Raw genomic sequence first — 142,190 nt, forward strand, 5'->3', positions numbered from 1 at the left:
AGCAGACACGCATGCATAAACTGGTACAGCCTCTTCAGAGGGAACTTTGGCAAAGACATACTTTTGATCCAGCAATTCCAATTTTAAATTTATCATATAGATTATCTTCAAACATGTGCATAAGTTTATATGAATAAGGATATTTACTGCGGCATTGTTTTATAACAAAAGACTGGAGACAGCACATATATTCATCAATTTATGTTGCATCCACACAGCATGAACTGTTATAAAGTATGGGTTATACCTGTGCTGGTAGGAAACTCTTTCCAAGATGTGCTGCTAACTGAAAAATGCAAACAACAAACCAGTGTCTGTCTTATTACTTTGCCTCAAAAAGTGTTTTGCACATAGTGAGTACACGATTAATATTAATGTTTGTTGAGATAAATAATACATATTTCAATGCGGCTGCTCTGAGTCAGGCTCTCTGTATGCATTCAGGTCAAAGATACAGATAGGGGCCGAGATTTTCCACACTGATCAAATTTCTAAGGTCTTACTCTCCTGTATTCATAGATTTTTGAATTTTCCAAGACATATCATGTCCTTTGCAAAATTAAACTCTGAACAAGACATTTTAAGGAAGAAATAAAACTTTCATAAAAAGAGAATTTGCTAAACTTCTCTGGTTAGCCAGTGGTTAAGGATCCACCTGCCAAAGAAGAGGACATGTGTTTGATCCCTGGTCCGGGAAGATTTCACATGCCTACTTGGGGCAACTAAGCCGGCGTGCTACAATGACTGAAGCCTGTACGCTCTAGAGTCCACCTTCTGCAACAAGAGAAGCCACCACAATGAAAAGTCCTAGCATCACAGCTAGAGGGTAGCCCCACTTGCCACAACTAGAGAAATCCCAAGAGCAGAAACAAAGACTTCACACAGCCAAAAATAAATTAATTGATTACATTTTTTAAAAAGAGAGATTTTGCTGAACCAGGGAGGTTGATGTGGCAACTAGAACATGGTTTCAAGGTTCCTGGCAACCAACACAAAAAGGAAACTCTTGGACCACAGAACTGCTGTTATCTGGTAGAAGAAAGGACACTGGTTCCACCAGAGATATGCTAATTGATCTGGGGTGATGGGCTCAAGGGCCCATGGTAGCATGACCTGGGGTGGGCAGTAGAGGGCAAACTGAGAAGCTAACGTTTCTATTTGAATCTATTTGCTCAATGATAAATAAAATACAGCAAGGCAAGCAAGAATATATTAGGGAATTTATGTAAAGTTCCATGAATCGGGGGCCTCTCAGGTGGTACTAGTGGTAAAGAACCCGCCTGCCAATGCTGGAGACGTAAGAGATTTGGGTTCAAGTCCAGGGTCAGGAAGATCCCCTGGAGGAGGGCATGGTAACCCACTCCAGTATTCTTGCCTGGAGAATTCCATGGACAGAAGAGCCAGGGGCTACCATCCATGGGGTCACACAGTTGGACACGACTGAAGCGACTTAGTATGCACACACCCATGAATGTTTAGGGTAAATCATGTGACAACAAAGCCAATACAGGGCTCCTCTAGTTTGCTTCAGTCTTCCGGGGTGAAGATGTGACCTTGGACCAATGACTCGGTGCCTCTGAGCCTCACCTCCCTTACCTGTGAGGTAAGGTGAAAAATTATTACTGTGCAGATGAAATGAGATGATGCATGTAGATTACTTGGGTTGATAAATGCTTGCTCTGCTGTCCTTTATATTAATGTCACATAATGACCTTATGGCTAAAATCAAAGACTCTGGAGCTACTAAGCCTGGGTTTGGATCTCAGCTTCACCACTTACTAGCTAGGTGACCTTGCCTAAGGTCACCTAGACCCTCTGTGCCTCAGTTTCCTCCTCTGTTTATAAAATGAAGCTAATAGGATTATTGTGATGGTTAAATGAACGGATGGTTGAAAAGCCTTTAGGACAAGAGTCTGGAAACACAGGAAGTGCTATGTAAGTGTTTGTTCAATAGATCATAATGTGTTCCCTTTAACCCCTAAAGGTCCTTTTGGAGAAAAGTTAGAAAATAACAGCTTCAAAAAGAAACCAGCTATTTCCAGACTCTAATTGATAAAAGGAATGGATTCCTATAATCCCAGCGGTCCCATTTGCCTTTTCGAAGATTGAGAGGCAGAATGTGTTTGCAATGGTGGAATCTTCGGCAGGTAACTGGCCAGACTGGAGTACTTGGGGACATGGTCCACTTTCCTACGGCGCCTCGCGCCCTTCCACTGAGCTTGACCGAGGACTGACGGCTTTTCCGACACGGGCCAGGGGCGGGCCAAGGGGAGGAGGAGGGAGTGAGCTCCCGGGATCCCCTCGCCCCTCCCCCCCGCGCCCAGTGAGTAATGACATTCACGGGGAAGGGAGGGAGCGAGCGAGCGAAGGAGAGTGGCAGGCTCGGCGAGGCCATGTGATGCTGGGCGAGAGAGCCGCCGCCGCCGAAGCCTTCTGCTTTCCTCCCTCGGATTTCGGGCTGTCATGGCGACCCCCAACAACCTGACCCCCACCAACTGCAGCTGGTGGCCCATCTCGGCGCTGGAGAGCGATGCGGCGAAGCCGGCGGAGGCCCCCGACGCACCCGAAGCGGCCAGCCACGCCCATTGGCCCAAGGAGAGCCTGGTTCTGTACCACTGGACTCAGTCCTTCAGCTCGCAGAAGGTAGCCTGGAGGGAGCCGGGGAACCCGATGCGCCTCGCGGCTAGGAGACTTGGGGGAGGGGACCCGGGAGGGTTTAAGGATCCGAAGATCTGCTCAGAGACTGGAGGGTAGAATCTGGAGTTGGGGGGCCCGGAGGACGGGGGACGCTGGGTTGCTCTCCGGGGAGGTGACTGGCCCTGTCTTGGGCCCCAGGAGCACCGTCCCTCATCCTAGGCACAGCCATTCTGCCTCTTTCCCTCCCAGAAAGACCTGATCTGTTGGAGGGCTGAGAAGAGAGACAAAGGCAAGGGGAAGGGAATGGGCACTGCTGGGAAGGCGGCCTGTTGGAGGGAGCGGCTGCTGCGGGGAGGGGGAGGAGCGCTTCCTGGGGTCCAGCCTCCAGCCCCAGTCCCATCGCAGGCCTGCCCTCTGCGCTTCTATCCCGATACCACAGGCCTTCGGGTCAAAGCTCCCCTGCCTCTCTGTCCGGCTGGGGGACTTCTTCTAACTGGGGTTTGAAGGGTCTGACCCTAGCCCTCCCCTTATACCCCCTAATTTTGAGCTGAGATGCAACGAGTTAACCCGTCTCCCCAAACCTCAGCTCGGCCCATAAGATGTGTGTTTTCTGCTCTTAAAGGCACAGACAACCCCACAGCCCTTTCTCAGACTCAGGGGAGCTGGAAGGTGGTTGGGAATCCAGCCCGTTGTTAAGTTATCGGGGTTCCCGCTTTCTAGGGGTGAGGTCCGAACCCCGCACCTGTAAGACCAGGGCACCTCTAGGGGCGCAATCTCCAACCCTGGGCTGTCCTATCTATGAGGCACAAATTCAGCACCATGGCCAGGTCCCAGCCGCTGGGTCCTGGTGCAGCCTACGGGTCACCCATTGCCTGACCCTTCCGCTTCTCCCTGAAGATCCTTCTGTTCCAGTCACGTATTTTCCAGATGGAGAAATAGATGCCTTAAAGAGAAATGGCCTTGGAACCAGTCTTTGATTTGATTTTGGGGTTCGGGCTCAGTTTTCATCATCTGGAAAATGGGATAATAGTAACAATTATAGCTATTTCCTCTAATTGCAACCCCTTCTTAGGGTTGCTGAGAGAGTTGTTGAAAAGATGTTATAGCTCATAGTTTTACACTTGTTCAGTCGCTAAGTCGTGTTCTACACTGGCACTAGTCACACGTGAGCATACATTACTGTTTCAAACACAGAACACTGGGTCCCACCTCAAAGATTTTGATTCAGTAGATCTGGAGTGGGGCCAAAGATGCTGCATTCTAACAGACGACCAGGTGATGCTGATGAAGCTGGTCCACCGACTCTCCTTTAAAGTACAAACTCTGAGGCCAGACAGTCCCCAGCAGGAGAGCCATCTTCCCCAATAATTCACCATGGAGTTTTTGGCAGGTCATTTTGCCTCCCCCAAAGCCTCAGTTTTATAATCTGTAAAATGGAGCTAATGGCAGTACCTTCTACAGAGGGCTATTTGTGATAGTAAAATGAGATGATACACAAAAAGTGCTGATAGCAGTGCCCGGCACAAGATCAGGGCTCTGTTGATAATGATATCACTAAAGTGTGAGGTAAAGGAGGAGATGGAGTTAACCAAGGTCACGCGGGGACTCGTCCATAAATTCTATACATGCGTGCTGAACACCTACTGCACGCCAGGCTCGACAAAGTTGCTGGGGATTTGGGAATGAGTCAGACCCACTTCCAGATGCCAGGATCTCCTCCTCCCCCAGAACCTCAGGAGACAAGCCCCAATGTCCAGGACTGGACAGGGGTTTGGGGCTGGCACCTCCCATCACCATTTCCCGAGGAAGCCTCCTGAATATTTCTTATTCAGGATGAGCTCAGCTCAGGGCTAAGTTGCCCCCTAAGTCAAGGATGGGACCACCCAATGCAATCCCATTTGTGACCAAGCCTCTGACAAAGGCATTCTCCTGCCTCTCCTGCCAGGGCCTTCTCCTTGCCCAGGTGCCCATGGTGGGTTCTAGAGGCAGTGCAGCCTGGCAGAAAGCTCTTGGGCTGTGCAGTCAGATGGTCCTGGCTTCTGGTTTCATCTTGAGTGCTCACTGGCTGTGTGACCTTGGACAAGTCACTTCACCTCTCAGTGCCTCTATATCCTCCTCTGGAAAGGGGGACATTTGCATCTGGCTCTGCAGGATTTCTGGGGGATTCAGAGGACATGGACACATGTTAAGTGTCAGGCACACAGCAGGAGCTTAGCGTTGCCTTCTTTTCCATCAGTCCTAAAGGACCTTGCCTGTATGCACAGCAGTTCCCAGAGGGCCCTCCCACACATGGCAGAAGGCAAGTAAATGGCCTCAACCTGCCACTCTGGCCTTGCTTGTCAAGCTCCTGGGCACTGGCACCCCAGTCCTGTCCATGTTGCCCTTGGCCATGTTCCAGCTCCACCCCCACTCCCAGGAGTGCCACAGGCGAGGACTGCACAGCCCACCTCTCCTCCGCTCAGAAGTCTGCAGTGGCTCCCAAGTCCCTCTGGGAAAAATCCAGAGTTGTCATAATGGCCTCAGGCCCTCCTGCAGGATCCAACCTTGCCTAGTCGTGGAATCCTCATCAATAGGGGGAAGCCTATGAACTTTTCTCAGAATAGTGTTTTTAACTGAGTAACATCAATACATAGGAGCATTGGATTAGAAGGAAAACCAGTCCTACCGAAGTACAGCTATTGACATATTTTCCAAAACAAATGAATTACATAATAATATGTATTAACCCATCGTATCACGTGATCGAGTGCCAGGACTGATGACTACTGTAATGTTGAAGTCGTGACAGTTATAACTGCAGCAGCTGTGAAGTGATGACAGTATCTGATTCCTAGTGGTGACAATATTGCAGGCACTGCTAACACTACCATGCCTTGTCGCCTACACTCATAATTGAAGAGAATGCTAAGTGTCAGCCTGAGATGACTGAAAATAAACCTGTAATTTTCCCATCCTAGTTCAAGGACTCCCTGATTTTATTCATAGACCCCGGGGTCTAGGAACCTCTAGTAAAAATCCCTGTGCACGACTCTTCCTGATACCCTCTCCTCTGTCTCCCATACATCCTGCTGCAGTCACTCTGGCCATCTCACCATTTCTCAAAAATTTCAGACATCTCCACCTGAGGGCCTTTGCACAGGCTGTCCCCTCTGCCTGGAACTCGCTTCCTCAGATCACTGTTTGAACTACCCCGTCACTTTGTCCTTTGCTCAAATGTCACCTTCTCAGAGAGGCCTGCCTTGATGGATCACTCTGTTGGTTTTTTTTTTTTTGGCCGCCCTGGGTCTTCGTTACAGCGCATGGGCCTCTCTAGTTGCGGAGCACTGACTCTACTGCAGGGAGGCGCAGCAGCTTCAACACAGACATTCCAGTTGTGGCATGTGGGCTTAGTTGCCCCACGGCATGTGGGATCTCAGTTCCCCATCCAGGGATCGAACCTGCATCCCCTGCACTGGTAGGTGGATTGTTAACCACTGGACCACCAGGGAAGTCCCTGGATCACCCTATTTAAAATGCCCTGGACCCCCAGTTTCCCTTACCTTGCTCTGCTTTTTTTCTTTTTTTCCCAATGAACTCACTATCTTTTGACACACTATCTCATTTTAACTGCTTGTCTTCTGTCTGCACCCGTTAGAGTGTCAGCTCCCTGTGGGCAGTTACCTTTGTTTTGTTCACTACTGAGTTTCAAGCACTTAGAATGAGACCTGGCGCAGAGTAAGCATTCAGTAAATAAGTGCTGAAAAAGGGCTCATTTGTAAGCTTCAAAATGTTATATTAAAAGGCATTTGATTCTGTAAGCCTAAAACTGCTCTAAGAAATAAAGCTTATTAATTTTTTTCAAAAAAGTATTTGAGACAAATAAACTAAGATTCAGAGACTCCAAGTATCTTTTACAAAGTCACACAGCAACTAAGTGGCTGGACAGAGATACCAACCCAGCCCATCACCATTTGTTCAGGGCCTGGGTGAGGGGAGACAGTGCCTAACCACGACAGTGAAGCACCAGTGGGTGAATTCCAGGCACCCACAGGGGAGACAGTTTGCCCAGAGATGGCTGATGCCTGGTCACACTGAGTGGTGACCACCTGAGTCTGACCCAGCCTCCAAGAGGTAGAGATGGCAGATGGCCTTGATGGCTGCATGCCCTTCCCCCGGGCCTGGCTTCCTCCCACACTCTCCTCCCCCGCAGAATGGCACATGGCCGTGGCCTGCAGCACAGCTAAAGGAGAAAGTCTCCTTGGCTGCTTGCCAGTGTGACCCCGAAGCAGCTCCAAGCAGGACTGTTGTTCCTCTAAAGATAGTCCCCTTCCCAGGCAGGAGTCCCACCACCAGGCATCCTTACTGAAGTTCAAGGCCAGGGCCCTGGGAGTAGACGCCCTGCCAGGATGCACCGTCAAATGTCTGGACCTGCCAAGGGCAAAGGCCTGATTTAGTTTCTGTTTCCATATATCCAGAGATCCCAGCCTGACCCAGAGGCTGGATGGCCCAGCGGAGCTCGCCGGGATGGGCTAGAGGGGAATGGTTGGGTTCCAGCAGAACTCCAGCCTCGACTGCCCTGCAGCTCCTACAGGGCACAGGCACCACCCATGAGCTCAAAGATACACATATAAATGCTTTCTGTCATGCCCACTCACACTTATACACACACAGGCACACACACTCATATTCACACTCATGTACACATGCTCACACAAGACTGGGTGCTCACACTGATTTGTATCCATACCCACCCACACTCGTGCACACACATGTGCAGACATTTGCTCACTTACACAGCTGCCACTCAGACACATGCACACACACTCACACGACTAGACCTAACAAATGCCACCCTGGCACTCCCTCTGCCACAGTCCCCCCCATCTTAGAACCAGCAGTTCCCACCCTCTGCCGAGGAGGGCAGAGACAGCCCTGTCTCCCGCAGGATCTGAATGTTGCATCAGCTCAAAGCAGGGCCACGGGACACTCAGAACACGGAGTTCAGCCTTTCATTTTACTAACAATTAAAAGGAGGTTCAGAAAGGGGCAGCAGTAGTTCCGAGGTCACACAGCATTGCCCCGCAGCAGAGCCAGGCTGAGGACCTGAGTCCCTGCCTCCCCATCCTGCCCACGGGGCCTGCTTTTGGTTCCTGCAGCAAATGAATCTGGGTGAGGGCTGGGGGCTTCAAGGGCTGATTACCCCTTCTTTACCACAGTCCAGCACACAGACGGGGTTGTTCATGTTAGCTGTGAGGGTGGGGCATCAAGTACTCTAAGACATCAACCAGGAATGCAGGGTAGGGCAGTGTGTGTGTGTGTGTGTGTGTGTGTGTGTGAGATAACAGTGATGTTGGAACCCATGAATTCACCTCTCACACTGGGACTTTATCCATGTCATTCCACCTCAACCTTTTGCCAGCCTTGAAGGAGTAAAATACATTCCTCATTTCACAGAAGCTAGGGATCAGAGAGGTCACGTGACTTGCCCAAAGTCACATAGCAAATAAGCAGCAGAGTCAGCCTTCAAGTTCAGGTCTGTCTGCCTCCAAAACCTAGTCTAATTCAAGAAGCCAAGACACACATTACCCCTACAGTATGCCAGGCACTGTTCCACAGGGACTAATCTATCTAATCCTCACAACAACCCTCTGAGGAATTTACTCGTGAGACTTCCATTGAACAGATAAGGAAACTGAGGCACACAGATGGAGAGCTACTTGTAAAGCCAAGAAAGAAAGAAAGAAAGTGAAGTCAGTCAGTCATGTCTGACTCTTTGCGACCCCATGGGCTCTAGCCTACCAGGCTCCTCCGTCCATGGAACTTTCCAGGCAAGACTACTGGAGTGTGTTGCCATTTCCTTCTCCAGCAATTAAGTGCTAGAGCTGGGACTTGAACTGGCACAGTCTGGCATGCAGCTTAACATTTTGACTATAACACCATGTTGCCTCTTCTGGGAGCTTATCTCTTGGTATCTGGGAGGAAGACTGGGGACACCCAGGCTCAGGAGTTACCACCTAGGTATGGAGGGGGGTCATCGATGCTTTACCAGAAGAGACCTGTGCTTCTCTTGGGATGCCTTCTCTTTCTCCTGGGCTGGAGACAGAAATAGGGAGAGCTTGTAGGCATGGAACTTGCCATCCTTTTGCTGGGAGACCTTGGACAAGCCCAGCTTTCTCTCTGAGTCTCAGTCCACAGAGAGAGGACAGTTGGACTAGGTGGTCATTAACCATCTCCCAGCTAAGAACTGTTGGGCTGGATCAGGAGCAAGCTAGCCTCAAAACTCTCCATTAGAATCTACCAGCTCCAGTGTTTGTCAGGGACCCTCTGGACCTTAGGGAAAGACTCTGGAGAGGGCAGGTCCAAGACTCCCTGGAAGGAGCCCCCGGGGCAGAGAACACTAGTCTGGGAGTCAGGAACCTTCTAGTTTTAGGTCAACTGCCAAAGTGGCTGTGTGGCTTTGAGTAAGTTAGTTGCCCTCTCTGGGCTTTCATTTTCTCATCAAGATAAACAGGGAGATGGTCCCTGCTCTGCCACCCTATGAAAGGCTGTTGTGAGCATCCAACGACCAGATAGGAAGGTGTTTGGGGACAATAAAGGGCTAGGCTGATGTCAGCAAATTCTTTTCACCTCACTTTAGATTTCTCAAATCATTTGAGAAATTTTGCTGTTGATTATGATGATGATAAGAAATTCTGCAAATTTCCTGGTCAGATTCACGTTTGGAAGCCAGGCTGAGTCCAATCCTGATCATGATAATCATGAATTAAGTGCTTTCTATGTACCAGACACTGTGTCGGTGCTATTATTAATACTTCAATTCTGCAACAACAAAAAAATCTGAAGCCTAGAAAGTGTAAGGAATCTGCCCAAATTCACACAGCAGAGCCAGAAATCCTATCCCAACTATGTCCAACTGTGACTCCCAGCTCCCTAACCACCAGTCAGCACTGCCCCTCGTCCCCAGGGCAGAGCTGTCTTCCTCCCTCCACCAGGCACCAGGCACCAAGCACCAGGCCCCCACGAGGTACGCCACCCCGTCCAGCACCCCAGGGGCCCAGGAATGGGTTCCAGCAACATGTCCCCTCCGGTGTGTGACCTCTGACCCCTCTTCCTGCACGCCCCGCCCCACCCGGGCAGAGGGTCCCCGTGTGTCTTCCCGCCTTCCCCGCTCTGACCCTGGCGCCTGCAGGTGCGGCTGGTGATCGCCGAGAAGGGCCTGGCGTGTGAGGAGCGGGACGTGAGCCTGCCACAGAGCGAGCACAAGGAGCCCTGGTTCATGCGGCTCAACCTGGGCGAGGAGGTGCCCGTCATCATCCACCGCGACAACATCATCAGCGACTACGACCAGATCATCGACTACGTGGAGCGCACGTTCACTGGAGGTACGGTGGCCGCGCAGGCCCAGACAGCGCCCGGAAGCTTGGCAAACCTGGGAACCCACGCCCCAACCCCCAGGCCTGGTCTCCCCAACAAGGAACCATGGGCTACAGGCTGGGCTCAGATACCCCCTCCAAGATCCTCAGATCCCCGAGGACCCCCACTTGGAGCTCTAGGGCTGTAGCCTCCTCCCAGGAACTCAGGAGTCACAGACTGGGCCACAGACCCTCCTGAGCCCCCCAGGCCCGAGCGGGGCCCAGAGCCCCTTCTAAGTCCCCACAGACAGGACCCAGATCACCCAGAGAGGCCAGGGTTCCTTCGGGACCCTGAAACCCTATAAGCACAGTCAGAAGCAACAGACTCTCCGGGAAGCCGGAGACCAACTCGGATACCCGAGAACTTTCCAGAGGTGAGCAGGGCCCAGCTCCTCAGAGCCCCCAAGTTCTTCTCCACCCCTCCCTGTTCCTTCCTTCCCTCTGGCCCTGCTCAAGTTCAGTAGTTCAGTCCCCATGGCGAGACGGGCCCAGATGCTCAGTGTTTAAAAAAAAAAAAAAAAATGAAATAGTTGCCAACATTTAAAAACCAAGGATGTTTCAGTTTCAAACATCCAGGATTCCAACTTCTCGCCAAGTCTGGCAACACTAGGCCTAGACTCCCACCTGAAAACAGGCCTTGGCAGGTGAGAAGCTGCCCCTTGAAGGACAGTCTGGCAGGGCTCCCTGGAGGAGAGGTAGGCGGGCAGGACCACTGGCGTCCCCTGTTAGCCTGGTAAGGACCTTATCCCAAGAGTCAAGGAAAGGGGGTGGGCCCAGGAAAGTGTTAGTCGCTCAGTCGTGTCCGACTCTGTGTGACCCCATGGACTGTAGCCCGCCAGACTCCTCTGTCCGTGGGATTCTCCAGGCAAGAATACTGGGGTAGGTTGCCATGCCCTCCTCCAGGAGAATCTTCCCGACCCAGGGATTGAACCAGCATCTCTCATATCTCCTGCATTCTCAGGCAAGTTCTTTACCACTGGCATCACCTGGGAAGTCAAGGAAAGGGAGTGGGCCCCAGACCGCTGGATAATTTGTGGTTCCAGGATGCTGAGGTTGGGGGGTGTGGTGCCAGAGGCTGGCCTCTCTGAATCAGGGGGGCGGGAGGCCCAAGACTGGGCCCTCCATCCCCTCCCCAGCCCCGCGCTGTGTCCCGCAGAGCATGTGGTGGCGCTGATGCCGGAGGCGGGCAGCCCCCAGCACGCGCGGGTGCTGCAGTACCGCGAGCTGCTGGATGCGCTGCCCATGGACGCCTACACGCACGGCTGCATTCTGCACCCCGAACTCACCACCGACTCCATGATCCCCAAGTACGCCACGGCCGAGATCCGCAGTGAGTGCCAGGCGCGGGGGTGGGGCCGCAGGACCCTCCTGTAACCTTGGCTTAGCCCCCCTCCTCCCTCTAAACCCAATCCTCACTCCTCCTCCTCTTCCTCCTATTTCTGTGTCTCTTACTTTCTTCCTTTCCTTTCTCCTCTTTTTACTCCTTCTCTCCTCTTCCCCGTGGATATCTCTCTCCATTCCTGTGTCTATTTGTTCATTTCTCTATCTCTCACTCTGGGTCTGTCTATGTCTCTCTCTGGCTTTCCATCTCACTCACTGTTTTGAACTGAATGTCTCTCTCCATCTCTGACAGTTCCGCTTTCTTGTCCCCATCTCCTGCCCCCCTCCTCTTGTCCTGCTATCCCATACAGAGGCTATCGGGCTATCTGTCACCCCAGAGGCGTGTCTGTCCATGGGAGCTTGGACACTTCTCCAAAGGCATCCCAGCCCCAGACACCTGGGGTTGGCAGCCCAGGGCACTGAGTGACATTCGGGCTGGCATCACCAAGGATGACTGCCCAGACATTGTGAGGCCCCCAGTGGAGTCTCTGATTTCTGATTAGTCCATCACACGTGTACTGTCATAACTGCCAGCTTGAATGTGCCCACAGCCTATGTTATCCTTTCATTTTTTTTCCCCCCCAGTACTCAGTATATAAGGGTTGGATGAAATCAGATCATCCATCAACAACTGTTTACAGACTTTGGTCCAGGCTCTATGCAGACACCATGGAGTCCTATACACAGAGGAAGCGTGACGAGTCTAAGTAGATAATAGATGCTTGGTAAATGGTCACTTCCTCTCTCTCAAGGGAACGAGGCTCATGTCTGAAGGTGAGGCAGATTGTGGAACTTGATTTCATCCTTTTAGAGTGCCCCTAAACAAGACTCAGGATTTGTCTATATTGCCCTGTCCCCAGTGAATCAACATTTTTGAGGTCTTCTATGACCCAGGCCTTGGATAGGGAGCTGGGGACAGAAGGGGACTGTTACAGCATCTACCCTCCCAGGGTCATGGTTTCCTGGAAGCAGAAAGACAAATGACCAGGTAATTACAATGCAGGACTAAGTAAATTTGAACAGCGTCTCAGGAGAGCAGTCTGGCACTCTGTATCGAATATTAAAAGGCCCACACCTTTGGAGATTGTCCTGCGATGACAATTGGATGTGTGAGCCAAAGAAGTATGTACAAAGATATGCATTGCAGCATAGGAGCTAATAGCAAGAAGCTGGAGATAACCTAATTGTCCATGAGCTGGGGAAATGAATGCATGAATGTGTATGCGTGCTCAGTCATGTCTGACTTTTTGTGACCCTATGGACTGTAGCCACCCTCCAGCTCCTCTTTTCGTGGGGTTTTCCAGGCAAGAATACTGGACTAGGTTGCCATTTCCTTCTCCAGGGGATCTTCCCAACCCAGGGATCGAACCGGAGTCTCCTGTGTCTCCTGCATTGGCAGGCAGATTATTTACCTGCTGAGTCATCGGGGAAATAACCTTGTTGTCCATGATTTGGGGAATAGGTAGATAAATTCTATTTCTTACAAACAATGGACCATCGCGCAGCTGTTAAAAAAAATAATAGGCTTATGGAATGCTCTTTAAGACGTATTAATAAAGAAGAAGAAAGTGAAGCATCTAATGTGCTATCATTTATATATGTCAAAGGGGGTCCAATGGATACACGAGCGCTTGCAAACACAAAGCGTATTTCTGGAAGGATGCATGAGAAGATTAAGGGAGCAGGACTAAGGGACTGCAGATTGAGAGAAGAGAGATTTACTTTTCTCTGTACATTCTTTAATATTGTTTGAATTCTCAAGCAAGTATGCATATATAGTCTGTTCAGGACTCATCGATTTAAATTTTTCTAATCTAGTACCAGTCAGTGTTATGATAAGGGGAACACAGAGGCTGGGGCTAAAGAAGATGCCCATCCCAGCCTCTGGGGTTATGGAAGGCTTCTGGAAGGCAGCAATATTCAAGGATGACCAGGAACTAGAAAGGGAAATAAAAGAGAGAATCCTTTTAGGTTCACGGATAGGAGAGGGAGTGGTGTGAAACCGAAGGACACTTAATGGGGTTGATGTGTGTAGCCCAGTGCGGGTAGGTGTGGTCTTGGTGTGAATCTAGGGTGTAGGGCTGGCAGAATTGGAATTTTATCTGATGAGCAGCAGAGAAACAGTGGTGGAAAATGACAGGATCAGATTTGCATTTTATAAAAATCATTCAACAGGAAGAAGAGTGGGTGGGACAGTTAAAGGGTCCTGGCTGTCATCTAGGTGAGCAGTGATGCTGGTCTGGGCTAGGTGGAAGGAGGTCCTAAGTGCTTCTGAAAGATAGGGTGCTCCCCCATCCTGTCCTGAGTTATTTGAAGGTACCTAGAAGGCACTGGTGGGGAAGGCAATGGCACCCCACTCCAGTACTCTTGCCTGGAGGATCCCAGGGACAGCAGAGCCTGGTGGGCTGCAGTCCATGGGGTCGCTAGGAGTCAGACACAACTGAGCGGCTTCACTTTCACTTTTCACTTTCATGCATTGGAGAAGGAAATGGCAACCCACTCCAATGTTCTTGCCTGGAGAATCCTGGGGACCGGGGAGCCTGGTGGGCTGCCGTCTATGGGATCGCACAGAGTCGGCCACGACTGAAGCGACTTAACAGCAACAGCAACAGAAGGCACTGGGGTGCAGAGAGGATCTCAAGGCTCCAGCCCAGCTGAGGGAGAGAGGAAGGACCTCACAGGATGCAGAAGTCATCCTGCAGTGACCCCTCCCCCATCCCAATTAGTCAAATGTCTTTCCTTGGCCTGGTCTGCCCTTGTGGGGTCTAAAGAAAGCCACATGGGGAGCCCTGGGTGACTGGCAAGAGGAGAAGATACTGTCCTTGAACTTCAAACTCATAAAACATCAATGAGACTTAATATAGCCCCATAGCTGAAAGATCTGGGAAGTGTGCTTGCTGATATCAGGCCAGGAGATGGGATGGTGGACAGTGAAACCTCAGAAGCAGAAGCTGAACAATTGCAGTCACTCATTTATTTTCTCATTCTATTCCATTCATTCATTCATAAACTCCTGTTCTGTGCCACGCCTGTACTGGTTTTTGAGGGAACAGAGATGAATCAGATATATTCACTGTTCTCCAGATACTTGGGTTCTGATGGGGGACATGCACATCCAGAGATAAGTACACTGGCATCAAAATGTCCATGTGCAGCAGTACATGTTGTGCACTGCACAAGTCAGGGGGGCACTTTTCACATAGACCACAGTGTGAATAGATTTGTGTAATGGCAGCTGATTAATGTGTTTGCATTCTCTGGAAATCTGTACAGCATATGCTGGAGGACAAAGAGACCTAGAGTATCAGGAAGGGCTTCATAGAAGAGGCGATCTTGAGCTGGATCTGGAAGGGGAGTTTCAGGAATACAGGACAAGGCCCTTCCAGGAAGAAGAAGCAGTCAGAGCAAAGCCCTAGAGGTTTGGAATGATCTGGACATTCAGCGAGTACCAAGAGACATGGGTTCAATCCCTGGGTCAGGAAGATCCACTGGAGAAGGGCATGGCCACCCTCTCCAGTATTCTTGCCTGAGAACCCCATGGACAGAGGAGCCCGGCAGGCTCCGGTCCATTGGGTTGCAAGGAAGTGACTTAGCACACACGCACGCCCAGGCATCTGGCTTGGCTTAGTGTGGGGCAAGCGTGCTGCAGTTTGGGAAGTATGCAAACAAGCAGCAGGTGAAGCAGAGAAAATGATGGGGTTGGTTGGGTGAGGGTGAGTTTGAGGAGCCCAAGAGATATCCAAATGGAGTTGGGGCTTAGGGGAGAAGGGAGGTCAGGTTTACGCACACCTGACCCACTGTGTGTCCCAGACTTACTGGCTAAGAATTCTGGAGAAATTCTGCCCCGCACATGGAATCTGTTCCACAGGATCTTATCCCACTTAATCTTTCCACCTCCTCTTGTAAAACCCATGGCTCACAGGTAGACTTTTTAAGGTAGATTACAGGACAGTTCCTCTCTCTCATTAAGAATAATTCTCACAGTGCTGCCTTGAGTTCCATCACTTCCCCATGTTCCATCACTGGCCTTTTTGGCATCTTTAAAAAGCCAGTTTTCCCAGAAAACATGGTCAGTATGTCCCTATATCTTCAGGGAATTTCCCTCACCAAAAGTGGACACCCAGCTCTCATGATTTTTCATTTTTTTAACTGAACAAGTTTTTCCTTGTGGGTTACAGTGAGTGAGCAACAGACTGAGAATCAGACAGATCGAGCTTCAAAATCTCTGCTTGTTGTTTACTAGTTGTGTTACATTATTTAGCCTCTCTGAACTTGTTTCTTCACTACAGAAAAGAGTGGGGGAAATGTAAACTGAAATAGGAGCTTGTCCAGATTTAGGGTGATATTCATTTCCGGCCAGACTCCTACTCATCCCCCAGAGTCTCCTCCTCCTCGAGCTTTCTTGATACCTTGTGCCCTCTGGGTCCCACAGTATCCATTCCTTCTTCATTAGAGGTTGGCCATGCTATGTCATAGATATCTCTTAAGGGTCTGTCTCTCCCACTAGCCTGAGCCTAAGGCAGGATGGCATCTCATCCATCCCTATGTCCTGGCCTGAAGTGACATAGTGTCTGCTGGTTATGCCTGTTGATATTGTTACTTTCCAGACTAGTGTTTGAGTGGGACCTAGTCCAAGGTGTAGGGGAAGGGAAAGGAAAAGCACCAGGTATCAGATGAATGGGACCTTTCCTATTTTTTCCCCAGGACATTTAGCCAACGCCACCACAGACCTCATGAAATTGGACCATGAAGAGGAGCCCCAGCTCTCTGAGCCCTACCTTTCTAAACAGAAGAAGCTCATGGTGAGTGCCCCTAGGTCTGCTCATTCCCCTCTCCCACCGTCTTTTCCATGGAAGAGAAGAACTGGGAGAAGCTGGTTCTAAGTAGAAATCATTTGATGACCTGAAATAGGAAAACCACTGGCTTGCTTTTCCAATCCTGTCTCCTCTGTCACTTACTGGCTCTTTGACCTTGAGCAAGTCACTGTGCCCCTGCAGCCTCCCTTTCCTCGTGTCTTCAGTTGTGTCTATAAGAGCAGAGCTTTGTATTGAGGTTCTTGGGTAAATGTAGTATTGAGGGCGTGCTTTAAGGAGAACCCGGTAAGGATGGGGTAGGAATGAAGAAGGATCCAAGTTCACCTGCTCTGGACCTTAAAGGGTACCACAAAGTCACCTTGAACAAAGGGATAAACTTTTATACCCTTGTATTAGCCATTGGCCCAAGTATTTCTCAAATATTTCCAGGAAACTCCTTTTTGGCCAAAAGCAGTTCTCTGGAGAAGGGGCAGCTTTGAGCCACTATCAACCAGCTTTTACACCCATGAAAGGGATCTGGTCAGGACAGCTAAGCTCACTAGACTGCTGTGAGCAGCAGATGAGGATGCTTTGTAATGTTGGGGTATCCAATACCCTTGAGGGATTATTTGGAGACTGGGTTTGGCAGAAGGGGGTTTGGACCAAGATTCTTCCATCCCTGCTCATCTTTGCCCTATTGAAGCCAACTCAGCTCCTCTAGCTCTTGCCTGTCCTGCCCACAGGCCAAGATCTTGGAACACGATGACGTGAGCTACCTGAAGAAGATCCTGGGGGAGCTGGCCATGGTTCTGGACCAGATCGAGGCTGAGCTGGAGAAGAGGAAGCTTGAGAACGAGGGTGGGTGCCAGTTCTGGGGTACGTGAGTGCTGGAGCACATCCAGCCCACCCTGTCTGTCTCAGCATCTTTTCCCCAAAGATCTCAGAGGACTGTCCAGGTGGTTAGGATCATGGGCCATGGAGTCAGAAAACCTAGGTTTAAGTCCTAGGTTGGCCACTTGCTAGTTGAATGGCCCTGGGCCAGGTATTTCACCTCCCTGAACCTCAGTTCCCTGTCTATAAAGTGGGGATAATAATAGACCTACTTCAGAGAGATGCTGAGACACTGCATGAAATTATACATGTAGAATGCTTAGATCAGCGTTTCGCACACAGTAGGTATTTAATAAAGGTTAATGATGATGATGATGGTAGTGATGGTGGTGACCATTATCCCGTATACCACCTCACCTTTCCCCCACTGAAGGATGTATTATGTGTTATGGCTCCTTCATGCTGTAGCCATACATCTAGGCTCAGCTCGACTCTCTGATCTTGACTCTTTCTATTCTCAAGTGCGTCTCTTCTTGGGACTCTAAGTATGCCAGCCTCATTTCCACCTCCAAATCTTTGCACCTGCCACTCTTCCAGGCTGGAGTACCCTCTCCATACCACTCTGCTCCTTGTCTTCATTTATCCACCATCTTTGCCATCACCTTCTTCAAATTTCATTCTGGGCTTTCCCATTTTGCTCTATTTTAGGTGGCCTGTTAGTCTGGTCTCCTCAACAATGCAAATTTGTGGAAGCCATGCAGCTTGCATTGCTACACTTACAGCTTCATACACACACACATAGATGTCTGTGTATTTGGAGAGGTTGTGGAGCACAGTATTCTAAAAGATAGGTGTAGAGTCAGACAGATTCAAATTAGGGTTCCAGCTTTGCTGCCTATACTGTGTGACTTGGACAAGTTTCTTTCCCTGTTGGAGCTTCAGTTTCCTCATCTGTGAAACAGGATGTGTGTGAACGTGCACAGTCACTTCAGTCTTATCTGACTCTTTGCAGCCCCATGGACTGTGGCCTGCCAGGCTCCTCTGTCCATGGGATTCTCCGGGCAAGAATACTGGAGCAGGTTGCCATGTCCTCCTCCAGGCAATCTTCCCAGGGATCAAACCACATCCTCTGTGGCTCCTGCACTGCAGGTGGATTCTTTACCTCTGAGCCACCAGGGAAGCCCGAAGTAGGATGGTAATAGTACAATTTAAAACCTTAACTCCATCCTGTTGAACTCTTTAAAAAGTGAAAAGCACTCAGCACAGTGTTTAGAACAAACTAGTTTATTGCATGTGACAGCTAAAGACATGTGCATTCTTCAGATGAGAAAACTGAGGCTCAGAGAGGTAAAGTGACTTGCTCAAGGTCACACAGCTCTTAAATGGCATAGTTAGGACAAGAACAGCTTCCCTTTTGTTGGGTCCAGTGTTCATCCAGCACTTCACAGCTGAGGCTCCAAGTGCAAGGCACACACAAGTACCTAAGGTCCTAAACAGGGACAAGGTCATGTGTGCTGAAACCAACTGTCATAAATCCTTTCTACAAAAAAGTGCTGTATGGCTAAATGAGTAAAAAGAATATATGTTGAGTTGGCCAAAAAGTTCATTCGGGTTTGTCCACATGATGTTATGGAAAAACCTGAATGAACTTTTTTGACCAACCTGATACCTCAAGAAGGAATTTCCTCATTTCTATCTCAGAGGGTGCTGAAGAAGGGCTATTACGGAAGAGTGTTCAGGGGCCAGTGGACTTAGCTGGACTACATGTTGCCCATCATCTGGAAGGCTAAGCAAGACTAAGTCAAATGATGGTCACAGGGATTTTGAGAGCAGCAAGAGTGTGCAAACACATGTTGAGCATCTTCTTGTATCACATTGACTAAAGCCCCGTTGGCTAAAGCAAGTGACACAGCAGAGCTAGGATTTAATGGGTGGAGGGTTGGATTCTTCCTCTTGGTGGCAGGATCAGTAAAGCCTTTGCGTAGGGGCATGCCTGCAAGAATAGGAGGAATTTGTGGCTGTTTCTGCAGTCTCCTTGGGATGAAGTGTTCTGATTTCACTTTCAGTGGGTTTCACGGGAGACAGAAGCACAGATGAGATGGTGGTGGCTAGGACTGAGGTGGTGGCCGTGGAGATAGAAGGCATGAAAGACTCCAGAGGTATTTTGGAGATTAAAATGGGCAGCAACTTGCTGAAAGGTTGAGGATGTCAGGGGAAGGGTGGGGAGTAAGAGGGGAGAAAGGAATCTAAGAGGACTTCTGAGGTCTTGGTCTGAGTTACTGATGATACCGTTTCCTGATATGGGCAAGGGGGACTCAAGAGTCCAGTTTGGGACACAGTGAGTTTGAGATGCTTTTGCAGCACCCAAGAGGGCATGTCACGTAAGCTATCAGATATTCCAGTCTGACTTTCAAAGGAGAGGCCAGAATTTGGGGATGGAAATTTGCGAGTCTTCAGCATATCCGTGGGTTTTTTGGTTTTGTTATTTATCTACTTATTTTGGCCATGTGGCTTATAGGATCTTAGTTCCCTGACCAGTGATTGAACCCATGCCCTTGGCAGCGAAAGCATGGAGTTCTAACCACTAAACCGTTAGGGAATTCCCATGTATGTTGTGATTCAAGTTATAGAATTGGATAATGTCATGTAGAGGATAGTGGAGAGAGAAAGACGCATCAAGACCTGCTAATAAGTTATTTATTGCTTATACCAAACTGTTCCCAAACTCAGCAGCTTAAACAAAAAGCTTTTGTCATAGCACACATTTTTCTGTGGATCAGGAATTTTGGAGCAGCTTGGCTGAGTGGTTCTAATTTGGGGTTGCATGATGCAGGCTGCAGTCCAGCTGTTGGCTGGGGCTGCAGCACTTTGAGCTGAAGGATCGGAGATTGCTCATTCACGTGGGTCTTGACTAGAGGTCTCAGTTCCTCAGTGGCTGATGGCAGGAGACCTCAGTTCCTACGTGGGCATCTTATTAGGGCTGCTTGAGTTTCTTCACAACATGGCAGCTGGTTTTCCCCTGAGTGAGTAACCCCAGAGAGATAGAAGCAGCAGAAGCCACATTATCTTTTATGATCTACCCTTGAAAGTCATTCTGTCACTTCTGCCACATTCTGTTCATTCAAAGCCAGTCATTAAATACAGCCCATATTCAAGGGGAAGAAAAGTGGGCTCCACAAAAGAGGTAAGTATCAAGTAATCTTGGACATATTTTTTCTTTTTCTTTTTAAATTGAAGTATAGTTGATCCGCAACATTATATTAGTTGCAGGCAACATTATATTAGTTTCAGGCAATTTACCTTCTGAGCCACCAGGGAAGTCAGTTTCAGGTATACAGCATAGTAACTCAGTATTTTTACAGATTATACTCCATCAAAAGTCTTTACAGGGTAATGGCCATAATTGCCTGTGCTATACAGTGTATCTTTTTTGCTTATCTATGCGATACATAGTAATTTGCATCTCTTAATCCCATACCCCTAATTTGCCCCTCCGGCTTCCTTCTCCCCTTTGGTAACCACTAGGGTTTTTTTCAATTAATTAATTAGCTGTTTTTGGCTGCTCTGGGTCTTCACTGCTGCAAGTGGGCTTTCACTAGTTGCTGTGCACAGGCTTCTCACTGCGGTGGCTTCTCGCTGCAGCTCGAGGGCTCCAGGGCCTGTGGGTTCAGTAGTTGTGGTGCACGGGCTTAATTGCTCCACAGCATGTGGGATATGCTGGGACTAGGGATTGAACCCGTGTCCCCTGCACTGGCAAGCAGATTCTTAACCACTGGACGACCAGGAAAGTCCAACCACTAGTTTATTTTCTCTCTTCTTTATGGAAAGACATTCTATTTTATTACTTATTTGGCTGCACTGGGTCTTAGTTGCACCATGTGGGATCTCCAATCTTCATTACCACATGCGAGATCTTTAGTTGCTGCATGTGAACACTTAGCTGTGGCACCCAGGATCTAGTTCCCTGACCAAGGATCAAACCTGGGACCCTCTGCATTGGGAGTGCAGAGACTTAGCCACTGGAACACCAGGGAAGTCCCAGGAATGGACATTCTTAAATAGTGATGCACATGTATATGTTTGCAAACATCTGTCTGCAGGCAAACACCAGATGTACGTGAGTGTACACTTCACTCATGCATGTGGTAATCCAGCCCACTTCATGGACACAGGCACCCACATGTGCAGCTGTCTACATGCCTATACACAATCAGCTGCACGGATCTGAGCAGACATTCACATGGTTAAACATACACACCATGCAGGTTGCAGACACATAGGTCCACACAGAGACCCAAATCAAAATGCACCCATTGAAAGGGGATTGTGTGTCTGTAGAAATACATACAGATGTGCGTATTTGCACATAGAAAGAAGCAGCTTAATGCAGTGGTTATAAGCACAGGCTCTGGAACCAGAAGGCCTGGGTTCAAATCCACACTCTGCCACTTACTAGTTGTGTGGCTTCTACTAAGTTACTTAACCTCTCTGGGCCTCAAATTCCCTCACCTGTGAAACAGGGATAATAATGGCACCTATTTGATTGGATTGATGTGTGGATTAAGGAAATGAAAGCACACTCTCCTGGTTCGTCTCGTGCCTCACAGATCGTGCCTTCTTGTGCGCCATTACTAGTTTCTCTCATTGCCCAATATCTAAACCTTGGCGTGTCCCACAGCTTAGTCCCTGGTCCTGTTCTCAAATCTGTCTACACTCATCCAGTGCGTACCCCGGCACTTCCATCCCCGGTCCTGCCTCCTCTCACTGTCCGTCACCCTGATCATGATCTTACCCCTCTTCTTACACAGCAGTAACTCCCTTATCCATCATTATTAACAGCCCCTTGTCTGCACCTTCAGCTCCCTTATCCCTCTCCTACTTCATCACACTTTGCAAAACCTCAGTTCAGTTCATTTCAGTTCAATCACTCAGTTGTGTCCAATTCTTTGCGACCCCATGGACTGCAGCTCACTAGGCCTCCCTGTCCATCACCAACTCACGGAGCTTGCTCAAACTCACGTCCATCAAGCCAGTGATGCCATCCAAACATCTCATCCTCTCTCGCCCCTTCTCCTCCTGCCTTTAATCTTACTCAGCATCAGGGTCTTTTCTAAAGAGTCAGTTCTTCGCATCAGGTGGCCAAAGTATTGGAGTTCAGCTTCAGTATCAGTCCTTCCAATGAATATTCAGGACTTATTTCCTTTAGGATGGACTGGTTGGATCTCCTTGCAGTCCAAGGGACTCTCAAGAGTATTCTCCAACACCGCAGTTCAAAAGCATCAATTCTTTGGCACTCAGGTTTCTATATTATAGTCCAACTCTCACATCCATACATGACTACTGGGAAAACCATAACTTTGACTAGACGGACTTTTGTTGGCCAAGTCATGTCTCTGCTTTTTAATGTGATGTCTAGGTTGACCCCATGGACTATACAGTCCATGGCATTCTCCAGGCCAGAATACTGGAGTGAGTAGCTTTTTCCCTTCTCCAGCAGACCTTCCCAACCCAGGAATCGAACTGCTTTCAAAACCTCAGACCACTCTCCACCTATTCAGCCTATACCCAGGAGCCTAAACATGGCTGGAGGAATGTACAAGGATGGTGGCTGATCTTTATTTCTTTCTTTTTTATGATTATTTATTTGGCTGTGCCAAGTCTTGGTTACAGCACATGTAATCTTTGGTGCCACATGTGGTATCTTCATTTGCAGCATTCGAACTCTTAGTTGCAGCATGTGGGATCTACTTCCTTGATCAGGAATTCAACCTGGGCCCCCTGCTTTGGGAATGCAGAGTCTTAGCCACTGGACCACCAGGGAAGTCCCTGGCAGGTCTCATTTTGAACTCATGACCACTAACCTTAGATGGCCTTCCTGCTGCCCCAGGCCTCCCACTGCCTCCTCTTCAGATGGCGATTTACTACCTCTCCTTTCTCCTGAACCCTCCAGCTGCTTCTCCCACATCCTCACTCTCAACTCACCCCTCCCACCAGTCCTAGTGCCTGTATATACACTGTATTTTATTGATTCTAAGATGCATCTTTGTTAAATTACATGTCAACATCCCTGAAATTGGAAGGTTCTCAGTAGTTTAATTGGCATCATTTGTTCTCTCTCAGGTGGATGTCTTACATTTGAAACTTAGAATTAGAAGCTTAGATGTCTTGAAAGACAGTGCTGTACTCCCTCTTGTTACCAAGGATGAACTGTTCTTGAACCAGCTAAGCCCAGTCCCTTCCCTGTGTACTGATGCCACCCACGCTCATCCACTCAAGGACAACCACAGCAGTAATTCTCTCCACTTCTCCTGTAGTGTCTCTTCCCCTCTTGGCTCAATCATTCCCATCAGCATTTTTTTTTTTCTTCCAATTTACGAAAACACTCTTGACCCATCTCATAGTATCGGTGTATCCTTCCCATTACAGCAGAACTCTTTGAAGGGTGACTTTTGCTCAACGTCTCCATTTCCCTTCCTCCCTTTCTCTCTTGGACTCCCTCCAGCCAGGCTTTCATCTTTCATTGTCAGCATCTACTCCAGCTGTTCTTGTCAAGGTCAGCAGCCGCCAAATGCAATCTCCAGGTCTCAGCCTCCCCTTCGGTGACCTTCCGGCAGCGTCTGACCTCAGCTGAGCCCTCTCTCCCTGGCACACTTTCTTATCTTGGCTTCTAGGGCACTGCCCTTTCCTGGGTCATCTCCCACCCCATAGGCTGCTCCTTTCATGCTGCTTCTCTGGTTGCTTCTTGTTGCCCAAGGTTTCAATCATGATGCCCCCAAAGCTCCGCCCTTGGTCCCGTTCTCAGCTCTGTCTCCACTCATGCCCTTGATTATGCCACGCACCTGTGCCTCTAACTGCAGACATATCATCTCTCCTCGGAAGTCTCATGAGCATCTGGAAGGTTCCATAGTCAAGAACAAACTTTTGATCAGAACCTTCATTACATTTTAGCTCCTCCTCCCATGAAACCATGAACCTCTTGAGGGAAGACATTGTGTCTTATCACATCTTCATGACCAGCACACATGCTCAGTTGTGTCTGACTCTTTGTGACCCACGGAACATACCACCAGATACACATTTTAAATGTCTTAAATTATTAATTAATTAATCCTTGACTGCACTGGGTCTTCATTGCTGTGAATAGGCTTTATCTAGCTGCAGTAAGTAGGAGCTGCTCTCTAATTTTGGTGCGCAGGCTTCCCGTGGCGGCTTCTCGTCGCGAAGCTTAGGTAAGTGGGTGCTCAGGCTTCAGTAGTTGTGGCACACAGGCTTAGTTGCCCGCGGCATGTGGAATCATCCCAGACTAGGGATCAAACGCATGTCCCCTGCATTGTCAGGTGAGGTCTTTACCACTGAGCCACCAGGGAAGCCCAGAGCCTCAACTTTTACTCTGACCATGACAGGGAGTCATTACAGGGCTTTGATCAGAGAGAAGGACATGATCTGACTTAAGTTTAATGGGATTCCTCTGACGACTGTGCTGAGAATAGACTCTAGGGAGTCAAAGGCAAAAGATAACGATTGTTAGGACCAGGGTGGTAACAGTGGAGGTAACATCCAACGTTGGATGTTTTTTGAAAGTAAAGTGGATGGGAACTGCTGCCAAAGTATATGTGGGTGTGAAACAAAAAGAATTTGATATGTCATGAGGCTTTGGGCCTGAATAACTGAATGGATGGAGGTGCTGTTACTGATGTGGTGGATTTGGGGTGATGATCAGGAATTCAGTTTTGGACTTGTCCAGTTTGAAACACCCAGTGAACAGACAAGTAGAGCTAGAAAATAAGCAGTGTGATATGTGAGTCCAGAGTTTAAATAATCTTCCTGACCTAGGGATCAAACCTGGGCCTCTTACATCTCCTCCATCGGCAGGTGGATTCTTTTACCCCTGTGCCACCTGGAAAGCCCCTAAATACATATATTTGCATTTAACAAGTCAGCTGATTTAAAAGAAAAGAGTAATATAGGAAGTATATGCATATGGCCAAGATCATGAAAGAAGTACAGGAGTGGGTGACCTTGGGGAAACACTGTGGCCAGCAGACAGAAGCCAGAGGCGTTAAGTGATGAGAGAGAAGGGAGTTATGGGAGGACAGAAGCTGAGCCCGCCCCACCGCCATCTTGTCTTTCTTCCACTCCAGGGCAGAAATGCGAGCTGTGGCTCTGCGGCTGTGCCTTCACCCTTGCGGATGTCCTCCTGGGAGCCACCCTGCACCGCCTCAAATTCCTGGGACTGTCCAAGAAATACTGGGAAGACGGCAGCCGGCCCAACCTGCAGTCCTTCTTCGAGAGGGTCCAGAAACGCTTTGCCTTCCGGAAGGTTCTGGGCGACATCCACACCACTCTGCTGTCGGCGGTCATCCCCAACGCGTTCCGGCTGGTCAAGCGGAAGCCGCCATCTTTCTTTGGGGCGTCCTTTCTCATGGGCTCCCTGGGAGGGATGGGCTACTTTGCCTACTGGTACCTCAAGAAAAAATACATCTAAAGCCAGGCTCCGGGCTTGGTGTCTGACTGTCGGTGTCTCTGTGCTGTGTGATTCCCCACGAGCTCTCGGTAACACACCGTCTCGTCTCACGAAAACTTGGAGAGCCCCCTCCCACCCCTTGTTCGGAGTAATTCTAGAGTCAGTGTGAAAACATTCCATAGTTTAGAAGTAGATATTGCCAGTGCCGTGAGTTGAGGCCACGGCTCTACTAAAGGAGAAAAAGAATGAGTGGGAAAGAGAGAGAGAAAGGAAAAACAAAAACACGAATGCCTTTTTTTGTTTGTTTTGATTCAAGGTCTCAAGATGGAACTGTGGGGACTAGTTGGGATCTGAGGTGAGTCCCAGGCCATTTCATTCATAGGGCCGAAATTCTGGGAGGTGCTGGGGACTCAGAGGGCCTGACCCTCGCCTCCCCTTCCCTCTTGCCCAGGGAAACTCTTCCACAGGACAAAGCCAACATCAAGACTCGACTCTTCTAAGCGGTACTTCCGGGTGGGGCTGGAGACCCGGAGACCCGCATGGGAGACCCCTGAAGATCGGCTCAGGGGCTTCATTCTTCTCCTGGACCTGAACTGAGTCAGCACTGGCTGAAGCCAAGGCAGTGACATCCAACCAGAGGCTGTGTCTGGGACCGATGCCACAAGCACACCCTCCCATTCCCCTCTTGATTTGAGCAGAGTGCTGCTGGGTCTGGCGCTTTACCGGAAGTTCCTGAAGGCAGCGTCCATCCCATCCTCCTCTTCCCACCTGGAGTTGAGTTTTCCCGCCATGTGAGGTGGACTTTCAGTAAAAGCCATGTTGACCATCTCTCGGAAGTTCAGCCCTGGCCAGAGTGTTGGGTTTGGAGATGGATGGTCCTGGGGTCCCTTCTCCTGCCTCTGCCAAAGCCATCTCTGTCAATGCCTGCCTTCCCCATCACTCTCTGGGCTTCCTCCGTGCCCCACCATGTCTCGCAGGGTCGGGGTGGGGAGGTGTCTCTGCATCCACGCTGCCAGCCCCTGGGGCATCTCACTTCCCTGTGCCTTTTGCATGTTGGGAAAGGTTCTGAGTGTCACTGCCGCTCATGCTTGAAAACCACTGAAAGCCCCCAATAAAGCATCCAGGAGGAGCCGCCGCTTTTCATTTGTAAACCTGAGCTGTCCATCTAGCTCTCATTCCCAGAGGTCAGAGGGGTACCCCTCAGGGCTAGAGGGGTAAAGATAAAACATTCAGACTCTGTGAACCTGACTCTCCCTACTCTGTCGCCAGTTTTGACCATTTCACTTCTATAAAGAAGGAAGAAATGACTGATGGCTTTGGGGGATCCCAAGGCTTGAGCTGGGGAGACCAGGTTTTATCTGATATGAAAGGATAGAGAGGATATTAGAGCATCTGTCTAGTATTTTAAGGCCCGTTATTCAAGAGGGCCAGGTGACTTCGGATCTTGGTTCAAGCCTAAGAATATAATTGCTGGGTCTCACCCAGCTGCAAAGGAGGCTGGGAAATGTAGTCCTGGTTGGCCAGCCTATTGCTCAGGAAGGAGAGAACAGATCATAAGGAGAAACTGAAAGAGAAGAGGCACAGACTGACTTCTGGCGAGAACTGTAGACTCAAAGCCTCTGTGAGCTCCCACCTGCTTGTTCTACATATGCAGAAACTGAAGCCTTGGATGGGTACATGCCTGGTTTGGTCAGGATCCCATTATGAGTGAATTAGAGGGCCAAGTGCCCTTTTCCACTCCCATTCCATCTTGCAATATTATGGAGAGAGCTAGGGTGTGGACAAGAGTCAACATGCAAACGATTACTCAGAATCCATCCATTGCTGAACCTTCTTTGACGTCCCTTGGAGGGATGCAGAGATGCAGAGGAGGTGGGGCTGTCAGAGTTCAGTCTAGTCATGAAGACGACACCACCACCAGCACCAGGACTGTGGTAATGGGCGCCCCCAGTGTTTACACTGTTGAGAAGGTCTCTTTGCTGTTGGGCAGGACAGTAAGGACTGCTGAAGGTTGTATCGTCTTCAGCTCATTAGCTGCTCACTGCCAAAGTCATAGAATCTACTGCCCAGGTCACAACAGCATATTTCTGAAGACCTATTTGGTTCTTCCCTTGCAACCTGGGCCCACATTGCCTAAAAACCTTAGTTTTCTCATCTCTCAATGGAGCTGATAACAATAGCTGCCATCCTTTGAGTCCTAATCAGGAACTAGGAAGTTCACGGAAATTATTTCTAACTCCGCAAAGCATTGTTTTACACACACACATATATGTTTATTTGGCTGCACCGGGTCTTAGTTGTGGCATGAAGGGTCTTCAGTTTTCATTGCGGCATGTGGCTCTTTATTTGCAGCATGTGGGATCTAGTTCTAGGACCAGAAGGTGAACCCGGGCTCCCTGCATGGGGAGCGTGGAATCTCAGCCACTGGACCACCAGGGAAGTCCCCAGTGTGGTTTCTCATGTTTCACTGATGAGGAAACAGCTCAGAGAGTTAGCACCCTCGGTACAAGAGGTAGATTGGATTGTTGGATTCCTTAATGGGCTTATGGGCTTCCCTGGTGGCTCAAGGGTAAAGAAGCCACCTGCCAATGCAGGTAGACAAAAAAGACCTGGGCTCAATTTCTGGGTGGGGAAGATTCCCTGGAGAAGGAAATGGCAACCCACTCCAGTATTTTTGCCTGGGAAATCGCAGGGACAGAGAAGCCGAGCAGGCTACAATCCGTGGGGTCACAAAAGATTCAGATACCACCTAGCAGCTAAACAACAAATAGGTTTATACATTCATAACGCTTGACATGTGACTTTGTAGCACCTCCCACCATGGGTGGAGTATATTCCCTGCCGGAGAGAATTGCCCATGTGACCAGTGGACTGTTAGTGGAAGGATGTGATGGGAGCAGAGGCTTTAAACGTGCCCTGTGGGTGCCTCAGTGTTCATCACAAGAAGAACAGGCCCCTGGTATTATAAACATGTTCTTAAAAAGTAATTCATTAATTTCCTATGTTTGGCTGCACTGGGTCTTTGTGTGCCAGGTTTCTCTAGTTTTGGCGAACGGGGCTACTTTCTAGTTGCAGGGTGTGGGCTTCTCACTGCAGTGGCTTCTCTTGTGGAGCACAGGCTGTGCAGTTTCAGTTGTAACACATGGATTTAATTGCCCCACAGCATGTGGAATCTTCCCAGACCAAGGATCAAACTGGTTTCCCTGCATTGGCAGGTGGATTCTTAACCACTGAACCACCAGGGTAATCTGGCCCCAGGTATTACAGTTGCTGTGTTTTTCACTTGGACCTTAGAATGAAAGTAGAACAGACTCGAGCCCAGCTTGTGGCCCGGGACCAAGTCCAGCTTGCCAGGAGCAGAGCTCACCAACTGAGGCCAGCCCATATCCGCAGAGCTGCAGCTACCTGTGAGCATTTGCTGTCATAAATCATCAGGTTTGGAGGTTATTACTGCAATAGCTGACTAATACAGTGGCAGAGCTGGGATGAAGCCAAAGCCCTTCCTGTTTCCTCTGTGGCCTAGTTGGGAACTATAGCTGAGATAATTCACTAAAAATATCAGGCAGCAGATTTAAAAGTTCACAACAAATGTTAGTTGTTACTAATTTTTAGTCAATGCTGCATTTTAAAATGTATTTATTTGGCTGCCCTGGTCTTAGCTGTGGCACAAGGGATCTTTGATCTTCATTGCGTAATGCGGAATCTTGAGTTTGCGGCATGCAGACTCATAGTTGCAGCATACTGGATCTCATTCCCTGACCAGGGATTGAACCCAGGCCCCCTGCATTGTGAGTACAGAGTCTTAGCCACTGGACCATGGGGAAGTCCTAATGCTGCATTTCAAAAATTATATTAAAGACACCAAGCCAGTTCAGGTTACTGGGGACATGTAGAAGTTACAGTGTCCTGGCCTCTGAGAGAGACAGTCACCAAAGTAAATCTCTCAGCTCAACATTTTAAAACTTATGATATATCTTACTGTCTATGATCTCATTAAACCAGTCAAAGACCAGCGATGTAGAAAGAATCATCCCCGTTTCATAGTTGCATAACAAGCCCAGAGAGGTTAAGTGACTTGCCTAAGGTCACACAGCTGAGGCATTGAAAGGCAGGATTTGAACAGTCTGCTTCTTCTAGTTCAAGGCTTCTAATAACTCCAGGTAAGAGTCAGTTTATGCCCCCATCTATTCAGCCCTGCATCCCTTCCCATCCCTGGCAGATGCTCAGGAGATGCAAACTGAAGGCAAGAAGGCATGAGAATATGTAAAATAGATAGCTAGTGGGAAGTTGTGGTATAACACAGGAAGCTCATGGTGGTACTTTGTAACAACTTAGAGCCCTGGGATGGGGGATTGGGAGGGAGGTTCCCTCCATGTCAAGAGGGAGGGGACACACGTATCCATGGGTGTATGTGCGCTCAGTCCTTTCCAACCTTTTGGAGCCCCCTGGACTGTAGCCCACCAAGCTCCTCTGTTCATGGAATTTTCCAGGCAAGAATACTGGAGTGGGTAGCCCCTTTCCCTTTCCAGGGGATCTTCATGGCTGATTCACTTTGTTGTATGGCAGAAATCTACAGAACATTGTAAGGCAATTATCCTGCAATTAAAAAAAATTTTTTTAAAGGCATGAGAAGAGTGGAGCTGGGAAAGTGTGACAGCTGCGTGCTCAGGTGGGGCCTGATATCTTTGCTTTAGAAATTAAGACACTAATCAGAGTAGCTCTCAGGCTACCCCACCTACGCACCTCCTGGGCACTCAGACACACACCCCGAGGGAGCGATGCCCTGGCAGAGAAGTGATAAGGCTCCCAGCCCAATCTCTCAAATAAGCAGCCTGGAAACCAGGGCCAGGCAGCCCTTAGCTTAGCTCCAAGGGGACAGCGTTCAAACACTGTTCAAACAACAGTTAACACTGTGCCCGGCACCGTGCCCCCTCAACTAGCAGGGCAATGAATGCTGAGTGAGGTGTGGCATTATCCCCATCTTACCTTTCACAAAGAGGCTCCAAGATTCTGACCTGACCGAGGACACACAACTGCAAGTTGTAGCACAGCACAAACAGTCTTTCTGCTTCTAGATTCCCTAAATATAACACTACTTATTCTTTGTAGTGACTGTATTATATTCCTGGTAGGTATGTACATTATTTGCTCAGTCGTGTCCAACTCTGTGCGACCCCATGGAGGGTAGCCTGCCAGCCTCCTCTGTCCATGGAATTCTCCAGGCAAGAATATTGGAGCAAGTTGCCATTTGCTTTCTCCAGGGGATCTTCCTGAGCCAAGAATTGAACCTGGGTCTCCTGCATTGCAGGCAGATTCTTTATCATCTGAGCTACTAGAGAAGCCCCCTGATACAGTTACCATAATTTATTTATCTGATTGGCAACAGATAAATCTTGACAACTTTTCACTATCACAAATAGCTATAATAAAATCTTTTCTGTTTATCTTTGCCCACCTCGGTGAGCACTCCCACAGCCTAAATCCCTAGACAGAGATTGTTGGGTCTGCACAAATTTGGGGTTGTTTTTGCTTTCAGCCATGCTGCACAATTTGTGGGATCTCAGTTCCCCAACCAGGAACTGAACCCAGGCCAAGGCAGGAAAAGCCCCGAGTTCTAACCACTAGACCACCAGGGAACTCCCAGGTCTGCACATTTTAAGTTTGGCTACAACAAGGTTCCCAGGTAATCACATGGGCCCAATGTACTATCTCCCCTCTCCCCAGGGTATGGGAAGACCTGTTTTCTGTGCTGTGTGTGTTCAATTTTAAAACTCCCCAGAGACTGCATTAGGGGTTTCTATGACAATTTCTGAAGGTGACTATACTGCACAGGGTTTCCCTTAACAGAACCTGCCTTCTTCTTGATAGATACTGAAATTGGTTTGATTTTGGAGACTTTTTTAAAAAGCCTTCTGAAGTTCATCCCTCTGGGAGCCAGGTCCAGCTCTCCATGCCCAGGAAGTTGCTACGAAGCCAAGCAATCAGGTCTGAACTGCATTAGTTCTGAACTGAACTGCATTAATTAATTGTTGATGCAGAGAAAAGCCGGGGTGTGATCAAGTGCACCCAGAGGTCGGCTTCCCCATCACTCACTGGGAAGCCAGCTGCCACCTCAGCTGAGTGGGAGTCTCTTTTCATGTTGTTTCCTTAAATAAAAGTCCTAACCCGCTTGGGAGAACTTTTCATCAAGCGGAACAGAGAAATAGAGTCGAAGAGTTGGTGAGGTTAAGCAATCTGTGCCCACCATTTATCAGATATGGAAATTGAGACCCAGAGATGTTGAGTGACTCGGTCAGGGTCACACAGAAGAGCAGATAAAGCAGTGGGGGAAGCCAGCTCCAAGCAGGCATTTGCACTTCTAGCTGAGTGCTCTTGATGGCACAGCAGGGCACACCCAGGATCTCCACTGACATTCTTTTAGTTTGCCATGTTTCCTTCCATTGCTCTTGACCATTAGGGGAAAGTTAGGTCTCCTGAGAAGAGATACCTGAATGACAATCGTGGCACTGCACGCCTGTGCCTTTGCGTGTGCTATTCTCACGTTCTGGGATTCTCTTCTCTGCCCAACCGTTTGAACTTTTCCCCATCCTTCCAGACCCAAAAGAACTAGGTTCCGGGGAAACATCTCATGATTCCGCAGGGCAGCTGGTGGTCCCCTGCTCTGCGTTCCCAGGCCCTGACCTTGGCCTGTGCTCAGAACACTTGATGGTGGCTGTCGGCTCATCAGGCATCTTCTCCACGACTGAAAATTCCTCAGATGCAAAGATGTAGCAAATTCACCTTTGCAACCCCAGCACACACCTCAAGCTCTGAAGGGACAGACTTTGAACCACAAGCTTCAGAAGGGAGGGACTTTATTATCCTGTCCCAGCTCCTGGTTCACAGGATAAACTCAAGAAGGGTTTGGTGCTGCTGAGGGCATTTGAACTGGGAAGAGCGTCAAATCCTGGAGCCCTTGAACGTTCTATAGACACTGCGTGGAAGGACTGAGTAGGTCAGGCTGACAAAGGAGTAGGCGCTAAGAGGTACAGAAAGTCCTCACAGGCATACAGGCCTCCAGAGTGAGAAGGCGTTTTCACAGATGACCTCGTTTGAGTCAACTGTAACCGCCCTTTGTGTTACTTCTACGAGGCTTAGCCTTCCTCCGACTGCCAAGAAAACTGTTTGCAAATCTGGCAGATACAGACCTCAGGGCTCTGAGACACGGATGTGGCACAGGGGCAAGGAGCTAAGCAAGCTAAGAAATACGTGACAACCCATCCTTAGTTTCCAGGGTTGAGGAGAAAATAATTAAGAGTGGCAACAGCCTTGAAATTCCCTATCTGTGACGAGGGGCTCCACTAAGAATTACCCTCCTTTTGTAAAGCGGGCTGAGCTTTCCTGGTTCTGGAATTAAAGGCTGTGGAAAAGAACACACGAAACGCAGCAATGTGGGGTTTTCATTATCTCCAGTTTACTTCATTTGCCTGTTTACACATACGATCTGTGTGTGTACAAAAACAGTGGCAAGAGCCATTCGCTAAATACAATCTGGTACTCAGACTACGACAGATGCACGTGGAAAATGAGCGCCAGTGAATGAACCTCAACACGGAGGCAAACCAAGCACGGCGGTGTTCTGTGATTGCAGACGCCCTCGGAAGCCTCTTGTTCAGCACCGCGGGAACAGACACTTCAAAAGATGAGGCTATTTTGACAGGACACCCAGACCCTGAATGGCACTCCAAAGAAGATGCTGGTTTCCCTGCCTTCTCTAGAGGAGCCAAAGAGTCCTAAAGGTGTAATCAAGAAAAAGGAAGCAGGGGGGTGGTCACCTGCTACGCCCATGTGCTGGGCATTGACCTACATCGTTTTCCCTTCATCCCGACAGGACCACCTCCATTTTACAGATGGAGAAATTGAGGCGTGCCCACGGTCAGACCGCTCTTGGCAGTGGTGGTGCCAAGATTTGGACCCACCTCTCACACCTGCCTAAACCCAAACGCTTTCAGCCTTGCCATGCTGTCTCACATACAGATGGAGAGCATGTCCCCCAGCGACAGGCAAAGCGGTAAGACTGAGCAGGAAGTGGAGGGAGACTGATGACTCGACAAGATTCGGTACCGGACGCGTTCCACAAGTTAATGTAGGGCTGAGCTTGAATCAGACCTGCAGGAGAGAAGTGTCTGGAGATGTTTACCTGGGACAAACAAATACTGGCATCACCTCGTGTCTGTTGCCTTTCGGTGCTGAACCTGACACTTAGGAGGGATTTCGATCCCTTCAACAAGCCCCTGCCACCTACCCCACCCCCTCGGCCACCCCTGGTTTACAGATGGAGCTCCAGAGAACAAAACCATTCTCCCGGGGGGCCCATGGCATCTTGCCAGTGCTCCCGAGGCGCTGTGGCGACACCTCCAGAATCTCACTGCCAGGTGCTCCTGCCACCTTTGGGTCCAATGCATCACACCTCACACTTTGATCTACAGGATAAGCTGTGGCCAGATGAGATACGTATTTTAAATACATATTTATAAGCAATATGTTTTACACTGAAGATTTCCCAGACATCAAGCTCCTAGCAACCTAAGCTTGAGTTAAACCAATCAAGTGCTTATCAGTTAATGCTATTATCAGGCTTGACTGGGGGCAAAGAGTATAGAAGAAGCTTCCAGGATGATTATCCAAAATGCAAGGGGCTGGGGATGAAAGGCTTACAGAGACACAGAGAGAAGGAAGGGGTATCTTATCACAGCACTAACTGCGTCTTTGTAGGGCAGACGAAACAGAGTATCTAACCCTTTCCAGCATTCTCACGGTGAAGGCCACACAAGGACAAGGTTGGAAGTTGAGAATGCTGCAAACGGGAAAGAAAAAGTCAAGTTCGAGGGCAGATGAACAGACCCTGGTTTGCTGTGGTTTTGGTGGTGGTCCAGTTCAGAAGAGGGAGGGGCCAAAGTCCAGCCACCATTTAACAGGGACGTTCCTGCAAACAAGTTGGCTTCTTGCCCTCAGAAGCAAGGAAAGACATGTTTCTCCACTTCTGACTTACCATCATCTTGTCTAAACAGGCAAAAATGTTCTGGGCCATAGCAATGGACAGGAGACTTACCATCACACGACTCTGAAACACTGTTCAGTCTGACACCACTAATGCCTGGTCAGGAGAGTTTCAGTGCAAATAGGCATTTTGCAAAATTACTCTGACTCAGCTTAAAATTCAACAAGTTATTCAAATGTCTGCTTCCCAGTTTGATTCTTAACCGAGAAAACAGCCCCGCGAGCTTGAATTTAATACCATAAAGCCAAGAGTGTTCTAGTGTGCTAAAAAACCCTCAAGGCGCTCGACACGTGTGCCAAAGTGCAACACTGGAGTCGTGAGTTATTTTTGGAAGTTCTGTCAACAAAGAACAAATACCATCGTTGTTATTAAAAACTATAAAGCATTCACTCAAAACAGAAGGGGAGGGGAGATAACCTTATTGCTCCAAAAACCAATATATACTAGACAACATGGACAGAAAATTATTAGTGTTCGTTACATAAAAAGAGTCCAATACTCCGTCGCAGAGGCACTCCAGTGTGACTGTTTTGGTAGTTAATCACAAGTCAGTTGAAGTATTTGACATTCCACAGATAGAACAAATACTACAACCAGAGTGTGTCTTTTAGGCGGTTGGTAGTGATATATAAAGAACCCTGCTGGAAATAAATGCTTATGCAAAGCTGACCAGAGGGCATGGTTGTTAATTAACAGCATTAGCAGCCCTTGACACAGAAGACAGCTAAGAATCAGGGAGCGAGTGACGGCAGCAAGGGAGGGTCCTGAGCCCCCCCACCCCATTTAGCCACACCAGAGAGGCCTTCCTGATTCTGCCCTCTCGCTGAGCCTGAGCTCGCCATCCAGGGACAAAAGGGACGTAACAGATTAAGGTCAAGTCTTTCCAGGGACGCAAAGTGCCTGACTGGGGATGGTGGTGCTTGTAATACAGCGTGATGTCGCCAGGCCCAGCCCAGCTCCCCAGACTCCACCACCACACCCCCTCCACCCCAAAACTGCCCGGTAAGCTTCCTTCCCGAAGCAGGATCGATCATTTAGTCAAACAATTAAGGAGAAAAAGAAACAGAAAAAGCTTTTAACCCTGGTCCTGCCCTCATCCCTTTTGTTTCTCTTATTTCTTGTAAGTGTCTTGCTTCAAGTTCAAACTGGAGCTCTGGGGAGGGAGTCCTGGAGAAAAGGATTTCAGATACCAACAGCCGTACGTCCCGTACCAGCCCAGAAGACCGAACAGGGTGCCAAACACTTTCTGGGACAAGTTGTGGAAGTAGACGGCCGTGCACAGAAACATCCACACCCAGATGAAGGTCAGGAAGCCCAGGGCCACCACCAGGGTGGTGATGGCTGCGTGGAGACAGTGGTTCCTGTCCGTCTTCACCTCGTGCAGCACGGCCATCTCCTCCACAATCATGAGGGCGCAGAAGGTCAGCAGGAAGGAGTGGCCTGAGATGTCGAAGCCGTGCCAAAAGCCCCCTTCCCCGTGGCACTGCTGCTTGCTCTGGTGCTCCTTTCTCTCCCCCTCCAGGGCTGGAGACTGGTAGCAGCTGCCCGTGTAGTGCTCGATGTTGGAGAAGATGGCCGTGCAGACGTACCAGATGGCCGTGCCCACGAGAAGGGTGCTCAGCCGCCGCAGGACCAGGCCGGCCTTGCCCGTCAGGTGGTAGTTGGTGAGGGCGATGAAAGGCAGGAGGAGGCAGAAGGTCCAGGCCCAGGCCACTTTGACAAAATACCTGGGAGAGGAGGAGAGTGGAGGTGAAGAGCGGGGATGTGGCAGAGTCCCGTGCCATGCCTCAGGACTCTGGACTCGTGAGCAGGGAAAAAGGCAAAAGGGTAATAAGAGCTAGAGATGACAGCTTCACCTATGTAAGTATAACCTCAAAGAAAGAAAGTGAAAGCGTTAGTTGCTCTATCGTGTCCCACTCTTGGCGATCCTGTGGACTGCAGCCCACCAGGCTCCTCTGGCCACGGAATTCTCCAGGCCAAGAATACCGGAGTGAGTAGCCATTCCCTTCTCCAGGGGATCTTCCTGATCAGACCTGGGTCTCCCATATTGCAGGCAGATTCTTTACCATCTAAGCCACCAGGGAAGCCATTAACTCCTAATCCTGACACAACTCTATGAGAAAGGTACTACTATTATCCCCACTTTATAATAAGAAAACTTTATCTGTACAGAGGTACAAACACAGAGGCACAGAGAAGCATCATGCCCAAAGCGGAGGCCATCGGAGGTGGAGCTGGGGTTCAAATCCAGGGCTGCTATCTTAAGCACTATGTTATTTGCTCAGGAAAGTAATTACAGACCTTTTATGTACATCCACTTTCCCACAGAACACTCAGTTACCCTGTGAGGAAGGTGTCATTAGCCCCATATTATAGATAAAGAATAGTTTGGTAACTTGCCCAGGATCACACTCACACGACCAGCAAGCCCAGGTGAAACCAAGGTTTGGCCAGCCCCCAAACCCATGCTTTCTCTACACCAAATCTTTTTCCTACGTGGCAGAAATGATCAGACAGAAGCTTGGCTTCAGGCTAGAAGACCCAGGTTCCAATCCTGACTCTGACTTATCAACACACTTCTCTGGGCCTCCATTTCTCAACTGTCAAGTAGAACTGAGGGGATGAAATGACCTTTAAAATCCCTTTCAGAGCCAATAATTCACTAGCTCCCTTTGATTAAATTATCGGGTTGACCACAAAGTTCGTTAAGAGTTTTTCCGTAACATTTTAACCAACCCAATAACCAGCACAGAAGTGTGGAACAAAACACTAGAATTCATGGAAACTCTCAAACGACAGGAACTTGTCTGCCAGGCTGCTGGGCACCCAGCTCACCCAGGCCAGATTAAGCAAGCAGCTGCCTTGTCTGCCACCCCTGAGTTCATCAAAGGTAGATGACCTAGAGACCAGGGGCGGTCAACACACATGCAAGAGACACCTGGGGCCAGGACCACTCTCGTAATCTAGTCTCAGCCCAGCCTCCGTGAGTGGGGAAAGAAGGAAGGTGGGCGAGAGACAGTAAGACTCTTGGGTCCCAAAGCCTCCTCAGACAATGCCCAAGCACCTGTCATGAAAGTCTTCCCTGGGACTGACATGCAAGGATCTGGCTAGAGTCAAGACCTGTCAGGTATCTGATGAAGCTGCTGCAGAAAGAAACTAGGGTTTTAAGTAGATGAGCAAAGTTGGACTGACTCTTGCAAGACACCACAGACACTGTAATTCAAAGAAGAATGGAAGCTCACACCAAGGGAGAAGTTTTATCTTTCAGACTTTCCCTTCACTATTGCAAATCAGTGTTTGTGTCAATAAACTTAAAATCCAAGAGGTTTAAAAAAAGAATAAAAGGACTTCCTTGGCCATCCAATGGTTAAGACTCCACACTTCCAATGAGAGGGTGTGGGTTCAATCCCTGGTGGGGGAACAAGCATCCCACATGTCTCTGGGCATGGCCAGAAAATAAATAAATTAAAAAAAAAAAAAAGGAGCGGGTGGGTGGACTTAAGGAGAAGTCTCAAAGAGCTCAACTGGAATTGCATTCCTGGGCCACTGCCATGAACTTTGAGTAGCTGAGAAGATCCAAGCAGATCCAGGGGAAAGGTCATAGACTGGAGGGTTCCGCTCCGGGGTGATTATCTTGGAGCGGGGGATTGTCACAGGCTAGGACAGGCTTTCAAAGGTGGGGGTTGTGGGGGGAGGGAAGGGGTGTTGGGGAAAGAAGGCAGGTCTACTTGCCCCACCCAAGTGTGATGGGATTCCGTCACCAGCTGGGGGGAATACAGCACTTAGGGCGGAGGCTCACGGTCTGACACTGGCAGGCAGGAGGGAGGTGGCATCTCCCCTAAAGCAGGGGCCAACTCCTAATCCCGAGGGGAGGCACGGGGAGCAGCCACAGAGGCTGGTTCACGCCCCCTTCCCATCTCCCACCTCTACACACACGGAGATACACACACCCTGCCCGTCACCCCTGCCCAGTCAAGCTCAGACTCTCTGCTCTGGATGTGCAAACGCGACTTGCTAGTGACACTAGCTATCCCAGGGTCCCCTCGTCGAGACACGCGTGTAGACACAGCTGCCACGATGCGGAGAAGGACCTCCCCTTCCAATGACCCGTCCATCAGAGCAGTTAAGCCCCGGCTTTCTGGGCAAGCCGACAGTGACGGCTACGGCGGGGGCAGGAGGGGACCCGGGGCGCACTCACACGTTGAGGACGTTGCGCTTGTTGCTGAGATAGCTCTCGGGCAGCGGGGAGAGCTCCTTGAGGAGGGAGCCCGCCAGCATAGAGGCCGCCAGAGCCCAGGGCAGGTATTTCCGCACTGCCGATCGCACCAGCGTCCCCCGGAGGACCCACGCGCAGCGCTCCAGGTGCTCCATGCCCGACCTCGTCGGCCACCGTCCTCCTCCGCGCACCCTCTCGGCCACCGTCTTGCCCTTCATCCGGGCCGGCGCCACCGCCTCCCTTTGGGCGCATGCGCGCCGCTCGCAGGTCCCGCCCCTGAGGGGCGTCGGGCTTCGGAGCCCGCGCGCGCCCCCTCCTGGCCGCCTGCAGCCTCTGCAGCGTGCCTGTCTCCGAATTGCTCATCCCTCTTTTTTGTTGTTCAATTGCGCAGTCCGACCGCATGGGCTGCAGCAAGCCAGGCTTCCCTGTCCTTCACTATCTTTTTTTTATTAAATACCAACTATTTGTTTATCTATCTATCCATTTATCTATCTATCTATCTATTTATTTTTGGCTTCCCTGGGCCCGGATCCATCCTTTCCTTGTTCTCCAAATCTGGCCTGCACAGTCAGGCAGATTAGAATTTCAACCTCTGTTCCTTGCTCTGGTCAGAGGAATAAATGCTTGTGGGAATATTTGCTGCAGGAGCGGGAGAATGAACGTAGCACTGTAGGAACTGGAGCAGTGGTCCCAGCATCATTTAGTCTCTCTCTTGGTAGCTCTTCTTCCATAGAGCCTTAGTTTTCTCACCTGCAAAATAGGAAGAGGACAGATCTACCTCTTTCCTAAGAGTTAGTTATGAACTCGAGGTTCCTTATGGTGGTCCAGATGCAGGGATGTGAGAAAATGAAATAACTGCTTGAAATGGTTATATTTACATTTTAAAATACTTTATTTTCCCTTTTAAAACAACTGCGTATTTGTATTGAGTGAAAATGCTGGACCCTGGGAGTTAATGGCAATCCAATGAACATGTTAATGAGTCAGTCACTCTTTTAACACAGAGTTAAACCGTTTCACGGGCAGAGGAGTCTAGAGGGCTACAGTCCATGGGTCGCAAAAGAGTCAGACACGACTTAGCAACTAAACAACAGCAAAACCCTCTCATCCCCTGTCATGGCTGGGTATCTGATTCAGAGTTTCCCAAACTCAAAGCATTTCTTTGCTACTGTATTAGTTTCCTAGGGCTGCCATAACAAATTACTACAATGTGTTGGCTTAAACAAACAGAAATTTATTCTCTGACAATTCTAGAGGCCAGAAATCTGCAATCAACCTGCTGACAGGACCACCTCCCAAGCAGAAATATCCATGGAATAATAGATTCTGTGTTCCAGTTATATTTCTTCTATGACAAAAATAAGGTTTCTGTTGAAATATTCATTATCTCTATGGGCTTCCCTGTTCGCTCAAATGGTAAAGAATCTGCCTGCAATCCAGGAGATCTGGGTTCCATCCCTGGGTTAGGAAGATACCCTAGAGAAGGGAATGGCAACCCACTCCAATATTCTTGCCTGGAAAATTCTATTAACAGAGGAGCCTAGCGTGCTGTAGTCCAGGGGGTCACAAAGACTTGGACACAACTGAACGACTGACACTTTTTTCTGTCTGCCTAAAATAATCCTCTCTCCCTAAACCAAGGGTAGCTACTGCACTTTGGGGAACACCTGTCTGATTTATGCCTATAATAGACTGATATTTAAAATCTCTCATGCAGAGAGTCAATAAAATATAAAAGTATTAATTCCTTAAAATAATTCCTCAAGATGATCTGCCATCTGTAAACTGCATTGATCTGATAATAGTTTTTATATATCAAGATATCTCCGGGTCTTTAAAAAACTAGATTTAAGAAAGCAAATGTGGGACTTCCTTGGTGGTCCAATGGTTAAGAATCCACCTTCCAATGCAGGGCACATGGGTTCAATCTCTGGTCTGGGAACTAAGATCCCACATGCCCCAAAGTAACTAAGTCCCATGCCACAACTAGAGAGAAGTCCTCGCGCTGCAATGAAAGATCCCCAAGTGCCATAGCTAAGACCCAAAATGGGCCTAAAGTGAATAAATACTTTCGTGAAAAAGCAGTAGTCATGGATGGATGTGAGAGAAGGTTGAACGTCAAAAAATTGATGCTTTCAAACTGTGGTGCTAGAGAAGACTCTTGAGAGTCCCTTGGACAGCAAGGAGATCAAACCAGTCAATTCTAAAGGAAATCAACCCTGGATTTCAGGACTGAGTCAATATTCATTGGAAAGATGGATGCTGACGCTGAAGCCCCAGTACTTTGGCCACCTGATGCGAAGAGCCAACTCACTGGAAAAGACCCTGATGCTGGGAAAGATTGAGGGCATGAGCAGAAGGGGATGACAGAGGATGAGATGGTTGGACAGCATCACCGACTTGATGGACATGAGTTTGAGCAAACTCTGAGAGATAGTGAAGGACAGGGAAGCCTGGCATGCTGCAGTTCATGGGGTTGCAAAAAGTCGGAGACGACTTGGCAACAGAACAACAACGGTAGTGATTATACAGTCACTAATTTGGCTTTTCATAATTGGGGATGAAAACCACACAGCTGGAAAGATGTTAATTGTGAAGGCAGCTTGTAAATAGTATCTGAAACTCTCTCTGTCTCCTGCAGATTGTCAGTTGCTCAATTATTGTCACTTTCTAGAGCAAGCTGCATGGTGGTTAGGAACAGAGAGGTACACTGGACATTATAAGCTAAGTGGTCCCTCCTGGTGAAAATCCAGATGTTGATCCCCCATCCCAGGAGAAAGGGAAAGGGTTCTTCTGGATGAGAAAAACTAGACATTACCCGGAGGAACTAGCAAAAAATTTACCTCCTGTAAATTTCAGGATTTGTATTCCTCTAGAAAGGAAATGTGTTTGTTCCAATTGAGACTTTGCAGCTTCATCCCTGAAGATTTTCAAAGACAGGGTTAAACCCAGACCTGAAAAATGGTAGGTCTCTAGAGAATTTTTCTTGTTTCGGTTAAACTTCAACCTACATTAAGAAATACATATTCACGTTGTAAGTCCAGCTGTGTGCCTGTGAGAACAAACTGTTAAATTTTCAGGACTTTTGCAAGTTGATTGTTAAAGCCACCATTAAAAATCACAATGTATATATGAACAATTAAATGCAGAATAAATATTCAAAAGTCATCGTTCCCTAATTATTTTACTCTATTTGATTATTATCTATGCCCCTCGGGTTGCTTATATCTCTTGTATGTTACGGCGCAAATTCACCAACTGTGTGTTTGTCAGCATCAATTTGTAGCTTGAAACCAGCTCTGGTGGGAGTATTTACATTAAGAGAAATGGCAAGTACTGTAAATCAGGGCTTTATTTGGTTTACTGAGTGTTTATTGATTGTCTGCACTGAGATGAAACTCCATTTGTCAAAACATGGTTAAACTGAAACATGAGGTTGGCCGTGGAGACAAGAGATCAGTAAATTAAACATCAATGAAGGCATTCTAGAAGAAGCAATTCGCTATATGGGATTCAAAGTGAAGAGCGTTTGCATATTTTATTATTTTAAAATTATGTGCTACATTCTTTATATTAAGAGAAATGTATTATACTTTTATGTATGTACAAACTTCCCCAGTGGCTCAGCAGTAAAGACTCTGCCCGCAAGGCAGGTGATGCAGGAGACGCGGGTTTGATCCCTGGGTGGGGAAGATCTCCTGGAAGAGGGCATGGCAACCCACTCCAGTATTCCTGCCTGGAGAATCCCCACGGACAGAGGAGCCTGGTGGGCTGCAGTCCATGGGGGTCACAAAGAATTGGACATGACTGAAGCGATTAAGCTCGACAGCACAACACAGTACTTACACATTTTCCCTTAGAGAGAGAGTTGTTAAACATTTATCAACAAATCACTGGTTGTGATCCAGTACACACATATGTAGCATAAGTGACTATGTTTGTTAATAAGCATATAGACATAGCTGTAAATATAGCTTCATGACAGTTCATGACAGAGTTTGCCTCTACTGTGTGAGGCACTCTGATAGTTTCTATTCAATTATAAATTGAATTTTTAAAACATGCTGGTCATGACCCACTCACTAATAGGTGTGGACCTGTAATTTGAGAAACATTTCCCTAGAAGATTCTAAGGCATTGGAGGACCATGCCCTACCCTTCCCCAGCAGGAGGGGATAGAAAACCACAATCAAGGCTTTGCCCTGCCTGAGACTGAGTGGTATCACCTAATTTGTTGGGTTTCAGTCCTTCATTTATTTATTAAAGAATAAATAAATATTTGTTTGAATTGTATGGCCTCTGACCTCAAGCAACTTCACCTAGTGAAGGTGGTCATCATTAATTTATTCAGCAAACCAACACTTATGAACTATTTGCCATGCACCAAGCACTGGGCTGGATGTTAAGATCTCTGATGTTTTGGATGGATGAGTGTCCTTAATAACTATAGATTCATCTCTTTAAAAACAACATTTTTCAAGCCTGAGCCAAGATGAAGCTGGGCCATCTTGTCAAAACCAGAAAGTAAGGAAGCCATAACCTACCAAGGACTGCTAAGGTCATTTCAGAAGGACACAGAAGCCAATTAGAAAAGCTCCCACAGGCCAAAGATGGGACAACTTGAGCCTAAATAAAAGTATTAACTGCAATGGATGGAAACACACACATTTGTTTAGTAGATTTTTTTCTGGTTGTGCTGTGAGGCATGTGGAATCTTAGTTCCCTGACCAGGGATCGAACCTGGAACCTGCACCCTCTACACTGGAAGCATGAAGTCGTAACCACTGAACCTTCAGGGATGTCCCAGAGGTTCATAGTGTGCTTTAAAAGTAGTACCAAAAAAAACAAAAGTAATGGCTACCTTTGGAGAAATCAGCTCTCATTATTTTGACAGCTATTAAATAAAGGGAAATAATCAAGCATTTTTCCTGCCACTCTTATGGGAATAAAGTCACTGAATAACCAGGGAGACAGTGAATTTCTTGTTAAAGAAATATCTCAGAGAGTAAATGAAGGAACAGCAGAATCAGACATGAACATTTAAAATGTTCATTTGAAATATTGGTGAGCCAGATTCATTATTTTTAAAAAGTCAGTTTGCGGATATTCATAAAAAAGTTTAATACATACTTGAAAGCACTTTCAACTAACTCTTTACAAATCCATCTCATAAGGTTTCAAAATTTAAAATCAGATTATTATAATTGTGACTTTTGCTCAGAATTTTATATTTTAGGTTTCTTGCTGTCAGATTTTACAAGCACATGGCTTCATGTTTACTATAGAAATGGAGAACTAGAATCAAAAATATGTCTGCTACCAAAAAAGTAGCTTTTTCTTGCTGAATGCAAAATGCAATTTCGTAAGCAATCTCCACATGTACATCACCTGCTGCAAGAGTTTGGAGATTATAGAATTTATCTTGGCGTCTAAGTCTCCCTTGGACAGTGTGGTCTTTGAATTTTTTGAAAACCACATTTATTTGTCTTTTTATTTTGATGGCAGTTTGTGTTCTTTGAAAAATACAAAGTTACTAAATCTGTGAATAGTTGTGTGGAATCTTCTGAGGCTATGACTGGGCTTTGGCCAGGCTGAACATTAATATATGTACACTAAAGATTAAATAAAAGGAAATTCGGGGACTTCCCTGATGGTCCAGTGGTTAAGAATCTGCCTGCCAGTGCAGGGGACACAGGTTCGATCCAAGAAGATTCCACATTCAGCGGAGCAACTAAGTCTGTGTACCACGACTACTGAGTCTTCGCTCTAGAGCCGGAGGGTCACCACTACTGAGCCGATGTGCTACAACTTCTGAAGCCTGAGGTCTGCAATAAGAGAAGCCATCGAAGTGAGAAGCCCAGGAAATCCAGCTAGAGAGTAGCCTGGCTCTCCACAACTAGAGAAAGCCCTCATGCAGCAACGAAGACCCAGCACAACCAAAAAAGAGAAAGTGTGGGACCTTCCTGGTGGTACAGTGGTTAAGACTCCATACTCCCAACGCAGGGGGCCCAGGTTCACTCTCTGGTCAGGGAACTAGATCCCACGTGCCGCAACTAAGCAGAAAAGGCAATGGCACCCCACTCCAGCACTCTTGTCTGGGAAATCCCATGGATGGAGGAGCCTGGTATGTTGCAGTCCATGGGGTCGCTACAAGTCAGACATGACTGAGCGACTTCACTTTCACTTTTCACTTTCACACACTGGAGAAGGACATGGCAACCCACTCCAGTGTTCTTGCCTGGAGAATCCCAGGGACGGGGGAGCCTGGTGGGCTGCCGTCTATGGGGTCGCACAGAGTCGGACACGACTGTAGTGATTCAGCAGCAGCAGCAGCAGCCGCAACTAAGAGTTCATGGGCAGCAATGAAAGACCTGCATGCCGTAACCAAGATCTGGCATGGCCAAATAAATAAATAAATGTAAGCTTTGATTGCCTTCCTCTACAGAATTTTTCTTCTTTATAACCATATTACATTATAATGCCACAGACTCATAAAGTTAAATTCTACTGGGGTAGAATAACAACAAAAAGTGAGTGTTTCCACTGGAAAAGAGACTTTATTTTGACAATGATCTTGGTCAGTTTTAAAAGTAAATTGTCCTGTATCACTGGATTTAATGCAAAAAGCAGGAGGTTTTTATGGATTAGGAGCATCATCAAAGAGTCTTTTTAAAATGTACTTTATAAAAAATGTATTTTATAATTTACTTAATTATTTTCTGTCTTTTCTACTTGCTTATCAGCCCTAGAAGGTAGGGAACATTGCTTATTTTGTTCACTAATGCATCCCAAGCATTAAAACCATATCTGGCACTTACTAAGCACTCAAAAAATTTATTTTGTTACACAAATTAAAGAATAATTATTAATATGTGGATGTAAAGGAAATTATTTTAAAATTTAAATTGTTTCCTTATAAACAGAAGAGAAACAGCAGAAAGTAATAATTATGAATTTTTAATTTTTTTTTTTTTTACTAATAAGAGTTCCCAAGTTGATAAATCGCTGTGAGAGAGGTTTCTGGTCCATTAAGGCTTGAAAGATGTAGTGAAAAAATGAGAAGGGGTTAAGTAGAGGATGCTCGGGGGCATGAGGAGAAGACCCTGTAGAGTCAGGGAAGGGTCAGGAAAGAATTCTTAGAAGAGAGGATTTCTGTCCAAGCTGGGGTTGGAAGGACTGGCCAGAGGGTGGCCAGAGGAACAGTGGGAAGCAGTCATTCCAGGAAGAGCAACCAGCAGGTGCTTTTTTGCTGGCTGGTGTGCCGGAAATAATTCATTCCTGGTGTGGCAGGGAGGGCAGTAGACAGCCCAATAATTCTCCCAGCGGGCAGCCCTCTGTCCACAGCTCCTGGCCAGAGGGCAGAAGTATTCCTCCCCAGCAGCCAGCCCTTTCCTTCTCTGCAATGCCTCCCTCATTCTGAACCTCTGGCCACCTCTCTTTCTGGCTGGAGGGGACGGCTAGCTGCTCCCTTGGATGAGGCAGCTGAGCAAAGCCAGCAGCTGCCAGAGGCCAGGCTGCCTGACTGCCAAACCGGGAGGGGTTGGATCCACTGGCTGCGCCCTCAGCCCACACATGCCCAGCCTCTGGGACTGCTTGGGAACAGGGTCAGGAGAGCTGGCACCACAGGGCAGGGATCTGGCTTTGCTCATCTTCCGGCCAAAGCGAGAGAGGCAGGAGGGCCGGCCAGCAGCCCCAGCAGCCTTGAGTATGTGCCTGCTTTCTCTCTGGCCACTGCATCCTGCAGACCCCAGGACCCTCCTCTCTGAAACAGTCACGGGGCTGAGGCTTGGAAAGTGTTAGTCGCTCAGTCATGTCCAACTCTTTGCAACCCCATGGATGGTAGCCCACCAGGCTCCTCTGTCCATGGGATTCTCCAGGCAAGAACACTGGAGTGGTTGCCATTTCCTTCTCCAGGGGATCAACCCAGGGATTGAACCTGAGTCTCCTGCATTGGCAGGAGGATTCGTTCCTATCTGAACCACCAGGGAATCCCAGGTTTTGGAAGGAGGGTTTTTTGATTGGTTTGATTTAGTTTGGTTTTTTATTTGTTTTTGCCTGAAAGAGCATTGGTAAAATAAGGGGATGGGGGAAAGGCAAGGAAATGACTATGTCAGTGTCAGTATAGCAGTTACCTATAGGACCGAGGGAGGCCACTGGGATCAGAGGGTTTTGGGGGTGTAGACAGAGTTCTGGTTCCTTACCTTGGGAGAGTCACAGAGATATTTGCTTTAAAAATATTCATTTAACTATATGTTTATATTTTTATAAATCTTACATATTTGTTATATTTCACACTTTAAGAAATGGTATTAAAAAAAAAAAAAGGGAACACCACACTGGGAATAAAATGCCTAGGTTCTGAGAAGAATGAGTTTTTTGACATTTTTTTTCCTCCAGTCGTCCCATCCAAAGTACAGCATAGAATTCAGATGTACCTACGTCATATTTTAATGCCTCAATTCTTAAAGTTGAGTTAAACATGAATTAAATTGTCTCCTTTACTAGTTTAAACATTTAGCTAGTTGTTTTATTTTTGTTTTTTATGGAAGTGACATTGATTTATAACATACTGAGCCTTAACCAGGTGCCAGGCACGGTGCTAAGTGCTTTACTGTTCTTAACGCTCTTCCTTCACATGACAGGTAGGTACTGTGATCACTCCAGGCTACAGACGGAAGCACCAAGGCCCAGAGAGGCTAAGTAACTTAGCCAAGGTCACACAGCTAGCAGTGCTGAAGAGCTGGGATTCAAACTAGGGTCAGTGTGCTCAAGGGGCAGAGCTTAACCTCTGGCCCGTACTGCCTCCCAGATCTGACCTTACCTGACTGCTAAAATGACAGCCACATAGTCACTTACAGTTGGTAGAGTTTAGAGGTCATGGTGGTCCAGTGGCTGAGACTCCCTGCTTCCAATACAGGGGACCTGGGTTCGTCCCTGTTCAGAGAACTAGATCCCACCCACCTCAAGGAAGACCAGGTGCAGCCAAGTAAAGAAATATTTTTTTTTTTAAGAATACAGTCAGACAGACATGGGTTCAAATCTAAACTCACATGAAAAATGAGGACGGTATTCAGCCAACTTTGTTGCCAGGACAAGTAAATGAAAACCTATTTGCCAGGTACGAGGTACACAGTAGGCACACAATAGATGATCACCTCTAAAATTAAGATGCTCACCGCGTAGGAAATAGACAAGGCCAAGTGTCGCTGTCCGCATTTATCAGATGGGAGATCCGGCTCAGTTCCGGTACCACCGAGGGGTGAGGAGTCCCAGAGGGTCCACTGGTCCCTTACCGGCCCCGCCCAGTAGAACTCTCCGGGTCTGGCGTCTGATGTGGCCGCCTGGCCCCCGCCCCGCTCCGCAGGAATGTGGGGCGCGAGTGCTGGTGGCGAGGAGGGGGCGCTGACGCTGAGGCTTTTCCGCTCCAGCTGCGCGGACGGGCGACACAGCAAATTCCGCGGCCACACCTGGCCGTGCAGCTGTCCAGGCTGGGCCGGGAGGAGGATTCCCCAGTCCTCCGGCCGCAGGCCCCCGAGGGCACGGCCTTGACCCCTGGCGATCATGGACGGGAAGGGTTGGGGGGCGGGGGGAACGCCGAACACTCCCGCTGGGTTAAACGCGCTGGACCAGCCCCATTCTCCAGCTACTCCTCTTCACCTGGCCTTTATGGAAGGAGGCTAGTCCTCTCTGACACCGGGTAAGATGAGGGGCTCCCCGGTCGAGCCCCTGAAAACACCCTGCTCAGAATGCTGACTCGGAGGAGGAGGATAGAGGACCCCTCAGGGGCACCCCTCTGGTTTCAGGATTCTGGGTTTCCCTGGGAAGTCAGATCCTAAGAGATCATAGTGGGATGACGTGCTCCCGTTTCCCCGAAACCTAAGCCATCCTCTCCTCTCCCTGTGTCCCCCCAACCCCTGTCCCCAGTGGGACACCAGGACTGGGCACAGGGCAAAGCCAAGGTGAAACTGAGGTCCTCAGTTCTGCAGCCGGGGTGGCATTCAAGGCCTCCCAACAGCACAAGTAGTCTCTGTTCACCTCTGCCCCCATCTCTGGGCCACCTCGTACCCTTCTGTCCCCTCTGTGTGCATGCCTGCTAAGTCGCTTCAGTCATGTGCAACTCTTTGCGACCCCATGGACTATAGCCCCCCAGGCTCCTCTGTCCATGGAATTCTCCAGGCAAGAATACTGGAGTGGGTTGCTACCCCCTCCAGAGGATTTTCCCAGCCCAGGGACCGAACCTGTGTCTCTTCTGTCTCCTGCATTAGCAGGCAGGTTCTTTACCACTAGTGCCCCCTCTAATCCTCCCTAACCCGCCTTTTCTCAGTTCCTCAAATGCACCAAACGCCCTCCAGCCTCACAGCCTTTGCCCATGCTGTCCTCCTTGGTGTACCCCTATGTCCCAGGCTCACCCTCGCCTCATTTTTCATTTTTCTATTGTCTGCTCAATCACCACATATTACTAAGATTATGACTAAGGGAGTGTCTTTGAGAATTCCTGGGCCACGGCTCTCCTACACGAAGTTCAGAATCCACTTGCCAATTTCCTCCAATAACTTTGTTGGAATTTCCATTAGGATTGTAGCAAATTTAATCTGGTGAGAACTGACAACACCTATGAGTCTACTATAATGACGTGTTGTGAGTCATCGAGGATACAGAGACAAACCATGCAACTCCTTCCCTCAATAAGCTTTTTTTACTCCTGGTCTTCCTTTCTATTTTATTTCATCTCATGAGAGAAGATCTTATTGGGCCCATTTTGCAGATCAGAAAACTGAGGCTCAGAGAAATTGCATGACCTGCCCTAGGTCCTGCGGGGAGGAAGTGGTGGAGCCAAGACCCCCACCCAGTCTGTCTGACTCACAAATCTGCCCAAGCCAATTTGGTCTATGGGTTTGGTTCGTGTGTGTCTCTGTGTGTATAAAAGTAAGGTGTGTTTTCACACACACCCAAAGTTGAAAACCATCTATTTAAAGATGGATGTGCTGTGAGGTTGAGTGGGAGTGCAGGTATGTCTGCTCTGTTGGGCTGTGACTTCTCTTTGTGTGGATTGTGGGGTCTTTGGCTATGTGTATAAAGTGTTGGGGGTTTTGGTGGGTGTACTGGGAAGGATATGTCTGTGTATTGGGTAGGAATTGTGCGTTGGGAAGACAAAATTGGGTTACTTCTGTTTGTTTGTGGGTGTGTTTTCTTATATTAGATTTTAATTTGATACTTGTTGAAAGAACTCTTTGAAATTAAACAAAGGTTTTTCAAACCGTCTATAACTCAGTTTTTATTTAAGGTGTAACTTGTGTGTATGCTCAGTTGCTCAGTCCTGTCTGACTCTTCGCAACCCCATGGACTGTAGCCCGCCAGGCTCCTCTGTCCATGGAATTTTCCAGGCAAGAATACTGGAGTGGGTTACCATTTCCTTCTCCAGGGCTTCTTCCCGACCCAGGGATCAAACCTGTGTCTCCTGCATTGGCAGGTGGATTCTTTATGACCGCGCCATCTGGGAAGACTAAGGTATAATTTACGGTATTCAGATCTTAAGTGTACAGCTGGATGAATTTTTATATACATGCCATCAAGCTTCCTGGGGCTGGGGAAAGAGAGTGAGCTGGGGCTGCTCTCTTTCTGCGGTTTCTCTTGCTGCAGAGCAAGACTCTAAAATGTGCAGGCTTCAGCAGCTGCATCTCAGGGTAGAGCACAGGCTGAGTTGCTCTGTGGCAAGTGGGATCTTCCAAGACCAGGGACTGAACCCATGTCCCCCTGCACTGGCAGGCAGATTCTTAACCACTGGACCACCAGGGAAGTCTTCTAGTTTTGCCCATTCTTAAGCATCTTGTCAATGGAGTCACGTGGTGTTTGCTTGGGCAGGTTAATAGCTAACACTGAACAAACTTGCTTTGTGTGTTGACAATTCCTGTATCTCACTGAATTTATCATAATAGCCAAATAATGTAGTGCCTGTTTATTGTTCCCATTATACAGATGAGGAAGCTGAAACTCAGAGACTTGCCTCGGGTCACCCAGACCAAGGTCACTCATCTGTGGTCACAGCTCTGGTCCTTGCAACTCCTAAACCATCCTGCCTCCCTCTGGGTAACTCACCGAAGAGGTGACATGACTTATGAGAGAGCAGAAGACCTGGGAGCCCAGAGGTGCTTCTGGGTGTGCTTTATTTCTTTTCCGAGAAGTCAGTGTTTCTGAATCTGTCGTCAGATCTCCCCAACACCCCCTACTGCTGTGTCGGGTACCACCTGCCACTGGCAGCCCAGCCACAGCAGGGCTGCAGAGACACACCAACCACAAGGGTTGAGTTCTGGCTCCCAGAGTTACTTGCTGTATGACTATGAGGAAGCTACCTCCTTTTTTGAACCTCACATCCTCAACTGCTGAAACAAGGCTAAAATCCTCATGCAGGGTTAGGACAGTAACAGACGGAAGATGTCATTGTATAAATTACCACTGCTGTTATTTTTTTTTAAAGATTTTGTACTGAAAAATAAAACATAAGTACAGAAAGTCACATAAAACCAATGTGGGACCCAATAGAGTGAACCTCTTGTAACCACCAGTCAGATCAAGAAATAAGAGCCTCTTAAATGTCCCACCTCAATTACAGCTTGACTTCTATAATATTTCTTTGTCCGCACTCAAGTTCACATCCCTCAACAGTGGAGTCCATAAAAAATTTGCCCATATAAAATAATGTAGGGACTTCCCTGGTGGTCCGGTTGCTTAGACTCCATGCTCCCAATGCAGGAGGTCCGGGTTTGATCCCTGGTCAGGGAATTAGATCCCATAGGCTGCAACCAAGAGTTCCCATGCCACAAGGAACTTCGAAGATCCCACATGCAGGCAAATAAATCAATAAGAATAAATATTTTAAAAAATGTGTATCTTTTGAGTCTCTATTGATTTCCACCTCCATCTCTTTCATTTTCTCAGTTGTCTTTTAGAAGAACTTGGAACATTTGACCAAAGAGTTTTGAAGAGTGTGGATCACCATTCCTATTTTTCACATGTGTTTTCCTCCCTCCCAGCTCCCTCTTTCCCTTGTTTGGATTTGGAGTGACACAAATCTGGGTTGAAGTTTTGAGTCTGCCAATTGCTGTGTGTCCTTGGACAAGTCACTCACCCACTCTGAACCTATTTCCTCAACTGGCAAATGAAGGGGTGATCTGGAGGATCTCTAAGGACATTCCAACTTTCTTAGTCTCCTCTCTCAAGCACCAGGCTCCTGTTCCACAGTCTCTTCTTCTTTTTCATCTCTCTTTTAAAATTAAAGTACCGTTGATGTACAATATTATATAAATTCATGGACAATATAGTGATTCACAATTTTTAAAGGTTATACTCCATTTATAGTTTTATATTCCTTGTGTTGTACTACACGGGCTTTTTTCCATTGTGCCCCTGCAATGGGAGTGTGGAGTCTTAACCACTGGACCACCGGGGGAGTCCCTACACAGACTCTTCTTAAAAGCAACTTTATTGTCTGAAAAGAACCCTGGGGTAAGAAACAGAGACCTGGCTCTGGAATCCAGTTTCCACTGGGACTAGCTGTGTGACCTTGGACCAGGTACTTAACCTCTCTGAGTTTCCACTTCTTCGTCTGTTGAATGGAGATTCTGAACCCTAATCCATAAAACTGGAGCAAAACTTGAATGATATCGGACTCTTATAGCACTTAGTGCTTGGCACCTGAAAAAAAAGTGAAAGTGTTAGTCACTCAGTTGTGTCCAACTCTTTGTGACTCCACAGACTGTGGGGCTCCTCTGTCCATAGGATTCTCCAGGCAAAAATATTGGAGTGGGTAGCCATTCCTTTCTCCAGGGGATCTTCCCAACCCAGTGATCGAACCCTGGTCTTCTGCATTGCAGGCAGATTCTTTACCGTCTGAGCCACCAGAGAAGCCCATCTAGTATGTGCTAAATAAATGTTGACTGTTATTGTTGTTATTATTATCATCAGTTATAGCTAACATTTCTTGACTGCTTACTCAGGCCTTGTGTCACGTGTCTCAGTTCATTTAATCCTCACAACAATTCCACAAGGCAGCCTTATTTTATAGGTGAGACATCAAGGCACAAAAGGTTAAGTAACTTGCCCATGGACACACGGCTAGTAAGCCATGAACCCAGGCTGTCTGGATCCAGAGTCAGCAGTGTTAGTCACTGAGATGTACTGCCTCAAATACTACTGCTATCTAGAAGAATCTCCCCTTCACTTGCCCAAGAGAATTCCAGTAGGGGTGAAGATGAAGCAATAGCTGAATCCAGTGTGACAAAATCCAGGGGTGAGTAAAGCTCTTACCCTGAAGTGAGATCCCAGCCCAGGACATTCATCTGGGCCATCTCTGATTATTTCCTGCCTTCACCCCTAACATTTTTATCCACTGGCAACCTGTGTATTCATGTACAGATGGGCAAGTTGGATCATAAAGAAGGCTGAGTGCCAAAGAATCGATGCTTTTGCGTTCTGGTGCTACAGAAGACTCGAAGAGTCCCTTGGCAGAAAGGAGATCAAACCAGTCGATCCTACAGGAAATCAACCCTAAATATTCATCAGAAGGACAGTTGCTGAACAGAAGCTCCAATACTTTGGCCACCTGAAGCAAACAGCCGACTTGTCAGAAAAAAACACCCTGATGCTGAGAAGGATTGAAGGCAAAAGGAGAAAAGGGTGGCAGAGGATGAGATGTTTCAGTGGCGTTACTGACTCATTGAACATGAATTTGAGCAAACTCTGGGAGACGGTGAAGGAAAGAGGAGCCTAGCGTGCTGCAGTCCATGAGGTCACAAAGAGTTAGACATGACTTGGCAATTAAACAACACCAACCTGTCAAAGTGAACCTCGGGACAGGCTTAGTCAACAAGGACAGCAGGCAAGGTCCTACCTGGTGGACTGGCCGCGGGTGTTTTTGTATGTTTGCTACCAGTGTGATTTTCTGGGTTGTTCTGGATGTGTGAACATGTCGGGTAGGAGACAGTGATTTTTTTTTTTCTTTTTGCCACACTGCAAGGCACGTGGAATCTTAGTTCCCAGACCAGGGATTGAACCTACATCCCCTGCATTGGAAGCACAGTCTTAAGTACTGGACCATCAGGGAAGTCCCAGGAGATGGTGATTTTGTACACATGGTTGGACTTCGAGGCCGTGCCTTCCTCATATGTCTGTCTGTCTGTCTCTCTGGAGAGGCAGTGGGACTAGCCTGGCCCATCCCACCTCTGCCCCCCACCTGCTGTGAGACCCCAGGCCAACGACTCACTTCTGTGTGCCTGTTCCCTCACGTATAGAAAAATGGTTACGATGACAGTAATAATACCAACCTGATAGGGTGGGTCTGAAGATTGGATGGTCTCATCCAGGTCAAGTGCTTGAAATGGCTCTGAGCACTGAGGAAAGAACAAATACCTGCCGCTTCTATGTGTTCACATGATCAAGTGTGTAAAGGGTGGGCTTCTGTGTATTTATGGAAAAGCACCTGAGGGCATCTGACAGCAAGAATTTAAGGGACTGGGGGAACCAGCTGTCTCATATTTTGTGGGAGGAGGGTATCTGTGTGTGTATACATGCATGTGTGTGTGGTGTGTGCACAGTGGATGCGTGTGCATTCTGTAAAATGGGCAAGAATGTTCACTGCCAGAACCCAGTTAGCAAACAAACAGGCCCTAGGACAAGTCACTGAAGCTCTGTGTCCCCATCTGTCTGTGGGCGGGGTTGCTGCCTCAAAGGCAGCTGCAAGGACCAAGTGAGTCATGGATCTAATGCTCTGGACCGTTGCAAGTGGCCAGGACATGGGAGAGGTTGGTATTTAGCGCTCAGGGAGAGTGGGGCACACACTCCTGGGTCATCAGTGCAAAGCTGTTTGTGTTTGCCTCCTCTGCCGCCTGGTATGTCATGGTTCTCAGCTCACTGTAGACAGAAAAGCCCTAAGTCCAGTTGCTCCAATGGCCCGGAGAAGGATAGAGACTTGCCCCAGGACACCCAGCCTACTGGAGGCAGAGAATGGAGCTAGATCGGAGCCAGTGCCTCTTGTCTTTCTGGTGTGATGGGAAAGCCATGTAGAGGTCAGAGTCAGCAGCCCCCAGCCCCCACTGCCTCTGTGTGCCCCGCCTCCCCCAGCATCCAGCAGTCAGCCTGGGCTGGGGGAAGCTGCTCCAGGGGAAAAGGTGTGTGCTTTGGCAGCCGGCACTGTCTGGGCCGCCGAGGCTGAGGCTGGGCAGCTGCCTGGGGCGGGAATTCCATGCGTCTGGGGAGGACCGCACTTGGGTAGCCCCGTCCCAATTCCCAGCCCTGCATCGTCACCTGGGCCAGGGCTCAGCTCGGCACCGGAGACTGGGTTCTGCCTGGAACTTCTCAGAAAGGTCTCTGGAAGTGGAGACTGAAGATTACAAGTGCTTCAACTTTGGTTTTTTTAATGGAACACCTTTCTTGTAAATCTGTCCCTTCCCGTTGCAAAGGCATCGCTTTTTATTTGTGAAGAATACAAGGAATCAGAGAAGAGAAAATGAAATTCTTTGTCAACAACAAAGTACAGCAACTCAGAGATCAAAGGAGTTCTGTCAACACACACACACACACACACACACATCCTTGAATATTTATGCATTAACACATGCATATGATACAGAAATCATCAGAAGGACGTGCTTGTATGTGTGTGCTTGCGCATTCATCACATACAAGCACATGCATACTCATGCAAGTACACACGCAGGTACAGACATCTGCTTGATCATGTACGCATCCATACACCTATATGTGACACACAAGCCCTCACATGTGTGTCTGTGTGTGCTTATACACCTATAACAAACACACATACTCTCATAAGCACATGCACACACACCTAAAGAGCTCCACTCAGTGCTCCACCAGTTCAATTAGTTGTGAATTCATTTAATCCTGGCATCAGTGTTGTAAGGAAAGAACCTTTATTTCTCCCATTTTCCAGATAAAGCACAAATGGTTAAGTAATCTGCCCAAGGACACCAGTTAGTGAGCATAAAAAGGCTTTTTTTTTTTAAAGAAAGAACAACCAAAAAAAAAAAAAAACCACCCTCAAACACAAAATAATGGGGATTTGAATCCGGATCCACTGGCTTAATTAATTAGGCTGCATGGTCCTATGTTTGAGGGGCCTCGCAGCAAATATTCTAATATTCTCATCGGGCTTTCCCCCCCATGCATCTATACTTGGTTTGGTTACAGAAATGACATCCTTGTTACATACTAGCAGGGCCCTCCCTGGGGTCAGACTTGGATGTGAATCCTGGCCCCACAGCAGACAGGCTGGCTTGACTTTGGACTGTTTCTTCACCTCTTCGGAGACTGGTTTTTCATCTAAAATGGGGAGGGATCGTATCTGCTTCTGAGAGCTTGGCTGAGCTTGTATACTCGAGCTCAGCATCCAAGTTCAGCCAGGCTCATTAGATGGGAACCATATGAAAGCTGCCAACTCTGGGGCTGGAGGACTTTGTGGAGAAAAGAGAAAAACACTTTCTGGATGCGAGATGGCCGTAATAGGTGGGGTCTGGAAGGCAGAGAAAAGGCTCGGGATCTGAGGTCTCCTGAGGAGAGGTGGTGTTTCGTCCGGGAATCCCTGCCTTGACCGCACCCCTATCCTGACCGGCAGCTCAGCCCCGGCCCCCTTGCACTTCAGGTGGAACGGCAGAGAGAGGGAGGAGAGAGAAGCCCACGGACTGGCAGGCGGAGCTTCGAGCCTGGCCCGGCTGGAAGGGGAGGGGGCTGGGGGGCTGGGACGTCAGATGCCATCAGCTCTTGGCGGAACGTTTAAGTCGCTGTGCGGCAGGCGGGCTGGGCGTCTGCAGAGGTCCCCTGCCTCCTGGGCCGCCTCCCGCCGCCAGCCTGGGCTACCCATCCTGGGTACGCGCCCCTGGGGAGCCTGCCGCCTTGTCTCCCGGACCCCTCTCTGTGGTTCTCTTCTCAGTATTTCTTTCTCTATCTTGTCTGTTCTTTTCCCCCCCCTTTCTCTCTCTCTGTCTCTCCCATGTTCCTTCTCTTTTTGCCCCAACGTCGTCTCTCTTTCTCTCTGTATCTTTCTACCTTTTTTGTCTCATAGCTCTTTTCTGGATCTTTTTATGTCAGTGATCTTTTTGTCTCCCTCATTTTCTTTTTCTCTGTTTCTCGCTTTCTTTTTGTCTGCCTCTTTCAGTCTCTTCCTTCTTTCTGTGTCTTGCAAGAGTTTGGGCAAGCTCCGGGAGCTGGTGACGGACAGGGAAGCCTGGCATGCTGCAGTCCGTGGGGTCGCAAAAAGTCGGACACGACTGAGCGACTGAACTGAACTGAACTCCACCCTGAAATTGCAGCAACTTGGGGACGAGAGCGCCCTGGCCGATGCCTCAGGGGAGGTGGGCGCTGCCCCTCTGAGGGCACCGACAGAGCCCGTGTGGAGTGAGATTGGTGCAGAGGGTATCCAGTCTGGGGAGGAGTGGGGTCTGCTTCCTGGGCTGGTGGGATGGAACTCCGGCTTTGAAGTGTTGTCTCACTCCAGGGCCTGGTCCGAATTCAGCCACTCTCTGGGCATTTCTTTATTTTTTCTTTCTATCTTTTTAAAAAAATATTTATTTGGCTGCACCAGATCTTAGTTGAGGCACACAGGGTCTTTAGTTGTGACTCGCAAACTTAGTTGTGGCATGTGGGATCTAGTTCCCTGACCAGGGATTGAACCTGGGCCCCCTGCATTGGGATCGTAGCGTCTTAGCTGTTGGACCCCCAGGAAAGTCCCTGTCTGGGCAGTTCTTCCCACTGCACCATCCACTCAGTCCATGGGGTGGGAAGGATGGAGTGTTGCTCCCCGCCACCAGAGCTGTGTTGGGAGGTCTGTGTCAAGCTCCCAGCAGTTAGCATCCTCTAGGGTGGGAATGCTGGGGAGCACTCAGGGTTTGGTGCCCTCATGACCGCCCCCTCCAGGCAGCCAGCTCTGACTGCACGAGGCCAGACGTGGGACCCCTTCCAGCCAGCTATGCCCCCGCTGCCCGGCACCGTGGGCCTGGCAGGCCTGCTCTTCTGGGCAGGCCAGACAATGAACGCCTTGATGCCCAACACCACCCTGGCACTGACCCAGACCAAGGGCACAGCTGTGAGGCCCCTGAGTGGCCTGGGGGTGCCTCGGTACCGGCGGAAGCGCCACATCTCTGCCCGGGACATGAGTGCCTTATTGGATTATCACAACCACATCCGGGCCAGCGTGCACCCACCTGCTGCCAACATGGAGTATATGGTGAGTCCTCATGCTCTGCCAGTGCCCTCTCTGGCAAATGCCAGTTGACTCGGTGTTCCCTGGAAGGGCTGAACCACTCACGAGTCTAGCCTTTCTAGCCAGTATCTGGGCCCTGTGAAGTCTGCCCATTTTACAGATGAGAAAACTAAGGCTTTATATAGGTCCTTTCTGCAGGCAGGAGCAGAGGACTGCGATTTATGGCGCATCCTCTGTGCCCCAGGCACTTACACAGAACCCTCTTCCTTCAAGGTGGGATTTATCTGCATTTTCCAAATAAAGAAATCGAGAAGCAGAGAATTAATTCGTTGAAGGTCACCCACTTGGGATTACACCCCAGCTCTGCCAGCTGCTAAAGCTGTTGTCTTAACTAACACAATGCCTTTTCCAAGAATTCTGGCTTCCTGCTGGGGATCCGCAGTGGGTGGGTGGCTGGAGATTTCCCTGCCATTGTCTCTTTGCCCCAGGGGTTTGATGACACTCCCAGTCTGTCCACAAGTCTCTGGGGGTAGAATTGGGAGAGATAGGGATTAGTTTCTGGGGTGGGGGTGGAGGGCACAGGCTGGGGGAGAAACAGCAGCTGACCAGCAAAGGACGCTGGGATGTCTTCCTTCAAAGAGGCAGAATGGGGGATCAGGGGAGAAGGGGGTGTCTCACCCCAGCCCCCTACCAGCCTGACTCCGGAGGGGAGGAGGGAACCTTTTTCATTATCGCAGCCCCTCCCCCAGGACCATTGTCCCAAACTAGCCTGTAGAGATAGGCCTCCAGCTCACCTACAGATTTCTTTAGGGAAAAGGATTGTCAGCCGCCCCCTGTAAGACAGATACCTGCTCCCTTAACTGCCTGCAAACACTTGTACTTTTGCCATGCGTTCATTCACTTATGTAGCATCTCCTGCTTGGAGCTAGGCACCACTGCTAAGCCCTGTGGACACTGCCAAGAACAGGATGGACAAGGTCTTGTCCTTCACAGAGCTTCCATTTCAGTGGGCATGATAAAAAACAAAGATCAACCACAACATTTATGTAGAATACGACATCAGGTACAATAAGGTGTTGGGAGGGGTGGGGATGGGAGCCCAAATGGCAGGCAGCTAAAGGTGGGGGAGCCGTTTATTTGTTCATTAACTGACTCATCCATTGATTAACACAATGGCTGGCACGTAGAAGGCCCTCCAGTTTTCAAACAATGACACATTTACTGAGCACCAGCCCTGTGTGCAAAGCCCTCCCCGCAACAGGTGTTTGATTGTTGCATGTATTGTGGAAGAGAGAGAGCTAGACAGTTCCACCAGGAGGGGCCCTGGGGAGGGTCAGTGAGCGTGGGTTAGAGGTTTGCATGCCCCTACCTCAGCTCACCCCTTTGAAGCATGAAGAAAACATTCCTCTGCTTTCTTTAAGAATGGATGAGTCTCACAACCCCGGGGAGATGTCTGGACCCTTCTTTGGGTGTCCCCATTGCTTCACTAGCTGGCTTCAGCCCACAGGACAGGTATCTGGCTAAATATCCCTTGCTCAAGGATCACTTTCTCTCTATGGCTCCAAAAAAGACCAGGTTCCGTTTCACATTCTCACACCAGCCAACTGTAATGATTGCTTAACGTCTCATTTCCTTGCTAGACTGTGAGTCCTTGTTCAATATTTGCTAAATGACAGATGAAATGAAGGAACAAATAATATCTCAGAATCTCAGGAAGTCAGAGTGGAAGGGAACTAGTATTTTTTTTTAAGTAAGTGATCCTTTTTTGAGATATAAAACTTGGGGCATTCATAGATGGGAAAATTAAGAAGCCATTACTGAGGAGGAGGAGGGTATTCTCTATGTGCTGATGTAGAATCATCGCTAAGACAAACCTGTCTGGTTAAATGAAAACAGCAAGGTGCCAAATAGAATGTCTGGCATCCTGCCATCTGTCAAAAAAATTCACATATATATATATATATATATATACACACACATATATATGTATATGTTGTTATTCCCTGGTGGCTCAGTTGATAAAAGAGTCTGTCAGCAATTCAGGAGACCCAGGTTCAATCCCTGGGTTGGGAAGATCCCCTGGAGAAGGAAATCGCAACCCACTCCAGTATTCTTGCCTGGAGAATTCCATGGACAGAGGAGCCTGGCGGGCTGCAGTCCATGGGGTCACAAAGAGTCGGACATGACTGAGTGACTAACACTTTAGTTGCTAAGTCATGTCTGACTTTCTTGCGACCCCATGGACTGTAGACCACCAGGCTCTGCAGTCCATGGGATTTTCTAGGCAAGAATATTGGAGTGGGTTGCTATTTCCTTCTCCAAGAAGGATTATATGTGTATATATATATAATTATTATCTTTACATAATATATATTTTATTTATATATTAACACAATATGATATGTAATTACATATATTACATACATTATATTATATATAATTACATTTTTTACATATAATCATATATACATTTTATATATATATTATATGCTTATGGGTGTGGAATATTTCTGCAACTGGACACAAGAAACTCACGATGATGGTTACCTCCAGAGTCTGGGTGGCTAGTATAAGATGAGGGACTAGTATAAGATGAAGATGAAAGACTCTCCACTTCTCCTTTCAACAGCTTACATAGTAAATGTGTGCATGTTTTCACTATTAAAAACAAACACATTTTGAATTTTAAAAATTTAATGTTAAACACATTTTCAAATTTTAATAAAAAAAATCCATTCTCTTCCTATTATCCTGGGCTCAGTCTCTTCTAGGGATAGCTGGGAACTCCCAGGCCAATCCCTGGGACCCCCTCAGAGCAGGGAACCCCAAGCTTGAAGTCCAGCGAAGGAAAAAGGGTATCGGGCTAAGAGTCAGAAGGCTAGGTGTGGATCTCAGCTCTCGTGTGGACTTGCTATTGACCTTGAAGTCACAGGCCTTCTCTAAGGCTCAGTTTTCTTATTAATTAAGTGGATTTATTGCAGGGTTCCCAGGAGATGGAGGAGTCATGATACCACGTATATTTGCATTTCTAGATGCTACTGAGATGGTGGTGGTTTTCCTCCCACTGGGAACTTCATGACCTTTCTGCTTCCCCAGGTCTGGGATGAGCGGCTGGCCAGGTCGGCTGAGGCCTGGGCCTCCCAGTGCATTTGGGCCCACGGGCCCTCACAGCTGATGAGATACGTGGGCCAGAACCTGTCTGTCCATTCCGGCCGGTGAGTGAGCCCTCCCTTCACCCCGTCACTACACTGCCCTTCTTTCACTCAGCAAGTTCACCGAGCACACGGTCTGAGTTTCTTCCATCGCCTCCACCTTCCCAGGTACCGCTCGGTGGTGGATCTTGTGAAGTCTTGGTCAGAGGAGAAGCGGCATTACTTGTTTCCTGCCCCAAAGGACTGTACCCCGCGCTGCCCCTGGCGCTGCAGTGGCCCTGTCTGCTCCCACTACACCCAGGTACCCTTTGTAGGGATGAAGGGCTGGTGGGAGAAGTAGAATGTGGTGGACAGCAGCTTGAAATAAAACACAGGCCTCTACGGACTTGCTCTTACATAATGAGCCTTTTCCTGTATATACATTGAATTGAACTGAACTGGGTCTTATTTTGAGTGTCTTAGGTCAGTGGGCCATATTGTTTGACCCCAAAATGGAGATGTGTGGTCTGACAAGTTCAAGAGTGCCTTGCTATCAATAGGTCCAAATGTTTCCCAGTATTTTCTAGTTTCCAAGGCTGTGCTGTCTTAAAAAAGAAATGCCAAATATTACCCAAAAATCGTAGTGTATTCAGAGTGCTCATATTGAGATGGTACCACTTATTGTACATAAAAATACAATGCAGTATAGTGTTATAAGAAATAGGACCAATGGTAGGACAAAGGTCTTCTTTTGGAGACCTGCCAATTTCTCTGTGACTCATTTGCAGTAAATGTCAAACACTGAAGAAAATTCTCCTAGGAAATGTGAGGCTTAAGCCAAATGTCCCTCCTGACATCCATGAGATATTATTACCCCCATTTTACCAAAGGAGAAACAAGGCACAAAGCAGTTAAGTGACTGGTCAAAGTCACACAGCTTCTGATATTGAGAAACTGACCCAAGGCTGTTTATCTTCAAAGTTTATGTTCTGGGTTCAGGATGGGAACACGTGTACACCTGTGGCAGATTCATATGGATGTATGGCAAAACCGATACAATATCGTAAAGTAATTAACCTCCAATTAAAATAAATAAATTTATAAAAAAAGAAATAATAAGGTATTTGAATGCTATAGAAACGTGCACTGTAGATAGTAAGCTCTTCTCTCAATTCTATTTCCCAAAGGTAACAGGGTAGTACATTTGCTTCTGGATTTTTTTCCCCATGAATAATATGAAAGGAAAACTGACACTTTCTCCTGGTTTCTTTATGACTAAGCATATCATGGGAGAAGGCAATGGCATCCCACTCCAGTACTCTTGCCTGGAAAATCCTATGGATGGAGGAGCCTGGAAGGCTGCAGTCCATGGGGTCGCTGAGGGTCAGACAGGACTGAGCGACTTCACTTTCACTTTTCACTTTCATGCATTGGAGAAGGAAATGGCAACCCACTCCAGTGTTCTTGCCTGCAGAATCCCAGGGACGGAGGAGCCTGGTGGGCTGCCGTCTATGGGATCACACAGAGTCGGACACGACTGAAGTGACTTAGCAGCAGCAGCAAGCATATCATGTACCACAGTTCATGAGAAATAGCAATTTGTATACTGAGATAAACCAGGAACAACAGGTTAGTCTGTTTAGCCTGCATCCTTCCAATATTGAAACCTTGAGTATTTCCCATAAGGCTTTGCAAAAACAATTTCATCTTCGCCTTTTGTGACATGGATACCTAAACACAGGTCCCTTCCTTTGTGGATATGTAATCTTTTGAGAAAGATACTGTTTCGCTTTGTTTTTTTTTTTTTTTAATCAGGAACAGATTAATGGAAAACCTGGTAATCTTAGAAATTTTGTATTCATTTCCTTTAAATACTGTGGTTTGTATTTGGCTGGCTGGTCATTTTGAGGCTGGACTTCCTTGTATTTCTTTTCAAGTAAAATTTTTTTCTTTTCTAAAAAAAAAAAAGTTTGTGTTCTAATCTCCAACACAACAATGATTTTCAAGCATTGTTCATAAGGGGGGAAAGAAAGAAATCTAATTGAACACTATAGAAAACATTAGCATATATCCTTCTATATGATAAGATTAAATATTAGTTCGTAAAACTTTTGTGCAAGAGGAGTAGGTGTGTGTGTGTGTGTGTGTGTGTGTGTGTGTGTGTGTTGGTGCACTGGGTAACAGTATAAAACTGTTTTCCCTACTGTTGATTGCAGTAAAAAATAAAGTTTGGGAAACATTATATTAATAGTACCGTATGCCTCCATCCTCTCACTTTTGAGACAGTTGCCTCCCCCAGGAAAACCTCAGCTAATGCATCCACCCTGAACTGGGCAAGTGCAGGAACCTTCCAGGCCCAAGTCCTTCTCACAGCCTCCCTTTCCTTTGTCCTCCCTTCTCAGATGGTGTGGGCATCTTCCAATCGGCTGGGCTGTGCCATCCACACCTGTGGCAGCATCCGCGTCTGGGGCAGCACCTGGCGCCAGGCTGTGTACCTGGTCTGCAACTATGCCATTAAGTGAGTGCAGCTTTGAGATCGAGGGGACTCTGGGGCAGGAGGGTGGCTCACAAGGTGGGCAGGATTCTCATAAAAGGAAGACACACAGGACACCTTGCCCTCCTCTGTTCTAAATACACCATACAGTTTGGTACTTTTAGAATTGATCGAGAATCCTTTTTCTTTACCCAAGCTTCACAGTCAATTGGGTGATAGACAGAGGACCAAGGCAGGTGGATAGTAGATAGGCAGTCTCCCTGATGAAGCCAGTAGTGGAGAATGTGTTTTAGCTCTGCCAGCCAAGTGGGCTTGCAAATAGCTCGCTGTTGAATTAAACCTTCACATCCATTAACAAGCAACACTGGACAACCAGAGGCCTCTTCTAAGTACAGTGCTGGCCCCTTTAAGCTTCCCACGAGAAACAGAGCCACCAAGGACATATGCTCCCTGCAGGGAGGCAGATCCCACAGGAAAGAAAGGAAGGATGCAGTGAGCATGCTCAGCTGCTTCTTCCAGACTCCAGTCAGCTAGGTGGGAGAGAGGTCAAGAGAAGTCTTTGAGAGCAGAAAATAGACCTGATTCATTTTTATATCCTTTTACTACAGTGATTTCAAACTGTTGGTTTTTCTTAAAGCAGAACTTTCCCTCAAGTGGTTAAATTAAACAAAAAAAGGATGACTTTTATTCCATCATCCCCTGGTGTCTCCACCACCCACATTCCCTGCCCCTAAACTTCCGGGAGCACCTTTTGAAAACTGTGGACTCACAGCATCTGACACAAATCCTGATGCCCACTAGAAGTCTTGGTTGAATGAATGAATGAACGAACCCATATGAAACCAGAAATCCACACTTTTCTAAGCACTTTGGCTGACTTTACTTATTGTTATTCAGCCATCACTTTTGGAGGAAAAAGATTCCATTTCTGCCTACAAAGAGTGTTTGATGTTTGAGACAATAAGGCACTGGAGCTTGAGAGATCACTAACAGCACCAGCTAGAGGTGAGATTATTAGGCCGCCCCGAGCAAGATCCTGGGGGACTGATTTTAGGCCTTGAGGTGGATGAAGAGGGAGAAAAGAGAACTCTTTGGGTTGGATGGAGAAAAGAGCTGTGGGAAGATCTGGTGTGTAAGCTGGATCTATGTGCCACTAGAGCAGTCTGGAAAGTGAAAGTCGCTCAGTCGTGTCCAACTCTTAGCCACCCCATGGACTATGCAGTCCATGGAATTCTCCATACTGGAGTGGGTAGCCTTTCCCTTCTCCAGGGGATCTTCCCAACCCAGGGATTGAACCCAGGTCCCTTGCACTGCAGGCGGATTTTTTTTTTTACCAGCTGAGCTATCAGGGAAGCCAGAGCAGTCTGGAAAGCCTGACCAAAACCGTAGTTGTGATTCATAAGCTAGAGGCCAGCAAACTACAGCCCACAGCCAAAATCCGACCTGCTGCCTATTTCTATAAATAAACTTTTATTGAAACATGACCACGACATTTGTTCACATATCCTCTAGGGCTGCTTTCGTGCAATAAAGACGTTTGGCCCCCAAAGCCTAAAATATTTACTATCTGGCCCTTTACATAAAAAGCTTGCAAACTCCTGCACAGGCAATGGGAAACCACTAAAAGTTCTTGAGCAGGAGAATGATGGGATGAAGGTTTGTTTTGTTTGTTTGGCCACGCCTCGGGGCTTGTGGGATTTTAGTTCCCTGACCAGGAATCAAACACGGCCCCTGGAAATGAAAGCACCAAATCTTAACCACTGGATGGCCAGGGAATCCCTGGTTTGTTCTTTTTTAAAAAACTGCTTAGTTGAGATATAATTCACATACCATACAATTTATCCATTTGAAGTGTACAACTCAATGGGTTTTTGGTGTATCACAGTATTCATTTTTTTCAATCCTGGTAAAAAATATATATATAACATAAATTTGCCATTTTAGCCATTTTTAAGTACTGTGTACTATTTCGTGGCATTAATTGTATTCATAGTGTTGTACAACCATCACCTCTATTTCCAAAATGTTTTCATCATCCCAAAGAGAAAAAACTGTTACCTTTAAGCAATGGCTCCCTATCCGCGCCCCTCCCCAAATCTATTGAGAAGATTAACTTCATAGCAGGTAGGATGGTTTTGGATGACTGTCCATGAAAAATAAATGTACAGCAGAGGCCACAAAGAGGTTTCACGGGCACATCTCCCATGGTTGAATTACACCCAGTATCTAATTATTATAGTTCTTATTTGCATATTACCTTATAAGTTACAGGGGCTTCCCGCATAGCTCAGTTGGTAAAGAATCTGCCTGCAATGTGGGAGACCTGGGTTCAATTCCTGGATCGGGAAGTTCCCCTGGAGAAGGAAATGGCAAACTACTCCAATATTCTTGCCTGGAGAATCCTATGGACAGAGGAGCCTGGCAGGCTACAGTTCATGGGATCCCAAGAGTCGGACACGACTTAGTGCTATCTTTCTTTCTTTGTAAGTTACAAAGTGTTTTTGCATAATTTTTATGGACACCATTTCATTAACTTATTCAGAGGATAAAATCAAGGCTCAAGAAATGAGGTAGTTTAGGGACTAAACTACCCTGGTGGTCCCTGGGTAAGTGGTTAAGTGGTCCAGTGGTTAAGACTTCATCTTCCAATGCAGTGGGTGTGGGTTTGATCCCTGGTCAGGGCCAAAATACCAAAACATAAAACAGAAGCAATACTGTAATAAGTTCAATAAAGACTTTAAAAATGGCCCACATCAAAAAAAAAAAAAAATCTTTAAAAAAAAAAGAAAGAAATGAGATGGTTTATTCTGTCACCAGCTGGCAGAACCAGGATCAGAACTCAGATCTGCTTGTTAGAGAGGGGAGGGAGGGATTTCTTTGGGGAGGTGGCTGGGGTGGGGTGGTTGTGTGGAAGGAATCAAAAAAATTGCACTTCCTGGGGAACTGCTTATCTGCCAAGCCAGGTGCTTGGATATGCTCATTTCTGTGTGGGAAGAATGTCTTCTCTTGGTTTTAGAGATGAAGAAACTGAGGCTTGCAGTTGTGACCTGGTTACAGGGCCAGTCAGCGGCCCTGCTGATATTTGAAAACCTGTGTGAAGGTGGCTCATGTATCTGTCCCCCCAACCCGCCTCCCTGGGCCCTCTTCTCTTCCAGGGGTAACTGGATCGGAGAGGCACCATACAAGACGGGGAGGCCGTGTTCCGCCTGCCCCCCCATCTACCAAGGCAGCTGCAGCAGCAACATGTGCTTCTCGAGACGCAAGTCAAACAAGCTCCTGTGGTTCTGAATTTTCCATGGGCTCTGGCAGGTCTCCGGCTGGGCCTGACGCTCCAAGAGTCCCTTCCCCAAGACAGGGTCAAGGAATACTTTTTTAAGGATGTGAGTTGGGCTCACTTCACCTACCTGAATCTTCCCTCCTGTTTCCATTTCCTAAACGTCCAGCATGTACCCGGAGAAAACAGCCTCCTTGCTTTCCTTCTTACCTGTTACATCTTTTTCTCCTCCGGCCTCCAGGAAAGAGGCCTGCATCCTCAACTGACTCAGTTCTCAGAGAGCCAGGGCCGGAAGAAGCAGTGGCAGCAGCTTTTGGACTCTCAGGCCTCCAACCCCCAAGTCTTTGTGTATCCAATAAACTACCTTCATTCATTCAATAACAGCCAACCAGCTCCTGGGCCGTCTTTGTGGACCAATGGTCTCCCTCTCTGATTTGGGACCATTTCAGTTGCAAGCTTTTACAAAATAACTGTAGTTAGCTTGTGGACACCCCACCCCCAGTGTACGTTACTGAAGCCATGCAGGGTCCAGGCATCTTTTTCACAGGTGGGCACACTGAGGCTTGGCAAAAGGGCATGACTTACTGAGAGCTGCATGGCTTGTCTGGGAAGGCACCCAGGTTGAAGCCCAGGCTCTGAAAGCTCCTTCAGGCTGTTCTAGACACCTCTTTGAATGCTCAGAACTGACAGCCTAAAAGCAAAGCTCGGCTGAGGGAATTCTGTCTTTTAAGGCTTTTTTTTTTTCCTTTGGCTCTCTCTGTCTCTCTCTCCTTTCTTTATTTCTCCCAGGGAATCTCATTCTCGTTCCCAGAAACCTTTTCCCCTCTCCCCACCCCACCCAGTTATCAAAACACACAAAAGACCTTTTGTCTTTAGAGATAGTAAAATCTCTCCCTCAGACCTTGCACTCCAGCTGGGGCCCACTCCCTGCCTGGCTGGAGAGAGCTTCATTCAAAGACCCAGATGGAAAACAAGCCCCTTTTCACAGAGTCCCTACATGATTCTGGATGGAATGAGTATTCTTCCCTCTTGGACATTCCCATCTACGCTACAACCTGTACCTGTGTCTCCAATATCGCCTTCCTCCACCCTCAATAAAATTCTTTGAGATCTTGTGCACTGGCTCTTTCTGGTCCCCATCTCGGTCCTCAGGAGGGTCAAAGAGGAGAGAAGGAACCGGAGCAGAGGAGATGGGCTGAGGGGAAACCAGCTCAGGAGGAAGGCCGAAAGGGCTTCGTTGATGGTCCAGCGGCTAAGATTCCGAGCTCCCAAGGCAGGGAATCCTGGTTCGATCCCTGGTCAGGGAACTAGATCCTGCATGCTGCAGTGAAGAGCCTGCATACTGCAACCAACACCTGGCACAGCCAAATAAATAAAGAAGACCAGGTGCTAACAGTCCCTCGGCTCCTGCTTTGCACCAAGTACATCAGCGGATCACAGGTGCAGGTGTCTGACTTCTCACTCCACTTTACAACTAAGAAAAATGAGACTTATCAGAAGTGCCCATTTCCAAATGCTAGAGATGCATGAAATAAGAAAAACAAGGACGCGGTTCTGAGTTCATTATTCTCAGATTATATTCTTCCTAATTTTTTTGGAAGGGGGTATATTAAAATGTCCTTTCATGTATCACACAATGGTGATAATGAATGTTAGATTTCCTTAAAAATTATTAATATCCTTATGTGGCAGGTGGGGGAAGGACTTGCCAACCTTTTGTCAAATTCCCAACTGTTCTGGAACTTTTTTTTTAGATTTAAAAAAGTGTATTTATTTATTTAGCTGCACCAGCTCTTAGCTGTGGCATGTGAGCTCTTTTTTTTTTTTTTCTTTTTTTGCATGTGAGCTCTTTAGTTGAGTCATGTGGGATCTAGTTCCCTGACCACGAGTCAAACAGAGGCTCCCGGCATTGGAAGTGTAGAATCTTAGCCATTGCACTACCAGGGAAAACCTTGTTTTGGAAATTTAAGTGGCATGTAACCCTCTGGATTCCATGGCATGTATAAGGTCACAGAGCTAGTAAGGAGCAGATACGGGATTTTAATTCAGCTCCCTCCGATCCCATGGCTATGCTCTTCTGAGGTCCCCGATTTGCCTTCCTATGTCCTGAGTTAACAGGATAACCAGGGTAATCACCATTGGCATTTATGAGATGCTGAGGACACTCTTAATCTCATTGAATTATCCTGCTATGTATTGATCTTACTCGCATTTTATAGACATAAAAACTAAGGCCATAGAAGTTGGGTCTGAATATGCTCTGTATGACTCCAACGTCCAGTGTCACTCCCCTGCCTCTCAGCTAAGAAGGGAGAAACCAGGGACTGGACAAAGGTAGAAATGATGAGGGGTTTCCCTGGTGACTCAGTAGGTAAGGAATCCACCTGCAATGCCAGAGACCCAGGTTCCATCCCTGGATCGGGAAGATCCCTCGGAGAAGGAAATGGCTACCCACTCTAGTATTCTTGCCTGGGAAAGCCCACGGATAGAGGAGCCTGGTGGGCTATAGTCCATGTGGTAGCAAAAAGTCAGATATGACTTAGTGACTGAACAATAACAGAGATAATGAAGCATAAAGTCCATTGGGAATTCCAGAAGACCTCCTGGATCCCCCATTTCTGAAACTGTCTCTGAGAAGACCCCAGGTCAAAGAAGGAATGAACCCAGTGGGCACGCTTGTGTTTATCAAGCCTTGGCCCCTACAGATGTGGCAGTGAGAACTCCAGTAATGCCCTAGCTTGGCTAAGCCGCTGTTCCAACTGAAGTTGGGAACTTTTTTTTATTGAAGGATAATTGTTTTATAGAATTTTGTTGTTTTCTGTCAAACCTCAACATGAATCAGCCAGAGGTATACATATATCCCTTCCCTTTTAAAACCTCTCTCCCATCTCCCACCCCATCCCACCCCTCTAGATTGATACAGAGCCCCTGTTTGAGTTTCCTGAGCCATACAGCAAATTCCCATTGGCTATCTATTTTACATATGGTAATGTAAGTTTCCGGAGAAGGCAATGGCACCCCACTCCAGTACTCTTGCCTGGAAAATCCCATGGGCCGAGGAGCCTGGTAGGCTGCAGTCCGTGGGGTCGCTAAGAGTCAGACACGACCGAACGACTTCACTTTCACTGTTCACTTTCATGCATTGGAGAAGGAAATGGCAACCCACTCCAGTGTCCTTGCCTGGAGAATCCCAGGGACGGAGGAGCCTAGTGGGCTGCCGTCTACGGGGTCGCACAGAGTCTGACACGACTGAAGCGACTTAGCAGCAGCAGCAGCAGCAATGTAAGTTTCCATGTTACTTTTTCCATACATCTCACCCTCTCCTCCCCTCTTGAAGTTGGGAACTTTTGCTGCAAGAAATCTGAAACAGTTCTTAAACCCCCCTAATATTTTATGCTCTTTGAAGATCATTCCCCAGTCTCATCTGATTGCTCATTTGCTCATACATTCACCAGCCAAGAGAGTTAAGAGCCTGGACTCTGAAGCCAGAATGCCTCAGTACAAATTTAACACAAAGTGGCCAAGTGTGCTTGGGTAAGTCAAGATCTTAACGCCTCAGTCTCACCTGTAAATGGGGACATAAATTGTATCTGCCTCATGAGGTCCTTCAAAACATGAAATGAATGAGTACATAGAAAGCATCTGGGAAAGTACCTGGCACTAGTGTAGACAGTTGCTTTAAAAGTTCAATGTCAAGGGACTTCCTTGGTGGTTCAATGCCTAAGATTCCCTGGTCATAATGCAGGGGGCCCCAGTTCGATCCCTGGTCAGGGAACTAGATCCCACATGCCGCAACTAAAGATCAAAGATCCTGCATGCCACAATTAAGACCTGACACAGCCAAATAAATAAATTTATTTAAATAAATAAATTAAATATTAAATACGTAATTTATGTAATAAATAAATAAAATAAATTAATTTAAAAGTTCAATGTCAAAAGGAAGGAGATGTTGTCACTGAGATGGGAAAGTAAACTACGGAGGGAGGTTGTCTTGTTTTTAATAAAAGACATATCATAGCATATTTACAAATTGATAGGATTCTGCCTCTAGAAATTTGACCTACAGATAAATTCCCACATCTGACGCAGGAGACTTGAAGTTTATGAAGACATTCACTGTAGTGACAAAAGCCTGGAGACAACCTAAGTGTCCAGCAATAGAAGACTAGAAAAATCATTTATGGGACATCCACACAGTACATAGCCACTCAAAGAATGAGGTGGGTATGCTGGTGTGGAGACAGCCCTTAGAGACCGAGGAGGTGACAGGAGGGTGTGTTTCACATGTTCCCATGTATTTATGTGCATCTACATGTGTGTTTATCCAAATCGGCTTGGGTTGCCATAACAAAATACCATGGACTGGGTGACTCAACCAAGAGAAAAAAGTTTCCCCAGTTCTAGAGGCTGGAAGTGTGAATTCAGGATGCCAGTATAGTTGGATTCCGGTGAGATTTCCCTTCTTGACTTGCAGATAACTACCTTCTCACTGTATCTGCATAGGTAGGAGAGGGGTACACTCTCATGTCTCTCCTTTTTTAAAAAAAAAAATTTTTTTGCCAAGCTGCACAGTGTGTGGGATCTTAGTTCCCCGACCAGGGATCACACCTGCACCCCCTGCTTTGGAAGCACAGAGTCTTGACTACTGGACTGCCAGGGAAGTCCTCTCATATCTCTTCTTATAAGGACATTAACTCTATTGAATCAGGACCCCACTAGTTTAACCTTAATTACATTCATGAATATTCATTGGAAGGACTGATGCTGAAGCTGAAACTCCAATACTTTGGCCACCTGATGTGAAGAACTGACTCATTGGAAAAGACCCTGATGCTGGGAAAGATTGAAGGTGGGAGGAGAAGGGGCCGACAGAGGATGAGATGGTTGGATCGCATCACCTACTCGATGGACATGAGTTTGAGTAAGCTCCGGGAGTTGGTGATGGACAGGGAAGCCTGGCGTGCTGCAGTCCATGGGGTCATAAAGAGTCAGACACAACTGAGCGACTGAACTGAACTGAACATCCATAAAGGCTTCAGATACAATCACATTGGGGGTTAGATCTTCAACATATGAATTTGGGGGAACACTTTTCTGTGCAGATCAGTGTCTATGTGTATAATTTCTGGATATATATACAATAATTTGTTTAAAAGTTCAATAGAGGGACTTCCCTGGTGGTCCAGTGGTTATGATTCCACGCTTCCAATGCCGAGGGCCTGGGGTTCAATCCCTGGTCAGGGAACTAGATCCCACATGCCTCACCTAAGACCTAACCCAAATCCAGTGCAGCCAAATACATAATAAAGTGAAAGTCGATTAGTTGTGTCTGACTCTTAAAAAAAAAAGTTCAATAGAGTGAGATGTGGGAAGTAAGGTTAGAGAAAAGCTTTTATTTTTCATTATATGCTGTTCATAAAATTTTCATTTTTAACACATGAATGTACTAATGGCTTCACTTATAAAACTAGTGTAAAGCAAACAAAAGGCAAAAGAAAGCTCATATCACCTGCTTAAATTAAAAAAGAGTGACAACAGCTGGGACTTCCCTGGTGGTTCAGTGGTTAAGACTCTGAGCTTCCAGTGCAGGAGCATGGGTTCAATCCCTGGTCAGGGAACTAATATCCCACATACCATTTGGGGTGCGGCCAAAAAAATAAATAAATAAAGATTGACCGCGACAAATGGTAATAAGGATATGGAGTAAAAAGGGAGCTCACTTACCCTGCTGGTGGTAATGAAAAATGGTATGACCACTATAGACAATAGGTTTGGAATTTCTTATAAATTAAACATATATATATATATATATATATATATATATATATATACATATATATAAAACAACCGGCAATTCTTCTCCTAGAAATTTAACCAAGAGGAATGAAAACATATGTGTAAAAGAAGACTTGTCCATGAATGTACATCACTGCTTAATTCACAGTTGTCTCAAACAGGAGGTAACCCCAAAGCCCATTACTAAGTGACTGGGTGAACAAATTTCAATATGTCTACTCAATGGAATACTACTTAGCAAGAGAAAAGTACCAGGACACAGGTGAAACTCACAAATATACTGAGCAAAAAAGCCAGATACAAGAGTAAATGCCCTTCTGCTGCTGCTGCTAATGTAATGTGACAAAGCAGATCAGCAGTTGCCTGGAGTGGGAGGTGCTGGGGGGATTAATTGCAGAGGAAAAAAAGGGAACTTTAGGGGGTGATGGAAATGTTCTGTGTCTTGATTAAGGTTATAGTTACATAAGAATATACGTTTGTCAAAATCATAAAAGTGTACACCTAAAATTTTATTATATATAGATTATACCTCAATGAAGTTGATTTTTAAAGCCTAAAGAGGGAGAGGTTGAATATAGAAGAGAACTTACATGGTCATGTGGGGCTCCTGGGCAGTGGGAAGCGGGAGGGTGTGGACCCATGTGGATCAGGAGGGAGAGAGGTGAGCAAAGTGCAAATGCAGGTGAATTTTTGCGGGGACTTGAGGCTGGTCTGGGTTGAAGGCTCCTGTTCTCTCTGTGAAGAAGGGAAAGCCTCAGCCTCCTGAGAATGAGATGGACAATTTCCGAGGTGAGAAAAGATCTGAAGTAGAGGTAGAAAATGGAAAAGCCAGGAGAAGAGAAACAGGGTAGAGGTTCCGGGCAGTGTGGAGGGACCCATCGAAGCTTGTGATTATGAATCTCCGGCGGCCCCCAGCTGTCCATCTACGTGATTTTTTATTTTTTCAACAGTGATCAGCGGCTGGTGTGTAAGCATAAAGAAAGCAATATACATGGGCTCATCCAGGGTTGGGTTTTTGTCAGATGGTTAGAAGAAAAGGGCCTGAGACAGAAGTAAGAGAGAAACTAAGATGGACTGTGGGCTACAAACTTGACAGGGGGAAATGAAGACGGAAGGTGCCACAGGGAGGGAGGAAACGGAAGGAAGGAAGGACTGGATACACACCAGTGTCCATCAAGAGGGGATGGGAGGTCCCACTGAGGTGACTGAGTGAGCATACTGGAAAAAAGAGACTGCGGACAGAGAGAAATAGATCAATTAGCTGTTTTATTTATTTATTCAATATTTTCAAAAATGTCTTTATGTATTTATCTACTTGGCTGGGTCAGGTCTTAGTTGTGGCATGCGTGATCATTTTTTACTTGGAGCATGTGACCTCTTAGTTGCTGCATATGGGATCTAGTTCCCTGTCCAGGGATTGAACCCAGGACCCCTGTAATGGGAGAATGGATTTTAGCCACTGGACCTCAATTAGCTATTTTAGAAGTGAAGCAACACGTGAGGTAGGTGTTACTATGGGAAAATGAAATACTGTACCCAAATCCATACAGCAAGATAATGATGATGGGGTTGGGGTTTTCTGATCCTAAGTCCCACGTTTTCCTGCCTCTCATTTGAGAACCCCCAATATGATGAAGACCTTGAGCTCAGGATCCCAAGTCAAGCTGTGAACCCCAACATTGTAATAAAAGAAATGGGGCTAATCTCCAAAAAGCCAGATGGTAGCCTACTGTGTAGGACAGCTAAGATGTAAGATGGTTCTGCATTCCGAAACCGGAACGCAGATTTGGGCAGGAGATTGCGTTTTGTGAGGCAAAGGAGACCCATGGACCAGTGGAAGGAGCAGGCAGAGTGCCTCTGCCCCACAGGCCTGGAGGCAGACCTATGTTTCCCCGTTCCTCTTAGCATTCACCATCTGTAATAATATCTTTGAATAATATCTTTTAAAAATACATTTATTTAGTTATTACTTATTTGGCTGTGCTGAGTCTTGGTTATGGCATGTGGGCACTGGTTCCCTGATCTGAGATTGAACTCAGACACCTTGCATTGGGAATGTGGCATCTTCACCAATGGACCGCCAGGAAAGTCCCTGAATAGTATATCTTTAACGTTATCTAATTGATGCCCATCTCCTCCATTAGTCCACAATTCCATGGGCTCAGGGATGATGTCTCTTTGCTCATTTCTATATCACTGGAGTGTAGCGCAGAGCTCAGTATACAGTAGGCACTCAAAAAATATACATTAGATAATGGAGAGATCGTGGGTTGTCATTCTAACTCCTCTTTGTACCAGCTGGGAGACTCCGGGCAAGTAACTTCTTCCTTCGCCTCAATTTCCTCATCCTAAATTTTAATTTAAATGTGGCAATGCCTGTATGTAACTCTCAGCACCCAGTAGGTGCTCAATAAATACACTCCCCCCAGCTTCCTCCTTTTCTCCTCTACCCCTCCCTCCGGCTTCTTGCCACACCCATTGTTTGGAGCCATAAAACCCAACCCAGGTTGGACTCTCACCTCCTCATCCCGTCCTGGTCAGTCCTTTCCCTTAAGTTGGGGGTGAAGGGGCTGGTATCCCCCATATTCTGGCTCCAAGAGCCTCCCAACCCCAAAGGGCAAGACTGGGGCCCTAGTGGACCTCTGGTCTGGCCAGGTTGTCGTTGCCATGGCAACAATGACAGTCCCCAGCCGCAGGTTCCCTAAGTGACTGGTTACTCTTTAACGTATCCACCCACCTTGGGTGATTAGAAGAATCAATAAGATAACCGGGCGGTGGCAGCTGGCTGCACTCACTGCCTTCCTGGTGGACTGGCTCCCGCGGCTGCTGCTGTGTGCCTGGGGCCCCGGCTCCTCCATGCCCCCGGGTCTCCGGCTGGGTGGGCTCCGCCATGGTCAGCGTGAACGCGCCCCTCGGGGCTCCGGTGGAGAGTCCCTATGGTGAGTGGGGTCTGTAGCCGGGGCTTAGGGAAGCCTGGACGTGGTGGGACCACCGTTAAGTTTGGGAGAGCATGGGATGGCCTCCGTGTGTTTCCTAGGGCCCCCAAGACCCTTAAGGGCTTCTCCAGAATGGCAGGAAGCCCCCGGGAGGCGAGTGACCTCTTGACTAAGCTCCTAAACTGAGGCCTGGCGTATCCAAGTGTGGGAAGCGCTCGGAGGGCTCGTGGAAGCCCGGGGAAGGGGATCAGCTCACTTAGCCCGCCCAGAGAGACCGCCTTCCTAGGGATGCATCCCGGAGTAGTTCTGAAATTCCACTAAACGTGGGGCTGAAGCATCGTTCCCACTCTGAATCCCGCAGAGAGGCTTGCGGGGCCTCGGCCTCCGAGCTGCCTTCAGGTCTAGGTGGGATACGACCCAAGGGAAGAGTTGGTTGGACCCGAGGGCCGTCAGCTCTGGATCATTCTGCAAGGGAAAGCCATAGAAAGCGACGCACAGAGCGGGGCACTGGAAAACGAAAACCATCTTTGCTGTTAAGTGTGTAACTTAGATGCGGGATAAGGGAAGAGTGTGTCCGCTGACGGTGAAGCGCAGGGGCTTTGATGTTCGGCGTGTAACTCCAAAATTGGAGGTAACCCCAAATGTCGTGCAGTAGCGGATGGGTAAATAAAACATGATGCCTCTTTAGGATGGAATATTATCCCGTTGTTGAAAAAAAAAAAAAAAAAGATTTGTGTACAGATAGGGAAGGACCTTCAAGTGCATTACGTGAAAAAAAAAAAAAAAAGTAAGCTGAAGAGCCTATAGCATATGACATTTCTGAGAACAGATATACGCATATGTATGTACCCACACGTGTGTGTTTGTGTAGAAAATTAGCGGAAGGACACAAAGAAACCAAACCGGTAACAGCTTTGTTTCGGAGGAAGGAAGTTCAGGTAAACGTTTGTTTTCACTTTTTTTTCACATTGTGGATTTTCAAAAAGTCGGTGAATTTTATAAGCTGATTCAATCACACTCATGTGCAGAGCTTGGCCTCCGAAAATCCAGTAGATCCTGGCTCTTGTTTCCGTGACTTTACACAAATTGCTCATCATTTCTGGGCCTTGGCTGCCTTCTCTCTTAAGTGGACACAGGGTGTTTTAGGGACAGCCTGCAAGTCTAAAGGAAGGCGAGGGTGTGAACCCTCCCGCTAAGCCCTCAGCTCCTCGCACATCCTAAGGACAGTTAGTGTTACTTGATATCATCAGGAGCGGAGAGAAGATGGCCTCAAGGAATCAGGGACTGTTCTCTTGACTGGTCCAAAGGAATCTTCGCCCTTTGACCCAGCATCCAGGCGCAGTGTAAGATGCAGTGCAAATAGCTGAGGCTGTGGAACCAAAAAAACCGCCTGGAACCCTATCCTATAGGGCTGTGTGACCTTGGGCAAGTGACTTCCCAATTTTCAATCTATTTCCTCACCTGCAAAATGGAGAGAACAGGACCTATCTCACAGGGGGCGGTGGCTAGAGGAGATTGCATAGCTAAAGGGCTGGGTATGCCTGAGGGGCTTCATCCAAGGTTAAAACACAATTGTGAGATCTGGCTGATCCTGTAGCTGGAGGAAGACTCATCGTCTCCCAATTGGTCAGACAGGGATGGAGGGATGGATGGAGGGATGGATGGATGGTTTACTGTTTACTCCTGTTACTGCACTTAATTTTCAAAACACTTGTCTCAGGTAAACAACACTATTATGTCTAAGGATAGAAGAGAAAACTAATGCTTAGGATTGTTTTTAAAAAAATCATCTGACTCCAGACCTGACATCATCCATCTGTACTGACCCCTCTTGGCTCAGCTACAGGTATGGCTGGGCAGAGAAAGGAGGGCTCTCATGTTCATCAACAAGGCAACACTGCTGTCCTGGAAATGACTGGGCATTTGCTGATGTGTGTATTTGTGTGTGTGTGACATTGACGAGAAGACCTTGCTTTTTAGATAAAATAAATCTGGGTTAGATTCTGGATCTGCCTCCCTCCCCCACTCCCCCCCAAGCTGTGTAACCTACCTTTTTCTGAGTCTCAGACATTTCATTTGTAAAATAAACGAGGGCAGTCTGCTTCGAGGCTCTGGGAAAGATGCACTTACTGATTTTAAAAACAAAAAAGTACTTTGAATAAAATTCTTTCTTTTGAAATTCTCCATTGGGGATAATAGTCTCTAAAGGTTGCAATCACAAAGGTAAGTTGCTGAGTAAGCAACATTGTTCACAGCAGAGACTTGGGAGAGGTGATGGAGGGCAAGGTTAGGATCACATGTATGAATGAATATACAAGTGCTTAGAACTGCGCCTGACCCAGAATAAGCATGAAATCTATCCCAAATGCTGTCTCACATTTTTAAACCTTAGTAGGATAAATATAGTCTTTTTTTTTCTTTCTAATTTTATTTATTTATTTTTGGCTATGCTGGGTCTTCTTTGCTGTGTGTGGGCTTTCTCTAGTTGCAGCAAGCAGGGGCTACTCTTCATTGCAATGTGCAATCTTCTCATTGAGGTGGCTTCTTTTGTTGTGGTACACAGGCTTCAGTCATTGCGGCTTAGTTACTCCGAGGTATGTGGAATCTACCTGGACCAAGGGTTGAACCCATGTCCCCGGCATTGGCAGGCGAATTCTTAACCATTGGACCAGCAGGGAAGTCTCAGTAGGAGAGTCTTTAATGGACTGTCTTCGGCGTGGTGGTCCTAAGCAAACTTGACCCTTCCCTGGTCTTGAAACGCATCCATGGCGCACTGGATTCTGTTCTGCAGTTCTCATCACTGATCAAGTAACTGTGCACTGTGGCGTCTTGTCTCCCCAACTAGACTGTAAACTCCATGAGGCCATGGACCTCAGTCCTTTGTTCAGCCTTGCCTGTCTCCCGTGGTGACTGGCACAGAATAAGTGCTCAGTAAGTATTCAGTTGGGCTTCCCTGATGGCTCAGCATTTAAGAATCTGCCTGCAATGCAGGAGCCTCAGGAGACATGGGTTCAATCCCTGGGACAGGAAGATCCCTGGAAAAGGGAATGGCAACCCACTCCAGTATTCTTGCCTGGAGAATCCCATGGACAGAGGAGCCTGGAGGCTACAGTCCATGGGGTCACAAAGAGCTGGACAGGACTGAAGCGACTTAGCACTCATGCAGGCACAAGTAATCATTTGTTGGATGAATGAACTAATGGAGATTCCAAGAAATAGCCCTAGGACAATGATCAGCAATGTCAACCAGGTCCATGCTGCTCCCTTCCCTCTTCCCTGCCTTCCTCGCTGTTGGCTTTTGGTTTTTGGTTTGTCCCATTATAGACCTAAGGTGGCTGTCACAGCATCAGAGATCATGTCTGCACTTAAGCTGGAAGGGGTCTGTCTGAAGCTGGAAGGGGTTTTTCTCAAAGCCCGATTTTCCCCCAAAGCAAAAATTTCCCGAAAATCTCCCAACAGACTTCCTTAGTTCACAGAAAGCTGGAAAGTGTCTAGTGGAAAGAAATGAGAAAGCCAACACAGGCTTAGACCAACCATGGTCTCTTCTTGGGGTCTGACACAATGCTGCTGCAAACCAAATTGGAGTTCCCTTGTAATGGGTTTCTCAGCTTTGACCCTACTGATATTTTGGCTTGGGTAATTCTTTGTTGAAAAGAGACTGGCTTGTGCACTGTAGGATGTTTAGCAGCTTTCCTGGCTTCAACCCACTAGATGCTAGTAGCATACTGCCCGTCAGTTGTGCCAACCAAAAACGTCTCCTGCCATTTCCAGATGTATCCTGGGCACATGTAACACCACTGTTACAAGGAAGCAGGGATAGCAGCTGAGTCGGATCTGCCAGAGATGAATGTACTGTGACTCGTGTGGTAGTATTTGTTTTGGGTATCAGCACCTAGCTCAGTGCCAGATTTGGGGCTGCCCTTAGCAACTGTGAGGATAAGACGCCATGTCTCTGTGCTAACCTCGCTCCTGGCTTCATCATTCTCCTACCCTTGTTTTGCTTTCAGCAAGTTTCCTTAATGATTTATTTTGGCCCTTTGGGACTTTGTCATTCTTGAAAGCATCTCAAATCTCCTCGAGGGCCAGGTCTGTATTTGTCTGATCTTCTTGTTATACCCCAGGTTACCACAGGACTGGGGCCCCATGTAGATTATGATAGACATTTACTTAATGAATAAATGAATGAGAAAGTGGATGAATGAATAAATAAATGAATAAATGGATACCTGGATGGGTAGATAGGTAGATGCTTTGATGAACCAATGTGATGGTCTAGTGCATGGACAGATGGATGGATGGGCATGATATGGAGAGACAGATGAATGAATGGGACAAATGAATACATAACAGGGAATATGGGCAGATGGGCAGGTGGATGGATGGAATAATGAATAGATGTGATGGATGGGTAAATGGGTATGGTGGATAAATGGAAAGAATGGAGAGATATGTGGGTGGATATGGTAAGTAGATGAATAAATAACTAGAAATATGCATGGATGGATGGATGAAGGAGGTGATGGGTGAGTAGGTAGATGAAAAGATAGATGGGTATATAGATGGACGAGGTGGGCTGTATTGGGATAGCGGTATCTGCAAGTAAAGAGATCGATGGTGACTGTCCACTGGTTCCTTCAGGGCAGTAGTTCCTAGTTCCTTTGACTAATGGCATCAGTCTCAGACTAGATTAGAGGCTGTTGTCAGAGGAGACAACATTTGGTTAAGTGGCTCTCCCACTTAAAGCTGCGTGATGCCAGACACTTCGCCCCCATCTCTGATCATCAATTTCTTCATCAACCAAGTGAATTTTGGTTGTTGTGAAGACTCCATGAGCTCGTGAAGAAGAAAAGGTATCATAAACTATAAAATGCTTTGTCTCCCTGAATGGTTAATGAGCCCAAAGTTGGGTAGAACCCCAGTTGCTGGCTGGCTACAGGACTATATCTGATAACCAGGCATGGCTGTTTCCACCCTTCATTCCCTAAATATAGTCTCCCCTCCCTTCCTGCTTTTTTCCCCATGTTATCTTCCTGTCCCACCTCAATTTGATTTCAGCCCCTCTGATTCAGTGGTTTACAAATCTTCCTGCTTATGGGAAAGTTTCTTTTCTTTTTCTTTGCCGTGCATTGCGGCCAGAGGGATCTTAGTTCCCTGACCAGGGATTGAACCCATGCCCCCTGCAGTGGAAGTGTGGAGCCCTAACCACTGGACCACCAGGGAAGCCCCTGGGAAAATTACTTAAGCTGACACCTTGGGGCTCCATTTCAGACCTGGTAAACCAGAATCTCCTGGAAAGAGTTTCAAGAGCCTTTAAATTTTTGTTAAGTCCTGAAGTGATTTTGGGTATTGGGTCAGCTAGAGTTTGGAAACCATGGCCTTGTTTTGTCCCCTTTTATAAAGAGAAGATATGGATACTCAGAGAGCATTCTGTCTCCATCCAGAAGGCTCTTGCTCACTCGTTCATTCCTTCAACAAACGACTCCTCAGGCTTATGGTATGCAAGGCATTCTGCCCAGCACTGAGGGAATGTAGGAGACTATAAAGTGTGGCTTCAGATCTTGGGGAGTGTCCAGTTTGGGGGTGGTGGTGGTAAACAGATGGACCGGCAGCAATCAAAAACAAAGTGCTGTAACAGGTGTGAATAGGGCACTGTGGGAGCACAAGGGGGCCTAGGAAGAGGGGAAGGGGTCAGAGGCCTCTTGACCCTGGAGGAGGGAGCTGAGATCTGAACTGGAACCTGAAGGTTTAGCGGGAGGAGAGAGGCAGGGGGACAGCAGATGTACAGACCCAGAGCCTGGCCATGCACAGCACTGATTTTACCTAACATTTGACTGCAGCTAATTCCACCCTTTCTTCACAGTTATCTTGGGGTTTTTCTGATTGTTTCATGAATTATTATTATTATTATTTTTTTAGTTCTACCAGTTTATTGCTACCAACCCGTCACCCTCCACCCTCATGCACACATGCTCAGTCACGTAACCCCATGGACTGCAGCCAGCCAGGCTCCTCTGTCCATGGATTTTTCCAGGCAAGAATACTGGAGTGGGTTGCCATTTCCTTCTCCATGAATTATTTTTCTTGTTCCTAAAAAGATTCGGGAATGCATGCTCAGTTATATCCGACTCTTAGTGACTCTGTGGACTGTAGCTCGCCAGGCTCCTCTGTCCATGGAACTCTCTAGGCAAGAATCCTGGAGTGGGTAGCCATTCTCTCCTCCAGGGCATCTTCCCCACCCAGGGATCGAACCCAAGTCTCTCATGTCTCCTGCATTGGCAGGCAGATTCTTCACCACTGTGCCACTTGGGAAGCCCCACATATATAATTCCTAGAGTACAATTCAGTAGTCTTTATTAGACATTACAGATGAGCAGAACAAATCTATTCGTAGTTTAGAGAGAAATGTTCGAGGGGAACACGTGTATACCTGTGGCGGATTCATGTTGATATATGGCAAAACCAATACAATATTGAAAAGTTAAAAAATAAAATAAAAAAGAGGAAAAAAAATTTAAAAAAAAAGAAATGTTCAGACGATTTTTGGAATTTGAATATAAAATATGCCCTTTAAAATCATACAAAACCTTTTTGTTCTGTGATATTAAAAATCCTAAAGTATTTATAAGATGAATTTTATGTATCTAATATTTCATGTTTATTAGAATTATTTCAATATTAAACAGAAAAAAATTAAAAATAATTTTTTTTTAATTTTTATAAAAGAAATTACAGACCAGCAGTATCTATGCTGTTAGGGACAGTGAATCATACACCCTAGCTGTGCAGGATACAGTAATTTCAGATCTTTGATGTTCACATAATTAACTGATTTCTTTCATTTTCATTTCTTTTTCTCTGAGTAAACATGTACTATTTAAAAATATGTTTATTGAAGTATATTGTTCACACAGCAAAGAGCATGAATAATAAATCACAAATAGACTAATGAAATTTAACAAGGATGACTACTTTTTTTTAAATGAAGTAAAATAGAACAGAAAACAGCCTACTGCCTCTCATGTATAGGAGATTTTGTGTGTGTGAAACTTCTGTTCTTTTCTACATGCTTATGGATATGTGTGTGTGGTTGTGATAATACCAACCATTCATAGATCACATACTAGGGCTTTCCACATATCAACGCCTTATCTTCACAATAACCCTGTGAGGGAGGGGCTTTTACTGTCCTTCCCCTTTTATAGATGAGTAAATGGAGGCACAGAGAGGCTGAGTCACTCGGCGAAAGTGACAGATGCCTTAAGAGGTGACGTTGATTGAGGTTCCAGCCCAGGCAGGCGGACCCCAGAGTCTGTGTTTTGACTACCACCTTTATTGCCACTGTATATAAAGTATGTGATGTAAAATGTGTTACTCAGAGTCATGGTCAAAAGGGTTTAAAGCCACTGGACAGAATGTTCCCAAATGTTCTTTATAGATCTAAAAATAGCATATTTTTTCCTTAAGTGTCCCCACAGGGAACAGGGGCTGATTTTGGGTAGTACATGGACAAACGCTTTTAAATTTTATTAATTTTACCGCATGTTAGAAAAATGTATAACTAACATATTAAAGCACTACTATAAAATATTATTTAAAAGATTAATGTACATCTTCAAAAGAAAGAAAATTATCAAGTAAATAATTATAGATAAACAAAATAGATGTGATGGGCAGATTATAATAAAAATCATAAAAGGAATGAAAATGTGTGGGGCTTTGGGGTGAAATACCGAACTTGGTATCAGAAGGCCTGGATATGGGTCCTGGTCTATTCATTCTCTAGCTCTGGTTTATTTCTTCTCTCTCTTTTAAAAAATTTTTATCTTATACTGGAGTATAGTTGACTTACAATGTTGTGTTATTTTCAGGTGTAGTACAAAGAAATTCAGTTATATGTGTGTGTATATATATAAAATAGGATATTATAGAGTATTGAGTAGAATTCCTGTGCTATACAGTAGGGCTTGTTGATTATTTTATCTCACGTATAGTACTTAGGATGGACCAGGCACTGTTTTAAACACTTTATAAAAATTACTTCCTTTAATCCTTACAACCGCCCACTGAGTAGGTACTGTCATCATACCCATTTCTCAGAAGAGGTAACCAAGGCTCAAAGAGGTTAAGTAACCTACCCACCCAGACTATCAGAGGCAGAGCTAGGATTCAAATCTGGGCATTACATTAGTAAAGACAACACCAGCTGGTATAATAAACAAAACCAAAATGTCAGATAGAAGAATTTGTCTCTTTCATGCAGGGACCCAGGGTCCTTCCTTGTTTGGAAGATGGATTTTATTTTACCTATCCTACTGTGATAGGTAGAATTTCCTTTGTCATTCTGGCCTCCAGGTCCTCCTCTGAAAAATAAGATTAGTAATGCTGTTTCTGCTTACCTCTCAGGGCAGCTCTGTAATCAGGGTATGGGTCCAAGGGTCTTCTGCAAACTGCAACCAATTCCAGTGGATTTAAGTGTTAGTAACATTATTAAGTTGGCCAACACCTACCTTTCAGTGTTATTATAAAGGTTAACTGAGATATTGCATATAAAGGCCTTTGTTCATATACGGACTCCATCAGCTGTGGATAGTAGTAATAAGAGGTAGTTGCTCAGTTGCCAAGTCGTGTCCAGCTCTTTGCGACCCTATGGATTGCAGCTTGCCAGGCCTGGCAAATGAAACGATGCGTATTAACTTACCTCCAAACTGGCAAACAGTTTATAGCATCTTTCCTATTAGCAAATTAACCCACAACATCTGGGAGTGAAAAATCAAAAAGTATAGCCACGATATTTAGAAATACAAAGGAAAACACCAGGAGCAGGGAAAACTGAGCTAAAGTTTTTCAGGTTTTTCCATAACATCTTACAGGAAAATCTGAACATTTTGGCCAACCCAGTAGTTGCAAGGGGTTGCCCTTGAGCTGTGGGAATCAGGTTCAGGAAAGAGTGGGTGGGTAACTACTGCTATTTATATCAAATACTTTTTTAGAATATTTGATTTTTTTCAATTGTGTACCTATATTGTGTTAATAAATTTTTTGAAATTATTTTAAAATTTAATTTAATTAAAAAAAATTTTTTTTTTGGCTGGACCATGCTGCATGTGAGATCTTTGTTCCCCAACGAGGGTTCAAACTCATGCCACCTGCAGTAGAAGCGTGGAATCTTAACCACTGGACTGCCAGGGAAGTCCCAGAACAATTTTTAAATTAAAGAGGAAAAGGGAATAATGAAACACTATTTCAAACATCCTCAATTGTACTTTAAAACAAGAGTCCTGGGACCGAAAGCCACAGAAGGAAAAGGCAGAGTTAAAGTTAGAAGTTCAAGATCCAATTGCATTTAAAATCTCTGCTGAACACCTTCTAATTGTTTTGTGTCAGGCTGAAAAGAAAAGCTGAGCGCTTTCACTCACCTAAAGGGCCCCCTAAAAGGCATCTGCCCTGTCGGCCTCTCCTGTCTTCCTCCCTTTTGCTCACTCCACTTCAGCCCCCTTGGGCCCTCCTAGGATCCTTCAATCGTACAAGCACATTCCTGCCCCAGAGCCTTTGTACTTGCTGTTTCTTCTGCCTGGGCTTCCCAGGTGGCTCAGTGGTAAAGAATCCATCTGCCAAACAGGAGTCATGGGTTCGATCCCCAGGTCAGGAAGGTCCCCTGCAGAAGGGAATGGGCAACCCACTCCAGTATTCTTGCCTGAGAAATCCCATGGACAGAGGAGTCTGGTAGGCTCCAGTCCACGGGGTCACAAAGAGTCAGACACGACTTGGTCACTACATGACAACAGCAACAACTGCCAGGAACACCCTTTCTCCAGATCTTCCCCAAATTGATGTCTTCTCCTTGCATTTCTCCCCCTGCCCCCCACCCCGCTGGGCAAGATCTTTGTTGTGACACTTGGACTTTCTCTAACTACAGCCCATGGGGGCTTCTCTTGTCCTGGCGCACGGGCTTAGTTGCCCTGAGGCATGAGGAATCTTATTTTCCCAACCAAGGATCGAACCCACGTCCCCTATGTTGGAAGGTGGATTCTTAACCACTGGATGGCCAGGGAACTCCCCAATTTGGTTCGTAACTCAATGTCCCCTACTCAGAGTGGCCTTCCTTGACCACCCCCATCTCAGATGGCCCCTCCTCCAGTCATCATTATCAATCTTGTTATCCTCTACAGCCCTGGAATTGTGGATTCACCGCTCTGTTTATCATCTGTCTCCTCCACTACAATGGAAGTTCCATTAAGACAGGGAATCTGGCTGCCTTGCGAGTCCTCAGCATGTAGAACAGCACTTGGCACACAGTAGGCGCTCCATAAATATTTGTGGAATGAGAAGAGTCAGAAGGGGACAGCTGAGTCAGTGTGCTGAGGGGCTGGATGGGCCAGGAAGCTGCAAGCCCCTGCCTGGGCCCGGCCCTGGGTAAACAGCCCCCTGTCTGCCCAGACAGCCGCCTGTTTGACAACTGTCTGCCATCGGGCTGGCCAAGCCAGGGCCGTCACACAGCCAAGGCCCCAGGATTCCCTGGGACAAGTAACAGAGGCAGCCACGCCTCAGGGAGAGCTTGTGTGAAGGAACAGGTCAAAAAGTTACCCAAACAGGCACGAGAAAAGTCAGAGGAGGTGGTGGGACACAGAGCAGTTGGCCCTTCCCTGGGCAGAGCCAGGAGGAGCAGGAAGGAGGCCCTGGCACACCCTGTGGGCAGTTTCCCGGGCAGGGCCTGGCCACCAGAACCCAGTTCTGGTCGTGGCTCTGGTCCTGACTTGCAGAAGGACCTCAGATACTTGCCACCTCTGGGCCTCGGTTTCCTCTCCTGTAAATAAGAGACTGTGGGCTGGTCGGTGGTTTTCAAGCTTCGGAAAAAAAAAAAAAAAGGCAGCGGCATTCTTTCTTTAAGGAAAATCTTACTGGAAGCCAGTTTGCAGGAATCATACACAGGAAGCCTTTGGTTTAAAGTGTGGGGCTGCAGGATGCTGCCTACCTACCCCACGTCCCCTGGCCTTTCAAAGCAGCCCCAGGGTGAAAACCACCAAGTCTCCTTGGTCTCTGAGGTTCACAGCGAGAGTCTTGTCATTAAACCTACCTCCAGGTTCAAGCCTGACATCGGCATCTTAGGTAATCTACTCCACCTTTCTGAGCCTTGGTTTCTTTCTCTAAATCTGGTATCTTAAACAGTACCTCCCTCACAGTATCAATGGTCAGCCCAGAGCCTGGCACCTAGTGAATTCTCAATAGGAAGAGTGAAAAACCAATGTTGATTATTAGCAGAAGTACCAGGAATGACCCAAAGGGCCAGTTCTTTGTCTCTACTGTGTGCTGGGAAAAAATGTAACCCTTCTGAACCTCAGTTTCCTCCTTGTAAAACGTAGCCAAAAGTTAAAAGGAGATAATTTGCGTATAATTTGCAATTATAATTACTGTATATATGTAATTACAATTTGTAATTTGTGGTCCACATTCCATTTCTGTTGGACACTGCAGCTCTAGCCCCTCAGTTTCTATTAATACAGCAGCTAACTCATCCTGCCTCTGTTTCCCGCTCTGAATAGACCAGTTCAAGCCAGCTATCCCTGGCTGGGTCTTCGCCCCAGTTCACAGTTTTCCCTGGTGTCCTCAACCTCGTTGCTTGCCTGTCGGGGGTGGGGTGGAAGTGGGGGCACCCAGGCTCTAGAACTCAAAACTTGTCTTCTAGAATTCTACACTTGGGAAGTCTGATCTCCCAGCCCCCATGGGTAGCCATTGTGTTCTCTTTATCAGAGTTTCACATAAAACAATAGTCAATTGGAAATTTAATTATACACCCATTCTTCTCTCTCCAACCTGTGAATTTACCTCCAAATCCTGCGATTTGGGGGGTAGAATTGGGGAGGGGAGAGGATGATTCTTTTCCCCCTCTCCACAGCAATTCATAGTTTTTCTAGAGATAAGATGGACTGAATATGGGGGAGGGACATGGGGCCTTCTACTGGGAAGGCTCTGCTTTTGTTTTTGGAGGAGATAATATCCTCCCAGGACTCCTCTGAGATGAGAGAATTTGAAAGGACTTAGGGGGCCGGGAGGAAAAGGAATCTCACAGTGATGAAGACTCCCTTCCAATGGGGAGGTCTTATTTGTTAGTGGCTGAGAATTTATGCTGCAGACTTAGGAAGACTTGGGTGAGAGCTCTGTAAGCTGTGTGACATTGGACACGTGACTTTACACTCTGACCTTCAATCTCCCCCTCTATAAAATGAGGATAAGAATAGTTCTATTCTAGCACAATGCTTTGGACAAACATTCCATAAATGCTAGCAATCACATACCTTTTGCAAAAGGGCCTATGTTGGTATGTGTAATAGATTTAATTCCTTTTTATTTCACTTCTATGCATTTTTGTAATTCTTCTACCATGAACTTGCTTCAGTTAAATCATAAAAAAGTTAATTGAGCAAAAAGGAATAAAATTGAGTGGAAATGTCATTCTAAGGCTGGGCTCCAATGTGGGGTTTTAGAGCTGGGAACAGGGAAGAGAATCCTAGAGTCTGAACTTCACACACCCTTTACTATTTTAGTAAACTGAGGCCCCAAGACAAAAGGTGATTTGGCAAGTCAGTGGCAGAACAGTGATGCTGAGGATTGGAAGGAGACTGGGAGGTAACTAGGCAGCCTTTCCCAAGGTGAAACCATTCAGATGGGGAGTATTCTATCCTGAGATGTTTGAAAAAGCTCAGAAGCGTTAGTTGCTCAATCATGTCCAACTCTTTGAAACCCACCATGAACTGTAGCCCACCAGCTTCCTCTGCCCATGGGATTTCCCAAGCAAGAATACTGGCTGCTGCTAAGTCGCTTCAGTCGTGTCCAACTCTGTGCGACCCCATAGACGGCAGCCCACCAGGCTCCCCCGTCCCTGGGATTCTCCAGGCAAGACCACTGGAGTGGGTTGCCATTTCCTTCTCCAATGCATGAAAGTGAAAAGTGAAAGTGAAGTCGCTCAGTCGTATCCAACTCTGTGCGACCCCATGGACTGCAGCCTACCAGGCTCCTCTGTCCATGGGATTTTCCAGGCAAGAGTACTGGAGTGGGTTGCCATTGCTTTCTCCGTCTCCTCCCGCTGCTGCTGCTGCTGCTAAGAATACTGGAGTGGGCAACTATTCCCTTCTTCAGGGCATCTCCGCAACCCAGGGATCAAACCTGGGTCTCCTGCATTGCAGGCAGATTCTTTACTGTCTGAAGCACCAGGGCTGGCTCAGAAAGCTGTATAAATTTCAGTATCAGAGAACGTCTCAGAGCCCTTAACACAGGACAGTGAATGCCTTGGGTACTCCAAGAGAAGCCTCCAATGTGTGCATGTTAATTCATCATAGAGCCCCCTTGAAAACATCAACACCCAGAAAGCTCTCTCTGCCCCACCACAGAGACATTTTATAGCTTAATACATTCCTAGATTTAAGAAAAAATATATTGATATTTTAAATATTATGATTTTAACCAGTACATTACTGATTTTTGTTGGTATATAGAAAGATAGTTAATTTTTTTTTTTTTTTGGCAGTGCCCCATGGCATGTGGGATCTTAGTTCCCCAACCAGGGATTGAACCCAAGCCCCCTATAATGGGAACACAACATCCTGACCACTTGACTGCCAGGGAATTCCCTTGAAATATCGTTAATTTTTTTCACTACCTTTCTCCTTTAAAAAAAATTGTAATATTTCCTAATATTGCAAAAAGGTAGAATAATACTGTGAACATGGATGTACCCATCACTCAGTTTTGTCAAATCCTACATACATGACCATATTTTCATGAGATTCATTTTTTTTGTTGTTTTAATGATATGAACTCCCCTGTCCCTTGCCACCTGTAAGCCTCCCTGAGCCCTTGCTTGTTGAGAGTTGACCCCTGTCAACTTTTGCTGTGCATCATTGCTAGGCATGATTTTTCTTTTTTCTTTTTCTACTTTTGGCCATACTGCTTGGCACACAGGGGATCTTTAGTTCCCTGGCAAGGGATCAAACCCATGCTCCTGTATTGGAAGCATAGCGTCTTCAACCACTGAACTACCAGGGAAGTACCATAGACAAGTTTGAATACTTTTCCTCTACATGGCTACAATACTATATATATATATATATAGCATTATTTTGCCTATCTGGAAAAGTTATTCAAATGCTGTCCATATCCTTCAGCAACTTCCTTTTTTTTCTGGATCTTCCTATCCATCTACAGGCAGCACTGGAGCACTCACTGAAAATGCTGTGAATGAATATCCCAAAGTATATTTATTCCAGTTTTGGATGATGAAGTTTCCAGTTTTTCACTATTTTAAGCAGTGCTACAAAGAGCATCCTTATATGTGTGGGTGAAATTTTCTCTAGGATCATGTGTAGGAGTGAAATTTCTGGATTTCAGGCAATGAGCATCTTTACTTTGATGAGATGTTGATAAACTTGTCAGTCTTGCCCACCAACTACCACTTCGGGTCCGTAGCAGCTAAGAGTTAGTTGCTTTGCATCTTCATCTGCACTTGACTCTGAAAGATGATGGATGGAAAATGAGAATTTGCATTTCCCATATGGCTGGAGAGGGAAAAGTTCCTTTTGCCATTTGAATGTGCCTGTTTCTACCCCTTGCCCATTTTCCTATTGCATTATCTACCTTAACTATTTTAAGGGATTATGAATTCTTGATACAAATGCTTTTTCCAGTTGTATTAGTGGAAACTACCTTTAATCTGTCTGTCGTTCATCTTTTCACACTCTTTAGAGTATCTTTGTTGTACAGAAGTTTACAGTTGTAGTTAATTTTGGCTAAATTATAAATAAAGTCAGTACATTTACTAATCTTTTCCTTTATGCTGTGTGCCTTTTTTTTTTTTTTTGCACTGCCTTGAGATCATTAAGATTTCTGCTATATGTTTTCTACAATTTTTAAATTCATTTCTTATACATAGATCTTTATTCCTTAGATATTGATTTTGTGAGCTATATGAAATAGAGATGCCATTATATTTTTCTTCATATGGATAACCAGTTGGTTCAGACCATTTATTGACTTGGACACCCTTTCTTGACTGCTCTGCAATGCCACTGCGTTTTAAGCATTAATTTTTTTACATTAAAATTTTTTTTATTTTACAGTGGAGTGTAGCTGATTATCAACGTGCCTTACTTTCAGGTGTACAGCAGAGTGAGTTAGTTATATATCATGTATCTTTTTTAAATTTATTTTTTAATTGGAGAATAATTCCTTTACAAAGTTGTGCTGGTTTCTGCCGTACAATGTATATATCTATTTTTCAAATTCTTTTCCCATTTAGGTTATTGCAGAATACTCAGCAGAGTCACCTGCGCTATGCAGTAGGTCCTTGTTGGTTATACAATGCCATTGTTTTTGTCTTTCATTTTTGAACACACGTAGCTCCTGGCAACCCACTCCAGTGTTCTTGCCTGGAGAATCCCAGGGACTGGGGAGCCTGGTGGGCTGCTGTCTATGGGGTCGCACAGAGTCGGACACGACTGAAGCGACTTAGCAGCAGCAGCAGCTCCATTTCTAGGCTCTCTATACTGCTCCACTTATCTCTAGTAGTCGCTTTCAAACAATGAGAAAAAAGAGATAAGTGAATCTACAATTTTACTAAAACAAAACACTTGATTTTTCTTAAAAGTCAAAAAAAGAAATAGTTAAAATTATTTAATAATATTTTATTCACTCCAGTATAGCTAAAATATTATTTCAATTATCTAATCAATAAAACATAATTAATGAGGTATTTTTCTTCTTTGATGTACTAGGTCTTCCAAATACAACCCATATTTTACACGTACAGCATATCTCAATTTGAACTAACCAGATTTCAAATGCTCAGTGGCCGCATGTGGCTAGTGGTTATCATATTGGACAGTGAAGCTCTGGCTTTACGTAGCAGCAGTTCCCAATCTTTTTGGCACTAGCGACCAGTTTCATGGAAGACAATTTTTCCATGGACTTGGGGTGGGGGGATGGTTTCAGGATGATTCAAGCGCGTTACAGTTATCGTGAATTTAATTTCTAATCTAATGCCACTGTTGATCTGACAGGAGGTACTGGTCTTTGGCCTGGAGGTTGTGGACCCCTACACAGAGCATGCTCTCCTCATATTATAATTGTTTTTTAAAAAATGATCTTGTCTATTCTCTTTGCTCATTCATATAAATTTTAAGATGAGACTGAACAGGACAGAACAAAGTTTGGAGACCAATGGCTTATTTGTCTCCACTGGATTTCAATAAAGGCAACTACTAAATTTTAAGAGTTTGCAATTTTCCAAGTGCAGGGCTAAAGTTCTTTGTCCTTTTGGCCTTCTAATTGAAATTACATTGAACTTGTTGATTAATTTGGGAAGAATCGACATCTCTGCATAATGAAGCTATTAACCTAAGACAATAAAACTAGTCAGTTATTTTTACCAGCAAAATGGGTTTCTTTGGGAGCAGCAAAGAAGTGCAATTGAGACCTGCAATTATGGCAAACCACGTGGAAGTCTCATAAAACGAAGAAGAAAGTCTTCTATAGAGAAGAAGGGGAAGTTGGGATGGGCTGTTATAAATAGTCCATTAGAGGAAAGTGGAAATTGGAAGTATAGTGGCTTTCCATTGGCTGAGTTGTGACAGTTACTCATTGGCTACATACACTGTTGCGAGGCAAGGAGAAAATCTTTCTTCTCCTGTAGTAAAGTAGTGTCACTTCCTTCCGAAAATGTAAGGTATATCTCTTCCTGTTGGAATCTGTATTATGAGAGTATGTATATGAGAGCTCCCCCTTCTGGCCTTCTGACTTCATTTTAATGAGGTTTCCCTTTACTCATTTTTAAAAATCCTTCTGACCATGATACATTTATACAGGTGTGCTTTTATTTTTTTTTAATAAAGTTCAATAATTTTAATGCATAAAGCTCTTTTGTTAGATTAATCCTAGCAATAATTGCTCTTGCTATCATGAATGCTTTTAAAAATTGAAACTTCTCGTTGGTTGATCTTAGTGTATACAAACCAACTGCTTTTGACACACTGAAAATGTATCCAGCAATCGTATTAAATTCTCTTAGTAGATGTTTTAATTTCCTGCTTATTGCATCTCTTGGACTTCTGGTAAAATATCAAACAGAAATAGAGTATTTCAAATAGGGTTTACTTTGTCTATGAGTAGCTGAGCCACAAAATTGCAGTAGTAGAGAATTCCTCAGGTTATGAAAGTCCAGAGGTAGGCAATTTAAGGTTTGTATGGTGGTTCTTCCCTATAGCAGTCCTCAGGAACCCACGTTCCTTTCATCCTTATGAGGTCTTCATCCTCATGGTCCAGAAAGGCTGCCAGAGATCCGACCGCACAGCTATGTTACAGGAAGAAAGATGGAGCAAGAGACAGAGAAGGAAAAGGAGCAAAAGCATGTTTCACGTGTCTCTTTTCCCCATGACTTTACTGGAAGTTCCCACATTACATTTCTGATTATACTTCATCAGCCAGAACATATTCACATAATCTCCCCTAGCTTTAAGGAAAGTTTGAGATAAGTTTTTTTGAGGGGGCACCCCTCTATTCAAATGAAAATTTAAGGTTATGTTACAAAGGAAGACAAGGAGACGGTTTAACACAGGACAGTTAGCTTGCAGCCTCTGCCGCAGTGGACAACCTTGTTTTATTCTTGACATTTACAAGGGATACTTTGCCCCTTTGAAGTATATCTGCTTTAGGGTTTTGGTAGGTAAGTTTTACTGTTTTTTTTTAAAGTTTGTTCTAAGTAAGCTAGACGTTTTGCTCGTTTTTTAATCACAATGTTGAATTGTCTTAATTGCTTTTTGGCACCTACTAAGATAATCACTTTTTTTTTCTCTTTTAGTCTATTGATTTATTAATATTCTAATGTTAAGCCATTCTTGCATTCCTGGAATTAAACCTAAATTTGTCAGGATGAAATACATATATTTTATACATTGATGAAATTTTTTTAAATTGTGGTAAAATATTTACAACATAAAATTTGCTATTTTGGCCATTTTTAAATGTACAATTCTGAGGCATCAAGTACATTCACATTGTTATACAACCTTTACCACCATCCATCTCTTAAATTTTTCAATCTGTCTCCATTAGAAAATAACTCTCCATACCCCCCTCCCAGTGGGCTTCCCACATAGCTCGGTTGGTAAAGCATCTGCCTGCAATATGGGAGACCTGGGTTCAATTCTTGGGTTGGGAAGTTCCCCTGGAGAAGGAAATGGCAACCCACTCCAGTATTCTCACCTAGAGAATCCTATGGACAGAGGAGCCTGGCAGATTACAGTTCATGGGACTGCAAGATCCAACCAATCAATCCTAAAGGAAATCAGTCCTGAATATTCATTGGAAGGACTGATGCTGAAGTTGAAGCTCCAATACTTGGGCCACCTGATATGAAGAACCGACTCACTGGAAAAGACCCTGATGCTGGGAAAGATTAAAGGTGGGAGGAGAAGGGGGACGACAGAGGATGAGATGGTTTGATGGCATCACTGACGCGATGGGCATGAGTTTGAGCAAGCTCCAGGAATTGGTGATGGACAGGGAAGCCTGGGGTGCTGCAGTCCATGGGGTTGCAAATAGTCGGACACGACTGAGTGACTGAACTGAACTGACCTTCCTCCCCTCAACTCCTAGCAACTGCTATTCTACTCTGTGAATTTGACTACTCAAAGTACCCTTATAAATGGAATTATACAGCATTTGTCTTTTTGTGATTGGCTTACTTCACTTTACAAAGAGTTCTCAGGGTTCATCCATGTTGTAGCATTTATCAGAATTTCCTTCATTTTTAAGGCTGAATAATATTCCATCATACATATAAATTCTGGTTTTCATTGACACTTGTGTGCTTCTGCCTTTGTGTGTGTGTGTGTGTTAGTTTCTCATTCATGTCCAGCTCTTTGCAACAACCCCATGGACTGTACTTCCCAGGCTCCTCTGTCCATGGAATTCTCCAGGCAAGAATACTGGAGTGGGTTGCCATTGCCTTTCCCAGGAGATCTTCCCAACTCAGGCCTTTTGCATTGCAGCCAGATTATCATTTGAGCCACTAGAGAAGCCTATTGTAAATAGTATTGCTGTGAAATGGTATAAAAATATGTCTTCTAGGCTCTGCTTTCAATTATTTTGGGTATATACCCAGAAGTTGTACTGCTGGATTATATGGTAATTCTATTTTTAATTTTTAAAGGAACTGTTATGGTGATTTCTTTAGTGACTGTGTTATTTTATATTCTCACCAGCAGTGAGTAAGGGTTCCAATTTTTCCACATCCTTAACAATGCTTATTATCTTTTTTTTCCTTATATCCATCGTAATAGGTGTGAAGTGGTATCTTATCTTAGTTTTGATTTGCATTTCACTAATAATTAGAATTCCCAGATGACTCAGCAGGTAAAGAATTCTACAGTGCACAAGATGCAGGAGATGAGGGCTCAGTCCCTGGATTGGGAAGATCCCCTGGAGGACATAATGGCCACCCACTCTAGTATTCTTGCCTGGATAATCCCATGGACAGAGAAGCGTGGTGGGCTGCAGTCCATGGGGTCACAAAGAGCTGGACACAACTGAGCAAGCAAGCAATGATTAGTGATGTTGAGCATATTTTCATGTGCTTCTTGGTCATTCGTATATCTTTTTTGGAATAATATCTATTTAAATCCTTTGCCTATTTTAAAATCAAGTTTTGTTGTTGTTGCGCTATAGGAATTCTTTATATATTCTGAATATTAACGTCTTATCAGATTGATTTACAAATATTTTCTCTCATTTCATGGATTGCCTTTTCACTTTCTTAATAATGTCCTTTGGCGCACAAAATTCTTCACTTCAATGCAGGCCAGTTTATCTATTTTTTTCTTTTGTTACCTGTGCTTTTGGCGTTATCGCCAAGAAATCACTGCTAAATCCAACATCATGACTATTTCTTCCTGTTTTCTTCCAAAAGCACTTAAGTCTTTAACCCATTTTGTGTTAATTCTTTTATATATGTAAACTAAGAATCCAGCTTCATTTTTTTCACATGTGAATATCCAGTTTTTCCAACACGAATTTGGCTTTGATCATAGTTTAAGGCTTTTGCACCTGGGAAATGCTACTTTGATTCAACCTTTGATCCACTGGAAGAATCCTCTCACCATCCTCCCTGACGGTCATTTAGCTTGGGTTTGTCACTTCTAGTGACAGAGCACTCACTACTTAATGAAGCAACTTTTCCCCGGGTAGTGCCATTGTATCCAGTAGAAAAATGTTCTTCGTTTTAAGCACAAATTTTCCTTCCTGTACGATCCAGCTGTTGGTCCTCACTTGTCCTGTGGAGCTCTAAGAACAGTGAGCATCCTTTTCCAAAGGAAAGTACTTTGTATTCAGTAAATAACACAGTAACGTGGTGGCAACCATGTGCTGGGTTTATGTGGATTATCATATTTATTCCACAAAACCATCTATGAAGAGGTCCTCTTATTGATTCCTTTTTCACAGATGAAACAAATAAGGTTTGAGGAACTTATTTTCACAGCGTACAACAGTTATGTAAACAGAATCATTAATATTTCAAAAGCGGTAGCCTTGACCACTCTGCTATACTGCCCCTCTCCTCTTCCCCAACAGTCAGCCCAGAACTTTTTTGGTTTTGTTTGTTTTCTTTTTGTTTGGGGGAGTGGGGTTTTGACTGCACCACCCAGCATTCACTCAGGGATCTTAGTTCCCGGGCCAGGGATCCAACCCACTTCCCTGCAGTGGAAGTGCAGAGTCTTAACCACTGAACCACAGGGAAGTCCCAATCCAGAGCTCTTCTGGATAGTCAATTATTGGTTTTCTCACCCTGTCCCATCTTGGGAAAATATTGTGTTTCTATTAAAATTGAAGTCAAACACAACTGTTTGTGTATGGTTGGTGTATACAGAGGGCTTTTTAGCTCATTTCACCAGAGCACTATAGATTCACTAAGGGCATGAGACCAGGTTAGAGGTTTGGGCTGCTGCAGCCAAGCAAAACCACTAGAGCTTTGTCATGTTGCTTGTTGCTGAGAGAGCTCCCTCCCTTCCACACTTTCCAGGTGACAGTTGTGGGGACAAGGTTGACTGTGGTGAAGATGGAAAGATGATAAAAATTTGAGATACTATTGGAGGTGGCAAGAACCGGATTTTCTGATGAGTTGGTAGGAATGGGAGGATTTTGACTTGAATAATTGAGATGGTTCCTCTGCCTTTTCTAAAACCAGCTTGAACATCTGGAAGTTCACGGTTCACATATTGCTGAAGCCTGGCTTGGAGAATTTTGAGCATTTCTTTACTACCGTGTGAGATGAGTGGGATTGTGCAGTAGTTTGAACATTCTTTGGCATTGCCTTTCTTTGGGATTGGAATGAAAACTGACCTTTTCCAGTCCTGTGGCCACTGCTGAGTTTTCCAAATTTGCTGGCATATTGAGTGCAGCACTTTCACAGCATCATCTTTCAGCATTTGAAATAGCTCAACTGGAATTCCATCACCTCCACTAGCTTTGTTCGTAGTGATGCTTCCTAAGGCCCACTTGACTTCACATTCCAGGATGTCTGGCTCTAGGTGAGTGATCACACCATCGTGATTATCTTGGTCGTGAAGATCTTTTTTGTACAGTTCTTCTGTGTATTCTTGCCACCTCTTTTTAATATCTTCTGCTTCTGTTAGGTCCCTACCATTTCTGTCCTTCATAGTGCCCATCTTTTCATGAAATGTTCCCTTAGTATCTCTAATATTCTTGAAGAGATCTCTAGTCTTTCCCATTCTGTTGTTTTCCTCTATTTCTTTGCATTGATTGCCGAGGAAGGCTTTCTTATCTCTCCTTGCTATTCTTTGGAACTCTGCATTCAAATGCTTAAGATCAAATTGCCAACATCCGCTGGATCATGGAAAAAGCAAGAGAGTTCCAGAAAAACATCTATTTCTGCTTTATTGACTATGCCAAAGCCTTTGACTGTGTGGATCACAAGAAACTGGAAAATTCTGAAAGAGATGGGAATACCAGACCACCTGACCTGCCTCTTCAGAAATCTGTATGCAGGTCAGGCAGCAACAGTCAGAACTGGACATGGAACAACAGACTGGTTCCAAATAGCAAAAGGACTACATCAAGGCTGTATATTGTCACCCTGCTTATTTAACTTATATGCAGAGTACATCATGAGAAACGCTGGGCCAGAAGAAGCACAAGCTGGAATCAAGATTGCAGGGAGAAATATCAACAACCTCAGATATGCAGATGACACCACCCTTATGGGAGAAAGTGAAGAGGAACTAAAAAGCCTCTTGATGAAAGTGAAAGAAGAGAGTGAAAAAGTTGGCTTAAAGCTCAACATTCAGAAAACGAAGATCATGGCATCTGGTCCCATCACTTCATGAGAAATAGATGGGGAAACAGTGGAAACAGTGTCAGACGTTATTTTGGGGGGCTCTAAAATCACTGCCGATGGTGATTGCAGCCTTGAAATTAAAAGATGCTTACTCCTTGGAAGGAAAATTATGACCAACCTAGATAGCATATTCAAAAGCAGAGACATTACTTTGCCAACAAAGGTCCGTCTAGTCAAGGCTATGGTTTTTCCAGTGGTCATGTATGGATGTGAGAGTTGGACTGTGAAGAAAGCTGAGCACCGAAGAATTGATGCTTTTGAACTGTGGTGTTGGAGAAGACTCTTGAGAGTCCCTTGGACTGCAAGGAGATCCAACCAGTCCATTCTGAAGGAGATCGGTCCTGGGTGTTCTTTGGAAGGAATGATGCTGAAGCTGAAACTCCAGAACTTTGGCCACCTCATGTGAAGAGTTGACACATTGGAAAAGACTCTGATGCTGGGAGGAATTGGGGGCAGGAGGAGAAGGGGACGACAGAGGATGAGATGGCTGGATGGCATCACCGACTCGATGGACATGAGTCTGAGTGAACTCCGGGAGTTGGTGATGGACACAGAGGCCTGGCATGCTGCAATTCATGGGGTCGCAAAGAGTAGGACACGACTGAGCGACTGAACTGAACTGAACTGAATTGAGTTGGGGAGTGATGGACAATGACAATTAACGAAGGTATTATTATTGTTCTTTTTTAAAGACTGAGGAAGGGGAAGTGAATTGACCTACTTCACAAAGCTAGGAAACATCCAATTCAGGTGTATTTAACTCCAGAGGTCATGCTTTTCCCACTCTCCACATATTAATTTTTATAATGGGGGTAGGATACTTAATGATATATTATCATTAAATATTAAGATAAAGAAATATCCCTGAAAGCAAACATGGGCTTCCACATAGAGCCTGCACAAAGTCTAGGACTTTCATTAAAGGTGCTTGCCTGTTGGGACCGGATGTTGGGAATACAAATTTGGTAGATGGTGTAATGGGAGCGCGAAACCGGCCTTAGGGAACCAGTTTTTAAATACTGCGTTCTGATTGGTGCAGTCACCACGTGCTGGTGTGTGACTGGAGGAAAGTTTGCTTGCCTAGTAAATAGAACCTCAGAGAATTGTGTCCAACTGTCTTTGGCCGAGTTTGGCGTGTCGTAGTCCGTCTGGGCCTGTGATTGGTGGGATTGTAGTACGACCTCGGCTGTGATTGGTGAAGTCCGTGCGTTATTTGAAGTTTCTGTTCGCTAGTTCCTGCGTTGGCCACTAGGAGGAGCCCGGGACACGCAAAGTGCGGCGCTGCGGAGCGTCTGGGCGGCTTCCTCCCGGAGGTCCCCGGCCTCAGCGCCGCGCAGGTTCTACCGTGCTCCCCAAGGGCCACCCTGGGACGGAGGTGGGAGGATGGCGTCAGGGCTCCCCGCTCCGGCCCAGGTGGCCACGCTTCTCTGTACGGCCCATTGGCCCCGTCCCCTGTCTCTCAGCCCCGCAGAGAACCTTGACTGGCCGAGGGGGTGGGGCTGCGGGTTCGCGAAGGTTTGTGAGGACCCAGATCCAAATTGCAAAATTGAGTCTTGTCAGGTGAGCCCCGGCTGCGCTTGTTAGCTCGCCTCAGAGCCCTTCTTCAAGTTTAACAGCCTCCACTTCCTTTATGACCCTCAGAGGGCTTTTCCTAGGTAGCCTCTCACTGGAGCTTAGAATTGTCCCTTGAAGGTCAAGGTCACTAGCTTGGCGCTCACCCAGTACACAGATGGCCCCTACCATCCGCAGGCGCTATCCACATTGTGCTGTTTCATTATCTTCACCGCACTTAACTCATGTTTGAAATTCTTTTTTATTTACTTCCTCCTGTTTCCACCGCACCTCCCCACCAGGATGTAAGTTCCGTGAAGGAGAAAATAAGGTGGCCAGATCCAGTGTAGAATGCAGTTACGTTTGAAATGGAGGATAAAACAACTGAAGTTTTAAAGTATGAAAAAAAAAATATATATATATATATATATATATATATAAGTATGTCCCCTGTGTTAGTTGGTACATACTTGTACTAAACGAGTTATTCACTGTTCATCTGAAATTCGAATTTAGTTGGGCCTCCTGTGTTTTTATTTGTTAATACAGCAGCCCGGTCGGGGAGGGATCTTAACTGTTCACTGTGTTACCTCTAGCACCCACTATAGTGCACACAGAATGCGCTGAATAAATGTCAAATGATTGGATGGGCAAATTTCTTCATTCACTCATCTATTCATCCAACCCATTATATTAACTGCCAGCTGGGTTCTGGGACTCTAAGGGCAAAATGAGACAGAGTCCAATGGAGGAGGCAGACAAATAAACAGTAACCATCGTGTGATTGAACTGTGATGATATAAAGTAATAGGGGCTGTTGGAGCACCAAGGAGAGCCCCAACTTGTCTGAGCCAGCAGGACTGCCTGGAGGAAGATGACCTAGGTGGGACTTGGAGGATGAGGAGGTGAAGAGAGTGGTGTGACAGCTGCTGTGGGTGGAAGGTGTGGTGCATGCAAAGGCCAGAGATAAGTTAGGGGCTATGGGATTCTGAAAGCTGCAATGGCTGAAGTGAGGGAAGAAGTGCAGTGTGGAGGGAGCAGTCAGAAAGAGATGAGAAGGAGACTCAGTCACTGAGCATCAGTACCTACCAGGCAGGTACGACAGTGATTGTACCCATTATATAGATGAGGAAACTGAGGCTAGGAGAGGGGAAATGCCTGGTCTGGGTTTATAGTCTGAGTGGGAAAGGCCTAGCTTCAAGCTCGGGTCTGGCAGATTCTGAAGCCTGATTCTTCTAGAAAAGGCTCAGGGTTAAGGATTATAATTCCAATTGGAGAATGAAGAAACTGAGGCCCAGAAAGGTGACAGGGCTCTCCCTGTGAAGGTGGCTCCATCCAGTTTAATGGGAGAGCGCTGAGACAGTACAGTGAGGGGTATGGAGCAGGACAAGGGAATTCAGGCTGTGTCTCCTGTTTCTGTTTGGGCTGAGTCTCTAGGAATCCTTTACTGAGCCCTTGGTTAATTCCTTGCATGGGTCCTGGGCTGGTCTGCAGTTTCCATGGAGACTGCCTCCATCCATCCCTGAAATCTCATTGTGACCAGTATTAAGAGATTAACTCTGCTCAGCAGCCCTCACAGGGTCTTGGGTGCCAGAGTGGCTGTGGGAGCTCCCTTAAGGATGAAGAGGTTGCCTGCTGTGTGCGACCCCATAACACCAGGAGGAGGATGTCAGACTGGGGCCAGGGCTTCCCCCGGGACCCCTCAGGTATGATCCTGACTTCACATCTACCTGGAGAGGAGGCTGAGATGGTGGGAGAGAGACACAGGGCCAAGGGGAGGAGTATAGATTTTGGAGCACAGTAGAGATGCTGTCGGAGAAGGCAATGGCACCCCACTCCAGTACTCTTGCCTGGAAAATCCATGGACGGAAGAGTCTGGTAGGCTGCAGTCCATGGGGTCACTAAGAGTCAGACACGACTGAATGACTTCACTTTCACTTTTTACTTTCATGTGTTGGAGAAGGAAATGGCAACCCACTCCAGTGTTCTTGTCTGGAGAATCCCAGGGACGGGGGAGCCTGGTGGGCTGCTGTCTATGGGGTCGCACAGAGTTGGACAGGACTGAAGCGTCGTAGCAGCAGCAGCCGAGATGCTATCACCTCAGCCCCCAACCCAGGAAGGCCCAGGGCCTTGACAAGCAGACCCTATTCTGATCAAGGCAAGACCCAAACTCCCTTAACAAGGCAAGGGGAGCCTCACAGAGTCTTTTTTTTTTTCATACCTTGCAGTTTACAGTCATTTTTAATTTTATTTATTTTTAATTTTATTTTTTGGCTGCACCTCGAGGTATGTGGAACCTCTCCAACCAGGGATTGAACTCACAGCCCCTGCAGTGGGGGCCCAGAGTCTTAGCCACTGGACCACTAAAGGAAGTCCACCTCACAGAGTCTTTTAGGGATGTTTTAAGGCTATCTGAAGACCAGCTTCCTAATCTGCTTCATTTTGCTTTAGGGAAACTGAGGCACAGAACAGGAAAGTGACTTGTCCAAAGTCAGGCAGTCAGTGAACTGAAGCGGGTCAGGAATCCAGAGGGAGCCCTGAGGTTGCCTAAGCAGAAAACATTTGGTTCAAATGTCATTGCCCCCTCTACCATGAATCCCAGATCCTCCTTCCTGACCTCCAGGCATGATGTCCCCTCAGCCTCCTCTCCCCTGGGCCTGTCCCATCAGCCAGGCTTCCCTTCCCTCCCCACCTCCCCCCGACTCCTGCCCTCCCCTACCACCTGCACAGTCTGAGGCTGCCAGAATGTCCCTGGCAGGCTCCACTCCACTGGAGGGCACGGCCACCAGGCCCTAACTGTCCCATCCAGGGGACATCCCCACACTGAGTCACTATCTGGATGACTTGGACATTTTTTGTTCCACGCTCCAGCCCCTCTGTGACTTCAGGACCTGGACAAGGTGGGGGGCCGTGAGAACCCGTCCCCATCCCAACTCCTCTTGCCAGGCCTGGGTTGGAGAGATTTAGGCCTGGCTCCAAAGCTGTCTGGGCCAGGCTTCCTGGAAGGCCACACTAGGGCAGGAAAGCAAACACTGACTCTGAAGCCAAGGAGCCATAGGTCAAACGCTCTTGACTCAGCATTGTGAGCCTCAGTTTCCTCACCTGTGAAAGCGGGCAACAACCCTTCCGTCCTCAAAGCTCATTCTCACTTGCTATGGGAGAATCTCCAGGTTATACTAGTAAATGAACAAAGCGAGATGCAGAACAGTTTAAGAGGTGGGAGGTGATATCTTATGATCTTATATGTTAGCTACTGGGAAAGAGAGCGGTGGACTGGTGGACAAGAGGCAGGGCTGGACACAAGTTTCCTCAAGTGCACCGTTAAACAAAATTATGAGTTTATTTATTTATCTGGCTGCACCAAATCTTAGTTGCGGCATGTGGGAGTCTAGTTCTCCCACTAAGGATCGAACCCGGGTCCTCCACTTTGGGAGCGAGGTGTCTTAGCCACTGGACCACCAGAGAAGTCCCTGCACCTTTTGTTTTGATTTTTGAGTCATGTGAATGTAGTACCAATTAAAAAAGAAATTTACTTTTTTTTTTGTTAGCAGATTGGGGCAAATATCAAACCGTAAGAACAATCACTCATACTTCAGTGACATCTTAGCTAATGTCATATTATTGACAACATGAAGACCCATGATCTAGGACCTGACCCTGAGTCTCTGAATCCGAAAGGCCCTTGAATTTTAAGCCGATTTCATTTTGTCAATAGCAGATTAATAGTCATCAATACCAAGAATCAGGAGCTCCCTACAGGCCCACCACAGTGCCAAAGCACTGTCTGAACAGCATCTCGTTGAATTGGCATTCTGACTTTATGAGGAAGCTATCATGTTCCCATTCGACAGATGGGGAAATGGAGCCTTATTGCAATTGCAACCAGGAGGTTGTAGAACTTGGATACACATCTAGGCTTTTCCAGCTCCAGAATTTTAAGCCCTCCTATGATGGGTGTCAATCTTGGCTGCATACTAGGATCACCTGGAGACTTTAAAAAATACTCAGAGCCAGCACCCACTCACCCCTAGATTCCATCACTGGACATGACAGGACCTGGGCATCAGTATTTTTTAAAGGTTCCAGGTGATTCTAATTCACCATCAGCGTTGAATCTCTGCTTTATGCTAGACAGCTTTTCAAATGGGAAACCAAGGCCCAGGAGGGGAATGACCTTGCCCAAGGTCACATAGTAGCTGCAGACAGAACTACAACAGGGCTTACAATGGATATTTTGTGAAAATAAGTGAGTGGTGCCCCACTCTGGGCAGACAGATCTCCACGGGCAGTTGGCTTGGTAAGTGGAACAAGGTTGGATTTCCACCTCCACTTGCTCCCTTACCCAGAGAACCTTTGTGCAGTGGGCAACCTGTGCAACTGTACACAGCAACTGTGGCCTAAGTCTCAGGGTCCCAAACATTTCAACTCAGCGGCCTCCAGGCAGATCCCTGGAGCCCTTCAGAACAAGGATGTGGGAGACCAAGGATGGTTCCTGGGATGTGAGTTCATCCCTCACCTGAATACCAGGACCTGCACCCTTCAGACCCAACAAGAGCTGGGCAGGCCCCATCCAACTCCCAAAGTCACTTCTGCAGATAAAGTCAGGAATGTACACAGGAGGACAGAAACAGCCGCAGCCCAGAAGTCACAAGCCACCTGGCAGAAGGCAGCCTGTAGGGAGGCCCCTCCCACACAGACCCAAGTCATCCTGCCTTCCTTCCTGACCATTCTCTAGACCACACTCTCTATACTACCTCTTGGGCCTTGCAGACAGCATCTCCCATAATGCCCTGCTTTCCAGCCAGAGTGGCTTCCATGCCCTTTCATCCTCACCCACCATGTTCTCCAATTCTGGAAGTTTCCTCTGCCTAGGAGCCACCTCCTTCAGGAAGCCCTCTCTGACCACTCCAGCCCAGAGATAGGTCTTCTTTCTGCCTCCTTCCAGCCCTCACAATCCATACACACAGCCCACATGTGCCTTGGAATGGAGCTTATTTTATCATCACACTGACCACTTTTAATTGAGCATTTATCATCTGCCAGCCCTGGAAGGGCAGGGTGGCTTGGAGATTAGGAGCACAGACTCTGGAGCCAGACTACTTGGGTTGGAATCCCAGCTTCTTAGAAGCTGTGTGAGCTCTGGCACATGATTCAGTCTCTCTGTGCCCTGGGTCTATAAGATGGTGATTAAAGACTTGGCTTTACATCGCAGAGTGGTTATGAGGATTGATGAGTTACTGTGTGCATGTATGTGTGCTACGGAGAAGGCAATGGCACCCCACTCCAGTACTCTTGCCTGGAAAATCCCATGGATGGAGGAGCCTGGTGGGCTGCAGTCCATGGGGTCGCTAGGAGTTGGACACGACTGAGCGACTTCACTTTCTCTTTTCACTTTCATGCATTGGAGAAGGAAATGGCAACCCACTCCAGTGTTCTTGCCTGGAGAATCCCAGGGACGGGGGAGCCTGGTGTACTGCCATCTCTGGGGTCACACAGAGTCGGACACGACTGAAGCGACTTAGCATAGCATAGTATAGCATGTGTGCTAAGTTGCTTTGGTCATGTCCAGCTCAGTGTGACCCTATGGACTGCAGCCAGCCATGCTCCTCAGTCCATGGGATTCTCCAGACAAGAATACTGGAGTGGGTTGCCGTGCCCTCCTTCAGGGGATCTTTCCAACTTAGGGACTGAACCTGTGTCTCTTCCGTCTCCTACATTGGCAGGCAGATTCTTTACCACTAGAGCCACCTGGGAAGCCTGTTAATATGTGAAAAGCCTGCAAAACAACTTTGTAAACATTGGCCATGGTTATCATTGTGTAGATCCCACTCCATTTCATCCTCACGACAACCTTATGAGTTAGGTACCATTATTCCCAATTTACAGGTGAGAAAACTGAGACTCAAAGAGGTCAAGAGAGTCAGGGCAGGGCTCTGCGTCTTTTTCTATGGCCCGATGCCTTCAGAGAGAGGATGCGGCTGGGGTGGGTCATAACTTTGAACCTCTGGTTTGCAGCTCATGACTGCTTCTCAGAGGACCCACAGGACTCCGTGCCAGGTGACAACCTCATCCCCACCCTTCCTCCCTGACTCAGACCTTCCCAGTGGCTCTCAGGCACCACTGTACTTACAACCAGCCCTGGGAGGGAGGGTAAACAGCAAAGAAGGGCCTTTCAGTGTCATTTTGTTTGCTAACATCCAGGATACATCCCTGAGTACCAGAGAGAGCGCCTGCCTGCCCTAGCCTATCTGGAGACCCTGGATGACTTTCTATTCCTGCACAAGTCACTTCCCCACTCAGCCTCCATCTCCCCATCTGTAAGATGAGGCTGAACCGGTGGTTTTCTGATTCTCATTATTAGCAGCTGGCTCTATTTTGAAATGAAATATTAAGGACCAGTGTCTGTAAGAGGCAGACACGGGGTGAAGTAGGGCCTGGGCATAGACCCCCTTGGCTCCTAGGACATCAGAACCCATCTGAAAGGCCCCAGGCTGCATCCTCCGAAGGGCTCCCCTGGCTCTGACACTGCAGGATTCTAGAATTGCAGCTCAAAGCCGCCACTTCGCATCCCTGTTTGGAAAGCTCTCCCCACGAGCCTGCACTGCCCCGCACCCGACCCACCCCCTCGGCCTCAGCTGCTTTATCTCTGTTTGGTAACACAGCAAATTTGCTCAGGACCCAGAGCAGGGGAAACAAGCAGACTGTTGACTCTTGAGCAAAACCTACCCTTTGGAGAGCAAGAGGTGGCTCTGGCTGTGCGTGGGGAGGCTGATGGCCTCTTGCATAACCCAGCGGCCTCCTGCCCACCCAGGCCTTTTGCTTTGCAGGGTTAGGGGTGAGGCAAACCGCAAACTCATGCCCAGTTAATTTTTTAAGGCAAAATCAACAGGCTCAGCAATGATTAGCGAGCAGGTAAGTTGGTCTTAATCATGCTGAGGAGAAGGAGGAAGGAGGCTTCCAGGGGCCCAAGGATGGGGCTTAGTTATCAGTTAACCACATAAATGTTTCCTTCCAAGCCCACTGGCCTTCAGCCCTCAGCTTCCTCCTCTTCCTCTCGGAAATATTGAGTTGACCAAAAAGTTCATTTGGGTTTTTCCATAACATCTGACAGAAAAACCCAAACAAACTTTTCTGCCCACCCGATACTTCCATGGCATCCCAGCAAGTGGACATCAGTCCTTGAGTGATCAGACAGCCCACCCTCTGCAGTCCGTAGGAGGCACTGCCAGGGCCCTTGAGGACTGTAGTGAAGCAAAGGGCTCCTCATGGGGCTTGTGGTCTTCTTGTTAAGACTGCGCTCCCCCCACCCCACTGCCTCTGCATGAACTTGAGCATGAGTTCTCCATCCTTAGGGCTCACTGAGGGGTCTTGGGTCTGTGTCCCAGGTTCGACGGCTGCCACTCCCCTGGGGGCCTCAGTTTCTCCATCTGCCAAATGGGTGGATTGGCTGAGACACGCTGTCCAGTCTTGGAGTTCCGTGACTGGCTTAAACCAACATGGCCTGTACTCAGGACAAGGAGAGTGGGATGAGCTGTGGTTTTAGGAGTGTTAGGGGGAGAAAAGAAGCCCGGAACAGGGAGGGGGCCTACCTGGTATCTGCTGTTAGTACCAGCCAGTGACAGATCCCAGCTCCAGGAAGAGGGCTGTCCTCTCAGGTGGGAGGCATGCGTCCCTGTGGGGTGGGCTGGGGCTGCAGGGATGACCTGACAGACCCAAGCTGGTGCCCCAAGACCTCGAGAGCTGCCAAAGGAAGCCGGAAGGCCACACGGGGCCCTGCTGGCTGCCCAGACTGGAGTTTGGTCAGCGTTTGGGGACCTATATTGTGAGAAAGTTAGGACTTTGTCCACAAACTGGAATTTGAAATTTCAAAGGGGCGAAACTGAAGGGCCCTACCCCAGAGTGGAGATGGCTCTTGGCTTCTTTCCCCCACGACTTTTGTTCTCTGTCTTGATAAGTCCCTGGTTCCCTGCACCGCTCCCTGGGTGATGGGTGGGGGAGGAGAGGCTGGAGACGGTGGGGACGTGAGCACCCAGGGGACGTGAAGATGCCTGGTGGCCCTGGGATAGCCGGTGTCTGGAGGATGCCTCTGAACTTGCCTGTTCACCAGGACAGGCTCCTTGGCTTCTCAGACCCCTGAGTGCTCCAGCAGTGACGTGACGACGGAACCACCAGCGCTCAGAAGTCCGAGGTTCTTTCTGGGAGGCAGCAAGGAGTAGGGGAAGCCCTCAAGCTCTGGAGTCAGACTGGGGTTCCAGTTACAGCCCCTCCTCTTACATCAGGTTGGCCTTAAGCAAGAGGCTTCACCTCTTTGAACCTCAGTTGTGTCCACTGCAACGCGGGACAGATCAGCTCAGAAGAGTGGAAGGGTCTTAGCACTGGGCCTAGCGTGGCATCTTCCTGGAAACATAATTGTCATTGAAAAAAAAATGCTGTGGTCCAGAATGGCAGCTCCCTTAACTTCTGTCCGCACCATAGGCTTGAGCACTCTGCCCACTGCCCCTCCTCCCCAACCCCTGGCTGCCCAGGGCACTGGTCTCAAAATGCCCCTCTTTCCCCTTCCTGAGGCTCGTGGTTCTCCAACTATGACAAGAAGGAGCGGGACCTCTAAGTGAGCTCTAAGGCCTGTTTTCCCCTGGGATCTGGAACATGTTGAGCTGGGGTCTGACAGCCCCAGGGGGCGGTGCCGAGATAAAGAAGGGCTGCAGAGTTGATGGCAAAGAGGCCAGGGTGAGCTCAGGGCTGGGCCAGCTGTCCCTGGAGTTCTCTTGTGCAGGGGTCCTGATTCCAGCTGACTTTGTAGCCAAGGTCAAGGAGTCAGTCCCAGCAGTCACTGCTATTGCCCTGTATGCCTACACTTGGCCATTTCATGCCCACACCATCCCCCAGGGAAAAGGTACAAGCCGTCTGGTGCCAAAAATAAGGTGGAGAAAGCTGGAACCCGAGGTCGCAGAGTTTGGGAAGTTGGCAGTGCCCGAGTGTTTTGTTTTTGTTTGGCTGTGCCCAGTCTTAGTGGCGGCACGTGAGAGCTTCGATCTTCGGCGTGGCACGGCTGCGGCAGTGCCTGACTTTTGACCCAGCTCTTTCTGATTTCAAGGTCCACGGTTTATCCTTTAGGGATGGGGTGGGGGTGAGGGAAGGACTAAGAACTTTATAGTTATCCCGTCTCATCTTCACAACAAATTTCAAGTTTGGCCCATTTTACAGGAGGAGAAACTGAGGCTTGGAAATAATGACTTGCCCAAGACCACAGGCTTGGTAGATCTTAGAGGTGGCCACTTGTTTATACGAGGGATGTGTATCTAGAAGATATTGTTTGGGATCAGCTAAGGATGGGGTTCCCTGGTAGCTCAGCTGGTAAAGAATCTACCTGCAATGCAGGAGACTCTGGATTGATTTCTGGGTCGAGGAGATCCACTGGAGAAGGGATAGGCTACCCACTCCAGTATTCTTGGGCTTCCCTGGTGACTCAGCTAGTAAAGAATCTGCCTGCAATGTGGGAGACCTGGGTTCAATCCCTGGCTTGGGAAGATCTCCTGGAGAAGGGAATGGCTACCCACTCCAGTATTCTGGCCTGGAGAATTCCATGGGCTGTATAGTCCACGGGGTCACAAAGACTTGGACACGACTGAGTGACTTTCACTTTCACCTTTTCAAGGATGGGGTGAATCGTGTATGTAACAGATTACGCAAATTCCAGTTCATGGGTGCGTGGATTTACTTATGTGGTAGGCCGTGATTGGTGGGACATGGATGGGTGTGACATCGTTCTCTGGAATGTACCTCAGAGGCAGTGGGTCACCTGTGTTGTGTGTTTGGTAAAGCATCCGTGCCCTGTGTGTGAAGTAACTTACAGTGTGCAGGCTGCCCACCTGGGAGTTCTTGCATGTGGCATGGCCGACTCTATTGATTATAGACTTTATTTAATTTAATCTGAGATGCTGCCTATCGAGATCAAAGATTTGTTATTTTTATTACGGATTAAACTTTGACATTCCAGCGATCCCAGCCTACTTTTGGAAATAGTAAACTGCTCGCCTTAGACTGGATGAGACGCCCTGTGTGAAGTGTTTTGAGAGGAGTAGCTGTGTGTGGTCTGTGTCAGAGGTGTCAGACGGGTGACAAGACCCGGAATCAGCCATAGGTAGTCCCTCCCAGGACTGTCCCACCTTCTCCTCCACGTTTATCCCTTAGTTGGGTCTCCTGCCCAAGGCTCTTGGAACCAGGCTCAGATGTCCTCGGAGGAACATGGGAGGAGTCCAGCAGAAGCTGAAGTCTTTTCCTTCGGCCCTTTTGGAATCTCTGTCCCTCCTTCCCTCCCTCAAGGTCTTGTACTTATCAACAAACAACTGAGCCGGCATCTTCACCCCACTTTACAGATGGGAAAGTTGAGTCCCTTAGAGAGACATGATCTAAGCAAAGTTATCCGAATAGTGGCAGAGCTAGTCCATAAATCACCAGGCTCTGCCATCAGTGGGATTCTCCAGGCAAGAATACTGGAGTGGGTTGCCATTCCCTTCTCCAGAGGATCTTCCCCACACAGGGATCGAACCCAGGTATCCCACATGGCAGGCAGATTCTTTACCGTCTGAGGCACCAGGGAAGCCATAAATCTGGTCTCCTAACGCCAAATCCAGCCTCTCTTCTCCAGAACAATTGCTGCCCCCAACTTCCCACCCTAATTATCTAAGCTCCAGGGGGAAAATGGAGGGAGGAGAACAAGGCTTACACAAGCCCGAAAAAGGGCTTCTAATAGTTGGGAGAATGTGAGGAGGATGCTTCTACACACCCCTCAAACGCAAGCCGCCTCTCCCTCCAATGTACCCATTCATTGATTCACTCACCTTTCCACTCATTCAGTCCTTTGCTCACTCATCCACCATTTCACTCACTGATTCATTTCAGTCTTTCAGTAATTCACCCACTCATCAATTCACTCATTCACGTATTAATACCCTGTCTGTAATTCACCCACTCTTTCTTTTTTTTTATATTTATTGATTTAGCTGCATCGCATCTTAGTTGCATCAGCAGGATCTTTTGTGATGGCGCATGGACTCTCTAGTCGTGGCACTCAGGCTCAGTAGTTCAGGCGCAGGCTTAGTTGCTTCGAAGCATGTGGGATTTTAGTGCCCCAAGCGGGGCTTGAGCCTGAGTCTCCTGCTTTGCAAGGTGGATTTTTAACCACTGGACCACCAGGGAAGTCCCTCACCCACTGGTTAATTCACTCCTTCATTAATTCACCCACCCACTCACTCATTAATGCCCTCTTTCACTAATTCACCCACCCTTGCCCTTATTACCAAATCCCTCTGCCCAGCTCTTCCTGCCAACAAAGGAGGACAAGCTCCCAGGCCTCCAGAATCGTAGGTCCTTCTCCCCAGACCTGCGCTTTCCCCCTCTCCTCGGGACCTTATCTGCCCAGCTAGATCGGGAGCTCTTGCCCCTGTCTGTGTAGCGGGCAGTGAGGGCTGGAGGGGATGAGAAGAAAAACGTTAGCCGTGAATTGAAGGCCACAAGATTAGCAGGGCCCGGTCCCGAACAAAAATGCAGGCCCCTTGTTCAGAATAGCCGAGCACGAAACCAAACACGGGAGCCTGAGAGTGGAGCTCCTTTGCCCGGGTGCCCTGTTCAGGTGGCTTGCCCACGAAGCCCACTCTGGAGGGAGGGGACAGACAAGGGAGATACGAAAGGGAGGCCAAGAGGGTGGGGGTGGAGGGAAATGGACGCTTGCTTGGTGTTTGCCTAACACCAACTCATTTAATACTCGGACCACCCTTTGAAGTTGGTTGTGCATTTTTCTAGAAGAGGAAACTGAGGCTCAGAGAGGAGAATCATTTACCCAGAGTCATGATTAGTAGGTGGTAGGCGCCTGAATGTTAATCCGGTCTAAGGGGCTATAAGCCTCCCTTCTTTCCTGGGGGGTGGGGGAGGCACAGGGTGGAGGTGGGGGAGCTGGAGGAGGTAACAAGGGAAGGGGTGATAGAGTCTGTCTGGGCCTGAGCACCTGGTCGCTGTGGGGGCTGGTGGTGCCCAGAGTGGGGTCCTGGGGAGCAGGGGAGGGGACCTAGACAGGAGTCTGGGCCTCTTCCTGCCCCTAGGGAAGGAAGGAAACCGGAAGGGGCCTCCTAGAACGAGGATCTAGAAGACTGGTGTGTGGGGCCTGGGACCATAGCTTCTGACTCATGAGCCATGAGGCGGCGTTATCTCTGCAAGAGCACTGAGGGTCGAGGTCAATGATTTGGGAAGCTCCCGAGTTAGGGCGTCTTGGAGGTGGGCTGTCAGTGTCTGGGGGTGCATGTGAGCGTGTCAGTATCAGCATGACTTGGGGTGACAGTGACTCGGAGGGTGGCTGAGTCAGGGTCCAGTGAGTGCTGAAGAGGCAGCGTGTGTCTGTCGTCTCACAGGACTGGTGACACGGTATTGGGGCGTTAGGGCCTCCCCCATCTGTTGTAAGAACACCCTGGTGTCAACCAGAAACCAACAGACAGCCAAATCCCTGGGGCCCCGCCCAACCGGTCCACCGAGGGGGGAGCCGATTAACCATTAACCCCCACCCCTCCCCAGCAGAGCCTCCACCCCTGCGCAGAGGCTAGGCCCAGACTCCCGGCAGACCCTCCCAGAGGACGGTTTGAAACGCAGGAAGGCAGAGAGGGCAGCTGGGAGGAGGCGGCGGGAGGGCGGAGGCCGGGGCTCGGCCCAGAGCCTTCGGGGTGGGCATCCTGGGCAGGGCAGGCGGCCGAGGCGGGGAGAGGGAGGATGCGCCTCTCCAAAACCCTCGTCGACATGGACATGGCCGACTACAGTGCCGCGTTGGACCCAGCCTACACCACCCTGGAGTTTGAGAATGTGCAGGTGTTGACGATGGGCAATGGTAGGTGGGGGCAGGTGTGCCCAGGTGTGCTAGGTGGGGGCAGGTGTACCCAGGTACTGGAGCGAGTCTGCCGCACTGGGTTTGGGGCTTGGGGGAGAGTGGTAGGCGAGCACTGTGGTCCCGTAGGTGAGGGCACGGGTGTTGCCAGGTGAAGTTGATGTGCCCAGGTACAGTGACCAGAAGTCTTCGGGGTGGTGGGAGGGGGGAGGTCTGCCAGGGCCAATCTGCAGCAAAAGTAGGGCCTGGGTGTTCCTGCCAGGCCCTTGTGGTCCCTGTGACCAAAGCTGTCACTGTGCAGCGTGTCACCAGGAGCGGGGACTTCATGGTGAGTGTCCTCTCGGCGTCCAGCCCCAGTCATTGGGCCCATCATGACCCCTGCTTGAACCCCTTGGGCCGAGGTTCAGAGAGATGGAAAGGTTATGTCCCGTCCCCGGAGACGGTGGATGGAGACATGACTATGTTTCAGGGTGTCTTTGGGACTTTCCTGGGGGAGAAAACGGAGTTCTCAGGGAGGTTTTGCTAATAAGATGGGGATCAGCAGTGTGCATGCGCATGCTCATTGAGTGTGTGTGTGTGTGTATGTGCACACACACACAAGCACATCGGTGCGCATGCACAAGCACACTGGTGTGTGATTGTAACCTCCTGTTGGCATGGGTGCTCGAATTTCCATGTACACACGTGGGCAAGTGGTGGACTGTTGCAAATGTATGTCTGCAGGAACCCATGTGCATGTTTGTGTTCACTGGTCTGTGTGTGCACGTGTTCTGCGTCTATTTCTAGTCACATTTCTTCTCTGAGTGGGTCCGTGTTTGTTGTTATCTCTAGGGATATCTGTGTTTATCTTGCTGATGTCCGTAAGTGGCAATGAGTGTGTATACAGTAAGCAGTGCTGAGTGTGTGTCCGTGGACGTTTGCACGTGTGAGCTCTGGACGTGGATTGGTTTGTGTGTCCTGTGTCTCCCGGACGTACGTCCAGTTTGGGCATCCTGTCCCGTGTCCTTGTGTACGTGTGCACATCCCTGTCCTGGGGGGTCAGCTCTCTCCAGCGCTCATGTGATATCCCATTGCCATTCACACACGCGAGTCACCTCAGCAACACGTCCATTTGTCTCAGACCAGATTGCGTTGCCCGTGTGTCTCCCCAGGTTTGTACATCCGCTCCCGTTATCACTGAGAGCACATCTAAAGGGGTGGGGGGAGTTCTCCACAAGGAGGTAGGGGAAGGGAGGAGGCTTGGAAGCCAGGACGCGGGGACCTGACCAGTCGCAGGCCAGCCTCAGAGGAGGGGGGCAACCCACCTGCCTTCCTTCCACAGCTCTGCAGCTTTAGCCAAGCTCTGTAGCACTTGAGTCAGCTCAGCTCAGCCAGAGAGAGGTATTTGCCCTGCCCATGGTCAGTGGGCATGATCCGTGGTCAGTCTCACCATTTGCTCGCCTCCCCCTGCCATTCACTCACTGTGTGACCTTGGGCATGTCACCTCCCCTCTCCTGGCTCCTTCTGCAAAATGGGCTTAGTCATTCCAGGCCTGCTGGCTTTCAGGAGTGTCCAGGGATCACGTGAAGGAGCTGAGGGGAAAACATGTAGGAAACGGTAAACAAGAAGCTGCTGCCCTCGGCGGTGTGTGTGTGACCCCAGAGAGACAGTGTGTGAGACACCTGACCACCATCTAGCCCTGGACTGCCCCCATCACTCCTTCACAGTGGGCACCTCCAGCTCCCAGGAAGTGTGTGTTCCCGAGGCAGGAGCTAAGCTCCTTACGGGATGTCCTAAAGACAAGACAAATCTAGCTCTGGAGCCAGAAAGATCAGGGCTCAAATTCTGGCGTCCATCCTTCCTACCAGTGTAAACTTGTGAAGCCATTTTCCTCTCTGAGCCTCAGTTGTCTCATCTGTAAAATGGGAATAAATCATAGTGCCTGCCTCCCAGGGCTAACCAGAGGATCCCATGCGATAAGGCACCTGAGGGCTTAGCACTGGTAACTGGTCCTGCGCCCTCTATGAGTCAGGTCAGGAACTCTGAGCATCTTTAAGAAGGGTCTACATTCCCCACTGGAGTTTGAAGTGGGCCAGAAAGTTGGGGCAATGTTTTGCATATGTGCTGGGTTGGTAGCTCGAAGGTTCCAAGCTCCCTACCCACCTCCCATCCCTGATTCAGAGGGACCAGGGGGTCCTTGTTTATCAGAGGCTCCAGCAGACACCCCAACAGGACAGCACTGGCCAGATCAGCACCAGCCTGCATGCCTGGACCATAAATCCGACTCCTCTACTTAGCAGCAGTGTGATGACTCTGGTCAGGTCCTGTCCTTTCTGAACCTTGATATTCTCACCTGGAGAATGGGCACCATCACCTGACCCTGGGGAGTAGGATGAGCTACTTGGCAGCACCCAGCCTATCCTGCCCAGGATGTGTGAGCCCTTCCCCCAGTCTCCGCCTGAGTTGTGGGGTCAGCTCTCCCGGTGGTTGGAGGAGGCAAGGCTGGAGGAGAAAGGGCACCAATGCAGCTTAACAATTATCCTCATCTCCAGGAATAATTCACCAAGTGGAGGGGGCCGTACTCCTGGGCACCCTCGGAGGCGACGAGATGTTCAGCCAGGACATGACAGAAAGGAGATGTGGCAGTGGGTCCGCTTGTGCACGGAGGCTGGAAATCATCTGCTCCCAGAGTCGTCTTCTGCAGAAAAGTTTTTATTTTACAAACACTGATAAAGTGCTTCTTACCTGCCAAGCACTTCACATATATTGATTCACTGAACCTTCATAACAGCCCTAGAGATTATTATGTGCCCCATTTCACAGGCGGAGAAGGCAATGGCAACCCACTCCCTGGAGAATCCCAGCTACGGGGGAGCCTTGTGGGCTGCCATCTATGGGGTCGCACAGAGTCGGACACGACTGAAGCGACTTAGCAGCAGCAACAGCAGCATTTCACAAGTGAGGAAACGAAGGCACTGAGAAATACATTAATGTGGCCAAGGTCCCATGGCTAAGAAGTGGGCAGGCTCGGATTTAAACTGGGCAGAAGGGCTAGAGAGATATGCTGTTAACCACAGCACTATAGCCCTGTCCAGTGCTTAGCTATATGTTCCCTAGGAGCCCAAGATCGGATTCAGGGTGAAAACGTGTGTGTGTGTGTGTGTGTGTGTGTATGATTTTGTGTGGTATGTGTCTGCAAGCATTTTTCTGGGGAGATGGTTCACAGTGTCATCTTCTCTAAGAGGTCTATCCTCGGTGGAAGAGTTGCTTACAAAAACGAGGGTTCAGCTGTGGAAATATAAGATAAAATTGAAAATGACTGAACCAGTCAATCTGCCCTCTTTTGCAATTAGGGAAACTGAAGCCCAGGGGAAACTGAAGCAAGGAAAAGGAACTTGCCCAAGGTCACAGACGACTTAAGAGGCAGCACTAGTCACCGAGACCACAGCCACCTACCTCTTATCCCCCTCCTCACATAGATGCAGCAGTTTTGTTTTGTTTTTTTTTTGCCCCACGGTATGTGGGAATCTTACTTCCCTGACCAGGGCTCAAACCCACTCCCCTTGCACTGGAAGTGCATCGTCTTAACCACTGGACCACGAGGGAAGTCCCAATGCAGTAGCTTTTGCTATGGGGTGCCCAGATCCTTGCTGTGATCCTCCCAGGAGGGCAAACGAGCCACTGTCCTTGATGTATGTCTTCCTGTTTCCTTGCAGAATTTGCAAGGCCCCTGAGTACCAAGCTGAGACTCACCCAGCCTTGGCCACTCTGAAAAACAGGACTTGGTTCTGGAGATGATGGGGGAATATCTGCCCCTCTCATAGCTCCCTCTGCCCAGCTAATCAGGGTCCACAACTGTTGGACGCATCCTAGGAAACAGCCATTTTCTTCATTCCTTCCCAGAGAAAGCTGAGGCTAGCGATCGCCACCACGGGGAGGAGCAGACCCTTGTTAAACAACTCTACGAAGTCAGTGTCACAACTATCCCTAAGTTACGGATGCGAAATGGGAGTTCCAAAACAGCAAGGAACTTGCCCAAGTTCTTTGAGGGGGGTCAGTAGCACCTGGGTTTAGCTGAGGCTGAAGCCCTGGAAAGATCCCTACAAGGCTCACATCCTTTTCTGAATATAAACCACCAAGAGAGCAGGGCCTCTGAGAGGTGACTTCCTGCCCCTCCTGCGTCCTCACTCTTTGCTTTTCTGGCGCAGACACATCCCCATCAGAGGGTGCCAACCTCAACGCACCCAACAGCCTGGGTGTCAGTGCCCTGTGCGCCATCTGCGGGGACCGGGCCACGGGCAAACACTACGGTGCCTCGAGCTGTGACGGCTGCAAGGGCTTTTTCCGGAGAAGTGTGAGGAAGAACCACATGTACTCCTGCAGGTGAGGAACCTTGATTTCTACATCTGGGAAATGGGTGCTCTTCAGCTGATGTTCCCCCGGGTCTGTCTTCTCCCTGGGTAGGTCTCGGAGCCTTCTGCCCTTCAAGGCCTTCAAGCCTCTAATTTCTTCGCCCTTGCAGATCAGATGGGAGTGTCTATTCTAGACATCCCTTTATTGAACACTTACTACGTGCTAGGAACCATACTAAGTTTTTGCCTGTGTTAACCGCTCCCAGAAGCTCATCATGATTTTTCCCATTTAGCAAATGGGCACCTCTGAGGCTTAGGATCAAGTCTCCTCTGAAACCACAGAGGGTGAGGCCCATCCCCCAACCTGGCGCTTTTTCTGGGGTGGATCGGGGGTTGACCCCAGGCCTTTCCACCTCTCTCAAGGCCTTGGAGAGTCCTCCTTCAGAAGCATCTCCCCTTCTGGGTAACAACAATAATAAAATAATAGCAGCTGTAGTTACAAGCTCTTACTGTGAACAGACACTGCACTGAGCCCCATTTGGGTAATTATCTCATTTTCACCTGTCAACACCCCTCTGCAGAGGTTACTATTATTATCTCATTTTATAGATGAGGAAGCTGTGGCTTGGAGAGGACTGGGAATTTGCCCAAGGTCACCCAGCTTGAATCAACGGCAAGCCCGGGGTTGCCAGGGCACCACCCAGAACCACGGTGGCGCCTGCCTGCCTCTACTCCATATCCCCCTCCAGAAAGCGGCTTATGTGGACCAAGTACTGAAACTGATTCACAGCCAGTAGCCTGCTCTGGGCTTTTAATAAGATACGTGGGAAATAGCAGTGCCTTCTACTCATAGCTGAGTGATCTGAGGCCACGTGTCCGCTCTCTGAGCCTCAGTTTCCTCATGTTTAGGGGGACAGGGTTGGGCTCTCAGAGAGTCCACAGGGCCTTTCCAGCTCCTGGTTGGTTAGCTGGAGGACTCCTGGGATGAAAGGTTTGAGCAAGGAGCCTGGAGGTCAACCAGATGGCCAGGATCCTAGTTGAGCCCTAGGGGGAGGAGGGCTGTCCTTTCTTCCTCCAACCACCCCAAGCCCTCCCCAGGTTTAGCCGGCAGTGCGTGGTGGACAAAGACAAGAGGAACCAGTGCCGCTACTGCAGGCTCAAGAAGTGCTTCCGGGCTGGCATGAAGAAGGAAGGTGAGCCTCGGGCCCCGCCTTCCGCCCCTGCCCCACCCGCGCCCACAAGCTCCTGACGGCCATTTACAACTGTGGCCACAACTTTATGACTCGGTGACAGGCCCCAGGGTGACTGGCTAATGGCTGAGAGGAGGGAGGGCCTGAAGATCTGACCATAGGGAGGGGCTGGGCTTGGTCTTGAGAAAGATTCCGAGAGATAAGCTCCTACTTTCAGCTACTCGGGTTCCCAGTGCCACCACCCCTGCCTGCCTTCACCACCGCAAGGCAGCCAGGTTGGGTGTTTTTTCTTTTTTCTTTTTGTAATGTGATTTTATTTTTTCATTTTTTGGCTGCACTCCTCGGCATGTGGAATCTTAGTTCCCTGACCAGGGATTGAACCCACACCCCTTGCAGTGGAGACACAAAGTCTTAACCACTGGACCACCCCGGAAGTCCTTGGGTATTTTTGCTTAATATACTATTTCAAGCATCAGGAAAAATGTAGAGAATGGCATGACGAACTTCCGTGGCCCCATGACTAGACTCAGCAAATGTGAATGGGTATGGGGCGGGGCTCTATCTCCCATCTTCCTGTTCCAGGGTCAAGTGCCTCAGTTCCTTAGTCTTTGTTCTTGGGTATCAGATGAGGCAGCGTCCTCAGGCTCTAGAGAAAGGGAACAAGGCATCAGACTCGTTCTGGGTGGAGGAGGCTGGGAGTGCTGGGGCACATTTATTAAGTGTCTCCTGCCACCAGAAGCTGGGCTTTTCCACCTGGCTGGGCTTTCCCACAACTGATAGTTCTTTCATTATCATGACAGCCCTGTGGGGCACTATCATCACCCTAGCTTTTTCATAGACAAGGGAACCGAGGCCCAGAATGGGTCAACAATTTGCCCGAGGCCCCCCCAGTTGGTTGAAGCAAGCTCCGAGGTGTGAACCCCGAGCTTTGGTCTTGAGCTCAATGCAGTTTGGGTGATAACCTTGATGCTGCCTGCTATGCCCTCCGGACTCTAGGAACGTTTGAAAGTTTTCTAGCCCACGCTCAGGAAACAAACATCTTTTAACTGCTTCTCTGAGTAACTTGAGCCCATTTTCAAATCTCTCTGTCTCCTTCTCTGCTCAATGCACCTTTCCCAGCCCTGAGACTGGCTCCCAGACCTTCACTTCCAGCCCGCAGCTGTGGCACACTAACCAAAACCCTTGGTCTAGTTCTGCACAAACACACACCTGCCCCACCCCACCCCCAGCAGGATCCTGGGACCCAGCCTTCTCCCGGCCAACTGGGAAGAGGGGGAACTTGGCTTTGGCAGTCTACCCTCCCTGACTCTGCCTTTGAGCCCCTGTTTCTCTGCGCGCCTCCTGGGAAATATCCTCTGGGTCTCATCCCTATAGGGCCCTGAGAGTTTATGACCCCTGCTGTGAAACCTGGGCTATGACCCTCAGGAACACACCATGATGGTCACACCACGCTTCTCATCTGGACCTCAGTGGTTCTCAAGAGCAAGGAGAACCTTTTTCAAAGGACAGATGCCCCTCATCTCTCCCCCACCCAGTTTTCAATGGGATTGCACCACTCTTACCTTGAACTTGAGCACAACTTTGTCGAATGAGAAATGTTATGAATGAGGGACTTTCCTGGCTGTCTAGTGGTTAAGACTCTGTGCTTCCGCTGCAGGAAGCGAGGGTTCAATCCCTCGTCGGGCAACCACTATCCCGCATTCGACAGGCCCTGGCCACCAAAAAAAGAAAAGAAATAAATAAAAGAAATGTCATGAATGGGAATATGAGGCATGTGTGATCAGCTAGGGGCTTTCCTGGTAGCTCAGCGGTAAAGTATCTGCCTGCAATGCAGAAGATGCAGGAGACCCAGGTTCAATCCCTGGGTTGGGAAGATCCCTTGGAGGAGGGCATGGCAACCTATTCCAGTATGCTTGTTTGGAGAATCCCATGGACAGAGGAGCCTGGCGAGCTTATAGTCCCTGGGATCACAAAGTCAGACATGACTGAGCACACACACGTGAATAGCTAGAGGCAAGGAAAAGATTGAGAGCTACAGTCTAAGAGCCAAACGGTTTAGGGTTCTAAGAGCCAGTGATTCTATCAGCTCGACAGCCTGAAGATTTTATATTTGAGAGAATGAATCTCTTGTGTTAAAATTCCAAGCGTTGTGACAGGTGGGAGGGAGAAAGGTTGGCAGCTCACCTGAGCAGACGGCCACCTTCCTAGGTTGTAGGTAGCCTGTTCCTGCATCTCACTGGTCTTTAGAGATGTCTCTTATTAAACATTCAGAGTCACTTTCATGTGTGTGGCAGATCACACACTTCAGTGAAGCTTCTGCCCCATCTGGGCTTCAGTGTTCACATCTATAAAATCACAGAGGTGGATAATGAACCCTCCTTCCAGCTCTGTGAGTCTTGCTATACGCCCACTGATCTACCTGTGCAAGTACACACTGCCCACCAGGACATGTGTGTTTGTTCCCTGGTCCTCCCACTGGACTGCCACAGAGTCGGCAGGCCCAGGGGAGGGAGAGTCCGCAGCCATTCTACCTTGGCTTAGCCTTGAAAATAGCCAGTAGCTTCTTATCTTGGAGAAGGTGGCATTATGCCAAGAGGAGAGGAGGATCGGCTAATGGCAAGTGTGTGGGGGCTATAGTAAAGGCTGGTAGTTGTTTGCACGCTTGGGTTAACCAGGAGATCCTGACACATGCAGTGGGCTCAGCTGCTTTGAGAACAGGCCAGGGTAGCAAAGTGTCCCACTGCCACTGTGGTCAAGTTCTGGGAAGTAAGGGCATGACTAGCTCTTGCTGTTATTGTTCATTTGTTAAGTCATGTCCAACTCCCTGCTACCCCATGGACTGCAACACGCTAGGCTTCCCTGTCCTTCACTATCTCCTGAAGTTTGCTCAAACTCATGTCCATTGAGTTGGTGACGCCGTCCAACCATCTCATCCTCTGTCGTCCCCTTCACCTCCTGCCCTCAGTCTTTCCCAGCATCAGGGTCTCTTCCAATGAATCAGCTCTTCACATCAGGTGGCCAAAGTATTGGAACTTCAGTATCAGTCCTTCCAATGAATATTCAGAGTTGATTTCCTTTAGGATTAACTGGTTTGACTAGCTCTACCTAAGTCTTACAGTCCCAATACCCCTCCTTGGCTTGGCGGGAGGTTCTCAGAGCCAAGAGAGATTCTCGATGGAAGCCCCAGAACTGGGAGAGTTAGGACCAGTTTTTATTTCCCTTCCTCGATGGCCTTAGGAGAATCTAGAAATTAGAACTCCAAAGTTGTCCATGAGGACAAGAAAGCATGGATTGTAAATGTAGCATTCATAGACCAGTCGGGTGTATAGGAGGTCATCAAATCTTTCCACTTTACAGATAGGGAAGTTGAGACCAGAGAGGTGATATGATCGGGTCAAGGGCAGAGGAAGTCAGGACTACACCTCGGGCTCCCCAGAGCTGAGCAGACACCAAATTCCCTGGATGAGAACTAGGACTGATGGCCTTGGGAGGCAACTGGAGTTGGTCAAGTCTCTGAAACTTCCTCTCAACCACAGAGAAGGGCTCTGAATCTCAAAGTCTTGTGAGTTTGGCCAGAGGATATTCCATGGTGATCAAGTAGGTTAAAGAACAGAGACTCGAAGAAATCTGGGGGCCAGTGGGCCCAATGGCAGGTCCCAAATTCTTTCCTATAAACCTACACCTACCTGAGCCTGAGCTGTCAGACCCAGGACAAATGTCTGATGCCCGGCTTTGGAAATTCAGCCCAGGAATCAGGGCCAGGGATGCAGGAAGTACAAGTTGGCAGTAGGCCAGGGGCCCACGGATGGGCCCTACCTGGGATCCCCGGCCCAGCCCCCCTCCCCACACCCCCAATCAGGGGTTCTCTCGGAAGACAGGCTCGTCCTCTCCGCCTCTGCCCGGGCCGGTTAATATTCAATAGAAGTTACATTAGGTCCCCGACCCTGCTAATACTGAGCAAACATTTGGAAAACATCATTCCGTGACTGAGCTCGCGCCGGGCACTGATAACGCCGGCCTAACCTTGAGGAGCCCAATCCCCAGCTGCTGACAGCAGCCCTTTTCTTAGGCCCGCCGCCACTTGGCGCCCTGGTGGGTGCGGGCTGGCAGCCGTGGGAGGGGTGTCACAGGCGGGGTGGGACCCAGGCAGGGGAGCGCTGCTGGGAGCTGGCCCCCCATCCAGGGTGGTGGGTCTAAGAAGAGGAGTTTTCTTACCTTGGGACCTCTGTTACATCCCACTAACTCTGGGTTCCCTTTACACTATCTGTGTTTTATTTTTTTGGCCATACCACGTGGCTTGTGGGATCTTTAGTTCCCTGACCAGGGATCGAACTTACGCCCCCTACATTGGAACTGCAGTCTTAGCCACTGGACTTCCAGGAAAGTCCTACACTGGCTGACTTCCCTTCTCTGATTTCAACGATGTTTGAAATCAGGAGAGTTGAAGAGCGGAATGTCAATGTTCCACTGAGAAATGGGGTGTAGATTGCACCCGAGAAGCAAAGCTTGTCTCCTTCTGCACCTTCTTTCGGCCACTCAACGGATATTTATTGAGCACCCACTGCGTGCTAGGCTCTGTTCTAGTTGCTGGGACTATAGCAGTGGATGAAAGGGAAGATATTCTGGCTTTCTGGAGCTTTCTTTCTCTTAGACAGACAGAGAGTGAAGAAAGGACAGAGAACAAGTACCAAGAAGAAAAATAAAACAGGAGAAAGTGGCAGAACCTGCAGGAGGGGTATCCGCGTCAGACAGGGTGGTCAGAGAGGGTGTTTCTGAGAGGTGATATTTGTAAGGAGACGCGAGTAAAGGGAGAGGGAGACGCTTAGTTGTGGGGGATGGGGTGTGAGTGGGAGGAGAATTCCAGGCAGTGGGAACAGCAGTGGCGAAAACTTTGATGGAGAGTGGCTGAGTGAGTCCCAGGAATGGCTGGGAGGCAGGTTTGATAGAGAGAGTAAAAGTGAGATGGGGGAGATAGGACCACTGTGAGAAAGGGTGACCTGACTCCAGGCATGATGGGGAGGTCCTGGGTTTCCGCAGTGGAGGGATGTGACCTGAGTCGGGTTTCAGGGGATCCCTTTGTCTTCCGAGAGGTGCACAGGCTGCAGGGGTAAGGCTGGAAACAAAGCGGCCAGAGAGGAGGGTCTGAACTCCCCCAGGACCCAGCCCAGAGTGGGAGCTGCAGGTGGGTTTGCACAGATTACTGACAGCATTTGGAGTGTGTGTGTGTGGTGGTGGTGGTGGTGGGGTGGTGAGAGAAAGAGACATATAGCGAGGCCCCCCAGGCTGGGAGGAAGAATAAAGCTGCCTGTTCCTGACATGGGAAAGACCAAGAGGAGCAGGTCTGGGAAAGAAAAGGCTGTAGATGGGGAAAGGCTGTAGATGAGGCCCAGAGAGAGGGTGTGGCCCCCACCAGCGCACGGAGACTGAGCGGTGAATCCCACCAGGAACCCAGGTCTCCTGCAGCCTCATCCTCCCTTCTTACAGCTTCAACAAAGGCCTCGCAGGTTCTGAGGGCCTGTCAGGGAGGCAGAAGGACCATCCCACATCTTAGGCCAAGGCTGAACCGAGTAGAGATGCAAGGAGGTGTGGGGCCCGGGTGGACAGAGGCCCCGGATCTCTGAGTTCCTGGGAGGGGAGCCCCGTGGTGGGGCAGGAGGCAGCCAGAGCTTTTGCGAGCTGTCTCTGGGAAGGTTAGCCTAGAGCACATGTGCTTCCTACTGATGACAGACCCCAGGGCAGATGGGGCCTCCAGACCCCCTTGTCCAGGCTTCTGCCTCTGCACTCAGGCATCCCTGGGCCATCTCCATCACTCAGAGCAATTCATTTTGCTTGTCTTATCCACTTGCACCTGGAAAGGAAGGGACCCTTTTCTAAAACACAGTCATCCCAGCCTTGCATGCCTCCCATGACGGGTAGATCACTCCTCAAGCCACCCTGTTGTGTGAGGAGCAGTGCTGGTGCTGGGAAAGTTCTCCCACAAGCTGGGTGAGGAGCCATTGGCCGCCATCCCCACACACTGATCTGGGCTCTGTGGCCTGGGCACTCTCCCTCCTGCCCCCAGCTCCCACCTCCAAGTGCGTTCCCTTTGTTCCTGGACAGCCCTGCAGGACAGCCCTCCGAGTTCACCTCTCTCCCCTTGTCCTTCAGCTACCCCTCCTGGCATGGGACCCCTCTCCTCCCGCTCACCTCCCTCTGCCTCCTCACAGCTGTACAGAATGAACGGGACCGGATCAGCACTCGCCGGTCCAGCTACGAGGACAGCAGCCTGCCCTCCATCAATGCGCTCCTGCAGGCTGAGGTCCTGTCCCAGCAGGTACCAGGGGAGCCTCCCCCACCCACCTGGGGCCCCCTCCTCCCAAAGAGGAATCTCAGCTCCACCCCTTTCCTTCCCACCCGGGCCTTTAGAGCAGCAGACGGGAGTGCCCTTGGACATCACGAAGGGAAACTGAGTCCAGGGTCACACAGCCCATTTAGTAGCAAAGACTCAGACCCTGGTGGCTCAGACGGTAAAGAATCTGCCTACAGTTGCCTGGGTTCCATCCCTGGGTTGGGAAGATGCCCTGGAGGAGGGGATGGCAACCCACTCCAGTACTCTTGCCTGGGGAATTCCCATGGAGAGAGGAGCCTGGTGGGCTACAGTCCATGGGGTTGCAGACAGTCGAGCACGACTGAGTGACTAAGCGCAGCACAAACCCACTGCTGGCACTTAGCAGCTCCGTGGGGCCCGCATTGTGCAGGCCAAGCAGTCTCTGAGATTGGCTTAGCCCCGAGAGAAAAGAGGAGTGGACATTGTGGCGCACTGGGGCTCAGCCAGCCCCCCTTGCTGTGTGACCTTAGGCGAGTTGACTACCTCTCTGGGCAGTGGTATCTGCACCTTCCGATGAGGATGGGCACTTTTGCCCTGCTTCTCCTCTAGGGCCAATGGGTTTTTTAGGCTTCAGAGGAGCTGGTGGAGGAGGAGGTAGGGGGCAAGCAGCAGATGAAGGCCCAGAGAGAGCCGTCTTCCCCCATAACTGCCTCCGTGGCATCCTCCCTTTCCGGTTTGCCCACAGCTTCCTTCAGAGCTGAGAAGGCACCCACAGTCCAGCTCCTCTTTCCCGGGCAGGGAAGCTCTCTGAGTGGGTGGGGGCTCTGTGCAGGGGACAGAGTATATGGAGGGGGGCCCCAGCCACCCCAGCGTTTTCCTTCGTCCCCGCTAGATCACCTCCCCTGTCTCCGGAATCAACGGCGACATTCGGGCGAAGAAGATCGCCAGCATCGCGGATGTGTGTGAGTCCATGAAAGAGCAGCTGCTGGTGCTCGTCGAGTGGGCCAAGTACATCCCAGCCTTCTGTGAGCTCCCCCTGGACGACCAGGTGAGGGAGGACGCGGTCTGTGGGCAGTGCGGGCCCTGGGTAGGTGGGTCCTGCTGCACCCCCCCCCCCCACCCCGGATATGGCCTTGGGCTGATTCGATTTATTTCACAAACACGCGTAGAGCTCATGTGTGCATGGAGCTGTTTAAATCACTTTACAAATATTAGCTCATTTAATCCTTCCGACAACCCTAGGTAAGGTAAGTGCTATTATGACCATATCATATAGGTGAGGAAACTGGGGACACAGAGAGGTTAAATAACTTGCTCAAGGTCACACAGCTAGTATCCAACACAGGCAGAACTAGAACAAGCAGGCAGGCTTCAAAGTCCAGGCCCGTAGCCGCTGCACTGCTGTATCCGACAGCTCTCCCAGGTAGGATGTGGGTAGGGGCTCAGGGGCAGGGCCTAAGCCCTGGCTCTAAGAAAGGTTCTCTCTGTGATCTTGGACAAATTACTTCCTCTCCCTAAGCCTCTGTTTGCTCATCTGTAAAGTATGAATTGTAATATCCCCTTCAGAAAGCTGTTGGGAGGATGGAGAACATTACCATTTGAAAAGTGTCAGTGGTGTAATGGGACACCCACACAGTCCTGGCCTCCCTAAATGACAGTTGCTTCCTTGTATCCCACCAAGATGGATTTTCATTCAGCAATTTTATTTCCCAAACTACCTTCTTTGGAATACCAAAAATGTCTTAGTGGGGCTGAGGGATGGGGTGCTGAGGACAGTCGAGTTCCTGAGTACCTGCTCAGGAGGCCCTGAGGCCTCTGCAGACACTTTTTTGTTTGGGAAAGAGGGGCTGAACTGGGTCATCGACTCAGCTCGGATGGAAGCGGGGCGGCACCAACGGACAGTGTTCCAGATACCGGCTCCTGGTACATTTGCTTCTCTGTTTTGCAATTCTGCACGAAGATTGGCAACATGTCTCGGTCTCTTAAAGTTTCTCAGAAGTCCTCAGGCAAGGCAGCTGTTGAACCTTGGGAAGCCCAGGGCTTCTCAAAGTTCTCTGGGGCCCAGGCGCTCCTGGAATGCGTTTGCATCCCGTGGTGAAACAGGCTGTGAAAACCCTGGCTTGGCTGGTCCTCACCCTCACACAGAGGCCAGATCGGATGCCCTCTCACACGGATTCCTCGCTGCTTCGGGAGGGATGACAAGGCAGGGATCTTGGCCAGGCTGCCCTGGCCTTCTTCCCTGTTCCTCGTGTTCTGGCCTCGGTCCCCTCTGCTGGAGAGGCTCCATTAATGTTTAATCCCTCCTGTTCCTTCCCAGGGGCTCAGCAGGACAACAAGATTCCCCCCCAAGCTAAGCAATTGTTAACCTCCATTTCCCACCCAAAACCTCCCTGGCTGGGGCTCAGAGCATTCTCAGAGAGCAGTGATGGGTGGCCAGTAACATAGCATAATCATTAACATCGCCACCCACCACCTGCCCACCCCCAGAACAGCCATGTTAGGGGGCTGGACCCAGGGCTAGGAGGGTTCCCAGCTCCCCATTCATAGTGTATAAGGAGCTTATCCTGCCTGTGATGGGTGGGGCACAGCGGGGAGAACTGGGGGATGTTGTCTGTCAACATTGCCCCAGGAACCAAGCGTGTTTGCTTCTTGGTTTGTTTGGGGCATTGACCCACTGAAACCTAGAAGGCTGGATAGCATTGGATAAGGGGATGGAGGCTTGGAGGGAAAGAGCAATTTGCCCAAGGTCACAGAGCAAGACAGCCACAGGATTCAACTCTAGGTCTTCTGTCTCTCGATCGCAAAGACACTGGAGTAAGTGACGAAAGTCCTGCATGGTGCCTGGCGTGTAGGAAGTGCTTGATAATCAGCAGGCTTTGGACTCCTTTGTCCTGGTCATGGAAAGGGAGTTCTTGCCCTCCTCCAAGGCTGCTTGCCATTCCCCCTCTTTTCCTGTCATCCTCACCAGGCTTCACCTTGGGGGTTCACAGACGTGGTAAGGATATGGCTGCAACAGAGGCTCAATCTGGAAGGATGTTAAGTAGAGTGGCTCATCCATTCACCTGTCCCTTCATCTTTCATCCAAACAAATATTTATTGAATGCCTACTATGTGCCAGGTGTCCTCCATACCTTAGAACTACCTCACATCCTTAGCAAGGCCTTTTATGATTTACCCCATTGCTCTTCATCACATGAGCCTCCTCTTCCTTTCTTCTTCCCTCCTTCCATCCATTGGTCTATTTCTTCTTTCTTTCTCCCTCCCTTCCTCTTTCCTTCCTTCCTTCCTTCTCCTCCTCCTCCTCCCTCCCCTCTTTTCCCAAACAAGCATCTGGCACTTGTGGTTTTCATTCAGTCTCTCAGTCGTGTCCCAGTCTGGTGTGAGACCCCGTGGACTTCAGCACACCAGGCTTCCCTGTCCTTTGCTGACTCCTGGAGTTTGCTCAAACTCATGTCCATTGAGTCAGTGATGCCATCCAACCATCTGATCCTCTGTCACCCGCTTCTTTTCCTGCCCTCAATCTTCCCCAGCATCCCCAGCATCAGGGTCTTTTCCAATGAGTTGGTTCTTCTCATCAGGTGGCCAAAGTACTGAAGCTTCAGCTTCAGTGTTAGTCCTGCCAATGAATATTCAGGACTGATCTCCTTTAGGATGGACTGGTTTGATCTCCTTGCTGTCCAAGGGACTCTCAAGAGTCTTCTCCAACACCACAGTTTGAAAGCATCAGTTCTTCAGTGCTCAACCTCCTTTATGGTCCAACTCTCACATCCGTACATGACTACTGGAAAAACCATAGCTTTGACCGTACAGATTTTCATTGGCAAGGTGAGGTCTGGCACTTAGTAGGCACTAACATCTGATGACTTCAAGAATGAGCAGTCCAATGAATTAATGAATAAAAGCATTTTTGCTTCCTAGTTTAGTCTGCTAAAGGATTTCCAAGCTCCCTAACCCTGCCTTGCAGATAGGATCCTTGAGGCTACTAGCCTACGACCATTTGACCAGCCCCATCCTTGATCCTCATGCAAGCACTGAAGCAGGTGGTTCTGAAAAGGCAGGCAATGCCCTCCTGTGGGCTGGCAGGGCTCCCACCTGCCAGACTTCAGACTCAGACTTCAGTCTTCCAAGGCCTCTCTGTCCTCTCTGCAGGGAAGGGGTCGGTCAAGCGGATCCCTGGCCAGGGACCATTGCTCACACGCTTTGCCTCAGAAACCAGCATCCATGTCCAGATTCTTACAACAGAATCTAGAATCTTCCAGCTTCAAGTGGGTGGATGCTCTAGAGATCTTTTGGAGCAGTGATTTCCCAAAGACAACCATGCATCAAAATCAACTGAGGAGCTTGTTAATCTCAGATCCCTTGGGCCCACCCCAGACAAAGAGAATCAGTGCCTCGGGTAGTAAGGCCCAAGAATCTGTGTTTTACAAAACACCCTTCATCGTGTTACATAGCTGATCCATGAGTAGGAATTCAGAACCCCCAAAAAAGCTCTAAAAGTTTTATAACTTTTTGGGTTTGTAGACCCTCTTGAGAGTCTGATGAAAGCCTTTAAGTCTCTGCTAACACACACACAGAGTGGTGTTACAGTTTTACCAGGCACACAGACACACAGACGAGGCCCAGAGGGGAGCAGCAGCTTACCCCGAACGCAGCAGTTCAAGGGCAGAGTTGGCATTTGGTGTCCCGGCTCGAGCACAGGTTGTCTCCCCTTTCAGCGGTCAGCTGAAGCTTTTCCCAGTTTCTAGTTTTATCAGTTATGAGAGGAAGGCAGCCGTTTTCTGATGCCCATCTTATCATTCAGGCAGGTAAAGGCAAGCAGAACACTAATGCTGACTTGCTCAGGGTCATTGAGTTGGCGGGGAGCAGCCTCCCCACGGGTGTAGATGCCTTCCCAGGCATGTGGACACCGGACGCCGTCCCCTCTCTCTTCCAGGTGGCCCTACTCAGAGCCCACGCCGGCGAGCACCTGCTTCTCGGAGCCACCAAGCGCTCCATGGTGTTCAAGGATGTTCTGCTTCTAGGTGAGGATGCTGTCTGCCCAGCCAGGGCTCTGCAGGAGGCATGCTGAGCGTGGAGCGCAGCTGGGCATGGGAGATTTCCCTGGTGGTGTGCAGAGTGAGGGAGGCAGATCAGAATGGTTCTGTCCTCAGTATTCTCAACTGGATACCGGATTCAGATGCAGGGAAATGTGGACTCGAGGAATTAAATTCCCCAGCATTCATGTTACAGCACAGTCAGGCTTAGCCCTGGGGTAACCTGTGCATTCAGATGTACTTTCTGGAGAGGGAGCAAAAGGCAGTCAGGAATGGCACAAACCCCTAGTCTGTGTCACCTATGCCGTCATAACATGTTTGTTTATTACTCTAACTTCTTACATAGGGCACACCGTGGGCCCTAGTCTGAATACTTTACAAATACTAACCCCTCTAGTACAACAACCCAATGAGATAAGCACTATAATTTTATTCCCATTTTACTGATGGAAAACTGAGGCACAGAAAGTAATTTATCCAGATAGATCTGGCTAATCAATGGAAAAAGCAAGATTCAGTCCAGGTGGTCTAATTCCAGAACCTGAGCCCTTATGCTTGGTGCTTTTATGCCTCCCAAGCAGCCCTTGATTGTCATCAGTCTTGTGGTCTGTTGTCGCCACTGAAGAATGGAGCTTGGGTGATATGAAAGGGTTCCTAAGAAGTCAGGCTCTGGGCCCACTCCAACGCCTGCAAGTCACTCATTCCTTTAATCTGGGCCTTGGCTTCCTCATCTGTAAGATGGGTGTGACAGTCCCCACCAGCCCCTCCTTCCGTGAGCAGCTGCTGCATTATAACTGCAAACAGCAAAAGCTAGAGGAGAGAGGTACACCCCGGTGGCTTCCCATCCCCTCTCCTTCCTAACCCGTCCAGGCAATGACTACATCGTCCCTCGGCACTGCCCGGAGCTGGCAGAGATGAGTCGAGTGTCCGTGCGCATCCTTGATGAGTTGGTGCTGCCCTTTCAAGAGCTGCAGATTGACGACAACGAGTACGCCTGCCTCAAAGCCATCATCTTCTTTGACCCAGGTACAGCCCACGCCTCCCACACTCCCCTGATGCTCCAGACCCTCTGTCGGACTACTCCCACTGGGCTATGAACCCCACGCTTACCACCCCACCTCTCTAGTACAACAATCAGGAGAGGACATCTTTATCAGCTCCATTTAACAGATGAGGAAAATCAAGGCTCAAATGACTGATGTGACGACGGGGCACACTGACTCCAGAGGCTTGGTTTTTTTCTTTCCCGTCTTACCTTTCTTGGGCTTCCCGGGTGGCTCAGAGATTAAAGCCTCTGCCTGCAATGCAGGAGACCCGGGTTCGATCCCTGGGTCAGGAAGATCCCCTGGAGAAGGAAATGGCAACCCACTCCAGTATACTTGCCTGGGAAATCCCATGGACGGAGGAGCCTGGTGGCCTACAGTCCATGGGGTCGCAAAGAGTCGGACACAACTGAGTGACTTCACTTTTACCTTTCTTTCCCTTCCTCTCTGCTTTCTGTTCCTTACCTCCTCCCATTCTCCTTTTCTTTCCCTCAAAATTTTTTTTATCAAAATAATATCTGCACATACTTAAAATGGAAATAGTCCTCCCCACTCTACTTTTCCTGTCCAAAGCCTACTCTCCAGGAGGAACCATTTCTGATTCTTTGTACTGTTTCTTTTTATTGCCACCTCTCCAGCTCTAAATAAAATGCTAACCCTTCTATTTCTTGATTTATCCATTTTAGAACATATTTTTTCCTCCTATGATAGTTGAGAATTGTATTTTTCCCCATCACTCCATTTTTTCTCTCCCATTGTCCTAATACATTTTTCTTACTATTTCAGTGTCTCTACTGATTGCCTCTATAATGTTCTGTGCCTATGCTTATATTTTTTTGTTCCATCACTTGTCAGCAGTATCTCTTAACCTTTCATTAGCAGAATAAAGAGAATGTATTTGCATTCTCCCTCTTCCTTCTACTAAGCCTCCAATTCCATTTTCACACAACGTCTTTTTTTTTTTTTGAAGGTTTTTTTCAATGTGGACCATTTATAAAGTCTTTATTGAATTCGTTACAATATTGCTTCTGTTCTCTGTTTTGGTATTTTGGCTGGGAGGCATGTGGGATCTTACTCCCAGACCAGAGATCAAACCCACACCCCCTGCCTTGAAAGAGGAAGTCCCCACCACTAGGCCACCAAGGAAGTCCTGTACAACATTTTTGTAGTTGTGATTTTGTGCAAAACCTGTTTTCCTCTCCTGATGTCAAGATGGGCACCTGGGCTCCAAAACTTCCTTGCTTCCTTCTGTCCTTCCATGTTGGCGAGGTCCTACCTCGTGCCAGGCACTGTCCTTAGTGCCAAGCCCTCTCTGAGTGAAGATTGAGTCTAGTAAGCATAGCGAGGAAGCAGAAATGAACACTGTGTATGGAGCACTCACTAAGGCTCTTATTGATCTCACTTGTTACTTGCCACATGGTATCTGTGAGATAGGAATTGCTATTATCTCCATTTTACAGATAAGAAAATTGAGTCACAGGAAAATTGATAGACTTGCCCAGGTCACATAACTAGGAAATGGCAGAGCTTGGATTTGAACTTCAGACTCTTTAGCTCTCAAGCCCATGTTCCTACCTATCACATACTATTCCTGGTTTCTTGAGGGGATAAGATTTCTAGTTCCAGTTTCCTCCAGAGCCTGGCCTAGGCTGTGTACCTGTGGTGCTTAGCATGGGCCCGGATGATAGTAACTGCTCAGTAAAATGTGCAGGATTACTGATTCAGAGTCAGGGTCAGCAGCCTGGCCTGGAGGGGCTGGTGACCTAGGTCAGGGCCGGGCATGTGGGTGGTGCTCAATAAATGTTTATTGACTGAATGATAGAATGCACAAATGTGGCCCAGGAGAGAGACAGCCCTGCATTGGAAATGTGGGTGAAATTCTCTTCCAGCTGCTTACTTTATCCATAAAAGATACAATAGATGTCTTCCATGAAGGTGGAGATTAACTATTGAATAACCACTTCGATCACTTTCCTGGTTAAGAATCTAAAATGTATCCATTGCTTTTTGTTTTTTTCATTCATTCACCCTTCCATCCATGTACCCATCCCTTCATCTAGTTATCTGTTCAACAAATATTGACAATGCATGGTGCTGGGTGGTGGGTTTAAAAGATGTGTGTACGCCTGTACAGAGATCACAGGCTAGTGGAAGAGACATTCCATCCTGTGTGCCCAGTAGTGACAAAAGAGCCACAGAAGTTTGGGGACACCATGAACACTCAGAGTGCAGAGCTGGGAGGATGGAATGGAGAAGGCTTCCCAGAGGAAGTGTGATCTAAGCTGAGACCCCAAGACCACACAGGCCAGGGAGCAGGCAAGTGAGGAGACTGATGAGGCACCAGAAGAAGCAAGTGCTGAGGCCTGGATTGTGGGGCTTTTTTTTTTTCTTTTTGGCTGAATTGTGAGACATGTGGAATCTTAATTCCCCGACCAGGGATTGAACCAGCATCCCCTGCATTGGAAGGTGGAGTCTTGACCACTGGACTGCCAGTGGGGCCTTAACCGGGAGTCAGGAGCCCTAATTCCACATCATGGATCTGCCAACAAGTGGTTCTGTGGCCTGGGCCAAGTCCTTTCCTTTTTGTGTGCCTTGGTTTCCCCATCTGTAAGATGAGAAGGTTACAAGGTACCCTCTTGGGAGTGTTCCTGAAGTCTTGCCGCAGCACTGCTAGGATTCCCTAGGTGCCCTCGGGCCACTAGGTCTCCCATCGGAGCCCCTGGAGTAAGGGGACATTGGGTCCCACCTCCCCAGACGCTCCGGGTTGGCCCTCTGCCTCCCTGGCACAATCCCTCCCATTGCAGATGCCAAGGGGCTGAGTGACCCGGGCAAGATCAAGAGGCTGCGTTCCCAGGTGCAGGTGAGCCTGGAAGACTACATCAACGACCGCCAGTACGACTCGCGTGGCCGCTTCGGCGAGCTGCTGCTGCTGCTGCCCACCCTGCAGAGCATCACCTGGCAGATGATCGAGCAGATCCAGTTCATCAAGCTCTTCGGCATGGCCAAGATCGACAACCTGCTGCAGGAGATGCTGCTGGGAGGTTAGTGTCCAGCCTGGGAGGGGCTGAGAGGTGGGCGGGGCTGGAGGCCGCTCCGAGACCAGCCTCACTTATGCAGAGCTGCCTTCACCTCTCAGCTCCATCACTTCCTCACTCTGTGAAAAAGTGAAAGTGTTAGTTGCTCGATTGTGTCAGACTCTTTGTGACCCCATGTACTGTAGCCCACTAGGCTCCTCTGTCCATGGGATTCTCTAGACAAGAATACTGGAGTGGGTTGCCATGCCCTCCTCCAGGTGATCTTCCCAACCCAAGGATTGAACCCAGGTCTCCTATACTGCAGGTGGATTCTTTACCATCTGAGCCAGTGGGCGGGGCTGGGAGAGGTAGCCTCTCTAAGAGACAAGCCTCATGTAGACCTGAGCTCACCGCTCAGCTCCATGACTTCCTTGATCTGTAGCTTTGGGCAAATCCTTTTATCTACCAGAGTCTCAGTTTACTCATCAGGAAAATGGGGACAATGGCCTGTTAATTCAGGTGCTGAGAAGTTACCATGTTCCAGTCGCCGTTCTAAGTGCTGGAGGTTCAGCAGAGAACAAGAGTCAGTTCTCCCAGAGGTTGTGTATGAGTGTATATATGAGTGTGTGTGTGTGTGCGCGTGCTGGTGTATATTAACACTCGGGGGAACAGATGATAACTGAGTATATAATAAAGAGGGCAACTATAAATTTTGAAATAACCAAGTATAACTGAAAGGGGGCCTCTTTAGATAGGCTGGTCAAGGAAGACCTCTCTAAAGTGGTGGCTCTTATGCCACAGATCTAATGGAAGGAAAGATAACATTTAAAAGCCAAACAAGAAACACTCTAAGCACAAGTAACCTAGTGCAAAAGGCCCCGAAGCAGCAGAGGGTTGTGTGTTGGAGAAAGATAAGATTGTGAGGCGAGAGGAACTGTATGAAACGAAGATAGAGATTGGGAAGAAACCAAATCATAAATATAGTCTTAGAGGCTGTGGTTAGAGGTTTGCATTGTATTCTCGTCGCAACTCTTAAAAGAAAAATGGAAAATCAGACTAATGTTTTCAACAAACTATCCCAATTGTGGATAGAAACTGAACATCAGAGGGCAAATGGAGACTGGAAACCCCTGAGAAATACCACTGTCGTCAATCAGGAGAAGGACAGGGAGGCTTGAACCAAGACATGACTGGAAATTGATCAACACAGATGCACTTGAACATCTATTTGGAGGAAGAACTCACAGAATTTGCTGATTGATCAGACAGGGGCAATAAGGGGAAGGGTAAGAGTCAAGGATGAAACCTGCATGTTTGCTTTGAGGAACAGGAATGGTGGTGGAGTAATTTATTGAGACGGGGAGGACTGGGGGAAAAAAAAAACAATTTGAGACTGAGGGTGGGGGTGGGGGGTGAAGATCCATTGTAGAATTTAGTGAAGCGTGAAATGATTATTAAATAGTCACATTGAGTTATCCAGGAGGCAGATGGATATTTGAGTCCGTTCCCCAAACAAGCCCAAAGTTGGGGATAAGAGGCAGCTTAGTGGTGTCCCAGAAACCAGATGCCAGAGAAGGAGATGGAGGAAGGTCTAGCCAAGAGGATAAGAGAAGAGCCAAGGGAAGTCCCAGAAGCCAAGAGCAGAGTGTGTTTTAGTGGGGACAGAGCATTGAATGGTGTTAAATTCCACAGGAGGGGGAAGGAGGCTCTTGGCGATTGTGTTGAAAGCAGTGTCAATGGGAAAGGAAACCAGGGGAGGATGTTGCAGACTGAGTGAGCTGGAAGGTGGAGAAGTAGAGACAGCAAGAGTCAACTGCCTTGGGAGAATGTTTTGCTCAGAAGGGAGCTGGGAGAGAGCCAAGGCTGATCGCAGAGGAGTGATTGTGATGATGTGCCGTGGAATCCTGGCTGGACTAAGAGGGATGAAGACAGGTGACAGGCAGTGAAAAGTGGGGGCCAGTGAAATGACAGCCTCAATGGGGCTGAAGAATTTTTGCAGGGATGGTGCTAGAGGAAGCGAGCCGGAATGATAGGAGGCAGGGTCTAAATAAAGATGCTTGAACGTGAGACTTTGGAGGTGACGTGATCACTGGTGCTGACCAAGGGCAAGGTTTCTCAACCTCAGTGGATTCTTGGGTCTGAATCATCCTTTGCTGAGGGGGCTCTTCTGTATCTTCTTTGGGCACATGACTGGCCTCTACCCGTGGTACGCCAGTAACACTCCTTCAGTGGTGACAGATACTCAGATATTGTCAAAGGTCCCCCGAGGGGCCAAAATCACCCCTAGCTGAGAACCACTGTCACATGGTAACTCACTTTTTTCTCATTTTGACCCTGTGAATGCAGGGTCACCGTGAATCAGGTGTCACTGAGGCTAGGATCAGCAAGGAGCCTGTGTGCTATTGCCAGATAAACTTTGAGTAAAATAATTAAGCTCTTTGGGCCTTGTCATCTCATCTGTAGAATGAGGTTAATAATGATACCCGGCCTTTAGGGCTGTTGTGAAGGTTAAATTATGTCAAACCTGGAAAACGCTGTGAAACGGTACCTGGCACATAGTATGTCGATAGCTATCACTGAAACATGTACTTTTAAACTTTTTTCTCTATTTATCTATTTGGCTGCATCAGGTCTTAGTTGCAGTATGCAGGATGTCTGTTGCATCTTGTGGGATCTTTTGTTTTGGCACTTGGGCTCTCTCGTTGTGGTGTATGGACTTACTTGCACTTCCCAGGTGGCTCAGTGGTAAAGAATCCACCTGCCAGTGCAGGAGCCTCAGGAGATGCAGGTTTGATCCCTGAGTTGGGAAGATCCCCAGAGAAGGAAATGGCAACCCACTCAAGTATTCTTGCCTGGAGAATCCCCCAGACAGAGGAGCCTGGCGGGCTACAGTCCATGGCATGGCAAAGAGTCGGACATGAATGAGCACAACAGCAACACAAAGTGGGATCTTAGTTCCCTGACCCGGGATTGAACCCAAGTCCCCTGCATTGCAAGGCAGATTCTTAACCACTAGACCACCAGGGAAGCCCCTGCAACAGTGTATTTTAAAGACCCCTTTCAAGCCCTAAAATTCCATCGTTGTTGTATTAGTGCCATAGCCTATTACTAGACCACATGCTGTATATATGGTACTGTCATTCTCTTGACACATTTTCTTGAGGCAGTTGCTGTGTTCCAAACACTTTGCTAGGATCTCAAAGAGAGAAGAAAGTTACACCTGTAATTGTAATGTTCATAGACAGAAGTGATTGTTCCCCAAAGATTGGTTACAGATAAGTGACTATGTGAATTCCAAGGAAAGAGAAGTTACTTTCTACTGAAGTAGGGAGAATCAGGAGAGGCTTTCAAAAGGAGGGAACGTATGAGTTGGAATTTGGACTTGGGGATATTGGTGGGGGTGGAGGAAGTGGGGTAGAAGGCATCTTTAGCTACACAGGAGCAAAACACAGAGCTAGGTCAGTCCAAAGGATGTGGAGATGCTATAAATAGGCAAGTTGGGCTTCAGATGTGGGGGATGAGGCTGAAAGGTGAGTTGGGACCAAAAGGTTAAGGACTCGCATACCAAGGAGTTTTGAGAGACATTGATTGGATCCATTATATTAACATGCAATCAATACACCGCTCATTGCAATATCTAACTGATCTCACAGCTTCCTCATATACCCTTTGTTCCTTTCAGATTACTTTTGTCCTCTTGGTTTGTGAGTCCTCTTAATACCTTCATGAAGCCTGTGAATAGGAATGGAAACCTCAGTTTGTGTGGGGGCATGTTCCGTCATGTCTGACTCTTAGTAACCCCATAGACTGTAGCCCACCAGGCTCCTCTGTCCATGGGATTTCCCAGGCAAGAATACTGGAGTGGGTTGCCTGTCCTACTCCAGGGGATCTTTCCAACCTAGGGATCAAACCTGCATCTCTTGTGTCTCCTGCATTGACAGGCAGATTCTTTACCACTTCGCCACCCAGGAAAGCCCCAGTTTACTAACCCACAAATAGGAGCCCAATAGGTGTCGTGAAGATTGGATGAGCAGGTTGACGGCCACCCTTGAGGACGGTGGTGCCTCAAGACCCATGGCCTTTATCCCAGACTCTGCATCCTCACTGAGCACCTTCTGCCTGCAGGGTCCTCCAGTGAAGCACCTCATGCCCACCACCCCCTGCACCCTCACCTGATGCCAGAGCACATGGGCACCAACGTCATTGTTGCCAACACGATGCCTGCTCACCTCAGCAACGGACAGATGTGTGAGTGGCCCCGGCCCAGGGGGCAGGCAGGTGGGCAACTTGGGCTCTCCCCTGGAAGGGGTGAGGTTGGGGCCTGAGAGGGAATGTGGAGAAGGTTGGGTCTAGAAGATGGGAAATCGGGTAAAAGAGCTCTCTGTGCTCCAGGGTAGGGAATGAGGGGTGAGACTGTCCATTTGTGAAGGCTGCTTATTCAGTGAGGTGATTGACAGCTTCCACTGAATGAAGCCGTCCTTAGATGAGGCGATCCACTGGGTAGATTGGTTGAGGATGTCCACTGCAGTGAGGATTTCATTAGGTGATGTTGTCCACTAGGTAAAATTGTTCACTGAAGTTAGACTTCCCAGTTGGGTAAGACTGTCCATTAGACGACTAGGTGAGACTCTTCACTGGGTGAAGGCTTCCACTGGGCTAGACTGTCCTCTGAGGTGAAGTCTCACAAGAGTGAGTTTGTCATCGGGCAGGATCCTTCAAAGAGGAAGATTATCACTGGGATGAGAGGGTCCGCTAAAATGAGATCGCATTTCATTGAGATTGTTCTTTGGGAAAGTTGGCCTTTGAATAAAGTTGGCCAAGAGGGTCATAGTCAAAATTACATTCTGAACTTGTCATGGGGGTGGGGCCATCAGTTTCTGCTACTCATCTACCTAACTATCAAAGGGAGAGTATTTTTTGAGCCAGTTAGCCAGCCCCTTGGGTCTCATCTACTGCTCTTCCTTTTCTCCAAGAAAGCTTGATCCTGTCACATGTCCCACGGTCCTTAGGGAGACCTGGACCCCAGTTTGGGAGAAGCATCCAACTCTGTATCAAAGGGTGGAGGAGATGGGGGTTGTAGGGACGTGGGCAAAAGGTTCTAACTGCAAAACCTCACCCAGCTATAGCCTTCCAGACCTGATGGAACTTAGACTTAGTGATATGGGGCTCAGAAGGTTTGGGCTGTAGCAGTCCTTAGAGATAATCTAGTCTAATTCTCTCATTTTGTAGAAGAGGAAATTAAGTGTCAGAGAGTGGGGAGGACTTCCCTAGTGCTCTTCATTGACCCCCACCCACAAAGGGCTGGAATTCTGAGCAACCCCTGTCTGTCTCTTTGCCCCTCCAGCCACCCCTGAGACTCCACAGCCTTCACCGCCTGGTGGTTCAGGGTCCGAGCCCTACAAGCTTCTGCCCGGAGCTATTGCCACCATCGTCAAGCCCCCCTCTGCCATCCCGCAGCCGACCATCACCAAGCAGGAAGTCATCTAGCAAGTCAATGCGGGGCGGGGGCTCTGCTGATCCCCCAGCCCCCTCCGAGAGCCCCTGATGGTCACTTGGTCACAGTGAAGCAAGCTGTGACCACCGGCCAGTCCCAGAGCAGTGATGGGAAGGGCGAGGACCCTTGAACTCGGGCTGTGGGTTGCATCCCACTGCCCCCCTTCACCATTTGCTCTGGATAATGGGGCTGTGACTTGGGGAGACCCCAGCTGGAAAATCCTCTGCTGCTTGGACAGCTTTTCTCCTGCTGAAACCACTGCCTTCCCCTCACCCTTCGCCTCACTTCTTCACCCCCAAATGGCTGCCACCTGGAGACGACACGAGACCTTGCTGAAGCACGGCTCCCTCCCCGCTCAGATTGGTGTAATGTTGGACACAGAACCCTTCTGGGCTGGGTCACATGGTGGCTCGTCCCACATCCCTGTTCTGCTGCCGCAGCCACCACTGTCCCCCTTCCTTAGTCATCCTCGTTTCTCCAAAGCCACCTCTCCAGAGGCTGAGGACGACGTGCAAACAACACCCCCAGTCATCCCGGGAGCGTTTGAAAAGCACTGACTGGAGCTCGGTGCAGCGTGGGAGACTCTCGAGCAGGTGGATGCCGTTTTTCCTCTAACCCCTGGCTCTTCCCTTCTTCTGGGACTTGGGAGGGTCCTTCGGGTCAGAGTGATGGTCCCTGTAGGCTGCTGAACATGAAAGAACAATCCAGGGTGGACACTGCAGCCAGGACCGAGGGGGAGGCGGGAGGGGTCAGAGAAGGCAGGAAGGGGCAGACCATCCATTAGGCCTTTAAGGAAGGGCTGGATTCTGGCTGGTGGAACAGGTGAGCCAGAACATTCTAAGAGCAGACAGCCTGGACCAGGCAGGGAGGTCAGAAGGAGGCCATGGAAGGAGGTGATGAAAGATGGGGCTCTCTGGAGGAGAGGGGGTGCACCGGACAGCCTGGGGATCTTGAATGCCAGACGGAGGCATGGCGACTTGGGTCCCCAGGCTGTGAGTAGCTGGAGAGGGATGTGCAGGGAGCCGAGCTTTCAGAAACTGGAAGGTCACAGTCCTCCAGAGGTCAGAAGTTTGGGAGAGAGCAGGAAGGTCAGATGGGGCCTGACCGTGTCATTCAGGTGAGGGAGATGAAGCTGGGGATGGAAAAGACAGATGGGTGAACCTCAGGTGAGAGTGGCAGGGAGGAGGAATTATCCCACCAGGCCTGTCTCGAGCGCTTCCTCCCGGTGCTGTCTTAAGGCACTTGACCTGCCCCATCTCCTTTAATCCTCTTTATTACCCAGAAATCGTTACTGAAGAAGGAATTGAGATCTCAGTGGTTAAATCATTTTTCTGGAACTCACACAGCTAGTAAGTGACCCAGACTTGATCCCAGATCTGCCAGGCTCAGGCACACTTAGCCTCAGTGGTTGAACATCTCTGAAAAGGCCCCTTCTGTCCTTACTGGGATTGAGCTGAGGACCTTCCTGCCTGCTTCAGCAGCCTTGGAAGCCTCATTCTCCCCAGAAGACCTGCCCGCTCCCAGGACTAAGATTGGCCTGAGGCTGCATTAAAGTCCACTTTGGGTCCAGAATCCTGTTTGCTGATAAACATGGAGAAGTCATGGTTCCTGGACTCCTTTTCTGTCTCTTCAGTCCCTAAGTGTGGGGAAGGGGCATTCAGCAGTCCATTGTGAGATGGACCACTGTGACCTGGCATTCCGGAAATGGGATGGTGTGAGTGGGGGTGGGGGAGAGGTAAGAAGAACTGGGTTTGAGACCCACTCTGTGGAGCATCACTCAGGGTACCTTCTGAAACCATTAAACCCCAGAATCGAACAGCCAGTACTCATCCATGCAGAATTTTAGAGGCTTTGTGAAAATTCTGGAAAGTGCCACTGCCTAGTGGGAATTAAAGGGATGTGTCCTAGAACTGGAGCTTAGGGAGGAGAGTGAACAGTCAGACTGACTACCTACCCCCCACGCAGGTTTCTGAGTGGATGCAGGCAGCACCCCAGTGCCCCCCAAATTCTATCATTAGGGACTGCTTTTTGTGAGAGAGGCAGGAAGGGTATTGGGATGGGATGTCCAAGAACAATCACCACATCTGCAGTGCTGTCAGAGCTGGGGTTTCCCCTTCCACCAAGCCAAGTCCTCAGTCCCAGGAAAGGTTGTTCCTTGCTCAGGGCAGCCCAGCCTCCCTCAGCCACCCCTCATTCCTGGGGCGTTCCCCCAAAAACCCCAGCCAGAGTGCTCAGATGGGTCTGGGGCAAGGTGGGGAATCTGGGATCATTTCTGATCATTGTCATCCCCTCTTTGCCACCCCAACCCCCTCACCCTGCCTCACTATTGCCCAGACTTCTGCCATGGGAAACAAAGCTGAGATAAGAAGTTCCCGTAGGGTGGGGTGGGGTAGCTGTGATTTTTAACGGTAGCCAATCTTCTGGGCCAGGGGCCAATTATTGGCCCCAAATCAACCTCCCTGGAGGAGAAATCCATGCCACTTTAATAATTTTATTGCCACACAGGAAACACAAAGAGAATTTACTTTTCTAAAAGACTTTAAACTGAAACCACCACGTTGGAAAAATCTTTATTTTCACTACCTGAGTCATGATCCTAAAACATACGATCTCATGGACTCGAAGAGGGTTGGAGGGCAAGCACGGGCCCTGTAATTCCTCCACTGAGACAACCTCTTCTCTGGGGGGCTCTCAGTAGCTTCCGGAACCCACACGGCTCTCCTGAGGGTGGACAAACGGGAGCAGAGCCTTGGAAGTGGATGCTCCTCGATTTCTTGTGATGACCAAGCCAATTACTTTTGCCAAATTGCTCCGTGATTTGCCTTGATTGTGATGAAGTTAGAAATTCACATTGAGCAGTTCTGAAAGTGGGCTGGCGTCCCGCCAGACTCATCAACATCTTCCCATGGCGGATGTCATCGGGTCCTGTGCTGTCCCCAGAGCCCCTGTCACTGCCACCCAACGGGGCAAAGAAGCCAAAAAGATTTCTTACTCTTGTGCGTTTTAACAAAAGTTTATAAAAAGAAATAAATGGCACCTATGTTTTCTAAGTCCTTGGATGAGTGTCTTTTCTTCCTTTCAGGTGTTAGAAATAAGAATGAGAATATTCAGATAGTTCTTTTCTATATGAAGAATGCTTTCATATCTGTTGCGGTTTTTTCATCTTCTCAAGGTAAGCAAGGTAGACATGATTACCTCTTGCTTTATCAATGAGGTAAATGAGGCTCAGGGAAAGCAATTTTCCTTGAGAGGTGGGAGTTGAAATCTAGTGTCTTGATTCCAACTGCTCAGTATGTAGAGAGTAGGGGAGGGATAAGAGAGGAGGTGATGGCAAGAAGAATGGCAAGAAGTTTCCAGGGTC

The 142,190-nt window shown here is 48.0% G+C and overlaps 4 protein-coding genes across 12 annotated transcripts; 3 read left to right on the forward strand and 1 right to left on the reverse strand.

Annotated features, from left to right (window-relative positions):
• The first annotated feature begins 2,320 nt into the window (after positions 1–2,320).
• On the forward strand, positions 2,321–26,625 carry GDAP1L1 (ganglioside induced differentiation associated protein 1 like 1). Of its 4 annotated transcripts, XM_010811523.4 has the most exons (8): positions 2,321–2,643; positions 9,806–9,998; positions 11,185–11,358; positions 16,113–16,210; positions 16,945–17,077; positions 25,174–25,585; positions 25,813–25,851; positions 25,948–26,625. In XM_010811523.4, exons 1-6 carry the CDS (start codon positions 2,464–2,466, stop codon positions 25,515–25,517), a joined length of 1,122 nt encoding a protein of 373 aa, XP_010809825.1. In that variant the 5' UTR covers positions 2,321–2,463; the 3' UTR covers positions 25,518–25,585; positions 25,813–25,851; positions 25,948–26,625. The 4 variants fall into 4 exon arrangements, 3 of the variants coding, with proteins under 3 accessions (XP_010809825.1, XP_010809824.1, NP_001422088.1); XM_010811522.4 differs by having other exon boundaries at positions 25,174–25,851; NR_198906.1 differs by having other exon boundaries at positions 2,323–2,643; positions 16,945–17,059; positions 25,174–25,851.
• Positions 26,626–32,927: 6,302 nt separating this feature from the next.
• FITM2 (fat storage inducing transmembrane protein 2) lies at positions 32,928–38,957 on the reverse strand. Its single transcript, NM_001103095.1, is given in 2 exon segments — positions 32,928–36,263; positions 38,735–38,957. Coding segments are annotated over 2 exon segments (789 nt in total). The 5' UTR covers positions 38,908–38,957; the 3' UTR covers positions 32,928–35,647.
• A 17,351-nt stretch (positions 38,958–56,308) lies between these two features.
• On the forward strand, positions 56,309–67,979 carry R3HDML (R3H domain containing like). 5 transcript variants are annotated; one of them, XM_059893063.1, is made up of 6 exons: positions 56,309–57,160; positions 57,680–57,989; positions 61,062–61,180; positions 61,286–61,418; positions 63,499–63,614; positions 66,746–67,979. In XM_059893063.1, the coding sequence occupies exons 2-6, from the start codon at positions 57,732–57,734 to the stop codon at positions 66,876–66,878; spliced, it is 759 nt and encodes a 252-aa protein (XP_059749046.1). In that variant the 5' UTR covers positions 56,309–57,160; positions 57,680–57,731; the 3' UTR covers positions 66,879–67,979. The 5 variants fall into 5 exon arrangements, 4 of the variants coding, with proteins under 4 accessions (XP_059749046.1, XP_059749045.1, XP_059749044.1 ...); XM_059893062.1 differs by having other exon boundaries at positions 56,317–56,632; XM_059893061.1 differs by having other exon boundaries at positions 56,318–57,117.
• Positions 67,980–112,146: 44,167 nt separating this feature from the next.
• On the forward strand, positions 112,147–141,879 carry HNF4A (hepatocyte nuclear factor 4 alpha). 2 transcript variants are annotated; one of them, NM_001435154.1, is made up of 10 exons: positions 112,147–112,420; positions 116,605–116,779; positions 117,847–117,941; positions 124,145–124,251; positions 125,138–125,293; positions 129,179–129,266; positions 130,149–130,304; positions 133,126–133,362; positions 137,461–137,613; positions 138,680–141,879. In NM_001435154.1, exons 1-10 carry the CDS (start codon positions 112,306–112,308, stop codon positions 138,820–138,822), a joined length of 1,425 nt encoding a protein of 474 aa, NP_001422083.1. In that variant the 5' UTR covers positions 112,147–112,305; the 3' UTR covers positions 138,823–141,879. The 2 variants fall into 2 exon arrangements, with proteins under 2 accessions (NP_001422083.1, NP_001015557.2); NM_001015557.2 differs by having other exon boundaries at positions 137,461–137,583.
• The last annotated feature ends 311 nt before the right edge of the window (positions 141,880–142,190 follow it).

Source organism: Bos taurus, chromosome 13 (genome assembly GCF_002263795.3).
Source record: "Bos taurus isolate L1 Dominette 01449 registration number 42190680 breed Hereford chromosome 13, ARS-UCD2.0, whole genome shotgun sequence".
NCBI lineage: Eukaryota > Metazoa > Chordata > Mammalia > Artiodactyla > Bovidae > Bos > Bos taurus.

Bases quoted from the DNA above. Each gene is read 5' to 3' on its own strand.
- GDAP1L1 (XM_010811522.4), top strand. From the start codon at position 2,464: ATGGCGACCCCCAACAACCTGACCCCCACCAACTGCAGCTGGTGGCCC. The intron at 2,644-9,805 runs GTAGCCTGGAGG...TGGCGCCTGCAG, and splicing joins AGTCCTTCAGCTCGCAGAAG to GTGCGGCTGGTGATCGCCGA. The intron at 17,078-25,173 runs GTACGTGAGTGC...CTTCCACTCCAG, and splicing joins GGGTGGGTGCCAGTTCTGGG to GGCAGAAATGCGAGCTGTGG.
- R3HDML (XM_015474300.3), top strand. From the start codon at position 57,663: ATGACCGCCCCCTCCAGGCAGCCAGCTCTGACTGCACGAGGCCAGACG. The intron at 57,990-61,061 runs GTGAGTCCTCAT...CTGCTTCCCCAG, and splicing joins CTGCCAACATGGAGTATATG to GTCTGGGATGAGCGGCTGGC. The intron at 61,419-63,498 runs GTACCCTTTGTA...CTCCCTTCTCAG, and splicing joins TCTGCTCCCACTACACCCAG to ATGGTGTGGGCATCTTCCAA.
- HNF4A (NM_001435154.1), top strand. From the start codon at position 112,306: ATGCGCCTCTCCAAAACCCTCGTCGACATGGACATGGCCGACTACAGT. The intron at 129,267-130,148 runs GTGAGGATGCTG...TAACCCGTCCAG, and splicing joins CAAGGATGTTCTGCTTCTAG to GCAATGACTACATCGTCCCT. The intron at 133,363-137,460 runs GTTAGTGTCCAG...TTCTGCCTGCAG, and splicing joins GCAGGAGATGCTGCTGGGAG to GGTCCTCCAGTGAAGCACCT.